Raw genomic sequence first — 118,654 nt, 5'->3', positions numbered from 1 at the left:
CATTTGGTAAAAACGGTCTCTTTGAAAAAGCATGTCCTGCAGAACCGATCAAAGTGTGGGACACTGTCTGAAGATGTGGGAGAAGGGCACAGGGGATAAAAATGCTGCGCATTGCCACATAAAGCGGAACGTCTGCTCACCTTATTGTTGCTGATTTCAAAACTCTATTTTTTAATGTAGTTTGTTAGTTTTTTTTACGAGCGTGTTAGACTGTGCTTTCACCGGCAGAGGGAGACAAATGAAACTGCAAAAACACTCGCGAGATGAGACAAATCTCACGAACCCCGAGCCGTCTCTTTAATTCTCGCGGGATTTCCGAGTTCCTCCTCTTTCACTCCCTGTAGCCAACATGGCAGTCGGCAAGAATAAGAGGCTGACCAAAGGCGGCAAAAAGGGTGCCAAAAAGAAGATGTAAGTTGGACATTCAGACATTGTTGTGTGAGCAACACTTCGCTTTTTTCGTTGGTGTCATTTTGGTGTGAAATGGGTGAAGGATGAAGCCGATTTTAGGTGGATGTTAAGCGGCCAGTGCTAGTGTCGGCACCGCCGGCCCCAGTGGCGCTGAGCTGTAGCATGATGTCTCCTTTCATGCTCTTAGACTTTATGTAGTTAAAGTTGATTTTATTATGTGCGAGCAGCTCATTTGGAGTATCACCAGCACAGTAAGGGAAAGCTCAAGTAATTTGGTTGCTAGCTAGCGCCTGCAATCTTATATGCTAAAGGCTACTGAATGTTAGCTTAACTGTAGGCGAGCTTGTCTGGCAACATGGCAGTCGGATCCTACGGCTAAGAGTTAATGTATCTAACTTATAACACCATGTGGTGCAGACAATCAGTACGACCGAGCTAGTCCGTTAGGAAATCGTGAAATCGATTAGAGTAGTGGTTATTCCACGGTGTTTGCTAATCCGAGCAGTGTCCTTTCTCGTACTGGTATTCAAGCATGGCTGAGATGATTGTGAATTAATACTTTCTACTCTCCTGCAGTGTGGACCCTTTCTCCAAGAAGGACTGGTATGATGTCAAGGCACCAGCCATGTTCAACATCCGCAATCTTGGCAAGACCTTGGTCACCAGGACTCAGGGAACCAGTAAGTCTGCATTGTGCGAAGGCTGTTGTGGCTGTTGTGTGTGTTGTATGCTAATGTTGTTTTCTGTAAAGAACAGAAGTGTCATTCTTTGATTCAGTGAAACTCTGGCAGTAGTAGTAAAGATCAGCTTTAGAATTGTGTAGGTGATGCATTGTTTTCTAATGCTGTCCATAATTATCTGAGAGTATCCTTGGCGTACAGTGGGAATGTGTGATGACAAACTGTTTCGTCCCAAATGAGGGGCCTGATTACTTACGAGATCAACTGCCTTTCCCATTATCAGTACTTCAGCTTCCAGAGACTTCTCGTTACCTTTCAACCCTTTAACCTTTTTTCGTACCTCTTGTACCACACAGGAATCGCCTCAGATGGTCTGAAGGGACGTGTGTTTGAAGTGAGCCTCGCTGATCTCCAGAATGATGAGGTGGCCTTCCGCAAGTTCAAGCTCATCACTGAGGATGTTCAGGGCAAGAACTGCCTCACCAACTTCCACGGCATGGACCTGACCCGTGACAAGATGTGCTCCATGGTCAAGAAGTGGCAGGTGATGGTCACATTTTTCACCAGTGGTGCCAGATAGCTGATGATGTCACTTATGCCAATGTGTTTGTTGAGATTTGGCTACAGGGCTACACTATGTATGGTCTTGGTGTGAACATTCAGGTTTGTATACGGTATATTTATGCTGAAGTGTAAATATTGGGACTCAACACATTAGAAGGAAAAGAAAGACTTATGAGAAATGTCTTCCATGACCAGTATAAAGGGGGAAGTAATCCAATGTAATGTGGTATGTTTTAAAGCTTTTTAGATATACTTCTTTAATATACTGTCTTTTAAAAAATAATAATTACAAAACAGGAGCTTTGAGAAGTCAATATAATCACCAATGCTGCTTGGCGATGGAGAATTCTGAGTACTGGCATCCTCACAGGGCTTTTTGTCAGTGCCCCTCATGCTCTGCTGGGAGAGTGCACAGTTGATGTTTGTGCGAAGCTCTTTCACACATGCGATATGGGTTGCTGAGGATACTGGGAGCTTATTTTTGCAATAAGCCTCCACCTTTCCACAGCATTGTGTGTGCTGTTCGTGCTGTTCTTGTTTCAGAAGTGAGTGAAGCCTGTGCTGATGGATCCCTTCATTGTTTGTTAATGACATGAAGTTAATTCTGGTCAGTGGCTTAAATGTTGGGCCTATGAGATGTGTCGGCAGTTAAAATTATCTGAAGTGGTCAACCACTACAGTAGTAAGCTGGTGAGTGCAAGCAATGGGCCATCGCTAGTTAAGTCCATTCACAAAACCCTGTTTGCGTAAACATAAATTCAGGTTCACAGCGGGGTTTCATCCAGTCCCAGAGGCAGAGTGCACTCTAGAACTCAGTCTATCAAAGGACTAACATGTTGTTTGACTTTTGCTTGCACGAAATTAAAATGATAAATCATGTTAAGACGTAAGTGCGTACAGTCATCTGATCTGTAAATTGTATTTATTTTTTGGCCCGAGACAGCGGTTATTAAAGTGTTGGGTCTTCTCAGCAGGCGCTGGTAAAATATTTTGGATTTGAGTGTGTTGGTCATATATTCATAATTTTGTAGTGTTGTTTACAGCAATGGTAGCAGCAAAGTCTGAGTGCACCAATGCTCTTTGAAACGCAAGCAACAAAGTGTCATTTCATGTTGGCTCTTCCCATTCAAAAATCAAAGGCCACTTTATTAGATACACCTGGGATATCTAGTGTGTTCAGCTATTCGTTATACTTTCAAGCTTGTCAATGTTGTATATTGGACTATTACATCTGAGATTTCCCAACATTTTATCCGCTCAGATGGCATACATGTGGACAGCGAGCAGTAGAATCATAGACTGTTGTAGAACAAAACTGGAAATGTAGAAGCTTTCTAAATGTAGAATATGTGGCAGAGTTGTCGCATTAGACTTCACAGCTATACCTAGTGCCTTGGCAGACAAGTGTACACCTCAAACCATTTACTAGTGACTCCAGATTAACAAAACTTTCAAGTTGGGTTTTAATGCATTTTGGTTCGGAAAAAGAAACGTGAGAAGCACATTGAAGGAACACGAGCAGAAAGTTTGTTACAGACCGATGCGTTTTAAGGCGGCACTGTTAATGTCATCATTATTTTTCTGCTCAGACCATGATTGAGGCCCATGTGGATGTGAAGACCACTGATGGCTACCTTCTGCGTCTTTTCTGTGTGGGTTTCACAAAGAAGCGTGCTAATCAGATCAGAAAGACCTCCTACGCCCAGCACCAACAGGTCCGCCAAATCCGCAAGAAGATGATGGAGATCATGACACGTGAGGTTCAGACCAATGACCTGAAGGAAGTGGTCAACAAGTTGTAAGTCTCATGTTTCTGACTAAAGCACAGATGGCATTATTAATTTAAGATTGAGCTAATTATATCTCTGAGTGCACTCAGGTTTTGTGTGTGTCGCAATTGATGGTTTTAAATGAATGCGTTTGCTTTTTCGTATTCCAGGATCCCTGACAGTGTTGGCAAGGACATCGAGAAGGCATGCCAGTCCATTTACCCTCTGCACGATGTGTACGTTCGCAAGGTCAAGATGCTTAAGAAGCCCAAGTTCGAGTGTAAGTAATGCATGTTAGTATTTACAGTGTTTCTTTTGTTTGTGGGAACAAAAGATGACAATGTTTCGGTCCCATATGATCACCTGATTACCTAATTGAGATCAGCTGATGTTCCCTTGCAACATGCTAGTTGACAAGCAGACATTCTTGGTTTAATTGAATGAAATGTTACAACTATGTCTTTGCCATTACATATGTATGACAAACTGTCATTTGCAAGTTGTCAGTAATGGTTTGATCAGTCAGTTAAATTCCCTGTCCTCCCTTGCAGTGGGCAAGCTGATGGAGCTCCATGGTGAGGGTGGTGCTGCTGGTGCTGCAAAGGCTTCCGGTGATGACACTGGAGCCAAGGTGGAGAGGGCTGATGGCTATGAGCCCCCCATTCAGGAGACAGTGTAAAAACACCCTGATTTGAATAAAAAATGTAAATGACCAACAAACTGTCCTGTTTCTCTTTGTCAGTAAAGTAATGCAGTCGTTCAGTCAGTGCATGTAAGGAGGGGATAAAATGCTACAAAATCCAGCACTCTCGAAGGAACTAGTCACCAGATAAAAGGTGGATGCTGCAGAATTAGCAGTGCATTAGGTCTTGTTTGTATAAAAGGTAACTGACCTGAATTCAATTTATTCTTCAGTGTAGAAGATGCCTGTGTTTCCAGTATCTGTGGTAAAACTCTTGCAGTATGCACAGGTCCTGTTAAATCACATTACTGAAGCTTACTAAAATTATAGCAGTAATATTCCCCCCCCAAAATGGTGTGATTTAATTTCATCTCAGTAAAGAACACTTTGAAAGTGAAATTCATTTGTAATGGGAAGAAAATAAAACCACTAGATGGTGCTAGTGTACATCTGGTCAAATCGAAAATGCTTACCAAGAAACCAACATCGTCCACCATTTGTAATATTTTTATTGATTATTCAGTAAACATTTTTCAAGTGGACTTAAAGTTGGATTACTTGTAGGTAAAATACTGCATTCAACTTAAAGTCAGTTCAGGCTTCTGCTGCTGTGAACAAGTCACTGGAGCTTCAGGTCATCCAGCTGTGCTTTGCACCGAGCAAAAGTCCATGTGGCTTTAATCCAGTACTTGCACGTAGTTTTTAGGAACCAAGGCCCGTTTGCCCCTCAGGTCCCCTAAAAACCATTCATCATCTATGGACTCGAGATTGGTTACAATATCCCCAACCTGTAAAAGAAGAGGAAATGTGGTTTTACATGTAATGAGGAATTTATTGTTTACTCATGTAAGATGGAATCACATCAGTACCCGCAGGGAGAGCTCCTCATCACAGGTTGATGCGAAGCTGTACAGAGCCCTGGCTCTCCCGCCTCCAGCAGCTCCATTCTCCTGGTTATTAAACGGCTGCTGGCCTGTAAAGGGCAAGATTTGAAGGAACACTTGCAAATCAGATCTCATTGAGCATGATCCTATACTCTTGTTTCTTGAACTTTTAGAACAGTGTATTTAGCGGATGCATGTGATAAACAGTGAAGCTTTGGGGGCAAACATTGCTTCTCACTGTGTCATGCTACAGAGCAGCATGACATAAAAAGCGAGGTCTTTGTCCATCTTCTCACACCTGATTTTCTCTACCAAAAACGCACAGTATAAAAACACGGGCGTTTCAAAACGAAACTCTTCAGCTCAAATGTTAATGACATCACACCTGTGGTGCTTTCCGCATAATTCCTGGGGAAGAGGCCCTCCCTGCCGTTGAGCCTGCCACAGCTCCACTCAGCATCCATGTGCTTGGTGACGAGGATACAGTCGCCCTGTTGAAAGGACAGCTCTTCCTCTGTCCTCCCTGCATAATCATACAGAGCCACCACCCACTCCACGTCAGAGTGAGACGCCTACAAAAAAAGAGCAAAATACACAAATGTTCAGTGCACCTGCGGAAAACTTAACTATAACAAAACTATTATATATTTTGCTCAAAACACAGGGTCAAATTGCATGACCAACATTGTCTGGATTTATTATCGTGCTTGTGTTGGTTACCTGAGCAGGTTTGCCAGCCTCAGGGTGCATGCTTGGAGAAGCGGCAGCCATCCCTGTGTGAACAAAATTAAATCAAGGAACAAACAGAAAATTCTGTGGCCACATTTTGTGACAGTCCTCAATAATGTATTGGTGTGCTATTAATAATTCAATATTGCTGCCATTGAGGAGACTGGTGTCAGCCTTTTTGTATTATTTCTTTTACTGAGCAGGAGTTTGCATTATTCATGTGAATGCTTTGCTTTAACTTTTCAACTTTTTTCCTCAATTTATAGTATTTAAAGCACAGATGTCGAACTCCAGGCCTTGAGGGCCAGTGTCCTGCAGGTTTTAGATGCGTCCTTGATCCAACACAGCTGATTTAAATGGCTAAATTACCTCCTCAACATGTCTTGAAGTTCTCCAGAGGCCTGGTAATGAACTAATCATTTGATTCAGGTGTGTTGACCCAGGGTGAGATCTAAAACCTGCAGGACACCGGGCCCTCAAGGCCTGGAGTTCGACACCCCTGATTTAAAAAGTATTTGTAGGACAACAATGCACTACTCGTAACCTCTGATCTGTAATTCTAAACTCCTGTCTATAGCTGGGCTTTTGTAAACAATTACTTAATTAAAGTCAAACACAAGTGCAAATTCTTGACATGCCACAGAGAGTATGTACCAGCCAGCATGAAGTAAAGACGCTCATAAAAGCTCTTCAGTGAAAGATACAAAACGTCGGCATGTTGTAGTGTGGATATTCACACAGATAAATGTATGTATGTACAGTTTAAAAGTCAGCACATAGTGAGCGTCTGAGTGTCTTCAGAAAATCTTACCGGGCAGTGCGACCTTCTTACTGGGTTTCTGACTCGGGGGTGGAGGCAGATCTTCAATGACGTCTACAAAGTTAAGGGGGAAGATGCCAGTGTGGCCGCCGATCTGTCCCCGTGCCCAGTCCTGTCCCATATACTCCTTCAGCTGGATCACATCACCCTCAGAGAACGACAGCTCATCACTGTGCTCCCCTTCAAAGTCGAACCTCGCCATACACCTGGGACCACTTTAAGGGTATATTAAACATCCAGTTAGCCCATCATGCTGGTTTGTAAAGGCTGATCCAAACATTTTATGCTGCAAAGACAGTACCTGACTTTTGCAGGTGTTGGTGGCGGCTTTGGTTTCCTTTCTGGGAGGGGTTTTGGTGAATCCAACTAATCAAAAAGAAAACAAAAGTTAAAAGCATTTGCCTTGCTTTTTGATTGTCACTAAATAGGTGAAGAATGCACTGAAACCTACCAGGACTTTGACATGATTGATGGGAAAGAAACCAGTAGATCCCCTACAGGTGCCCCTGTACCACTCGCTGTCCACCTTCTCCACCATGGTCACAATATCTCCCGCTCTCAGACTCAGCTCTCCGGGGCCCTCTGAGGACCAAACTCTTCACAATCAATCATTCAGTGCAAACAATCAAATACAACAAATACATCTACACTTACAGGCCACTTCATTAGGTACACCCGTTCAACTGTTTGTTAATGCTGATGGCTGATCAGCTGATCACATGGTGGTAACCCAGTGAATTTAAGTATATAGACATGGTCATGCTTAAGTTTAAAGCATGGCACACTGGCACACTTTGGGCCCCTTAGTGCCATCAAAGATATTTGATGGTTTCTTGAATGTGAATTAGTTCACTGTACTCAAATGACCTCCACCTGTGATATGTGGTATAGCAGGAGTTCTGCATCGTGGATGTGCAAATCTGCAGTTGTCTATCAGGAATGTTTCCGGCACCGTGTTGAATCTATGCCATGAATAATTAATACAGGCCAAACTGGTACTAGCAAGGTGTACCCAATAAAGTGGCCATCAGTGTCTATGATTCTTTTCAGACAATATGCATTTTATCAGCAGGAGAGGTTGTTGTTTAGAGTGTTCACTGTAGCACGGACACAAAGAGGCCAGCAGAAATAAGAAACTATTTGTTATTTAGGGAGCATTAGAGGTAGATCTAGGCGTGGTTGTCAATTTTGGACTGACCTCCTTTCTATTGCATTTCTTTTCTGGAAAACAAGCTAGTCTTGGTCAAAGTTAACGCTAATTCTTACTAGTTAGCCCCCATTATCTTGTGCCATATAAACCATCACCTCCTGACTTCACCAGAAAGAATTGTCTCCAAAGATTAAAAGAAAAAAAAAATGCATATGCATATGCATTTCTAAATTTAGTGGGAGGCCCTTGGGTTAGCCCCCTGTCTACAGAGATTACACTATACTAACCTCCCTCCCCTCTTGACTGGAAACCTATAATTGTATTTGTCCTCTTAATTAAAATGCCACAACAAATCCAGACAAAGAACAGCCTGAAATGTCAAAAATATTCTATTAAACAGTTATTCAAGAAACCGATGCTTCACCTGGATCGAAGTCATGTACGACCTGCACCTTTAGCCCAGTTTGGTCAGAATCCTGCACAAAAAGGAACAAAGACTTTAAAGTATAACACATCAGGACAGACTGGTAACAACAGCATCAACGGATCAGGTGGCAAAAAACATTCACTGACTCATAATAAAAGGCTGAGTCACCTGTGGTGAAGATTCATCCGAGGAAAGGGGAGTTATAATCTTCATGCAGGACTTGTGGACTTTTCCTCTAGTTTGTCCAACTTGGCACTCCAATTCATTGTGATTAATTTCTCTGAGCAGCAGCAGCACTTCGTTTTTCTATTGAAAGGCCAACAGTACACAAAGGACTTAATGATGTGCTTAACAATGATGAGCTGCAGGCCACATATGTGCTGGTAAAACTAGTTTGGTCACCTGGAATGACAGCTCTCTTGAACTACTCCCTTTGTAGTCAAAGCTTGCAATCCCATGGGGAAGCTGCAACTAGTAGGAGAAAGAAAAAAATTATATTATCAAGCCCTCACTAAGCCGTTGTAGAAACAAGCCTGGAGTTTTTATGCATGCAGTCTCTCACAGTGTATTTGTTGTAGAGGCGGTGGCCTGGGTTGGGCCTTGGGGGTAAGACGAGTTCTTTCCTGTGGGGCTTCTCTGGCTGGAGTTTAGGTGAAGCGTCCCATGACAGCGACTGAGAGCGACCTGTGGCTTTGAAGATTTGGGGAGGCCTTCCCGGGGCTATTTTGGCAGCAGGTGGGCGAGGTGGGAGGCTTTTGTTCACACTTGGCTTCCTGAAGTGCAAAATTGTGCACAACTTGAGCGGGACATACTCAAAGTGTCCTACAGTTTGATATCTGATTGTTTTCCCCCCTGCACTTACCGAGGTGGCAGAGATGGCATTGGCATAGCACTGAAAGGCTCCTGGAAAAAGAATCAGGGCAAAAGATGTGAAGCACAACTAGCTGAAGCTCAACAGCAGGCAGCGGGTTTAGGAGGCAAGAGTTTCATCAGAAGATGCACTTTAATGAGGTTTAAGGCTTTCCTGTGATCCAAATCATACCTGGAGGGACAAGCTGGACTGCAGGCTTTTTTTGTGGTTCATTGAGTTGTTTAGTGAGCCCACGGGGTTCTGAATTGGAAGAGGAGGAGGATCATCCCAGGAGGAATCTGACATTAAAAAAAAAGGCATACTGAGCAGCAGTGCTTCATGTGTACAGGATAAATAAAGTGAAGGTAGGTAAGAGTTCAGTGCGCAGTTACCACATGCTGCATACATGTCAGATAAACACATCAGTGTTTTGACATAAATCAAACATCAGTCAATCGCTTAAGGCTTACTGAACCTACCTGAACTGGTTTTGCTGGGGACCCTGATGGTGGTTGGTCGTTTCGGCAGGCTTGGCACGGTGACGGAGCCTCCATTGATGTTAGAGTTACGCGGCGGTTTAAATGGCATCGGATCTGAGCAATGAGACACCTCATGAGTGTACAGCTTTGCTTTTGTGTTGCACCAACCTAACTCAGGACCTCCGGTGTACATTAATGTCATAAAAGTCAAGCAGAACGTTGTTGTTATTTGCAATCGAGATGAGAAGAGCTTAAGGTTTACTTAAAGGGAGCATTTGGCATTGTAGGAAATAAGGCTGGGGGGGAAACTGTGCATTCGCATTTCTTAGCCATTCCTCCAGTCACTACATAGTTTTGTGCAGCATCTCTGACCACGATGTAACCAAACAACCATTCATTAGGTTTCTTTAAATGTCAAATATCTGCCAGTGACACCAATCAAAGATTCTGCTCTCTTTTCTCAGCTTCTTATGGTTGTCACTTAAACACCAGTAAGATCTTTGCAGGCAAGATAACCTTCTTAACCACAATTTATAGGATTTCTTCTTACATTAATAAAGTCAAATAAAGGATTTTTATATGAAAGCAGATTGAAAAACCCAAAACAAAACAGTAGGTCGATTAACACAGAAACTGGAGATGAAAAACGTAAACACGTGCTTTTGGAGCAGTGCATTTTATTTGCACTTACTTATTGGAGTCTCCACATACTCTTTCTCTCTGACCACGGAGGCCGAGTTGTGGTTGTTTATATTCAGATTGGGTTTGAGTGGTTCCTTCACCGGAGGTATAGGTGGAAAAGGTGAATATTCAGGTGGAAAAGGTGAAGATTCTTCCTCATACACCTGACTGATTCTGGTCAGCGGAGAGCGTGATATTTGTGACATTGCACCCTTGCTGTGTAAAGCCTCCAGTTCCTCCCTTATTGATAGACCTGCGGGTTTCTCAGGAGGCTGAGGTCTGGGGGCTGTCATAGCGTTTTTAAAGATGTTTGCCCCCGATATGTTTTGACTGTCATCGTCTATACTCGGGGTAAACGGAGGTTTGAGAGCTACAAAAGGTTTAGCAGCAACCGGAGGTCTAATGGATGGCTTCCTGGCAGGAAGCTGCGGTTTGCTAGATTCATTCCCATTTCCGTCCTCGCCGGTAGCCTGGCTCTCAAAGGCCTGGATCGTGGCCCGGATGCTACGTTGATTGTTGCTGCCGCTCATCTCGTCAGGAGCATCTTCACTTTGCGAGGATTCGTCGGCTTGATCAGTGATGCCACCGCCCTGCTCGCACTCGTTATCTGCACCGAAAACCTCCAACAACTCCTTTAAATACTTATTTGAGTGGAACTCCTGGTTATCAGATTGAATATCCCCAAAACTTTCACAGATTTCAACCAAAGTCTGAACTTTAGCCTCCTCTTCGGGTGCTTGCTTAAGGGATTTCGTGCGAGGGCGTGGAACGGGACGTTGGCTGCGATTGGAGTTTGAAGGTGAAAGAGTGGCGTCACCAGGTTCAGGGGCAACAGAAGGATGGTTTACGGGAATGTTCCAGTGGACAGTTACAGATCGGACGCACGTGTGCGTGGAGTCTTGCTGTCGAAGTTGCTTTCCATCAGAGCCAGGATCACTTTGGTCCTCAGCGTTTGTGAGCGCTGCAGTATTTGTCACAACCTTCTCTGCTGCTTTTCTGTCTGCTTGTTTCGGCAGCAAGGGCCTGGGTGGCTTTTGTGGCTTTGTACCTGGAAACATGAAGAACCACGGTGTTTAGAGTCAAACCTGCTATGAATGCTCAGCAGACAGTAACGATCCTTTTATGCCTCACCAGCAGGTCTTTTCTCCGCTAACGGTGGAGTGTCACCACGCTGTGTGACGGCAGCGGTAGGGTCAGCCTGTGTGGCGCTTGTGGCTGTGCAGCTGCTCCGGCGGGGGGCTGGAGTGGGCTTTACAGTGTGTTCCTCCCCAGTCTTCTCTTTGATCACCTGGTCATTGGATGGTGGGAGTGGAGTCATTAAAAGAGAGATTTTCCCACATTTTCTCAGTTGCTATGACATTTCTGTGTCGTGTATCTAGAATAATAGAATTATTGAACTTTCTACTATTGTTATTATGACTCTTTTCATTAGGCATGCTTTCATAGGTTGATCCAGGCATGTTTGGACCCAACATTTGAACCTTTCAGTCAAAGCATTTGAGTCTGCGTGCCTGTGTTGTTGTTTGTTTTTTTAAATAGGTAACACTGAGACACTGTGGCTCAGGTCAAACCTACCTGGGACACAGAGCCTGGCTGAGGAGGAGGGGAAACCACCGAGGATCCTGTGAACCAGGTGTTACTTGTCAGAGGCTCTGCTGCTACAAAAGTGATCTGTGGTCGCCTGGAAGACAAATCGCCATAGCACCATGAGGACCCCCCCTCCATGAAACCACCCCCCCGACAAAAACACATCTACACACCCACTTCTCATTTATCTTTAATGCAGTTTATTTACTGATGATTACTTTTTAGATTCGTTAGCAAAAGCACAGTTCTCTGAACCACATGGCACAAATCAGATATTTGGTTTCATTAAGCTTTTAAGAAGCAAACAATACAGGCGAGATGTAAAGAGTAGGAGGATGGGAACATTTTACTGTACCTCCTGTCTCTGTTGTTGCTCTGAGAGTTTGTTCTCGCTAAAGGAAGAAAGAAAAAAAAAGTAACATGAACTTTGTCACCATTGCACTGTAAGATGTCTGTTCAAGTTAATCATACTACAGATATATTTCTCTCTTAAAAAAAAAAAGCCTGCTGACTCATTACACTTCCACATGAAAAACGTGTGAAGAAACACACCGTAAAAGGCTCTAAACGCTTCTCAGAAGGCCGGTTTAGGCAAACTTACTTCGTTTGATAGCAGCTCGTATTGAGGAGAGAGGTCCTGGACTGAAAAGAGCAGAACAAGAGTCTTGTTTATCATCAACAGCAGGGTCATACTTTTGCAGTGACACCATGGTTAAACAGAAATCTCGTCATTCTTCATTTTAACAATCCTTGCAGTGTAACTCCATGCAGCTCCTCCTTATTGTTGATGATGATCCAAAAATAGATTGACAATAAGGCAGAGATGAATTGCTTAAATATTTTATAGATGTAAATGATAAAAATGTAAGCCGGCAGATGGCAGACTATATTGGATTATTATGGTTAAGGGAAGAGTAAGGTGGTTTACATCAGGTAAAAAGACAAAAATATTTTATACAAGCAGAAAAAAAAAATGTGCTGAAATACATTGAAATAAGTTCTTAGAAATTTCTCAGAGTCCAGAGTTAATTATGCAATTCACATTTCTTAGACTGGGCTGTCTGAAACGAGTCGTTTCATTTCCTTACTTCTGATTGGCTACCTCTCTCAAACGGACGGTTTAAGCAGCAGGTGGGCAGCAATTCTGCTTAAATACAGACTTATTTGCCTCAGACAGCAGCATTAAATGACATCATAGAGATCCAACAGTAGGAAAAAAAAACACTGCTGGATGCAAGTGCTACTTCTCAGCCTCCAATAGACAGTACACACCATGGTATCAAAGTCAATGTCGCCTTGAGTTATTAGATTCAAAAGGTATTCGGAATACTTGACCTCTGACCTTGAGGTCAAGGCCACTGGGATTCAAACTTGTCGGAGATTTTCAGTAGATGAAAATCCAAGGTGACTTCCTTCTTGAGTTATCGCATTCACAAGATTTTCAGAAAACTTGACCTCTGACTTTGACATTGTGATCAAAGTCACTGGGATTCAAAATTGTCCACTTATGATATCCTGCTGGTATCTTACTCCATCAGTATTTTACAGCTGAGGGGTAAAAACTGTCTGAATCCAAATGTTCAGCACAGGTTGAAGCTTTTAAAAACACTGACCACATTTATGAAACTTTATATGCTTAAAAAAATGCATCCACTTTTACAACCACACACAAATAAAAGGCAAAGAATAATAAGTTTCCGCCTTATAGGACAAGAGTAGTATCCCAACAAACACCGTTCATTAATCTGTTTGAACACATCGGGCTAACAAAACCAGGAATCCCAATAAACAGGACAATTTCCTCTTTTGTAACTCTTTTACAAAATACAGGAGGCGAATGTATTGACATCTTTCGTTTGCTTCACTTTCAAACATTCTTTCCTTTTGATCGCAGCACTCTTTGTGCTGGTTGAAAACTATAGAGGTTGAACTAACGTGACAGGGAATTTTCCCTGCTCGTTAAGACCCGAGTCCTGGATCTAAACTATCTGACAAAAGCCCAACAATCCTCCTTTCCTTGTGCTGGGCGGTTAATTTAATTGACTGCTTGAGTTGGAACCACATGGACTTAATAGGTCACAAACAAATCCACGATGCATGAAAGCTTTAAATAACTGGACAGATTTTCAGCTCTACACACATTTGTCTTCTTAACATGTGTAAACACCAAGTGAAAAAAGCAGCACGGTGTCTACTCGTCATTGTGTTGACCTCCTGTCTGTCAGCGAGGATAGATCACCGCATTGTTTGGTCCATTCACAACCTCACCATCAGCATATCTGGCTGTTAAAGGGGACAGAGCCCTGCTTCCAGCTACAGCTGAAGTTTGGTGAAACTGAACAGCTGTAGCTGGATCGAACATACAAAACTTCAGCTCGGCATGAAATCAAATACCTGGAATGCAAATGTTCTTGGTTCTTGGTTCTTTCAGCACCATCTGCAGAGGAAAACAGAGAGAAACAGGTTTTATAAGTGACAATGAATGACGTATGAGAAAAGTTAGATGTATCATGATTGATCATTTTTAGTGCAGTGACTGAGATACTACAGGTCAAGTAACCAGAAGCAATGGCTGCTTTCACTGAATCCAGAAACAAGCTATGTTAACATGACCTTCTGATCGATCATGTGCAATTAACTTAAATCTTTCTGAAAAAACTTGTTATAATGATTGTTATGAAATTTCAACCTTATACGTCAAAATTTTTTTTCAAGAGATATATTTTTGAAAAATGGTCCATTGGCTCACTACCAGCATGAGTCAGTGTTTGGACATGAATATTTCAAACATTATTAAAGATAAAAGCCTGAGAATTTCACTGGCCTTTCTTATCATCAAAAGGAATCAGGATCTAAAATTTAGTACAGATACATCAAAAAATGTCTTAGTATTGGTCAGTTAAAATATTAAAATAAATAAATAAATAAATGAAGCGGTTGTGTAAAGTCACATTTGAGCGCTTACTTAGAAAAAAGCTTCACAAATCAAAAGACAACCAGTGATAATTTCTGAATGGTACAAAGTTGAATTTTACAATGATGCAATTAAACCTGTAGAATACTTTAAGTTCAATACTTAGTCACAACTATGATATAAATGTTATTATCAGATAGTCCTTTGGGTAGAGTAGGTCTTGAAAATGAAAAAATATGCATATAATCAACAAAATTAGTTTCTCATTTATAATTAGAGTACCATCTGGAAACGATCTACTGATATTTTTGTGGTACAACTTGTTATACTTGCTCAATCTAACTTGAAGTTTGAATGAAAATGGCACTTTCTTCGTTTTTGTAACCAGAAATTTGACATTGAAAAGTATTCTGCACATTTTATTTTGTATTATTGCAAAATACAACTATATTCATTCAGAAATTTTTTTACAATATCAGTTTAAAAACAAACAAACAAACAAAAAAAAAAAAACAACCCAAACTTTTACTGTGAGTTCAAATACAAGACGTCACAGGACTGCTTGATTATTTTTCTTCAAATTTTAACTAGTCAATAATTGGACATTTTTAGACGTTGCTCTCCCAAGTTACAGATCCTTATTGACTCTGATGGCAAGGAAGGTCAGAGAAAATCTCATCTTTAATAGCCTTTCAGTCATCCATATGTAAACATTGAAGTTTGGGGAAAAAAAGTATTTGATAGATAAAATTTCACAGCAACGATTAAATAAAAATAAAATCTGTAAGCGAATCAGAGACGGTTGAGCCGTAGGTGCAGGTTCATTTGAGATAGAATGATCTTTCTAAAACATGAGCTGGTCCTACTGGTAAAGCAACTTACTGAGGATCAGAATGAGGATAAAAATGCACAAAAGAAGCAGCAGGTGAAGATGGGAGTTTTTAAAAAGGCAACTAAATATGACATCACGGTCCACGCCAAAGGTCTGAGCCATTGTTTTATAAGACACAAACCCCAGACTCTCCCACTGCTTCCAGACAGTGCTGTGTGAACTAGAAATACAAGAACTGAAACCATGGACAGAAACATGTTGATGAACCAGTTTGGCTAAAATGAACTGGTTTCCTTCAGGAAGCACCATAAACATACGTATAGTTATTTCCTGGACTAATGTGGTCCATGACCTGATCTCTAGGTTTTTACAAACCTAAAGCAGATTTCCAGCATTTATCAGCACAAGCTAAAGAGTAAATTCAGTCATTTAAACTAAAGTCATTTGTCCTTGAAGTTTAATGAAGGCAAGCAGGCAGAGACAGAGGAGGCATTGTTTTTAATGCCTCAAACCTGACGCCCTGACCTAGTTGTTCATGACACGCACCTGTCACACCTGTTACTTGTTATCTGTTTAAGCTATAGTGCTGCTTCCTCAATTTACGCAGCATGTGAGAACACAGCTTCTGTACTTTCACTTGATGACACAGACATTTTTAAGTGGCTACATGATGACACTTTTACACTTAATAAAATGTCAACACTTCATAACAGAAGTCACATAAGTGACACAAAAGCACACCTGCCTGGTCATCTGTATCACTAGAAGTGACACCATGTGCTGACAGCCTTACCTGAGAGAAATTAAAGGAAAAGACATGAAGCGTTCAGCATCCAAAAGGTTATTTCCAATCAATATTTTCTCTCCTGGTCCACCGAGCGTCCCTCTGAACGTGCCAGTGAAGCTGAAGCAAGCAGTCGCACACCCACAGGCAAGAGCAAAAAAAAGAGGGACGGCCGATAATGTCTCAGTGTTTACTCGGCCAATCTGATGAAGTGGAATGTGGTCAATCAGGAAGTGGAGGTTTTCAGTGTAACACTGCACCATATTAATCTTTTACTTGTGAAGTCACAGAAATGTTCACGCGACTCTGTCATCCATACTGTAGGTGACGCGGGTCTACAGCCGTTAAATAATGAACTTCAGCAGCTTTGAATTTACATTTACTCTCTCACCAGGTCAGCATTTATTTCAGGCTTAAACAGTTAACTGTTATATTTCCAGTGCAATATAGAACCTGGCTCTTGAGTATTTGCTTAAAATGTTGAATTAACTAAAGGATTTTAAAAAGAAAATTAAAAATATGATGATAAATGGAAGATCTATTTTAAAAAAAAACAACGATTTCTCAGAGCACCTGAAGAGCACTCATTCAAAGCACTTCAAATATGAGTCCTTGAGTAAATCCAAGTAAGCTAAATGGACTGGTACTTATATATTGCACCTTTCTACTCAGGTGAGCACTCAAAGCACTTTCTACTACTAATCTCATTCATCCAGTCATACGCACACTCATTCAGCACTTTTATCTATGCCTAAGTACTTTCTAGCGTTCACACCCTCACACAGATTTATCATGTGGCAACTCAGGGCAGCTGGAGGAGTCAGGATGAGTTCACTGAGCTTCTGATTGATAGACCTGCTGGTCTACTAGCTGAGCAACCAAAAACCCATAGCTCTAATATGAAGATAAAGTAACCAGCAGTGCTGTGTGATACTGCATGATTTGGCATTGATCTGATATCAAGTCAATGCAGGGCCCGTATTGCCAATACTGATATGAAAATTTCTTTATATATTTTAAAACTGGGCTTTTCTGGAGACCTGGAATGTAAATGTGCCTTTTCTCTAGAGCACAGTCAGCTTCTGCTGTTTAAATCTCTTATAGGCTATAAATAAAATAGACATGACAGTCAAAACTAAAAGATTCAGATATTTTCTGAGTTTGCAGGTTTGAGATGTGTTTTTTCATTTTTTTATTTTTTTAAATACAAATCGTTGGGCTTTGTTTCTATCTTAGAGGATAGAAACAAAGTATCTGGTTACACTTTAAGTAATCATGTAAGCCAGCTGTTTGTGTTCACAGATTCAGGCTTATAGGAATGCAAACGGTACATGTTTTCAAGTTCTTTGAAAGAAAAAGTGAGTTTGAAATATCTGAAAGGTACCAAAGTGAATCCATTTCTCTGTCTGTTGGTGTGAAAAAGAAAGTGATGCAGGCTGATACATTTCGCATGGTTTAAAGTATAAACTCTAAAGCTGAATGCACTTCTAAATGTACTGAATGTAGTTCTGGTTTAATGGATGTCAAAAACCTCCCTATTAGTCATAATTGGCCTCTGCACCAATAACAGCACTGCGGTTTTGTCTTGGTTAAGCTCACCTGTGCGTGAGACGTTAGGCATGAATACCTCACACACACAGAGGTGTGACAAATTAACTGAAACTCTTAACTGATCATGCCTCCCCGTCGCACAGAGATGGACTGATTGTCAAACAACGTGAATCATATGAGTCGCCAGATCTCAGTCCAACAGAATGGCTGTGGGAAGTTTGAGACAGACAGAGCTCTCCGCTATCATGTTCAAAACTTCAAATAAGGGAATGAATGAATTAGGTTTCATCCCTCTAGTAGAACTGCAGTGATATAGGGAATCAACAAGGCATAAATGAGATTTTTCCAGAGTCCTGTGGAGGTTTTGCAAAGTGAACACTGATTTTTGATCCCACCATAACCAGCAGCAAATGCCAGAAACGACAGATTATATCAGCTGGTGAAGGCACACTAGTTTGAATAAGCTTCAGGCAATCTTGTACCATACTTAAACATCATGAAGGTGACTTCAGGCCAAGAACTACCTCATTGTGGTAGGTGAAGAGAACAACAGCAATTAAGCTTATAAAGAGATAACATTTATTTTAAACAGAATTGGGTTCAGCTTATTCTAAATCAGTCCCTATTTCCCGTGTGGCACCCTGGGAAAATGGATTGACCACACATGCATCAGATGGCTGTTAAGGTATATTGATAAGGGCCAAAGTGGAAGAATAACCAACACACTGACCAATGAAGCAACAGGATCATCCCAAATAGAGAAACTGAAACATGTGTTGCACCTGTGTGTAACAATAGAGGCTTTCTTTAAGAGAATTATTTACCATTAGAGATTCACTGACATCAGAAAGCAGCTAAAGTCAGCAGGAAAGGTTTCCCCTTCACAGCCATACTCTCCCTCGAACACATGCTGACGTTACTCAGCACAAGTGGCAGCAGTCACAGAGCAGCTGGTGAAACGAGCACCAAATGGAGAACAATCTGCCTTCAAGTGTCACGCTTCACCAGCATGAGTTAAGAGAGCAGTCAGTTCGATAAGCAAATTTGCTCCCTATCCTGTACAGGTCATCAAGAACATGCTGAAGCACCTTTGGGAGGGAAAAGATTCTAAAGTGTGACTAAGGTCAAAATCCAGGAAGTGCTGCTGCTAACTGTTGAAAACACATTTGCCTTCACTCTAAAAACAAGAGAGCTTAAAGCTGCCAAATGACGATGTCACGAGTGAATAACACAATGTCAGCAGCAGTGTCCGGGAAGATTAGATGGTGTCGATGCAAATGAGTGATTCACAGTGCAAACTTCCCGAAGTAGTATCTGAAGTGGGTCAGACGATTTTCTGTTATTATCACAAGTTCTGTCAATTACATACCACAACGTGTTCATCACACAGCAGCCTGCCTGTTCAGACACTGACTGGAATTTCCATGCAAACAGCTGGTGGAGTCAGGTTGTGGTATGAGAGGGTCTGACACTGCTGGGTTTGACATGGGGTGGGGTTGCTTGCTAGAAAAAACAAAGATTACTTGGGGTAAAACTATCTTGGTACTTAACTGTTGTGGGCAAGCCGGGGCTAAAATGAAGAGCAGCAAATTATGAGTACAGAAGCGGGTGGGAATTTTCTATAATCACAAACTGGATGATTAAAATCCACAGCGCTGTGTGATTATAAGAAACGGAGAAACTGATGTAAATGGCACTTCAGTCAGAGCGTTATTAAATAAAGTAATGGTTTGCTTCCACGCAGAAAATCAGAGCATTACAACAGCCTGCTGCTTTATACTGTGTTCAGATTTCTGAAGCAACATCAAAACATAGTTATTAAAAATCCTTCTGCATTTGCCCAAATTAACCCTAACACCGGTCTCTCAATCCTGCCAGATGGCAAGATCCTGCAGGTCCAAGAGAGGTTTGCACACCTTTTATACATTTCTAGGATTTCTAGGGATCATTCCTCTCTCTCAGTTTCTGTGTTTATATTAGAATAAAACGCTGACTCCTGAATTGTGAGCTTTAAGCAACAGGTTTTATGAATGGAGCATCGTCCCCCGCTTAGCAATGAAGATTTTTCACATTATTTGCTGTTCACATTGCGTTTCTACATGATTTCGTCAATGTTGCAAGTGTTCACACTTGAACCAAGATTCAGCTTTTTCCTAAAAAACGCGCTCTGCAGATAAATCAAAGCCTGATACACCACCATACCCGATGCCTGGCTTGTGCGCTCCCCTTCGTTCTCCTCCTCCTCCTCACGCCTGGATTCTGCCATATTGGTATGAAACGATGTGGAAATTTAAAAAACAGATAAAAAAAAAAGAAAAAAAAAGTTAGATCTTGTGAGCAGCTGGCCACTCAGTCATCTGTGAGCATAACACGACGACGCAGTCGGATGTTGTCCTGTCCACTAGAAGTTTCACCGAGTCCTGCCCCGCTGTGGACAGACAGAGGTGACGACATCCAGTGACCGGACCCCCCGGCAGGAGTCGTTACTGTCGATGTTTGTACGCGGCTTTTTTTTAAAAAACATTATTATTTTATGTCTAATATCTACGTTTATATTGATAAATACCGAGCCGTCAACAGTAATCTTTAGCCTTTATTCTGACTTCATATCACTAATGATAGATACGTGTCGCATTTACGGGTCAACAAGTCAACAATATGATCAATTAGAAAAAGAAAAAAGAGGAATAAAAGAAAAAGAAAAAACCCTGAAAAAACAAACAAACAAAACTTCAGATGATAAAATAGATACCACCACAACAACTTCATCCAAGGCTCTTGTTGATGGATCCCTCCTCCTTGGATATTTTGTATTGCTGAGACAGATTTTTATTTTTTCGTTTCAAATTTGTATAAATCTTTATTTAGAAAATGTCACCGTCAACCAATGAGATTGATGTAAGCTGAAAGTTCCGGGTGTGTCGACAGTCACATGTATCCCGATCCTTTTCACATTCAACATTAATCTTCACCATTAACCACCCTGTATTAATTTACACAGCTTTAATATTCATACGAACCTCCAGTAAGTCAGAACTACACCTACGACCTGCTGCTATAATAACTCTTGACGGTCGTTGACACGTTTCCTTTGAAAGGCTACTCTGGGGAGATGTAATTCATCTGTCTTGCCACCAGATGCCGCTACAGGCTTGCTCATCTTTATAACCATAAACTAAAAAAACCCAAAAACGTCCCTCACTGTCATGGCCAAATCTGTCAAAATATGCCCGATAAAAGTCCCCCTATAAGACTCAATGTAACTACCGGAAATCATGGACAGTTAGATACGTTTGCATCTAACTTCTTAAATTACGACTTGGGCTAAATATATCTTTCAATCAAGCATAAATGGAGGTTGTGTCTCTTCTATAACTCTACAGTATAATTTCATGCTGGAAATCACAATGATTATGATCCCGCTGGAGATATGGGTGGAGTTAGACATGCTGAGGCCCAGATTTATACACAACTTGGAAAGTCGGGGAAGAGTAAACCGTTGTACAGCACCTATTCTTAGCCTGCTTGATCTCAAACCCACACTCTAATCTCGACTTCAGATCTAAATTCTCAAAAATAAATAAGGCGAACTTTTCCCAGATCAGCTCGATTTGGCAGATCTTCTTATGCAGGACGAAAATGATCGAGAGGTTGTGTGCGTCCGAGTGGGACAGTTCAGAAAAAGGTAATAGTTAAAAAAGTACTTACATCTGACACCATTAATTTACAGACTATTATGGCTCCCTGCTTTACAGAATTTACAGGGTGCTAAACGCCGCTAATCATATCGTCACGTGGTTATTTCCCAAAAGGTATTACAAAAAAATGAGAAACACCTCTTCAGTGGACATGACCACTTGGTATTGTGGGAGGAGCGATCAGAAGAGGATCAGTGTGGGCTCACCTCCACTGTGTGCGCCACGGACCAGGTTAAGGATTTTGGTTACGTTTAGGTTGTCTCTGTGTACTATTTCTAAAGTGGGACGTTGTGGAGCTGTGGAAAACGCGGACATTTATTGCGGGGGCTCAGAGAGCGAGTGCGTGTCTGTGGTTGGAAACCTGCTGCTGATCGTCACTGTGCGCTCTTAACCAAGGTGGGGATCTTTACGAGTCCGACGGTAAGAAAAAGACGGGAAAGGCCAGCTCGGCAGGCAACACTTGGCAGTGGTAGTTTGACTTGTATGTTAAGTTTTGCTTGCTTGTTTTTACAGCTCCAGACTCTGTGACTAACATGTGCGGGTGGGTAGGCGGGTGGAAGGGTTGGGTATCTCCAAACTGCGGGGTGTTTTCCTTTGGGTTTACCGGGGGGAGATACCCAGGATCACGGCGACAAGTTTGCATCCCTGTGACGTTAGAGAAGTGAAAACCTAAACTCTGTTTTGCCTCGTTTCCTCTTTGACTACTTCTGCCCGACCGTAGAAAACAAAGTAGACCCACCCTATGTCTAATCTTAGTTCTGTACACCAATAAAAAAACAGCCAATGCTTCATAAAAAAATGTTCGCGGATCTGGTTACATAATAACGCAGAATCTTCAGGACGAGACAAATATTGTATCCACGTGCTGCTGCTGTTATTGTCATTGTTATAAACTTTATGTTACGCTCTCTATCGCCTTTCAGCCTGCTCTTTTCTGAGCTTTGAACTCAGGTATCCACTCCCAGGCAGGACGCCGTGTGCGGGTGTTGAGTTACCTGCAAACATCATGAATTTTTCATGTGTGTCATTCCTGTGCAGGTATCCTATTCTACCCGCTAAATCACTGTTTTGTTTTGTAGGGTTTTCCACAATCACCTGATGCAAACTGCGCTTCTGAGCGTCGATTTAGGCAATGAACAGATGGCGGTCATGAGTTACTACAACCTCTGTAGTTTATTAGTTGACGTTTTATCTCAAGGTAGAGGTCACCATATTTTAGTGCAGCATATCAAATCATTAATAAATATTTGAAACAACGCGACAGCGAGACTAGATCTCTTGATATGAGCTTTAAGGGATTCACTACAACTTTCAAACAAAGTCATGGTTTTCTCACTTGTGTGTTGAAATGTTTTTTTTTTTTTTACTACCAAAGAAGACATTTTTTTAAAGGAATTTATGACGGGACAAAATGCATGGAGCTGCAAAACAGCCGATTATGCATGTTTAATCCCATAAACCCCACTAATACGTATAAATGGAAAGCTGTGCAGGTTGCTTTAAGTCCAGCCTGTGCTTGTGCAAATTAAAATGAGCCTAATTTTGATAATCAATAACATGTATAGCTGGCTGATACCTTTTAAAAAACGTATGTTAAAAATTTGGAAGTGGTAGGTACTCATTTATGTGTCCATATTCATGCAAGCGGTTCAGTAAAATGACGAAGAGAAGGCTATGATCCACATTTTAATGTTTTTCCTCCTTTAGAAAAATCGGTGTATAGATTATATATACATATGTACATATTTTACAACTAGAGAATAGAATGAGGATTACAAATAGTCCTCATAGTCTATGTTTGTCCTCTATCTCCTCCTAGATGAGTGAACTAATCTTGATGAAAGTGCCAGTATCTTTATATAATTTGCTTAGTCACTGAAAACAATTAAACAGCTGTCAAAAAAATTGTAGATAAAAGACAAAATCATTTATTGTCAGTATGCGAACTGCTTAATCGACTAATTGTTTGACTGCTACAGTATACAAGTACATTTTCTCCCTAAGTGTTGCGTGCGTGTGAACATAAGGCACTGAAAAGATATAAATCTGTTTGTGCACTTGGTGTTTTAGGCAATCCTGTTATCAATGGTTCACTTTTTATCACTTCAGATCTGACAAATTGAGGTCACTCACACGTCCCTCGCACAGTAAACCGTGTTATCACGTGACTGAAATGCCAGCTTGGGCTATGTGATTTCTGGCAAACTGCTTGATCTTTATTTTAGGACCAGTGTCCTCTTCAGATGTCTGCATGTCATTGTCAGATGTGGCTACTGTGGTGGCTGAACTGGTCTTCAATGGATCTAGTTTAAAGGCATCCCAGCACACAAGCAGTGACCTAAAACCACACTCTGGTCACAGCTGGACTTCTGTGCATGGATGGCATTTAAGCACATCAGGGCTTCTCTGCAGAATCGTCTCTTTAGAGATATTCAGTGAGAACTGTTCATTTAAAAACAAAAACAAAAACTGGATGGAGCCACTGTGATGTCAGCTGGCGATGAAGCCTTGTGCTGAGCATTTTGGATGCTGCAATCTTGCCTTTTCGAAACCAGACATCATGAGTCGGGTGTGGATCTGAGTAGGAAACAGAGGAGCTCATACCGTAGTGATTTGTCAATCACAAGATGGTCCCACTGGATGGTTTTGCAAATTTTGAAGGAGGGCATAGACTTTGTATTTTTAACAGTATTTTCCTATGTAATGTTGAAACTACACTTCTTTGTTCTTATATTAAAATACATGAGGGACTCGATACGTTGTTAAACTTCTTTACGCTGGAAGAAAGGGGAGTTTTACTGGTCCGGCACACATGCAGCCCACAGAGGTCAAAGTGGGCTGCACGTGTGACGTAATGTAAAATGAGTTTGACCTGGCTGGTCTGCCGTATTTGCTCAGGCTTGTTTTTAAAATGCCTCAACTGCAGAGGATGTAAAAATGTGAGGTTGTTATGGTGTCAGGTAATTTGAAAGTTTAGCAAAACTTCTGTAATTCGAGGCAGTTTTACAGACTCTCTTGTTTAACGCAGTCTACTGTCTGTTGTTTATAAGTGCTTATGAGCTGTGGTGGGCCTGCCTCCTACTTTCTCTCTCATCTCTCACATCATTTTAAACTGGAGTAGATTAAACATGCAGCAAGAGTGCAAGTGAAGTTTAAACCTTATGAAGAGTTGAGAGCAGTTTCTGAGGCATGAGAGGAACGTACAGTTAATCAGTCATCTGTACGATTACTGCTGATGTTCAGAGGGGGAGCTCAAGCAGTCCAACAATGTGTTTGGCTAAGATCAATGCTCAGACCTGCTTCCAGGGCCTTTACACACACAGGATCTACTGCAGCATGCTAGACACTGAAAGCTGGTCATGCTGATGTGATTTACATGCACAGCTTCAGGTCACAAGTTTTTGATTTGCTTTACCTTACTTATTTGTGCCTATCTGTTGTTACTCGGTCTGAAAATACTTGACAAGACATAAAGCTGTGAGAAATCTAAACACATCAGTAGGTGATTCTGTGTGTTTTCCCACTTTGCCCTCCATAAACAAGCCAGCTCAGTTGTCCCGTGGTTGGGATTAGCTCCACCTTCCCCTCTTGTGTCTCGTGACCCCGAGAGGTGACAAATATACTAAACTGACCAGTAGGGCTGCTCGATTATGGCAAAAATGATAATCACGATTATTTTCACTGAAATTGAGATCACGATTATTTGACGATATTTATTTAACCCTTTAAGATCTACCATAGAACCAAGTCCGCCAGAGCTTATAATATTTTTTTTACATGCTGTAGTGCCATTTGTGGGAGCATTTCAAGTTGCTATACATCAATACAACTGTTATAGCCCATATTTTAAAAATGTGTATGTATTAAGTCCATAGTAACTACATTAATTGCAAAAAAGTGCAATAAACTACAAAAAAATTGAAAATCGTTTTTGTTTTTTTTACATATATTTCTACTTGGAGAAATTTAAGAGGCTTATCCCTCAAAACTTTAAATACAAAAAAGTTGCAAAAAATAGTTTCCCACCACAGGAAATTTATTTTGAGTGTCTTCATAGTTTTATTTTTGGAGATACAGCAATTTTTATATACACTGCAGGAAAAACAAAAAAACAATCCTATGATGCAAATTTGCAAAGAATGTGCATGTGCATCAAAATAAACTATTTCCAGCAGTCTGATGTATCCTCATCATAAAACTGACTTCTATTACTTCAATTATGATCATTGTTGGTAACTTATGCAGTATGGTCCCGTTTGTTTGCTAGGCCTAATTCTACTGAGAGAACTCCAACAGACTCTGTAGTGTCGTGACTGTGCTGTGAAATGAATACACTGTCACTCAATCTGGTTGAACCACTTATGTTGTCCTACAATGAACTGGAAGAAGGTTGTTTTTTTTTTCTTTTTTTTTCTATCAAGTCAGCAGTTTGTACTCTGATAACATGAAGAGTTATTGTGCAGGTGTAGAGGCTAGTATTTACTACTCTGATAAACAGTTCCCAGGGTATACTGTCTTGTTTTGCATCTGTTTTGCTTTGAAAATTATGTACAAAAAAAAAAAATTGTATAGGACGAGTGCTCGGGTGCTTTAAGGCCAATGTTTTTTTTTTCTTTGACTGAATGTGTTTGTAAGGAAAAGAAAAGTGAAGCGTACAAGACTGAAAATTAAAAAGAAAAGTTCTGCTGCTAGCTGTGAATTATTTATTTATTTGCATAAGCTCCTTTTTTTTATTTTTACAAGAACTTTTCATCTTCTTGGTTAATTATGTCAGTTTGGTGCTGTAGCTCTCTCTCGTCTATCTGATAAACATCTCTGAACTTCACAAGAAGCCTCATATCTTCTTCCTTCTTCCATCCCACATGCAAACATGTCTGCTTTATCAGCAAGGGAGATGCGATGCAAACGAGCTCCAGAGGAAGCAGGAGGAGAGCAGAGATAGGATATACCCACACAAAATGCCCTGTTATCGCTGACAGTCGCCTATTGTAGCGTGAGGACAGGCTAAAGTCTCCCCTGCCAATATGAATGAAGGAATGATGTCACCGACACACATGCAATGCGGTAATTTAACTTGTGAAGATCAGAGGAAGGGCGGGGGAGGAAGGTAGAGAGGACATGTTTTCTGTACCATTTTTATAAATTTGGGACCTTTAATTACACAGGCTATATAAAAACCAGTCCATTTACCGTTCTGTGAAGAGAACTAACAGAATAGGCAAAAATTCTCATAAACAAAGCTTAAATAATTAAAGGTACACAATTAAACTGCTAATGTGAAATAAGGATACTGTTAGGAAACACTTCCAGAACCTCGTAAGTAAGCTAGCAAATGCTAACACTGAGATTTATAATTGCGATTTACGTGTTGGCTAAAAATTTTTTTTTAGATTTTATTTAATTTTTTTCTACAGAGTCCAATACAATATTGTCAGACTTTTATCTGTAAGAGTTTTTGAGTGTAACTCATAGAATATGATACTATCAAGTCTACATGATTGTATCATATTGCTCTATTGTTATTGTTTCCCTCAGTAACAATGGTATCGCAGTGTAGCAAGACTCAAGTATGCATCATCGTCTACAACAAATCACAGTGTTTGTTCAAAAGAAGCAGAAATAAAATTCTCATTTAAAAAAAAAAAGAAGCAAAAAGCAGAATGAAATATCTACTGGTTGCCCTGTGGACTAGCTGAGTCCCATTATGTCATTTAAAGTAATTATAATATTTGTGTAAATCTAATGAATTAGCACCCCAATTTTGAATTGTTAATCGGGATCATTAAAAAATCATTTGTTTGCATGTTTTGATAAACATTTTAAGATGTATTGAAGTTAGGTAAAGGATGACCCCATTCAGGTAAAGGATGACTTCATGCTTCATATCAGCAGCAGGAACTTATCTACCTCTGATGTAAAAAGCTTTTTCAAGCTTTATCGCTTAAGAGTAGACTAAGAGAGTCACAAGACATTGGATAACGTTGATTAAAAGTTGGTTTCTGTGTGTTCTGGTCAGTCTTTCTTAGTTTTATCCCCTTTGTATAATGAACTTGGTTATTTTAAGTGGCATATTTTTTTTTCTTTCAGGCTTTATGTATTGCCTTTTAAAACTGATTTTTTTTCTTCTTCTTTTCCTCTCCTCCTTTTGCTTCCTTCAAGCTAAACTGAGAATCTGCCTTTGAGCACGTTGATGAATCATTTTGCATATAATGGCAAATCGAGCCATTAGCCGTTGTGTGCATGTGAAAATCCACAGGCATGGAGCGAAGTTATCTGCTTACATAAGCTAGTTACCGTCATTACTGAACACATAGTGGCCTAAGAAACAGCATTTCAGTGAATGAAGCAACATATACATGATATAAAAATGTTTTTGTTTGAAGAAAGGTAGCTTTTTACAAAAGTGTTAGCGTGCTATCTGTCTACTTTTCTCAATAGTTTCTAAGCACTGTTCATTTTAGTCAAAGGAAGAGAAGTATTATTTGGATAGGGAACTCTTTTACTGCAATATAGTACTGCTACAAGTACTATATTATACTATATTAAATTAACATTTAGAAAAACTGTAGAGTGGAATGTTGCAGCTAAGCTAATTTAGCATTAGCAAATGCTAAATGAATCACATCTGGCCTGTAGTGTTTACATCTGACAGAATTCACACACATGTAATTTTAGGGGTGAAATATTTGTGCACTAATCACCTAATCATGTTGAAATTTCGTTTTGGCTGGTTAGATATTTTCACAGAAATGTTTTTGCTGCTCGTTAGATATTTTATACCTTTGTTATTGGTATGTGCTGATTTCAAAATGAGGTATTATTGGGTGGTTTGAGATGCTACTTGTGCCTTAACCTCTGTTAAAGTTAAGCTAGTTACAGCTGCTGCTTTCACTTTTTATTTTTTTGTCGAACAACGACTGAAATGAACATAAAAAAATGTAATAATATTATTAATAATATGTAATTTAAGCTTTACTTTAGTATGACACCTGTAAACATGATGAACTGGCACAGTGGTCAGCATCTGGATAATAACATTGGCTTTTCTTCCTCCCTGCTGTGCTGCTGATTGAATTAGTGAGGAGTATTAACACTCAGACCAGACACTACATTACCCTTCAGCGGTTTCACCTACAGCTCTAAATATTTCAGCAGCTGCTATCACTTTAATGGGGCTGTTGGTCTCTGGGTTGCTATGGTTGCTGCGAGTTTCTTCTCTTTAAACAGCACCTTTAAGTTGATGGAAACATTGAAACTCTCCTTTGAATGCTGCACCTTTTAATAAAAGGTAGGTTTAGAAAAGAAGCATAATAAGTTGTATTTTTTTTTTCATGCTCAGCTGATCAAAGCTCCTGTTTAGCGAGAAATATGATCGTTACGCTGAGTTAAAGGTGTGTCCTGCCCTTCAGGTATTTGCACAGGACACACCTTTGTGTATGAAACCTTCTGGGATTGCAGTCGGCTGACAATGCCGAAACCAGATCAGAAAAGAAGAAATGACAAAAGGCCTAGAGGTGAACATTTCTTTCATTTTTACATCATGTTTGATCCTATCTGTTCCCATCAGTTCGTGTCTTTATTTCACTTTGATTCATCAGAAACTAATCTCTTTTTGGTGTTTACCTTTGGAGTGCTGCTCTTTAAGCTTTAGAAATTATGGATGTCTAGTGTGCCGCTGTGTCGTGATAATAAGTAATTACTTAAACTTGTGCAACCATTTGCAGCTGGCACTGTGACAGAGGTGTGATGCAATGCTGTTGCTAAAATGGGATCTTGAATGTTTTCTAATAACATGTTTGTAATGATGCACTGATTCTTATGTTGATGTAGAGGACATGAATTTGCAGCAGGCCCTAAATGCTGCCAGGACCATTTTTAGAAATGATGCACAGCAAGTGTAAAGTAACCCCGCAGAGCTTTGAGTAATGGTGCACTGTACCTGTGAAATTAGGGGGGGGGGGAACAGGGCCATTTATGTTGGCTTTGTCACAGCTTTGGATTTGATTTTTTCATTTTCAGTTTTTAATTGAGCATTTTTAATTCAGTGTGGGTGTTAGTTTTCAGTGTGTTGAACATCTAGGATCTGCAGCAAGAAATACAGACGACCACTAGGATATGAAACTGAGCAAAAGTCTGGAGCCACCACCACCCTCATCCAACGTTTTATTCTGCATTTCAGGGTCCCGGGCAGCTGAAGCCCATCCCAGTGTCATAGAGCTAAGGTACAATCTGGACAGGGTGCCAGTCGGTCGCAGAGTTAACACAGACATGGACAACCATTCACATCTACGTTCAATTTAGAATCACTAATTTACCAAACTGTGGGACGAAGGTGGAGTACCCAGAGAGAACCCATGCAGACATGGGGAGAACATACAAACGCCACACAGAAAGACCCCAGACAGTTTTTTTGATTTATCCAGATATGCTTTTACTCCACTGATAGTGTGTTTGGAATCTTTACCTACTGAAAAATGAACCCTTTGCCAATTGGATGGTACCAATGGTGGATCAAAATCTGATCCCCAGTACGGAGAACTGTTTTTTTCTAGAGAACCACTTCCCAGTAGTTCAATTCCTTGGAATTGTTAGTCTGCTTGTTTATATCCGTCCTGCTTATTGATTCCAGTCGCACTTGCGCTACAATCAGCTGATTTCAGTTTGTGTGCTGGAAGAGGTAAATGGTGGCACAGTCTGCAACGTGGATATGGACACAAAAGAATGAGAGCACTTTGGCAACGTGCAAACTGCATCCAGAACAGAAACAATCTTATTATGCTGCTAACACAACTTTGCAAGCACCTGTGCAGATAGCATCCTAACATTTAAACTAGCCAAGAACTTAGAGTGATGATAAAACTGAGTGAATGCTGATCTCAACCCAGCAGCCAAACCCTGATTTTCAGCTGGTGACAAAGTCAGTGATGAGCAGTCAGGCTGCAGCCTCCATATCTGCCTGTTCATGTTTCTAAAATAGACTCACTGTGGCGATCGCTTTGAAGTCTCTTTGTGTGTTTTTTCATCTTTGCTTTGTGCTGTTGGCTTCGTGTTCATACCTAAATACTAAGGGAAAGATCATATGAATTACTTTTTCTGGGAGTAATTAAGCAACGTACTTTAAATGTAATTAGTGGGTAAATAACTCCAAAAAGCACAAAGATTTGACCACGCAATTAAATTGCACGAATGTAATGTCTTTGATGTGCTGCTTAGCGATGGTAGGCACTCCCAAAGCAGAGCCAATGGGATTGGAATTGCTGAAATGCAGTCCCAACCATGACACAGCATCCACTGTGTTTTATAGATGGCTGTAGACACTCTTCGCTGTACCTCTCTCGTGACCACCTCTGTATATAATGGTGTAGATTTGATGCGAAAAATCCATTTGGATTCATTAATAGAGAACACCTGCTATCACTGATTCTCAGTGCAGTTCTTGTGTAATTGGCATACCTGCCTTTTCTCCTTGTTCATCTCTCAGGTTTGGTGTCAGGTCTTTGCAGGATGTTTTACAGTTTCTTTCTTAAGGACATGAATTTGACATGCTGTCCATGTGCTGTAGGGTTTTTTTTCTCTTGTTGTTCATCATCTACTTTTCCAGCCCAGTCTTTGGTATTTTTAAAGATTCAGCTAAAGAAAGGGGAACGAATCATACTTTCCTGCGGCAGGCTGCTAGTAGCAAAGTACCTAAAGCTACAATTTAAAGTTGGCTCTTTGCTGAGATGTCTGTTATGCTCAGACACAGCGCTAATTATGCCTAAATAGTTCATAGATCAGTGTTAACTGGCATAAAAAAATACCTAAGCAAAAAATAACAAAAAACATTCCTCTGTGGTGTGGTCAGGTCCAGGGACTAGACTGAAATACAATCATCGAAAGACCTTCAGAAAGCCCAGAGTCCCATTGCTCAAGAGCACTTTAAAAAGTGACCAAGATGTCTGGCTCCTTTGAAGCAAAGTATAAAAGTAAAATGAGGGGTGGCTCAAAAATTTTGCACAGGGCTGTAGGAAAAAGAAGGTAGCATCCCAGTCTTTCTGTCTTATTATGTTTGTTACTCTGATGTGGAAGCAACAAATATGTGTAATTATCAAATTACTGTAATTGGATAGTTGCTGGAGAAACTCTTTCAGAAGCAGCTCACAGATTCACACAGACAAAAGATGTTTTCAGCAGCCTGTATTTTAAACCTTTTCATGACTCTACTGTATTTCAGGTTATTTTGAGCAAGTAGAGCAGTGACTTATGGGTAAGAGTGGTCTGTCTCTCTTTGTGCGACAGCAGGTACTGTAAATGAGACCTGTAAATGTAGGTCACGATTTTCCATAACAGGCCTAGAACTGGATTTCTTCAAAAAGCACATTTTAATTCTTAGAAATAAGTGGCTTTGTTCTCATGCTGTGTCGGACGCTCGTTGGATTGTTGGGGTATTAGTTGAGTAGAAAGCGCTGGGGCATAGTCTCCTTTCTGTTGCTGGGCCCAAATCCTGACCTATTTGGCTATTAATAGGTCAAGAAACCTGCTGTACTGAATGGAGATTTGAGAGGTAGTTGTTGCAGGTGTATTGTTGTCTAGGAGCAGCTAATCACTGCTTGAGCTAATCTTGAAACTTGTACCCCCTGACAAAAGAACAAGTGATTCTGAAACGGGAGCTTTTGATATTATCCTGTGTATCAAAAACTGATGGCTGTTTCGACATGGAAACCTGGAGGAAATACAGCTGAAAATACAGTTGAGAGGCAGTGATGCTGACACACGAGTGAACCTGGCAGTGTGATGTGGACCAGACGGCATTGCAGGAAGGCGAGACGATAGACAGGGTGCAGAAAAAATGTAAACAAACTAATCCAGAAATCCTAACAAACAATGTATAATACAATACTTTAATCTCTAAAATAATCCCATGCTCATACAGGTATTTTTTTTTCCTATTGTAGGATCAGTTTGTTAACATTAATCTGCTCTTAGACTTAAACTGCAACAGTTAAGTTAGGTGACATATCTAAAGAGTCAGCTGTTACATGACTCATTTTTTCATATAAAAAGAGCTTGAGAGGGTTACTGATCTTATAGAGAATTTAAAAAAGTGAAGGAAATTACTTACTGGTTTACTTTCAGCTGTTTAGCTGATATCCACTTGTGAAACTGGATGGGATGAGAAAGGTGTGGATCTGACTGAGAGATTGAGTGGCAGTGCATATCCCTGATTTATCTTCTTTAGATAGATAGTTACATTTATGTCCCATGACGTGAGTATACACATACAGTAAAACAATCAGTTCAAGATAAGACATTAGCACGCAATATACACACTTTCACTCTCCTTGCATAGTAACGTTGGTAAAAAATAATTTGAATAGTAATTGTGTTGCTCATGTTCAGAAATGTGATGGTTTGAAGAATAAAAGATACTTTGGACCTTTTTTGTGTACAAGGGTGACAACAGTGCAGTGCAGATGGTAGTCATTTAAGGGAGGAGGCAAGTGGATGCCTTAGAAAATGAACTTCATGCTGTACTAAAGGAAACTTGATAGCAGAGTCGAGAACAAAACCTCTGCTGGAACATATTTATTGAGATCGCTGATGAGGGAGCCTTGGGTCAACCTGAGAAGCTGCTCCTTGCTGGTCATTTGAAAACAATGCTGGTTTGCCCATTGGCTTCACTTTTCAGGGCCACTTTGTATACAGTCTGTTGGATAGCCTGATGTTGCTTCACTATACTGTGTCCCATGGTTATCTATTGTTGTTTATTTATCTCAGATTGTGGCCAGACTACTTTTACACTACCTCAAATATATTTCTAAATATATATTACTGTTTAATGGATATACTGGACAAAGTGCGTTGACTATGGAGTTACCAGGTAGAAGAAAAGGAGGAAGACCACGCAGAAGATCCATGGATGGAGTGAAGAAGGACATGCAGGTGGTGTGTGTTAAAGAGATGGTCCGCTGTGTTGGCCCCTAAAAGGAGCAGCTGAAAGCAGAAGAATCGACTACACTGACATGTGTTATAAGTCAGAATCCACCATGTGTTGCCCAGCCCACTCAGCTGATTCACTTGTTTTAAATGAATCATTTTGTGTAACAAAGATTTATGCCCGCACCTTCACCCTCACTTAAAATGGAATTAATCCCTCTTGATCTTTTCAGGAGGTGTGATTACACAGCACTGTTATCACACCAGTTATAAATGATTAAATCATAGCAACCATTCTTGATTCAACTTCTACAGTCAGCACCTCGCGCCTGTTTGACCAAGCTGCCAACCCGCGTCCTAATATCTGCTGTTAGGCCATAAATAGGAAAACGAAGGCAAATTTGGAGCAGCTGTGAGCTGCATGTAGTTTAATAATTAATCACAAGGCTGGCAATTCAATTTGTAAGCACCTCCTGTCCACAGGTTGAAGAGCTCTGAACAAAACTGCTCCCCGTGTTATTCTTATGTAGACATGTTATGTGGCTTTAAACAGAGTGCAGATGGACAGTTTGTATAATGTACTGCTGGGATTGAGCCAAAGATGAGTCAACAAACGCTTGGATTGGTGTTTTTCTAAGAACTCGTGCATGTACCACACACACACGCACACACCTGTCTCCGTCCGACTGTTGCTGTATACACGACGTCACGCTTTAGGAAAGTCTTGCCCACTTTCCAAGAAAGACACATTTCTGAATTGCATCTGCTCAGAATTTCAACGTGGATTGAAGGCAGCGTGCAGCTTTTGTGGTTTGTGTTACAGTGTACACAACTACAAGTTGGACCCTGAGACTTTTAAGGCTGCTGTCTCAAGTGACATGTTTTACATGATGGGCCGTGCTGGTGCCAGAGAGGGCAGCTGGCCTCTCGCAGCTCAGGACGGCTGCTGTGCAGTGTCACATCACAAACTGGAAAGGACAATCGTGTTATTCTTCTGTGAATTATGAATCTTATAGGAATATTAAGTGCTGCCATACAGTATACGTAATCTTAGTCTTCTTTTGTGCACTGCTGGAATTTGTACTTGTATGTCCTCATTTTTCTGTAGACTTTCACTCAGCTTGTTTTTTTTTCCTTTTCACTCCCTCCCACTTCTGCTTTTCCTTCCCTTCTCTTCCCTCGCTCCCTCCCTGTAACCACCTCCTCTTCATCTCCATCCAACTGGTGCTCGGAGCAGCTTACTCATGTCCAGTCACTTCCCACCATGCCTCGCCTCTCACACAGGCGCTTCCTGCTCCTCTCTGGACATATTTTCATATTTCTCTCTGTCTCTCTTTTTGTTTTTTTGTTTTTTTTGTGCAACAGGAGCAGAATGAGGTCCTTGTCTGCTTAGCGACCTGTGCCAGTTGAAGATGATTCACGTGAGGTAAGAAATCCTGCCAGCACGTTCGCTCCACGCTGCTTTCACATTCCTTCTTGAGAATCTAACCGGCCTGCAGTCACTCGTAACTGAAAGCAGATGGCTGAAAAGTTTTGCCTGGCAAAGTGAGCCTAACGTGTATGGGTGGCGGAGATGTTTCTGTGTGGTATTGGGGCAAAGTGACGGGTGGGCGGGGGTGGTGAGCTCTGATTCGTCAGGAGATGTGTTTAGGGGCTGGGGACTAGAAGCCGTAAATTGGGGCCCCATGTTGTGCAGCTGCTGTGTGTTTTACAGTTGGTCCCCTGTGGTGACGGTTTCCATATCGCCCTCCATATTGGGACTGCCTGACTTGGTCCCATCATTGTGTTAGTATTCACAGACAAACGCACTTTGTCATGTCATTGTGTAGTGCTGGAAAGTTTGCTTGTAGCCAGGCTAGTGGTTGGGTTGTAGGGGTGGCTCTGTCAGTCTGCTGGTTCGTATTGAAGTATCTTAACAACCTGTATGTTTTCCCAGTAATGAATCCTAAAGATCTCCCAACACAACTTGTCAACTCAAGTGGACACATATCAGCTCAACAGGTAAAACATCAAGCCTTAATAGTGGCTCACTGGCTTTGGGACTTTATCTTTAATATAAAACATTAAAACTGTTCTAGTTTTTAATGTTTAACGAAACATTAAGGCAGATCTACAGTTTTAAAAAACAAATCTGAGCTCCCATGAGCTGCTGGGCTTCTCATACACAGGTAAAAAGCCTGTCGCATTTATGTTAATAGTTAAGTAATGCTATTGCTGTTGATATATATTAAGTATAATTAGTTTATCCAGGTTCATCCGGTAAAACTGATTTCTAGTTGAAAGTACTCTCCACGGCTTGGGCTGTGGACCTTTTGTTTGATTGTTGGTATCTGTCGGCACACACAGGAAAGGGATCCGTATTACATCCTGATGTTCTTTCTTGTGAAGCAAAGGCCTGCACAGTACCTGGAAGCGTGTCACAGGGAACTGTGTGGCAGGGAACTCGTATTGTTTTGGTTATATGGCAGCTCACATGTTTCTGTTTCGAAAAGCCCTACTCTCATTCTGTTCAGTTTTGGCTGTATGAATCTTTCCATGAACATGCTTTCCAAGGGAAACAACAAACTAGTTCCTTTCTTACGGGGGAAAAAGATTGAGTCTCTTCCAGATTTTTTATGGTGCCAGTGTGAGTGTTGGAACTGCTGTGCGAAGCTGCCCTCAGGCTAAAATAATATATGTTCTTCATCCAAACAAGCGGTGTGAAGAGTGCTTTCATACATTTTGTAATATTTCTGATCCAGAAGTAAAAGCGGGACATGCAATTAATCACGTGTGATCTACAGAACTAACATTGTCCTGTATTTTATTTAAATCTTTTTACCCTCCTTGATCCCCACACTCAGCCATAGCAGACACACCCAATTGCTGCTCGCCTTCTGATGTCACAAAATATTTCTGTAATGAGAGTGATGTCCAGGGGCCTGCAGGAATCCAATGGGGGCGTATGATATATTCCAAAAGCGATTTGACAGCTCGGTGTGAAGCGCAGAGTTGCTGCAGGAGACGGTAAAGTCTAACTTGAAGCAGCTTCTCTTTCTCTCCTCGACTGACTCCTCTGACTTGGCTTGTTATTGTTCTCTCTCCTGCATGCTTGTCATAGCTCCTAGCTGGCCATGCAGAAGCAAAGAGGGGTTGCAGTCTGCAGCAATCACCAGCCGTATCATTGTGCTGCTATCCTATGAAGCAAACTTTTTTTTGGCTTTGTGTATGATGTCATTTTGTGTTTCCTCTTTTATTTGACTCCTCAGGTCTCCTGTGATCATCTCTCTTTCTCTGGTTTTGGTAACGCCCAGTGAGCAGCCAGGAAAGCCCTCCCTGTCCTGCCTATGACATGGTTTAACCCATGTGCGATCCGGTCACCATGATGGCCTCTGTGGTTGCCAGTGGAAACCGTGATGGACAGTCTCTGGTCTTGAAAGGGGTGGACCCAGAGACCTGCATGATTGTGTTCAAGAACCACTGGGCTCAGGTAAAACACCAGCGCCAAGCTAACAGTCTCAGAACTGTGAATTCTCCAGCCAGCTTAGTTTTTCACACTAGAAGCAAAGAATCTGGATCTCTTAACTTCCGAAGTATTCACCTGATATCCTCTAAAAAGGTTAAACAAACATGTTCACAAACAAAAATGTGGTTAAAAAGCACCCATTTTCCATTTTCCTTGGAAACGATAATGCGGCATAAGACTTTTGTACAGTAGAATATAACGAAACCCTTGTGAAGTGAATATATTAAAATCTTGTAAATAAAGATGCACATTCTATTTAGTTCCTTCCTCAAAACCTGATGGCAAAAAATGACTCATGTAGTCCCCCTATAACAGTAAACTGCAGTGTGAGCAGGGCCAGTGGAATCTTGGCGGTAAAAGGCTGACGGTCTCAGACTTCTGGTTCTTTCCAGCAGCTTGTGTCCCTGTTCACTCCCCTGCAGGACATGGCAGCCTGTTAATCCCACTCCTCCCACACAGAGATGAACAAACTCTGCACACATTAACATGGGGCAGGGGGACACTGAATAATGAGGACATAGAGGAGCATAATGGTAACTGCCATCTACATTTATGGTTGTCAATGTGATGACTGACCCGAATTTATCAAAATCAAGCAGAATCCCACTTTTGGTTTCATTAGTGTTAAAACTATGCAAGTTTAAAGACATTGTGTTAAACTCTAATCTAAATATGTGGCAGATGGCTGCCCCTTCCTGAGCATGGTTCTGGTTTCTTCCTGTTAAAAGGGAGTTTTTCCTTCCCACTGTCACCAAAGCGCTTGTTCACAGGGGTTTGTGTAATTGTTGGGGTTTTCTGTTTTCTTTGTATTAAGGGTGAAAAAAACCCCAAAACGCTTGGACACTGCTAGCACGGGGTGCCCACGCAAAGCAGGAGATGAAGCATAGCTGAATATGTTTCCAAACCAACTTCATTCTAAGCCAAAGACTAGAAAATATGGTGAAGCATATCTTCCCTTTGGTTTCACCTGCACAAGTGCTGAGGTAGGTCTCCCCTGTAGAATTGGTTTTCCCTTGGTCGGGAGCACGCACTGGGCTCTTCAAATCACGGACAAACAGTATCCCACATTCTTGATTTTTAGTTCACAAACACTTCTCATAATGACTAACTACTCCTGACATTTTAGAGATGTTAGCTCTTTATACAGCTCTTTATTATGTGAGTGGTTGTATAACTAATGTGCCAATGTGAAACATCTGGGGATTTAGTGATGATAAACCGTTTAATGATGTACAAGACATTCAAAGCATTTAAAATTTTGCACAATTGTAGATTTTACACTTTTCAACTTGTCACACAAATGGGATATTTTTAATAACAACTGTAACTGTGAAATAAACACGATCAGTCTGTTGCAGCTAATACTAAGCAATGTCAACAGACACCTCATGAGTCATGTGGCCGTCTTTGCTAGCTGTCTGCTCAGCTTCATATTTTTCATCCCCATCTTGACAGTAGCCGTAATCAAAAACTCTGGGCTCGGATTAAAGTTCGATTTGCTTCAGGCAGCACAAATCCACCTCACACAGAGTTTTGTTTTCATTCTTACTTAATCTCTAGCCTGATAAGAATGCTCTTGACTTGTTTCAGCTCAGAAAACAGTGAACACGCTGTAAGTAATGACCTTGTCTTTGTGTGAGAAGCTCTGGCTGTTTCAGAGTTGAAGATTAGCTTTAGGTTCATTTGCTGGCTCTTATCAGCTTCTCTCCAGGCGTCACGGAGCTGTGTGTTGCGTCACGTTAAGTGATCTGTCAGTTGCTGGCAACAGTCTTTAACTGTAGTCTGTGTGTAGTGTGGGCAGCGTGTTTATGGTGATCCTGTAAAGGTCTCTGATTCATTTTAGTCGTCAAGAAAATCTGGCAGTTTTGTCTGAATTTGCTATGACACTTGACTTTTCCTTCCTCACTGGCGTTTGCAGTCTTGATTTTTCATAATTGAGTACAGTGAAGATCTGTCTTTAAACCATGAATGTTATTCTGAATGATTCAATGTGTCCATTGCTCTGTCTGATGGTTAACTGAAGTTACTGTCACAGACACAGTGAGGCACTGGGGGCTGGCAATATGATACTACTGTCATTTGAGGATCCTCCCATATCTATGGCACTATTATGCCAGCATCCATAGCATAACAATGACTGACTGCTCTTGGGAAATATTTGACATTGATCCAGCCTGAGCCTACTTCTTCGTCACATTTTAAAAGGCCTCTGTATCTCTCATGTTCCAGCTTAATATGTAAAATAATGCCACCAATCAGCATCGTTGGGCAAATCCTGAAAAACAACAACAAAAAACACTGTGAATACTGACCCCTTTTGGAACCGACCATAACGTCACCAGTGTAAGGTGGTTCATGATCATGGTTCCATTCTTCCAGCTGTTCAGTTTGGGAAAATCTTATCCCCTGCCTCCTTCCTGTTACTTCAGAATTGGAAGGAGAGCCTGAGCTGGACTGATCCCTGTGGCTTGTTCCACTGAGCTCAGGCTGGGATTACAGACTCTGTTCTCTTGCTGCCATTAGCCATGCCCAGTTATCTCATACACAGACTGTTATTGTCATGGCAGCAGCGTCAGCTTGGGGACACTGGCTCCATTATTGTGACACTGGTTTCTACACAGCAGACACACACACACGGGAGGGACTGGATACACAAAGGACTGTATTATTCTGTGCAACCAAAGTGAGTTTATTCATACAGTGCTGCTTGTCCCCACTCCACTTCTGTTGAAACTGAACCTGTCAGGAATAAGGAAGTGATTGTACCTATTTGTATTGCATACAGTCCCACTTCCAAAAAAGTTTGGACACTGTGTAAAGTGTAAATAAGAACAGAATGCAATGATTTGCAAATCTCACAAACCCATATTTTATTCCCATAAGAACATAGAAAACATCTGAGAAGTTTAAACTGAGGCAATTTAGTATTTCATTAAAAACAATTACACAGTTTCCCCCACAAAGTAGGGTCTGTTTGTCTGTTAGCAATCCAGCATGTGTGGTTTTCATGGCATCGTATTGTAATAAAAGCATCATAAAACGCCAACATTTCAGATCTAACCTCTTATACCACAGAGGTTAGATCAAAGATAACAGGAGTTTATCTGTATGACAGACACTTTCTTGGGTGACGTAAAAGTCTAAGATCTCATATCATCCTCTTCTCTTGTACTGTAGGTAGTGAAGATCCTTGAAAAGCATGATCCCCTGCGCAGCAGCTCCGCCCTGTCCTCCCTCAGTGTCATCAACCTCACCGCCGGCTCTAGCGGCAGCTCTCGTTTCGGCCCCATCCCTGGAGACGAGGCAAACGCGGTGCAGAATTATGTGGAGCACATGCTGTTCCTGCTGATGGAGGAGGAGAGCGGTCAGGCCGGAGCCATGGGCCCCATCCTGGAGTTTGTGGTGATGGAGAACGTGATGGAGCGTCTGTTTGTGTGGAGCCTCCGTCGAGAGTTCACGGACGACATGAAGCTGGAGCAGCTGAAAATGTACGAGATGCTGGTGGGCCAGGCGCGCCAGCCTCTGCTGCACCACAAGCCCATCCTGCGGCCTCTCATGATGCTGCTGTCCTCCTGTTCGAGCACCACTGCGCCTGCGGTCGAAGCCGAGCTGGTGTTGCTGCTCAACCAGCTGTGCTACGTCCTGGCGAAGGACCCTTCAATTCTGGAGCTGTTTTTCCACACGAGCGAGGATCAGGGAGCCACCAACTTCCTCATCTTCTCCCTGCTCATCCCTTTTATTCACAGAGAGGGCACGGTGGGCCAGCAAGCCAGAGATGCCTTACTGCTCATCATGTCTTTGTCTGCTGAGAATGAGCGAGTGGCCAAACACATCGCAGAGAACACCTTCTTCTGTCCGGTCAGTCCCAAATGGAAGCTCAGCGGCTCACTTTCCGTAAAATTCAAAAGGAATCGTTTTGTCCTAAATACTAAATAATCCCACTCACGCACTAACATTGGCAGCATTGTTCCCTGACATTTCTGTGTCTGGGTGTCATAATTAGTCAGAGAGCAGATGGTGATTAATTCATGGGCTCGCTTAAAAAAGCAAAAAAACAAAAAAACCCCAAAACAAGGGTAAATAAAAATCTGGCACCAAATGTGTGGCATTTATAAGATTACAGCACAGCTGCAAGATAATCCCATGTAAATAACGTCATTAATTCACGGCTGCAGACAGTGCTTTCAAAATGAGGTTTGAATGCAGACAGAATTTAATTGGTTCCACTGGCGTCTACAAGAAGGGCACAGCGGAATAATGCTGCAGAGGAACGTGTACAATACTACAATACTAATAATGTCACTCATCTTACACTTTAATTTGGTTGCGCTGGTATAGCCTGTGTTGCATTTGTAAAGCAGTTCTTGGTACTTACAATGCAGGCATGCCCAGTTAAAGACCCCTGGGCACAAATATGCGATGGGCACGCGCCAACTTGATTTGATGATTACACGTTTTTTGCTTCTTAAGTAATTAGACAGATCATATGGGAATGTGTGCCTGTGGAGAGCAGGGTACCTTACACTGCGCCCATGATATATGTTTTTATGATCCAAAAAAGTTTAAGAGAATCAAAATCTGGTATTATTTTTTCTTTTTTTTTATTTGGTGCTTGGGTGGGCCCTCAACTGTGTCTGAGGCCTGTGGACATATGCCCAGAATGCCTGGATAATCTGGCCCAGAACACAAGGATTTCAAAATAAGATGGAATCTTATTTTGAAATTAAAGCATTAGTCACGTCGCATCTCAAATACTGCTAAAGGTCTCCGAGCTGAGCTGATCCATAGGAGGCATAAATCTGTGCAAGGAGAAAGCAGCAGGCTGATATGTAGACTGCTACATCCGCTTATATTTGCATTACAAGTTACAAAGCAGAGGCCAAGAAGTGATTTACACCAGTGTTTTAGCTTTGTAGTAAAACACAGTAATAAATCTGCTGAAGCTTAAGGTAAAACTGACAGCAGAGGAGGTGTGTGTGTGTCTGCATCTGCTATATGGTACACTACCTCGTTAATGTTTAATGAAGTTTATAACATTCTCTCTGTAATCAATTTATGGCAGATGATTTTTAATAGACTTCTTATATTACATGATGCATGTATGTGCAACACAGTGTGCTTTTTCCTATGTTCAGGTAAATGGGCCGTTATAATGTAGCTGTACTTACCTCATGCATGAGAGTAATGGGAATGTCATTATTTTAAACAATTTGTCTCAATGATTCAATTAAAGAAAATTAATTACCCAAAATTAAAAGTAAATTATACTTAGAACCACAAATTTGAATTATATTTTGGTTCTGGAGGAAACTTTATATGAACGGTGCATAGATTAAATATAAAAACCTCATTTGGCAGGTGCTGGCCACAGGGTTGAGCGGCCTGTATTCATCTCTGCCCACCAAGCTGGAGGTCCCCAATGAAGAGTGGCACTGCCTGCACAAAGAGGACTGGCTTCAGATGCCATCACTCATCCAGTTTCTCAACTCACTGGAATTCTGCAACGCTGTTATTCAGGTGAAGACGTGAGCCGCACGATAAAAGCTCTGCCTCATGAAAAATGCATTCACGTGTGATAAATGGCTGCAACCTCCTGCCTGGCTACACGCTTGACTGACATGCTCCTTGATATTGACTGCTCCCAGGTGGCCCACCCTGATATCAGAGACCAGCTGGTTAGTTACATCTACAATGGTTTCCTTGTGCCTGTCCTTGCACCAGCACTCCACAAGGTTAGCAGTAGCACAATTTCTCTTCACCTGGGTAAAAGGAAGTACTTGCCATTTTGCTGTTTCATTTCCCAATTACAGAAAGCGGTTATTCTGCAGGACGATGCGGTGTGTCAACAAAAACATACAAGCATAAACACTCCAAAAATGACTCTTATTTCTTCCCCTCTACCCAAGAAATTAATTGAGCTGATAGCTATCACCGTCACTGTCATCCATTAAATATGAGCTTGGCATCAGAAAATCCATGAACTGGGCTGTGTCTAAAGGTAAAAAGGACACTAGTTAGGTTAAACTATCAAGAGAGAGAGTTGGAAGAAAGTGTAAGACGACCCATATTCTAGGCTATTTAATGTATAGTCAAGGACATCATATTTAATTCTATATAATGCAATGATTTGTTTAGTTCTTTTATAATGAGGCAATACCGCACGCAATAATTAAATTACCTAATTACCTAATTTCCCTCGCTTAAATGAATCCTTAATTCAGTACTGCTACGATACAGAATCAGGTTTTAATATTTGATCATTTATTGTGGCACTCACACAATCTCTGCTGACTGATTCCTGCGTGTGTACAGGTGACCCTGGAGGAGGTGATGACCACCACAGCTTACCTGGACCTCTTCCTGCGAAGTGTAACCGAGCCAGCACTGCTGCAGACCTTCCTCTCCTTCATCCTCCTCCACCGTCACGAGAACGTCCATATCTTGGATACTCTAGTCAGCCGCATCAACACACCTTTCCAGGTAACCCAGCACACAGCTAAGGGAACGAGTTTTGCCATGCAGCACATAGAGCATGGCTCAGGTTTAATAAGCCAGGAACAGGTTTTACAAATGGTCCCAGATGCTCTTTCTACTGTTACAGGAAACATATGTGATTGTTTAACCAGTTCTCCTATATTGTGAAATTTATTGTGCAAATATCTTCAGGACTGAATAAATTAGTGTTTAAAATTTGCTCTGTTGTGTCTCTCTGACTTGATTAAACTCTACAGTTGGGGATTGTGTCCTTGGCACTCTTCCGCACTCTCATTGGTTTATACTGTGAAGATGTGATGCTGCAGCTCGTATTAAGGTGAGCGGCCCGCACGCTGACACGTCCCACTCGTGGTAACATGCTGCATCTAATTGCTTTACATTACGATGAGCTTTTACTCGCAACCTCCCGCTGTTACCATCTGCCCGCTGTCCCCTCCTCACCATTCTCTGCCTACAGCCACACGTTGGCTTTCCTGACATCTCCCTCTCATATGCCTCCCCAGGTACCTGATCCCCTGTAATCACATGATGCTGAGTCAGAGACGTGTAGTGAGGGAGCGGGACTGCTATTCGGCCTCAGCAGCGAAAATCCTGGCGTTAACGCCATCCTGCTGCTCTCCCGATCGCAGCCCGCCGCCACTCCGGCAGCTGGACTCCATTCTGTTTTCCAAGGGCGGAGAGACTCCTGACAATTCGGGAAACACAGGTAACAAATAGAACAATCGAGTATTACTTTTGCAGGTTTTTTGCAGGTTTTTTTTGTGTTTATAGTAAAATGTATGGCCACAGTGACTTTGGTATGATGAAGTCTTTCGTCCAGCATGTTTACCGCCTTCCTGAAGCCTAAATTATTAATTTTGCATTAACTACACTGCAGTTAATTCTGCGTTTTCAGGCGGTTGAATAAGTTGGTTGTGTTGCTTTTTGGCATATTTCCAAACATCAAATGATGATCTGCTTCAAGGGAGAAGCTCTTCGCCTCCTGCTGTGCCAGACATTTGATTGTTGTTTAGACGGTCTGTTATCTGTTGTTGCTCCGTTTTATTTTAATTAATTATTTAATTTTTATGTTTTTTTACTGATCCAAGCTAAACCTAGGGAAGTTCATGCAGTGCACTGCAGGGAGCATCTGTGATTGGCTCATGCAGGCAGATCCTCACACAGCGACTTGCTTTTGCTTGCTGTTTAATATTAAGAAAATTCAATCAACTGCTCAGCCCTAACCTGATGGTGTAAGACAGTTCTTTTCTATTTGAAAAGCTTGATTCTTTTTGCTTACTATGTTAAAATGCACACTGTTAACTGTATTTAACGTTACAGAACAAAAATAATAAATTAACTGTTAACACCTTTTCTTTTCCCAAGGAAAGATTAATAGACAGTGTCTGTTGTCATGGCAACAACAAACTTTAAATACATGTAATACCTTAAAAATTATTAAATGCTCTCGGATCTTTCCACATATATTATATTCCTGAGAGACATGGATAAGTATCCATATCTGTCAATACCCAAGTAGAAAAGCATGGTCAAGTGCTCCAGTTATTCCAGTTGGTTAGTTAGTCTAACTGGCTGAATAATGGGCTCAAATCAACTCACTCAGTCAGGTAACTGAAACGTTGGATATTATAACCTAATAACATGTCAGAAAATTTGGCATAAATGGTGAAAAAAAAAATCCTTTAATGTGGTGGTTGAGGAACTAAAATGAAAATGGGATAATTTATTAATGGAACGTTTCCCAAATCTGTTCAGACATATGGCGCACTGTAAGGTGTAGATCTGCATTTAATTGGGAAACCAACATGTAACGGGGCTGATTGTGAGTATTTTATCAAATGGCGAGATCTCCCGCTGTTTCGATGCATTACATCACTTTACCCCCTGTAGTTACATGTCAAACTCATTAGTTGTGCTCTGTGTGAGTGCTGTGCTGAGGCACACCAGCTTTTATCAACAGTTCTTATCTGTTTTTTTCTTTCTTTCTTTTTTTTAAATCAGAGGAAGAAATGAGTTTCTCTGAAGAAAATGATGGCTCAGGAAACTCCTGCACCATCGGGTCAGAAATCTACCTGGATGTCAGTTATCTTCATTACCTCTACGACGCCCGTCTGAGCATCAGCAGCTGCATACGTGCCTGCCGGGTGTGGTCAGCCCCGTACGATGGCGAGGACCCACCTCCTGAGAAATACCAGCCGGGCGTCCTCGAAGAGCCGGGGCTAACGAGTCGGCACCCCCAGATCGCTCTCAAGAAAGCTCAACATCCCTTTGCATCGCAAGCAGGATCCTGCGTGCTGCCGGGTACAGACCCGCTTCCTGTCAACCAGCTGGAGCTGGAGTGGGACGACAGTTACGACGCGTGCCCCGTGCAGACCGCCGATGCTCCGGCAGAGAGCAGACCTCCCCCTCCGCCTCCTGCTGAGCCCCCGAAGCACATCCAGGAGATGAGGAGAACAGCACGAATGTTGGTTAAAGGCTCATACATCGAGGAGAACGACTTCCAGGATGACGTCATGGTGTACGATCTCATCGCAAAGAAAGACTCCGGCGATGTCGAGCGCACCAGTAAACCCAGTAGCTCGCAAACGGAAGAAACCAAGCCAGGCTCAGCTGACATTCCCCTCAAAAATGGGCTCAATCTAACACTTCCAGGCTCTGCGATCGTTGATAATAGCAGGAATAGCTTGGACGCAAAGGCTAATGGTCAGACGGATTGCAACGCCAACCTCCAAAACACGACTGCTGTAGCGTTGGGTGACGATCTCTTGGCTCAGTATGAAGAGCTCATTCGCACTTTGGACCCCGAAGCAGGTGGAAAACAGGTCAAAGCTGACAGAGAGGTGAAGAAGCCCATCACGCCTGTGGAGGTGGTGGAGGAGGACGAGATGGATTTCGCCTCCTTCTCTGCTGAAACGCCAGAGCCAGAGAAACTGCATTCACCATTTGGGACAATCAACAGGTTTCGCAGCGGGAGTGCGACTAAAAACCATTCACTACCTTTTACAGGTGAGCTGAGGAATATCTTAGCTCTGTAGGAGTCTCATCATTTGTTCAAAAATGAATTTGAAAAGAATTTTTATTTTGAACCTCCTTCCCTGCAGGTCCATTCATCAGCGTGCTTTTATCTCGTCTGGAGAACATGCTATCCAACTCGCTTCATGTCAACCTGTTGCTGACGGGTATCTTGGCCCAGTTAGCTGCTTACCCTCAGCCTCTGCTGCGCTCCTTCCTCCTCAACACCAACTTGGTTTTTCAGCCGACTGTTCGCTCTCTTTACCAGGTAACCCCTCAAGTTTTGAGGTCTTAGTTGGGGGATTTGGAAATACTTGGCACTTTTAGTTTTAAGTCGCTTGTCTTTATCTGAGCCTTAATCATATCACCTCTGTAAATGGTGCACATGCAAATCATGTTGCTTTTGCTTTGTGTTTTAGGTACTAGCCATTGTAAAGAACCAGATAGAGGAGCTGGCTGCCAGCAAGAAGGACTTTACAGAGCTGATCACTGCTGCCCAACACTGTCTAATGGCTCGGGAGCCCTCGTTCATAGAAACCGGTGACAACAGCTTAGATTCTCCTTTTCTGTTTTAGCTCTTATTGAAATCTGCACATGGCTCTATAACAGTATGAAAAATCAAGTATCTATTTATATATGTATATATCTCTTTGATTATACTGTGAGAACCCATAAGCTACCCTGCTAGCCCTGCCAGGAATAGTTTGTTTGTAAAAGCTTTCTGGGAAGTATTTTGGTAGATTCCAGATGGTTAGTAAGGCAGATTGCATTAGATTTACTGTTTATTATTCCTGAGCCTTACCAGCATGGTGTTAAATATGGTTCAAGGCAACATCGGCATTCCTGATTGGTTGTTTTTGGGCTCCTGTTTGGTACCGGAATAAATCTAACTGCCTGTGCTGAGTTCTTTAAGTTGTGTGTCTTTGGAGTTGAGCTGCTTTCTCTTTCTAGCCCTGAAGCTTTAGCCGGGGTTTTGAACTATATTCCCTGTAGGTTCAGAGCTGAGCAGGCTTGAAAAACTGTTGTCAGAAGAAAGGAATTTTAAAGGGAATTATTTAGACGAGCAGAGCGTAGTATTTAGAAATCAGGAAACGGAAATATGTTTAGAGAATATCTTTGAATCCAGACTTTTGCATGTACAGTATGTCAGCGTATTCACGTGGTTGTTAGTCGGTGCAACTCATTCAATCTTTATCCTCACAGACAAAAGCGGCGGCAGCAGCGGTTCCAACCACCACGAGGGGGGAAGGATCCTAAAGAATTCACCCCCACCAAAACCCAAAGCTATCTCCCTGGAGCGGACCGAGGTCTTCGCTACCATCCTCTTCACTGAGTTCCTTAAAGAACTGGCTGCAATTGCACAAGAGCACTCCATCTTATCTTACATTCCTATGGAAGAGTAATTGTGTCCCATTAGGCCTCCGTCAAGAGTCCAGCCTAACTAGGAAAGATTATAAAAAGAGTCTCTTTTGATATTTATGTCCTTTTTGGGCAGCGCTTGATAGAAACCTTTTTAGATCCAGTGATTTTTATACAACTACTTTTTAAAAATATAGAGTATTTATTTTCCAAGCAAAAGAAAAACATCATGAACTTTTTAAATGTATTCATTCCACTTCTGGAAAGAATTTGGCAGCCAAGGAGGATTTCTAAACCAGCCGAAATGTTCATGACTAAGGCTCCAGCTCCACCACTAACCAAAGACTGTAGACATTTAAAGAATTAAAGCAGTCATCAGCCCTTATTTGAACCGTCTGGGTCCTGACCTCAACCCGAATGTCTTCTACAACCAGCTCCATCCACAGTACGACATCCGCTGCTCAGTGTGGTACTCGATATTACTCAGGTGGCCTTTCAGAAGTGTTGCGTCTATGGATCACTGCAAGGTGCAGTGCTGGCAACTTCACAGAAACACACCCAAACTTTGTTCTTATGCAACTGTTGTGACACTTAATTCTTTGGCGAAAATATGTCTTCACGAAGGGGCGTTTCCACAAAATCATCGTGTTAGATTTAGATTTTGTTTCCTTCCCTGTTGATTCACGACGGTACCTCAGGAGATTTTCTTAAACAGCTGTAGGTGAAACGATGCACTAGATTTCCACACTTGTGGCCTCTGCGCCTTTCCATATCTGCGAAAAACCGACAAACCAGGTTCAGCAGTGACGTATTTAACTGTCTGCCTTACCTTTATGATGCCTCATAATGTACATATTGTATGTTCTGGTGACAATCAAGAATAATTAAGTTCAGCATGTTTCGTAACGGGATCGGGGTATTTAAGCTCTTTTTTTCTGTTGCCATTTTTTTTCTTGATGAGGTTAGTTGCTTTTTTTGTTTGTTTTTAAGCGTGCGGTCCTTCGTCTGCTGAGGGTGTTGTGTTAGCTGTGATCAGTTTGAAATTTCAATCATAGTTCTGCATCTGTTGAAAATCAGTTTGGATTGTGTTGAAGGTAGCCTGCTTTGAATTGCCTTTAATTTAGTCTGCACGTGGTTATCAGTATAAGGAGATGCTATGAGATATACATATATATTTTGTTACAAAGCATGCTTCTTCTGAATGAACCTTCCAACATAGAAATACTTGCAAATTGTTGTCTAAGTTATGATTTCACTTCACAATGTTGCCTGATTTGTGAAGGAGTTAAACAAGAGCAATATGAAACTTTGCAGCATGAGCTGAAAATGTAGGTTTTTTTTTTTTTGATTGAGCAGAGGAATGTGTGAACTACACCGAGTAGGTCAATGGTCTTATCTAGAAGTTGAGCTGAGAAGGTTGGATTTTACTTTTAGGTTTAAATCTGAAACATGAAACTTTGTGTTTCATTTTAAATTGTTTGATTCCTACTTGATACAAATACGTTTATTTTTTCTTTACAAAACGGCTCAAAATCTACAAGTCAAAGCCATTTTCAGGACCGCTGAATAGGTCTTTATGAATGTTGCAGAGCACTTTATCAGCCTTCTAATACCACAGTGCCACTCACTGTCTAACACCTCTGTGGCACGACTGCAGTTGATCAACCAATTTCAGTAGATTTATCTTCCAAAGACTCATCTGATACGACTTTTGATCTGTTTTGTGTTCAAGATTTAACCAGGCTGCTGTTCACTGTTGTCTCAGATACAAAGGAATGCCTCTGTTAATAGTAATAATAATAATAATTAAAAACCTTGAACTTGAAGTGTGTGTGTGCTGAGTAAACATTTTCCATTTCCAAGCAGTGACTAAGACAACCACCAGAGGGAGCTCTCAGACTGGGATCCTTCCTGGATTCTTGAGCTGGCAGGTTTTCTCAGCTCCTCTCAATAAGCCAGCGAATGTCATGTCAGCAGTTTCATCTTCTGCCTCACAAATGACCATAATGGCCAACATAGCAATAGCCAAATGGGACATTAAGTTATATGGAACGAATTAAACTGAATTACACACATTCGCTTTAAGGGAAATAATACTTAAGATCAGCTTTTCAGCCATCCCTGATGGCCATGACTACTAGATTTAAATAAAAGAACTGCACATAAAAGCCACCTTGACTATCTTATCACCATGAGTGGACATCCTAAGAAAGATTCGAAATTCTGTTTGTTCACTGGCAAAACAAACTGAACGGCAATGCACCTCCGCTACAGACAGTCACAGTCTGAAAACTTTATTACTTCTCAAACATATAAATACAGACGAGAATAGATTTCAATATTTACAAAATGTCAAAGTCAAAAATAAGAATAGGGGCCTGATTTTTCCATTAGGCCAAAATAGTTTTTATTTTTCTAACATGTCTTATTGTCAGACTGATGCAGTTGCGTCTCACACTACAGTGCGATCTTCACGAGGTCTTCTTCTGTAGAATCGCCCTCACCAGAACTGGATCAGCTCTTCCTTTGGTCTCTTTCTGAACCAGACCCATCAACTTGTTCAGAACTTTTTTGTTCCCGCTTCTGATCGCGTGAACCTGCAGAGAGGCACACAGAGGGATTTTTGGACATGTTTTTGAGATGTTTCACTCGTGATTACACGCGACATTGTGAGCCCTGACCTCATCTGGATGCGAGTCCACCACCTTCTGGCAGATGATGTGCAGCTGTGCGGTGTCACTAACAAGCCCCAAGTCCTGCTCTTGGGTGATCTGCAGGGCTGTCTTGCCTGGTGACCTCCACATCTCCTGGAACACCTAAGAACACGGAGAAACCCGTGAAACGCAGGTGAGAAGCAGAATACAAACAAGCGGTAGCTGGGTTGCGTGTGTTGAATGACAGACCGAAAGGGGATAATTGCATTGTCTGTGTAGCTGACTGACCTGCTTGGCAACTGAAGAGGAGATGTGTCCTGTTTCCTGGAGCTCCAGCAGCTCCGCCAGGGCAGAAGGAGAGATTGGGCTAAAATCAAATTAAAGCGGTAATTTAATCACACTTTAATAGATGGACTTGAATTTGTGATATAAATGGTAGAAGAGATGGGAAGAGGATTGCACCGAAAGGACAAAAGAATCAATCAACATTTGTGATTTGCCTGCGATGTTTTGTCTTTTCCTTGCCTCCGTGTTTATTCCATAGGCCAGCCGTTCCCAAAGTGGGCTTCATGGAGCACCAGAGGTCTACGATCCATGACCGACACATCCGAAAAATAGTTTTCTGCATCAATAAAAATGTACCCTTATATTGTGTGCATTACTTGCACCAACAAAAACTCTGATATGTTTGTGACACATCATCTCCACCTGTCATGAGATCACCCATTTTTCCTCAGGGGGCAACGAACCGTTGCTGCTGTTGCTGCATATGCAGCTATGCGACTGACAAGCACGGCGAAATATTCGACTCAGTCCACGCTGCGAGCACAAACCAGTGACACTGAAATATATATGCAGGGTTTTCTGGAGCACAGCAATACTAAAATGTATGATCGTTAGAAAAAGTATTCGTCGTTATAAACAAGGGCAGTGATTGTTAACCGCCACACGTTTTTGGTTTAATAGCAAAATAAAAAAGAAAGCTAAAATGGATTATGAAACTCCCAAGCTGTCCATCAGCCTCAGAGACATCTGTAAGACAACTGCTGCACTGCAATCAACTGAATAAAAAGCAGAGATTTTTAAATAGCTTGAAGTGATGAGATGAGATAGCCTTTATTTGTCAGTTGCAGGTCTTTTGCCCACAACCGAGATGACAGACCTTGCCGACCGTACATATAATACACAAACATCACATTGGGGAGACAGGTCAGGCTAGGTAGCGAGGAAAAAAAACATCGAAATGTGTAACACAAAAGGATAATACAGGAATGCACAGATATCAACACACCATAGCACAATAAACGCAGACAAGCAACATGGGAAAGAGTTCCAGTGTGTACATCTGATCTGGGACTGATCTTCGACTGCGCCTCCAGCTGACCCGATGTCCACATCAGAGGGGAGGTAAGCGTTGGAGGTGGTGTTGGATCCGGGGTAGGGAGGGTGATGCGTCAGTGAGTGCTTATCAGTATCAGTATATGTATGTGTTTGCGTGTCCATAGTTCAGCTGAGACAGTGTCCTTCGCCCTGCCAGGCTAAGTAAACAGTCTTCCAGCCAACCCAGGTGGCCTTGTAGGGAATGGGAAGGAACAGACTCAACACAGTCGTTATCAGGGAGTTTTTGTTTGGCTCCAGCCTTGAGCCCACAGCTGGTGCAGAAGGGGTAGCCGGATTATGATGGTAATTTTTCTTTTTGCAACAACTCATGAGAATTTCAAAGCTGTTCTTTAACACTCCAACACTGGTTTCTCAATCTCCCGTTGGAGAACCGCGAGTTTCTCCATGATGTTATTAACCTTCAGTTTTGTGGTGTTGTCATTCTTTTGCTCAAAGAGCAGATTCTGAGACCTCACGACCGCAGTCAGCTGTTCCAAGATGTAATCCAACGTCCGCTCAGAGGTGTTGTTCGGAACCCTGTTACCATGGTTCCGAATAGGTAGATATCTTCAGCGTCCTCGATCGACAGTCCCGCCAGGCACACGATCCTCCATGTCTGCCACCCGTCCATCGTGTATCCGGCAGGGAAAGTCCCTCCAGGGCACTCGGGCTCTCCCGAGCCAGGACTTCTCGTTGAGAAAAGGGTGTCAATAGCATTCAGAGACCAGTTGATCAAATCCATAATTCTCTTTAGGTTTTAGAAACAGACTGTGAGAGTGTGTTCCAGGGAAAAGTAATACAAAAAACACGAGACTAGACAAGGACATAAGAACTAAGCAGGGAAGATAAGGGAGAGGAGAAGGAGAAAAAGTGCGTCCGCCTCCTCCGAGAGCAAAAAAAAAAAAAAAGTGTCTTGCACAAATGGTCAAAATAATTATAAAGTAATGAATACATCTCTGAAAATGTTACAGGCAATATTATAGTGAATTAGTTAAAGTTAAGAATCAACACCTGTGGGAACCCCTCGTGTTTTTTAGTAACAAAAATTATGAATAACTGTTTAAAATTGCAGTGAAGTGATTAACTCACTTCACTTTACACACCAATCAGGGAGAGAAAGCACAAACCTAGCCTCAGGGCATCTCGAGCTAGTCTGCTCCAAGTGCTGATCTCAAGCCTGGAGGGTTGCATCAGGAAGGGCATCGTGGGTAAAACCTATGGCAGATCAAATAAGTGGATCCGTCTGCTGTGGGAAGAGATTGGGCTAAGATGCTACATGGAGCAAAATGAGCCGTGCCTTCTAGGTCTCTCATTCCACGAGAAAGCACAGGTGACTGGTGCCGCCTATTGGGAGCCTTGACTCTGTTTACTACCCATGTCATTTATGAAATGCAATAATCCTGGAGTGGATTTTATATACACATATATATATATATACACACACACATATATATATATATACACACATATATATATATATACACACATATATATATATATATATACACACATATATACATATATATATATATATATATATATATATATATATATATATATATATATATATATATATATATATATATATATATATATATTTTTTTTTTTTTTTTTTTTTCCCACTGTAGACAGATTAATACTTCTGTCCAAAGTATCAGGTAGTGTTATCATTTCATATATCCAGCAGGGCTAATATTCACATCATCGCCTCATCTTGTAATATTTCTTTTCAGCTTATGAGGACAACTGATCAGGATATAAATATACATGAGCGCACTGAACGTATCGGCAAGATCAAATACTCAGGAAGGCACTAAGCTTTTGTGTCTCCTGTCGCTGTTTCCCCATCACCCAAGGCCAAGACAAACTACAAAGAGAACGTGAAAAGGACAGCAGCAGGTTTTTGACAAGCATTCGAGTTAGGAATAAGAAAACAGCCGAGTCCAGTGGACTGAAGATGAAAAAGAAAACATCTGATAATAGACCGCCTGTGAGCAAGAAAACTCTCCTTGTGAGCAATGAAGTCGATTCTTCAGAATCCAGAAAATGATGTTAAACTAGATGATAATTCAGAGGATGAAGGGTGAGAGTGGTAGCACAGCTGAAAAGTTAACAGAAATCAAAGAATGAACAGATGAGATGAAAAGAATAATAAGGTGTGAATATTCTGTTAAAATAGAGAGCTAAAGGTAATGCAATAAATAGTTGATACATCCAGAGTCTGCCACTTCGAGCTGCTTCTTCTTCTCTTTTTTGATAGAATTATGCAAACTTAATGAAAGAAACCTGAATATTTCACGACAACTCAATTGAAAAACCTTTTTGTAACAACAGAAGCTTCAGCTTCAGATTTAAGTTCAGCAATAATCTCCCCATATGAATTAGGTGGTTCACATAAAGGGATACTTTTGCTCATCCAGCTGTTGGGGACAAACCCCCCCCCCAAAAAGGAAGCTGGGATCGAAATAGGGGACCCTCATTATATATTTTTTCCACATCTTCATATTTTTAACATTACCATCATGTGGGCCTGGTGAGACATTTCACAATTCTGTCATCATGCTGTCGCCATCCTGCCACAAATATGCCACTTAGTTTCACTCACAGGCAGCCCCCAGCAGTTTCCCTGGTGGGTGGGAGGGGGGGTTCTGGGAGAGCGACATGTCTGAGCTGGATGAGCTCTTAATGACATGTCTGGAGTTTCACTTCTCTAGCTGTCCCACCAATATGCTTCCCAATTTCTCATTTCATTAATCCAAGTCAATGGCTTAGAGCCAGAGGAGCGAGAGGAAATGCGGGCAGGCCTGACAGGGCAGCAGAGGTCATGCATCAGACATTACTGTAACACTTGGAGAACTTTTATTTGCTAACCAACTTCCGGTTATTTCCTCCCTAGCTCCGAAGACTCAAAATATTCCTCCAAGTACTTATATGACTCAGTTTCTAAACCGCTTGCCACTCTTTGTTTTTCTTCAACCCTCCTCCTTTCAACCAAAGCCAGTGCAACGTTACGCATAAATAAACACGAGCTTCTTTGGAGTTTATTCGCACACAAATGCTTCACAACAGTCTGGCAACGGCAGATAAAGCAAAGCTCACACAGCATCTATGCTGACGTCAGTCCATTACTTAAACTTCATGTGTTGTGTAATGACTCCGGCCTTTAATGAGTTCAAAGAAATTATCATTGTGCTCCATTGCTAATCTCAGTTGGACCAACAGCTCAGACGCCTTTGACCGCCCTCATTTTTCTTTTAGCTGCAGTAATTATTGAACTGCCACTGTAGGAAAATTGCTAGACTGAAAGCGCTGAAATTAGTGTCGGACATTTAGCGTCACACAGTGCCATAAACAGAAACGGTGGGAGACAACAGGTGTTATTTATTCATAGCTGGTGGCCTGAAATGTACCTTTGTCTGTGTGTGCGCGTGTGTTTTTTTTTCTTTAATGTTTCAAGTGTAAAAGGTACCATGGCAACTCTTTTCATACCAAATCAAAATCTCTTTAATGTCAAGAGTGTTTTAGAAGATCTTCAAGCTAACAGGCTTTCTTATTTAGGGAGAGATCAAGCCTTCAAAAAGCAATTCTCCAAAAAGCTTTCTCACTGACAGAATTAATGAATATCCCAGCTTGCTGTTGTATAGTTATGGATGAGAGTTATTTATGTATCTAAAGCTGTAGTGCTCTCCCTTTCAGATAAACATAAAAAAGCTTGAGCCTTACAATGATCAGCTTATTCAAAGCTATGTGTTTATCAGTTAATGAGTTACTTCCTATCACTCACACACACACACACACACACACACACACACACACACATTTCCCTAGCCGCTTACCCTAACCATCAAAAATGAATGCCTAACCTAATTGTAACCCTGACACTAAAACCACATTTTGAGTCTGAATAATGCCTTCAAACTCGTGAGGACAGGCACTTTTGTCCTCCTAAGTGACTGCTGGTCCCCACAAATATAGTAACGTTCCAATTTCGGGTCCCCACAAAGATGTCTAGTGGAATTTATTTGTAACACAGAATCAATTTCTTTCATCTCAATGCATTGCAAACATTCAGAATATTCTTATTTTTTCTTTACATGAGTTTCCTGACACTCAAAATCCAGTTTATTTCTTTTATTTAGTAGTTTTCAGTCTGAAACAGACTGGGTGCTTCAGGGTCTAATGAAAAGGTGGAACAGAAAGAACTGGTTCACTCATTCAGTCACAGGAAGAATGTGGAAATCCCAAACAGCCAACTAGGAGGTTCAAAAAAAGGGACTTTGCTACTGTGAGGCAACAGTGCTAACCACTGCACCACCATGCCACCCATGAGACCCCAAGTCTTTACCTGGCGGTTAGATAAATGCTCATCCTGGAACTTGGAGCATGTTTATGTGTCTGTGTCTCACCTTTGGCACACACTCATGTCTTGCTGTTTGAGGTGACCCAGCAGCTCATTTGTTACCCAGCCAATCACCTTCCTTGGCTCCTTCTTGGTTGCCTTTAACACAGCCTCAAAGTAGTCCACCAACCCATCTTCATTCTACATTGACATAAAAAAGTGATTCCTTCACAAACATATAATCTAATTAGAATCAAACAAGCAGAGCTCATCAGTATACAACTACATCCTGTTAAAGTCCAGCAAGCTACACAAGTAAGACCTGATCAACTGGCTTTTAAAGGAAAGAACTACCCTTCCTCCCACTGGCTGGTTTCACCCAGTTTCTCCCACTCAGAAACTCACCACCAGAGTGAAGCTGTGCTCAGGTAGGATGCCGTACGTTTGCACCAGCCTGTCTCTTTTGACACTTGGTAGCTCTGGCAGCCCTTCCTTTATCTTCTGCACCACTACCACCTGGCACGCATCAATGCCAGTGGGCAGTGATGCATCATCCTCATACAGAATCAGAGGGGGCAGGTTGGGCTCTGGCATAAACCTGAAAAAGGCAGGAGGGGTGAGTGAAAACAGGGAACAATGTTTTATCAGCAGTACGGGTAAGTTTGGGGAAAAAAAGGTCGTCTTGTGCTGTCACTTGGCCACCTGATCATTCGACTCCATCAGCCTTGAACCTGTCAATCATTCCCCTACCTAAACTACAACACATTCTTCGTCTGTTCACACTTTAGGTGAGGTCTGTTTAGCTACCTGTCAATCTCCAGACCCCAGTAAGAGGATCTTTCTCTGATTTTATAAACACTTACAATATGAACTTACACTCACCTGTAATCCTGAAGACCCTCTTTGTCCCTCATAGGTAGAGTCTCCCTACAAGACAAGGTGGCAGTATCAGAAATGATAGCTCAATATGTTTGTTTCTCTTGATGAGAAGATCAAACAAACATGAAAATACTCAAAACAAAGAATGAACATATGTGTGGGGATCCCTTTCAGTGAGCCTGCTTTTCTTCAAACTAGTGGCATCAGATCTGTGACCACTTTCACAGGAATGAGAAGAAAGATCCACAGGTCATCACCCCACACTGTTTAGCATGCTTCACCATGTACCTCGGATATACAAGACCTCATGGGAGGGAGGTACCAGAGGATGATCAAGGCCTCAGCTGCCTTATTCTGTGAGCTCATAAGCTTGTGAGTAGCACATAGAACGACGGCAGCATCCAAATGGCTCTATTCATCATCATTACCATGATGGTTTGTCCTCAGCAAAGCTCACGACTAATGAAGCAGGCAGAGATCCCAGTCACAGGGTGCTGTAGCAGTTACATCTTGGCATGAAGACGCTGCTTTTTCATCCTCTTACCCTGATTTGGAATCATACGCCCGGGTCTCGTTTTGCACCGTCCCTCCTCTCTGCAGGACATCAATCTGTCTCTGGATCTCATAGTCTGATGAATATCAAGGAGAACATGAACACAAATACAGAACCGCAAATATAATTTGGTGCTAAATGCCAAACACCTGCTGTTATACGCCGGTGATCGTTGACTCTCTGAGTGCTGCCACATTATAACTCTGATAAACAGCCTTCTGTTTTCCCTGTGACTTTTAAATATCAGTTCAGCCGCAGAGTAAATGTGAAACAACTTAATTGATAAATAACTGAAGCACAGCGCTGCTATATGCCAAAACGCACTTCCAAAACCTGCATCTCAAGTACTGAAATTTTCTGAGACTACTAGCTTGTTTGAAGTGAAGCTCAGTTAAAAATCAGCAAAGTTATAGCTGACACAAAATCTATGAACAGCTGCAAGAAGTCAGTTAATCATCACATGCTGCTATCACGCAGCTAATTGTTTGTGAATAGCTGTCAGTCCAAAAAACGTACGCTTCACAAGTTACTGTCAGTTTCAACTATACTTCCTGTCTTAATGCCTCTACATGAATCCAGCAATTTTGCTTTTACTAAACTGGGTCTATTTCTAGGCACTGACATAGTAAAAATATGATGGTTATGTCACACTACGCATGCTTTTTCTTTGCTTTTCTATAGCTATCAAATGAAAAAGAGGAATGTATAAAGCCTCATGAAAGGGAAATATTGGAGTCAAAGTAACGAGATTTATTCCTTCCAAGGTAACCAGACTGATTGGAGACTTCGGGAAGTTAGGGGTTCAACCAAGTAATAATCTGGTACAAGTATTTAGTTCATGGATTTAATTAATAAATGCAGCATGACAATTATGTTTTCATAGAGCTGCTAGTCAGATTAAAAATGACAAAAGTTAAAACTTTTTATCCCAACTTTGCTTCTTTCAGCTGCTCCATTTAGGGGTCAGCAGAGGGAACCATCTGCCTCCATCTCACTCTCTTTCTGGCAGCTTCCTCTGACACACCAACCCTATGCATGTCATCCTTCATGACCTCAATGAATCTTCTCTGTGGTCTTCCTCTTTCCCTCTTGCCTGGTTGATGTCTTCAACATCCCCTATCCATTATATCCACTTTCTCAACCTTGCCTCTCTAACCTTGTCTCCAGACTGATCAACCTGATGTACTCATTTCTAATCCCGGCGGCTCTGGTCACTCCTAATGACAAATAAACATCTTCAACTCTACCATCTCCAGCTCGGCCTCTTGTCTTTTTGTCAGTGCCACCATCTCCCTCTCACTGCCATTTCATAAACTTTGCCTTTCACTCTTGCTGCTATCCTTGGGTCCAAAAATCACCTCTCTTGTGTACCGTCCTTTGCTTTGGATGGTTGACCCAACATATTTAAACTCTTCTACCTTTACTCCTTGCAGCTTTGTGTTACCTCTGCCCCCTTCTCACTCACGCGCACATGTATTCTCTTTTGCTTCTACTGACTTTCATTGCTCTGCTCCCCAGAGCACACCTTCACCTCTCCAGCCTCTCTTCCACTTGCAATGTTGTCTGCAAACATCATAGTCCACAGAGTCTCCTGCCTGATCTCATCTGCCAACCTGTCCATCAACACTGCAAACAAGAAGGGGCTCAGAGTAGACTTACCTCAATCTTGAACCCATCAGTCACTCCTACTGCACACCTCACCACTCTGTACTCATAAATGTCCTGTACCACCCTCAGTTTTCTGCCATTCCTGAGTTCCTCATGCACTTCCACAGCTCTTCTCTTGGCATCCTATCTTATGCTTTCTCTAGGTCCACAAAGACCTCAGTGCAACTCCTTCTGACCTTCTCCATCCTTCTCCATAAACCTGCTCAAAGCAAACATATCATCTGTAGAGCCCTTTCTGTGCATGAAGCCATACTGCTGCTCACTGATCGTCACCTCACTTCTTAGCCTTCCTTCAATAACTCTTTCCTATAACTTCATGGTATGGCTCATCAAGTTATCCCTTTTTGGTGACTAAAGCTCTGCACATCACCCTTGTTCTTGAAAATTGGTATCAGTGTGCTTCTTCCTCATTCCTCAAGCATCCTCTCGTTCCCCAGCACTGTGTTAATCAGTCTGAATAAAAAGTGCATTGTTCTCTCTCCTAAACATCTCTGTACCTCCAAAACTATCTGTACAAAGTTCTTGGATGCTGCCTCTTAATTCTCTTATTCATCTTTGGCAAATGAAAAACTGTCTAGATTGTATTCCTCCACCAAGCATGGGTGAAGTTTGCACCCACGCTATTTTATTATGATCAAGGGAACATTCAGCAAATGTTTAATATTTGTGACACAGGGATGTAAAAATAGAAGTGATTTTACTTGATTGATTGATTGGTTGTAAAGGAAATGTAAGTGTAAAAATTTGAGAGTCAGCTTCCAAGTTTTGGATTTTTGGCTAATAAAGCCAATCTATAGAACATCTGCTACATATGTCATGTCAATAGTTCAGCAACTTAATAACTGTCCTAAAAAGCCGTTCACGCAATCTGAAGAAGAAAACACTGACAGCTTGTTCATTTTACCTCCGCTTTTAATACAAGAGCCATAATCAAAGTACAGCAGCACTGTGGAGAGCATAGTAACCAACTGTGAAGTATTACAATAGAATAGCTGCACTACAGCGTGTGTCAAAATCAGCTCAACATATCGTAGGCACAAGACATCTTGACCTGGACAATATTACCACAAGCTGGTAGATGCAGCTACCACAAAACGCAAAACTCTGAAACACCATTTCATCTGAACATGACCTGTTTAAATGTCAACTAAAAAAGGACTAAAATGTGTGAGCAATCATGCGTGCAGTTAAGACCCTTTCAGATAAAGTAAATTCAAAAAATAAATGAATAAATGCCTGAGGCGCTTTCTGCTATCCTTGCTACTGAGTCTCAAACTTTTTATCGGTGCTTACCTATAGCTCTGGCAAGGTATCGAATGCTGTTGATGTTCTTCACCTCTGTCCTGACGCCCAGTGGCTCTCCAGGTCTGTGCACCGAGACATTGGCATCCACTCTCAGCTGCCCCTCTGAGCAAAAAGAGGTAAATAGATGCACGCGGAGAGAGTTAAGTTTAGGTTTAGAAGTGTGGCAGCTTGGAAGCACGAGAGAAGGAGAGAGACAGAGAGTGATTTCCATACCAGACATGTTGCCTTGACAGGTGCCTAGAGCTTGCAGGATGAGCTGCAGCTCTCTGACAGCTGCAGCAGCCTCCTCTCCACAGCTCATGTCTGGCTCCATCACCAGCTCCATCAGACCTACACCTGAAGACAGCAACGTTTCACATCTCAAGGGTCTGAAGCTCAGTGATAAACCCTTGCTTTGTTGATTAACCTAATATTAGTTTTTAAAAATCAAAACATTATCACTGGAATTCTATGACTTTTCCAGCTGCTGCTGCTGTCTGTCAATCATAAAAACATCTTCTTAAAAATAGTTTAATTTCTTAATCAAAAGATGGTTTAGGAAAGTCAACTGCCAAACACCTGCTGCTACACGCTGGCAGCCCTCAGGCCTCTGACACATTATAACTCTGAGGTTTTTCTTCCAGTGACTTTTAAATACCAGTTCAGTGGCGGAGTAAACAGCTAATCAATGAGTAGTAAATACGCAGTAAATACAGTATTTACCGGTGTCCATTTTTTAGCTGAAGTTCTTGATAAAAAAATTAATCAAGCAAAGACCGGTTTAGCTCAGTGACGGCTTTTAAATGGCATCAGGAGAATCACAGGAATAAGCTGCCACTATTGGATGTACAAGACATGAGCAGGACTGATTTATCATTGATTTTTTTCCATTGAGCAGACTCTTCCTCTGTATTGCTACCTGCTCTGTTGAGGTCTATGAGTGTCTGGCTGCGGACGTCATCGTGGAGACTCTTGCCGCTGTCCTGTTCCAGCTGAATCTGTTTGATGGTCACATTTTTTCTCATCACCTGGTTCCTCTTTTTCCCTCCAAGGAGGCTGTAAGTAAGCACGCCATCTACTGCGATTGGCAAACGTTGTTGAGTGATCTGGTATCCAGCCTAAAACAAGAAAATACAATACAAAAAAATTCAATAAAAAATAGAACCTGAAAACATGCCCCAACTTACTACGTGATTAAAAGACATGTCCTATAATTATTATGTTAGCTGCTATGTGAATTAAAGTATAGTGAAATATATGAGTGCTGGATAGCTGGTTGGTTGAAGACTGGTTTGTTAAATGCCAATATGGCCCACATATCTCTGAGGAATGTTTCCGGCACCTTGTTGAACTGGTGCCATGAAGAATTAAAGCAGCTCTAAAGGCAAAAAAGGGTCCAATCCAGTACTAGCAAGGCATACCTAATAAATTGTCAGTGAGTGTATATGTGTTTAAAATAGGAATTTCATCTCCTCTTTAACTGAATGAAGAAATGATCCTTCACTTTGTTTAACCAATACATCCTTTTAATTATAGAAGAAAGACTGTTTCGTGAAGTCTTGCAGTAGAGTTTTTGCAGCGTCATGGCTGCGTGTAAAGGTCTGGCGGGGAGCGTCAGTTAGACACGGCGATTGGCTTGGCTGTCATAATGCAGGAGGAGCTGGCATTTCACTCAAGGTTTCTGCTCACAAAAGCACAATATTTCATGAGCTCCTCTATTCCTACAAGAACCTGCTGCCCCGAGTATTAATTTCGACGTTACCACGGCAACCACATCACAAGACCTAAACATTAATCACACTTATGCTAAGGAGACTGAGGACGTGGGAGAAGAGATTTGGGGGGGCTGTTAGTCACCGGCTTTTTGTACAATGCGCCTGATCGACACAATCAATCACCTCCACAACTCCTCCTTTTAAAAGAAACAGGAAGAAAACAACACAAGATTCCTGGGGATGTTCTTTTTCAACTTCTGCTCCTCTTGGTGGATTTGATCTGTAAATCTGCAAGATTTTGTGACTACCGTTGCAGCTCATCAGAAATCCCCCCCTTTCCCACTTAATCCTTTCACGAGTTTTGTCTCTGGTCATTGAAAATGACAATTTCTGCAGGTGAAAGTGCAACCAACTACTGACATTAGGGAGCATCTGAATAAGTGGAGACCATTTACATTTCCTGCATAATAAATCAGCTGCTTTTTGGATGAGCCATGTTTGCTGTTAACAGCATCCTTGTACCCACATTAAGCTTTCGCAATTACTCTGTGACAGAACACGGAGCCCTAATGAGCGCTTCCTGAGACTCGTACAGATGCATGTCTGCTCACACGCCGTTTCAAGCAGGATCAAACGCGCACACACACACACTTTCAACTCTTTTCCACATTGTGAGCCCCTGAGTCATTTTCTGACTCATTCCAAAGTCTAAACAAACAAGACTCAGTCGGTCGTCTAATTCCTCACCCCTGCACACCGATGTTTTTCCTCGGCTACCCCGCCGAGGTCACAAAGACATTTCATTTCTCTCATTAAACACAAGTCAAAGCTTCAATGGCCAGGCCATGTCTGTTTATTTGGAAACTTAATATCTCAAGGAAATTGTAATTATTTAGATGAGCGTGGAGCTGCTGAGGCATGTTATTAAAGGGCTGTTAAAAACTTTATATATGTGCCTTGCCTGCCATTTCAATTCAATGAAGGAATGCTGCTCGGACAGCGGCATTAATCATTTAATGAGCAACTGTGGTGTTTTACAAAATGCAATCAGGGATTTCTACTGGAACATATCAATAATGTACAATGCAATTTACAAATGTATTTTTCAAGGGCGGGATAATTTCTCCCTCGATCCTGTTCCACGTTTGGTTTTTACGAGCACAGACTGCACTCAAACTTTTGGTCGAATGTGAAGAATATTCCATCATCTGCATAATTAAAGCCATTCTGACTCTGAGATTATCAAGCTGCTTCACTGAGACAGACCACCCTCTTTAAGCAGCTGTGAGAGTAATGGAAACTAAGTGATTATAAAGCAGACTACACTAGGTATTTAAAACATCAATAAGGCTTTGGGATAAAACCTACTGGCACGAGTTCTCAAAAGAAAAATAATAATCTTAATCCTGCCGTGTGTGTTGAGGATGAATCCAAAGGAGATGATGTAAAGTTCTACAAACATGCAAGGAAGCGAGAGGAGCCCAACAATAATCCCCGCGCTTCTGGAGGGGATTTTGCTGGAAGATTGATGAACTTTGAGAGGAGACAATGTATCATTTACAACAGTGAAAATGTGCACTGCTGCCACAAAATCAGTAATTCCCCTAAAATTAAACGGGAGAACGTCAATCTGTAAAGATCTGCATATAATGGATGTTCTTCATCATGCTTATGCAGTCACATCTGCTCACAATAAAGTCAAGTTAGATGAGAAAGTAAATAAATAAAACCACCAGCTAAAGTTTTTTGTTTTTTGCTTGCTACTTCAAGAAAGTACTCTCCATAATGAACTTCTTTGAGCAGTTTCATTGAAATATGGTACACTCCAAAGAAAATGAAACTTTTATTTAGTCCATAATTACCCTCTTCATTACTTTGCCCAAAGCTCTGTTAGCAAAATGTCTTACCAGGGCTGGCTACACTTTGAAAACAAACTTGAAAAGTAAAATTCTCTTACACCTTTCTTTTGAGAAATTTCTAGATTTATTAGCAGGAGGTCTCTGTTGGCTAAGTCACTGTAGAGCTCCCATGACATTTTGTCTGTTCCACCCAAGCCTTAAAATGTCATTTATAATGGCAGTAAAATTACCCCAGGGCTACTGAAGGGTTGAGAAACCTTTCCATGCAAGCACTCCATTACAGAAAGCAAAGTGAATATGACTTGGGCAAGACAGTTTAATGGAAATATCACCGTTAAAGAGGGTTTTTTGGGAGGTTGGGGTATCTCTTCCAGTATTGCTACTATTCAGCTTATACATCCTGCCGTTAGATATTTAAATACTGCATGCCCTGCCCCCCTGTGACCTACTCCTGTGGGGGCCATGCCTGCTGGGGACGTTTAGCAATCCTCCTTACCTTCTTTCATGTTCTCTCTTACATGTCCTGTTTTTTTTTTTTAAATTTTAAATAATATGTTTAATTTAACATTCACTTATTAGTTTTTCTTCTCTCACTTCAAGATAAAAAGTTTTTTTTTCTCTGTTTTTCTATTTATGCATGAATTTGCATGTTGATACACACCACAGCATATAGACATTCAGCAGCCAACTACAACATTAGAGCCTGCAGTCACAAAGGCCTTGTCACTTTTGTTTTCTTCTTTTCCCATTCGGTGCATTTTTCTTTTCTTTTTTAAAGCCAATCCCCAGTGATTTAAAAAGTGCAGATGAGATGAGAATTAGCACATCCAAGTCTGAGTGCGTATTCCAGGTCATGGAGCAATTACTGCACCAAGTGAAGGGAGTTTAAGCATCTTGGGGTCTTAAAAGCTAAATTAGGAGTGTGTTTGCTTTGCAGCGGGATGCTGTTTGGCAACACCTTTGAAAGTCCTGGTTACTGAATTGCATCTCTTGGCTGCATTTGTGGTGTTGATCTCTACTGGCATGTTTTAAATGCAATTTTCTGACCACCAGTTTTGGTGGGTCAAAATCTAGTAACTTTTGTATTATGCTTAGCAGGTATCTGTGGTTCTGTTTGTGAGATGCTTAGCACTCTACTCTCTCCTTCGAATATGGGCTTCAAACCAGCAACATGATATGATGCTAACAAAATCTCCAAGCAGAGCTTCAGAAACCTATGGCTGACATCACAATGGCTTTGTCCATTTTTTTTCTTTACATACACTCTATGAGTTTAGCACACACTCGAACTTTACACTGCTACAAGTTTTGGTTTGGCTGGATCTGTTCTGCTGCTTTAAAAGGGGGCATTCAACAGTAACCATATGGATAGTTTCAATTAAGAGTGCGATAGCCAACATTACAAAACACAAACATCCACTTTAAGAAAATGGCCGGCAGCCAATATCCAAATAGAGCCCATTATTGGTTAATGACTGGAGATCATTCAGCCTCTGCTCACCCAACTATTTTACTTTCACTATTTAATTTACAATTTATAATATTAGCTCACAGTTAATATGATAAGTTGTGAATCTGTGCAGTTCCATCCAGTTACTTTAAGTTTGGTTTTTCCAATTCTGATAATGACTGAAATTAAGTAAATAAAAGAGAGAAAGCACAAACTTAACAGCATGGAGGAGGCAATGACCTGTGGATAATAAAAAAATTGAAGTGAACTGAAGGAAATGAGCTGGCAAGTTAAAAGCACTGGTCATTTTCAGTGTTATTTTTCTGTGTATGTGAGGAAAACACTGCCTTTTTGCTTTTTGCTTCTTCTGCAAGACTTGCTCACCATTTAAATTAGAGCTCACGGCTGGGAGAGTTCACCGGAACAGTTGTGATGGAAAGGCGGGAAGCAGACGAGCACAGCTTGCATAAAAGTCAAAGCAAGGAAGCAGCGTGGAGGATGATAATGAGTCCTGTCTCTTAGATAACCCCTGTCTCCTGTGCTATCACTCTCCTTCCCACCGATCCATAGATGCTGCACAGAAAGTGACAACCGAGGACAGGAAAACGAGAACTTACAGGGAGGTCAGCGTAAAAGTAGTGTTTCCTGTCAAAAAGCGACTTCCTATTTACGGCGCAGTTAAGAGCCAGTCCTGTCATCACCGCTGCTTCGACGCAGCGCTTGTTCAGGACCTGGGGAAACACGGGGACATTATGGGGACAGATGATCTAAGAATGACAGGTTACGTTTATTCTAATCACATGAAGCATAACTTACAGGTAATGTGCCGGGTAAGGATGCATCGAAGAATGACACCAGGGAATTCGGAGGAGCCGAGAAGCGAACCGGAGCGCCAGAGAACAGCTTGGTACTGGAGTTAATCTGAGCATGAATTTCCAAACCCACCACGCCGACCAGCTGCTGGGGAGCACTGAGACACGCGGTACAGAAACAAAAAACATGAAAGAAAATTCAACTACACAGGTGGGCTGTATTTGTGTACTATGGCAAAGGAAAATACAATCTGGCTTTGAGGTGTTAAGGAAATGAGCAAATTTCGTGCGGGTTATGGGTTTGAAGTGTGTTTAGATGCCTACAATTACACTTTATAATTGGCAGCGCTTTTGATGTACACTGTTTTCTCACAAAGGAAGCAAAAGCACAAAAGAAGTAGAAGAAGAAGATGTTTTTGTCCTTTTCCAAAGAGTTTGCAAGGACATCTTCCCATATGGCTCTGAAACTACGTTCAGACACTGGGACCTTTCACCTTGAAAGGCCTTATTCTGTCAGTTCATATTCTGCTTTAATAAATTCTGCATTCAATAATGTATGCAGAAACCTGTGTTTTGTTTTGTTTACAGCCCAGAGGCTGGGCTTGGAGACTATAACTTAACTTAAGCCCTAAAAACTTTATTCTGACCTACTATGTGGCCGACAGGAGCAAATGCAGGTAGGCTGCAAATGACACAACTTTATGAAACTACACTTTCTCAGTTCATTAATAAAAACTTGAAAAACGCCATAACAGACTCAAAGATGAATGAACGGCACAGCACGAGTCAAAACAGCTGTTCAGTTTCTGGCTTTGCTTTTGAAAAGTTAGTGTTTCCACTTCTGGTCCCACTTACAGTTTCTTGGTAGTGTCGTGGTGTCCTGACAATATGAAAGTTAAGCTCACTTTCAGGCACTGAGGATTTTTTTTTTAACAATCATCTAAATGAAATATAATCCTAACAGAGAGAGTAAATAATAATCTTCTTTAGAGCTGTTCGATATAACGATATATATCGGATGATGATATAAAAACATCTATCGTTTCATTTTACGCTATCGTTTGTTTGGTGGTGTGGCAAAATAAACTGTTTACGGCAATATTTTTTCATCGTTCTGATGGTCACTGTAGTGGCTATATTAATTTCTTAAAGTTCTCTCTTTCTCTTATATTTAATATAACCACACTACGGACGGACAAGCGCCTGTTTTTATGCGTTGTGGTTAGCAACAACGACGGTAACACCTTCGCGTGTCCGCTTGTTTATGTTCCACATAAACCTTTCACAATAAAGCTCAAGATCCTGTTGAGACTTTTCAAAATAAACTGAATCACGTGAAAGAGCAGATTATTTACGGATGAGAAGTAAAAAAAAAAAAAAAGCCGCTTTTTGCTTGTATCTAGATACAAGCAAAAAGAATTGCAGCCACAGTTATATCTGTGACCACTGAGAAAAACTAGTAGGAAAGCTTAGTGTCTGCAACAGATGTTCTACTCAGGTGCCACTTGTAGTAGTGCCAAACCACAACCACAATTGCCTTAAGGTGCTTATACTAAAGTAAAGACCCTATAATAATACAGTAGTTATTTAAATTGCATTATGTTGTAGCCTTGATTTAATATCCTAAAGGAGTATGACTGGTACATAGTGGACTGATATTGTGTAGTTTCTCTCAGCTGAAACATGCACGCAATCCTAAAGCACTCTTCAGAGATGAAAAGCTTAAAATGTCTGTCTGCATTAATCTGTTTAACTCGTGGCATCCTGTTATTCAGACACAGACTGCATTTGATGTATGATACACTGCACGACAGTAACATGATTTCTGCCACAGATGTAAGAGGCTTGGTGAGCATCCTGAATGAAAGGCTCCATATTGTCTTATTCTGTCTCCGTGTAATCTTTCACATTGCACCACACGTTGACGTCATCTGTTATTACAGTGTTCTAACGGCATCCTGTGACCATGGCAGATGGATAGCTTGTATCTTCGAGTGACTCTATGGACAAAAGCACAGAGACTGCTGTCTGTACTGTTGCCTTAACCCTTTGAAAAGCTAAATAAAACTGATAAAGACAACATCGCCTTAGCAAAAGGCACCCCCTGGTATCACCAGGTCTCTAAATGTCCTCCTTCATTACACCCATGAATTTTCTCTGTAGTCTCCCTCCATATTCAACATCCTTTATCTAATATGGACACACAATGTGTGTTTTTTCCTTAGCTGCTCTATAGATTTCACATAAAACAGAGTAAAAAGAAAAATAACTAATTTAAAATTGGGCTAGAAGCATAAAGCCACATGAAACTGAACTACTTAAGTAGAATAAAAGTAACATGACTTTTTTTTTTTTTGCTCCAAGGCAACCGGTTGAGTATCCAGGAAGTAGTAAAAATCTGGTACATAACCATACCTAAACTGAAACTATGATGGTAGTTTTTTAACAAACTTTTTAACAAATTCACAACAACCCTCAGCATGTCCTCCTCTACCTCCATGAATCTTCTCTGTTGCCGTGCCTGGCAGCTCCATCTTTAACATCCTTTGTCCATTGTATCCACTATCTTGGCCACTCTGTACACATCTAAACCACCTTGGCCTTGACTCTGAAACGTTGTCTCCAAAATGGTAAAACTTGAACTGTCACTCTGATGAACTTATTTCTAATACAGTCCGTTCTGGTTACTCACAAAGGAAATCTAAACACCTCCAGCTCAGCTTCCTGTCTTTTTGTCAATGACACCATCTTCAAACCATACATCCCACTACCATCTTGCTGCTATCCTTGTGTCATAAATCCCTTCTTGACACTAATCTCCGCTGCTCCACCCTGCCTGCACTTTTTTCTTCACCTCTTTTGAGCGTTGTCCTTTGCTTTGGTTGACCCCAACTTCTTTACCTCTGCTTCCTGCAGCTTTACTGTTGCACCTGCTGTACCTCTCTTCCATGCACACGTTCTATCTTGCTTCTACTGATTTTCATCCATTATTATTCCTCATCTATCTTAGGTCAAGCCCTAAGAAAATCTTTGCACCGTTAGCTCAGCCACTAGATTTGTATCACCTTCATAACTCCACAGCAGAGTGGCGCAGCGGAAGCGTGCTGGGCCCATAACCCAGAGGTCGATGGATCGAAACCATCCTCTGCTAACTGTTTTTAACCGAGCCACAAGATAAAGCTTATACTCCAAATGCCGTTTAAAAGACTAATAAACGTATATTAAGCTGTTCGACCACATGAATGCATAATGTTCAGGGCGTATTTTGTTGATGAAATCGCGAATCATGTCGCATACGCAGTAATGTTCTTTTGTCTGCAGTGTTTTTCACCAGGCTGACAAGTGGAGGCTGCCGTTAATGACTTTTCTCACCCGGCTGCTGTTAATAAGAAGACCCTAAAGAGGTATTATTATAGCTCAACACCAAGGCAACATGCAGGTTAACCTGCAGGTCAGAGACGATAAACACACGCACACACAATAACTCAGCACCCTTTCTTACCTTCGTGCCCTCTGCGGGAGTTGAGCGTGGCACTGTGGGCTTGTGGTGCTCACGGCCCTAACTGCGTACGAAGCCTTTGGACGCAAGGCTGATATTTGTTTTATATTATTGAGCAGCTCACTTGCTGCAACACAGGAGGCAGCCATGTTGGTGTCGCTGCTCTGACAAACACGGGAATTGTAGTTTTTTTAAGTAGCAGTTAGTATATAGGCCTACGCCGCTAGCTGAGGTTTAAAACTACAAACCCCAGCATTGTGTATTTTCCAGCTTCCGAGTAAAGAGGCATCATTTCCGGTTTGAGAACTGGCGGGACTTCTTCACTGGATAGGAGAGAGGCGGGTTGTTTACAAGCCTCGGAGTTTGTTTAAACACACAGAAAATGATGGCAACAAACGGAAAAGACGCGTGTGGGGTCAATGAAGAGGCGCACACAGCTGCGGTAAACGGAGATTGTGCAGAGGCGTCTCCGCAGTCGAAGCGGCCGCAGAGGTTCACCTTCAGCTCCGAGCCCTCCATCGAGGATATTAGGCGCATGCAGGCCGATTTTACGGACGAGCGAGACTGGAACCAGTTTCACCAGCCCCGCAACCTTCTGCTGGCCATGGTCGGGGAGGTGGGCGAGGTGGCAGAGCTCTTCCAGTGGAAGGGAGAGGTAGCCGAGGGCCTGCCGGACTGGACCGAGACCGAGCGGGAGCAGCTGGCGCACGAGCTCAGCGACGTGTTGATCTACCTCGTGGAGCTGGCCGAGAAGTGTCGCGTGGATCTCCCACAAGCGGTGCTCCGTAAAATGGCTCTAAACCGTCTGAAATACCCCGCCAGCAAAGTGCAGGGGTCAGCCAAGAAGTACACGGAGTATAAAGACTGATGGACGAGGGGGAGAGCACTGGTGGAGTGTTTGCTGGACCTGCTGCTGTTTAATAAAGACCCACAAACGCTGCACAATCACAGCTCGGTTTAAATGACATTTTCTGGGTTTACATGTTAGGAAACCACGAAAACCTTCAACTGTTGTGTTATCTGGGAGTTATCCGAACTCAAGGAATATGTTGGCTTTTACTGAAGTTCACTTTTAAGTCCTGAGTTTTAGTCTGACCTTAGCTGTGCCTCTGTTAGTTTAAGGTGGGACTGTTGCGCATCGCCTTTCGGGGGTTTATTTGTCACTAAACATTTTAAGTTATTTAGATTGGCTCCAGTGTCAGCACGGAGTGGAGTGTTGATCAGTGCCAAACTGGCAGTCTCGTCTCTTTTTTCCATCCAAATGTATCAGCATATTTTTCAAATTTGGATGTTTTTATCATTTTGTCATAAGTAAAAGTTGAGTCCGAGTCATGTTTTCACTCAGCAGTTTTGTGTTTTAAAGGATGAAACTGGATTAGTAATCTGTTAACCAGCCTGCAGTTGATTAAGAAGTCTTGTACCTTAATCGATGTTTTGATTTCAGTCACATGTCAGGTCATCTTGCTGTCCACTTTATTTGCTGATTCAATAATGTCTTATTATTCATGAAAAGGCAAGTTACGTCCATAAATCAGGACATTTGTATTTGGGCTGTAATAAAGAGCAGTTACAATCCATCCTTTTTTTTTTCTTTTACAAGTTCTTTCTAAGACACTATAATCACGTGGAAGTGTCCCACACTCACATGAAAACGAAAGGTTAAGTGAAGTAAGGATGAAAGGATCCTGTATTTGAAATTGTGTATATATAGCACTGTGCAAAAGTCTTGAGCCACCTTTAATTTTTTTTTTAAAAATTCTGTTAAAACATAAATGTATATGGAAATTCAGCATATAAGACAAAAGCAGTTTGTATAATTCTGCCAATCTTAATGTCCATATTTGGTATGATCGTCTATTTTTCAGCACAGTCTAAACTTATTTAGGCAGCTTTCTTGTCATTTCTTTAAGTAGTCTTCAGAAATAGTTCTCCAGGTATCTTCAAGGACATTTAAAGCTCTTCTTTGAATGTTGTCTGGGTTCTGGTAAGACCTTTCCATGCGATATGTGTGTTTTTCTATCCAGATATGCTTTTACTACACTGACATTGTGTTTGGGATCATTTTTATGCTAAAAAATGAAGCTGTTGCCAATGAGATACTTTCCAGGTGTATCACATAGTAAATCAAAATCTTATGATACTTTTCTGCGCTCATATTTACAACAATTTTGACAACATCCTCTACACCACTGGCTGCAACCCCAAACCATGACAGCCTAAACTGTGTTTTATAGATGGCTGTTTTTGGTAAACAATGTTGTTAAAGGCTAAACCTACTAAATCTAAACCAAATGAAAGACTAAAAATTGCAAAAATTATGACAGCAATAAATCACCACTTCCCTTTTCTGAAGTGCTTTTTTATTTAGTGTACATTTGGCTAAATGGATTTACAGTTTTACCTCTTGTTCACCTATTCATGCTTCTCCATGCTGGTAGTTTAGTTGTTTTGTCTAATTTAAATCAGCATTTTTTTCAAGAATCGGGGTGAAAAGTGAATCTCTTGCTATATTTCTGCATGCAAAGATTTTAAAAGTAAAATGCATTTGGATGCTCAAGTGAGGCATTTAGCGTAACGCTGAAGCGTCTGATTTTCTTTGTTTGATGTGCTCCGAGATGCAAACATTGCCATCAGCTGTGTATACTGGCGTTCAGCTGGAAGAATGAGTCATCCACAGGCTGCAAAGGAGAACAGCCATGCATCAATAAGATGCTGCTGTATGCGAGCTGAGCCTCACTTCAAAGTAAACAGCTTTATTTGCAGCGTCTATGATATAGCTTTCCACTTTTAAAAATAGGCAGTTGCCCATATCTGGTGGTATGCATTTGATATGAAAACTCCTCTCTTCTTAATGTTATTTGCGCATACAACTTCTTTATTTGAAGTGAAGGATTATATAGAAGAAAAAGAAGCAAGTGTTGTGTTTGTTTCTGCGTTAATCAAATGAAGCGCAGAGCTACCCTAATTTGTTGTACATCATCCATAACTCCCACACTAGTGCGAGTTTTGTTCCTCGGCTGAAAGTGAAATCCGTTTTCGTTTCATCCAAAACAACAGGCAGAGCAGACAGCAGACGTATGTGCTGCACAGGGAACATCATTGCACAACAGCAGTTTGCTCTTAAATGGATGATCGTGACACTTTGTAGGTGCTATCGCAATATTCACCGTCTAGATGAATGCCAGGCAGGTAGCAAGCTGCAATTACAGCTGTCTCAGGAGGGTTAAATGTAGCCATTTTAAGCCTACCCCCTGTTCTACCTGCAGGCTTCTGGTGTGCTGTTTCTCTGAGACCACCTCGGGACAGATTTAGTAAGAAATCTTTACTTTAAGAAGCCTTGTTGGCTGTGAACAGAGTGGAACAGAATGTGAGGCTTCCCACATTAGTGTTCACCATCAAATTATGGTATATGTGAGATGCCTGTTTCTGAATATCCTGATCAAAGAGCTATTCTTAATTTAACATTCACTTGTTTTTCTAATCTTGTGGGAATCACTCACACTTTTTAATTAAATCTCTTAAATAAGTCAATGTCTGTAAAATATAAGGAATAGCACGTATAACACTTGTCTTTATGTTTCTACCCCTCAGGACTTAATCTTCTGCCAGCATGTATTCACTGCAGTGTGTAGTGGCCAATATTAGCAAACTCTATGGACCGACATTATTAAGTTAATTTACTTGCAGCCACAATGCCTACTGCTTGGCAGAAAACTATGCACACACTGGCTTTAGGATTTTACAGTTGGGTGGTGGCTTTTGATACTTTCCAGGAAGCAGAAGGTCTTTTATTTTAGAGCCACGTGTACCCACACAGAAAAGTAACAGGAAAAAAAACTAATTGTAAATGTTTACAGCCTAAATGTATTGTGTAGGATATCTACTGAGACTTATACAGTATTTCTTATACTATAGTATAAGATATACTGTTTATATACTGTAAGTTTCCTGATCTTAGATGACAGGAGTGACACCTGGTGTAATCTTCTGCTGCTATAGCCCATCTGCTTCAGGGTTCTATTCATTGTATGCTCAGTAATGTTCTCCTGCGTACCTTGATTATAAGTGTGAACCACTTAGAAGAAAAGAACACATGCACAACTAGAATACACTGCATAGATGCATCCATGTTCCTTCAACGTCCATCCACTTGCCAGGCAGAACCCTGAACCGAGCCACTGACTGAATACCAGTCGGCACTGTGTTATAGTTCACACCTCATAATTTTGGAGAAAAATATCTGTGTCTGTGTAAAATATTTAACATAATTCGCTTATGAAAGCCTGCTGTGCCGCATATGGACCGTAATCTTCCAGAGCTTTCTGCATGTTAAATATTTGTTGGAACCCAAAACAAATGAGCACCATAGCAAATTAAAATACTAACGTTTCTTCATAAGTTGTCATATGTAAATGTTTTATAAGTTTTTTTTTAGCACCCATGCTTTAAAGGCTGCAGTAATTGGAATAGCCTAGAAATCCCAAAAATCCTTGTAAGTCCTTAAGACCTTAAGTACACTTAAGAACTAATATGTAATGGTGGATTCCATTCACTGTTGATAAGCGTACTTCATGTACCCTCTACCTGCTGTTTGATGGAAGCTGTATTTTTAAAGCCAAAGTGGGCAAATGGCTTGGAAATGCTACAAATACATCAAAGTTCTCCGGGAGCACAAACCATCTCACAAGTGTCACAGCAAATTACACGCTTGCAGACAGGGTTTGTATGCTTGGACTGCTCCGAACCACACAACAATAACAGGCCCACAAACTGTATCGACGTCTCTGTTTGTTGCTGCATTTGTCAATATGTTGTATTTCTTTGACTTAAAAGTGGGAAATGAATGTACACCTGTTATCTTGCGGTGCAGACCCGTGTCCTTCTGTGTGCTTATACGCCACTCTTTAAAAACTTTATAATTGTTGCTTGAAAGCAAGCTGGGGGGAGGCTTTTTGTACCCTTGTGTCTTCATATTTTTTTTAGAAAGAAATCAGATGGTTCCTATGGTGCTGTGCCTTGTTTGAAGACAGCACTGGGGGCATAATTACATTTAAGACTTTTGATGACTTAAATCTTAGATTTTCTTTGTCTTGTTAACAGCTCAGCAGATACCATCGCACCTGCAGTCGCTTGTTGTGAGTTTCAAAGAAGTGTGGGACATCTAGTTGTTCATGCTCAAACAGATAAGCTTTCAAAGAGACATTTACTTGAGTGAACATATTTATTTTTTGTGTGAAAAGGCTTTGGTTTCTCGCTTTCTTTGTGGCCACTTCCTCCTCCTTTTCACTATCTGAGTCTCTCACACACACAGGCGCTCTTTTATCCTGTCATAGAGACAGCAGTGGGAGCTGTCAGATCTCACACAGTGAGGTTATCCAGCAGCAGGGGTTCACATCACATCCCATACACATGTACACGCAGATGCACACGTACAGAAGCACACAGAGACTCTTTCTGTAACCATCGCTAATGGATAGCCACGATTTCTTCCTTTTTGTGTGCTTTAGCCACAGACAATCATGTCCTGAATACCCCAAACGGATCCATTCTGAGCATTGACTCCTTGGCACTTTCCTTCCTTTTCATCCAGACCAAGCAGCTGAGCCAATGCAGCAATGGAACAAGTCAAATTTCCTGCCAACAATTAAACATTTATATGAGTGCCTTGGTGGTTTTACGGTCAAATCTATCTTTATTGTCTGCATGGTGGCATTTGGTTCCAGGCTGTTGCTTATTGTAGACTGCTAAAATATTGCACTACCTCTTTCTAATTTATACATTGTATAAATTATATACACACATGCATATATGCTGCACAATTTACCTACCTTAATACCTGTCATTTCAGACCAGCTTTGAGACCAAGAGAAGAGAAAACCCTTTAGGCAGCCTTTTCAAATATGCCTCCTTTTAGTGGTTGATGATTACTTTATTATTAATTAACTTTGTTATATTATTACAGCCTTGGCTTACTTAGACACTTTGGGAACAGAGCAGTCTTTATTGTTATTAGTAACATTTGTGCTTTTGCTCATATGACTAGTCCAAATATCTTACTTTACCTTATGATAAAGTTTCTTTGAAAGTAAGCCAAAGCATTCAGGTGCAGCCATCAAGTCTGAGTAAAACTGCGACTGAAGATCAAAGTTCTCTGGACACATATAAAATACATCATTTGTGTATATTCATCAGTTTTTAAATCTAAAGGAAAAGAGCACTGAAATGGGGAAGAAAGATCACAGTGTATGGAGATATGTGTTAAAAGGGAGTAATTCACATTTTTTTCCCCTGCAACATAGGCCTGAATGGACACTTACCTTGACTTTTGACACAGAGAGGTGATGATTTGCATGATTTTTCTCTCCACACTCCACACATTTAACCAAATCCAGCAGGTAAACATGGCATGTCTGTGTGCTTGCATGGCATAAGGGTGGAGTGGTTTGCATGTTCTCCTTCAGACTGTGTGGGCTCCGTCCGGTTAGTCTGGCTCCCTCCCACAGTCCAAAGACATGCACATTAGTTTAACTAATGGATTCAGTGCAATCTGAATGTGACTCGCTAAAATGTGACTTGAGGGGTTAGTATAGAAACTATCTACACCCTCACTTATCTTAACTGCACTACTGTATAGCTCTGTGTAAATAATCATTCTGTACATTCGATAATTTTTAATCCTACAACTGTTTATAACTTGCATAGTTCCCACTTCTGTATAGCTGTATATCTCAGATTTCTGTAAAGTTATTTATTTCATATTCTGTATAGTTTTTCATATTTATATCCTGTTCATAGCCTGTACATAGCTTGTACTCACGACAGCCTGTACATACTTATAGTTATAGAATATTCACAACATACTTCATACCGTGTACATTATAACATACTATAATGGACCCATTTCTGTAATATACTTACATATCTATACTATTGCTAATATATATTGTAATATATCTATATCACTAAAACACTTCTGGATGGATGCAAACTGCATTTCGTTGCCCTGTACCTGTGCATGTGCAATGACAATAAAGTTGAATTCTATTCTATTCTATTCTATTCTATTCTATTCTAGTATGACTAGAAAAGCCCCATATACATGCAAGTACATTAAATTGACAGTTTTTCATATTACATTTGGAGAAACAGCACAGTTCCAGTTCCAGAGTTTATACTAGAGCCCAGTCTGGTTGGCCAGTCTTTGTATATGGTGTCCTGTATTTGCTGATATAAACATTATTTTTTAAAATATACGGATCATAAGGCAAATAAAGATGCATGGGCCGGCTAGCGTTCAGCCTGAAATGCAGACACCACTTCTACCCTCCCTCTGCTCTTTCAGTATTTCATAAGCCCGGCCTCCACCTGTAGGCTCTGATTCTCCTGTGGTGGAGTTTATCACTGTCACTCGCCAGTCTCCTCTTTGCTGAGCTCGGCGTTTGCTTGCAGGGAGTGTCTGTCTCAGACACCAAATAAACTCATTACTACTCCGCATCCATTTAACAACACATCAATTCCAGATGCAGGTGGCTGACTGAATTCCCTTTGCTTATTTGCTGCGCACTACTGTATCATACTTATGTATTTAACTGCATTCAGTTGTTCAGTCGAAACACTGACTCCACTCCAGACCCGTGGTGATCTGCTTTATTGTTTCGCAGTAGACACTCTGGCTCATTTCTATGGTCTGTTGTCTTGTATGGTTCAATGTAGTTCATATGCATAAACAAATTGCCTTCTTGAGGCAAAATATGATGCAAAATGGGCTGCACTGAGCTCAACTAGAACTAATAAACAATTGAATGAACTTTATTTACAGGGCAGTTTCTGACTATGCCATTTAGAGATGTGATGCAGATGATGCCTGCTTTTTCCTTTGGTAATGAGTCTCAGTGTAAAGTGAGGAAACTGTCCTGTCTAGCAGTGAGCGGTAACTGAAATGATGGTGACGGTGAGAGACAGTTTTGTGGCAGGTTTTGGTAAAACCTCCTGTTTATTTAAATCGAGTTCTCCAAAGCTCGGAAAATGGGACGACTAGCGAAGTGTGAAACTGATGAGTTAATGCTGTTGATTTTAATGTGCGATTGTGCAAACTCGTTGTGAGAAGTGCTGCCGCCAGCACGCAGGTTTTAACAGACTTGATTGCCACTATCAACCCAGACAAGTGCAGCCCGACAAGCTGTTCAGCGTTCCTCGACAGTGTGGTGATGAGCTACCGCCACAAAATAAAGCAGTTTCTCTGCTTGACAGTTCTCCATCCTCACAGCTCTTTTCCATCTGAATTGATTAAAAAAATGCTTTAATGATTAACTACATACCTCGGCTCTCTGCATGAGGCTCAAGCCTGAAGACCAATTGTGGTTGTATCTGGTGCTCACAGTAGGTAATGGTTAATCTGTTATGCTAATATTATTGCAGAATTTATGCCGAGTACACCAGAGAGACCCTTCTTGGATTCACATTCATCTTTCAAAAATGAAAAAGAGAGAGAGAGAGAGAATGGATGAAGCAACCAGATGGTCTGTGGTTCTATGAAAACGTCTATTTTTGTCTACAGCTGGGTCATGAAATCCCAGAGAGCTCACCAAGGTGGTGAAGCTGCATTTCTACTGACAGAAACATTGGTATCTCTGCTCCTTTTGTCATCTTCTCATCTTTGGCTGTGTCAGGTAGACATGGATCCAAAAAAAAAACAGAAAAAAGAGGATCAATGCATCACTTTATCTGTATGTAGTACAAATAAAACAGGCTGACTAAGTACAGAGTTTCGTGAAACTAAGGCCTAAGAATTTGACACAGCTGAAACTTAAACAGCGAATAAAAGTGAAGCGTTATCCTCACAAAGATTTAAAGGTTTTGTTGCGGAGCTACAGCACCGGATTGCATTAGGTTGCACAGGTATTGCTGGTATTATGGCAAACCCCTGTAGATAGTTGACATTGTGATTTGCAGCAGGTGCCTAATGGTATGAAACCATAACTGTAAAACATCTGACAGATGTATCTGGTGAGTGGTTAATAACAGGAATGATCAAAGAGCGACAGAACAGGCACAGACTCCATTCACATAATGGCCACGGGGAGCCAAGTGCAACAAGGCTAATGTGTGACAGTGAGAGGCAGGAAGATTGTCTTTTGATTGAGCCGTGCGGCCTTAAAAAACACTCCGGCCTAGCTCACATGCAGCGCTATTCAAACTATACAGTTTTGTATGTGGAGTAAAGGATGTAAAAGAGCACTCAGTGTGAATGTGACACACACACACACACACACACACACACACACACACACACACTGAAGAATATATCAATCTCTTCAATGCATTTATTGTAATATGAAGAGTAAAATAATATGATTCTTCTTTTGCCTTTAACCTTGAGTTACATTAACAAGGACACACAAGATATAAAAATTTTAGTACAGTACCGTGCAAAAGTCTTGAGCCACACCTAATTTCTTTGTTTTGCTAGGGAAATGGGAAACAGATGCAGTGTAATTTGGCATACTTCAGCCTCTCCTTCTTGTTTCCTTTCCTTAAGGATGGCTGTCCAGAAGCCACTTTAATATGACAAGAGGCAAAATACAAAGAATCAAGGGGTGGTTCAAGACTTTTGCACAACATTGTGTCTAAAAATCATCTGTCTCTTGGTAATTTCTTTTATCTTTGTTACTTTGCCCGTGGCTTTCAGAGTAGTCGATGTCTTCCTGCTGAGAATTGAAGTTTATGTGTAAGTTCAATAATGAAGATCTGTAATCGCTCATCTACCAGTTTTCTGGGTGTTTAGTCATCCAACTTATAATTTCCCACGCTGTCAAACTCAATACTGACATCATTACTCTGGTCCAGTCATTTTCTGGCCTGCCCTCTCCAACCCAATCAGTCTATGGCCTCTGTGCTTTGAATCTCACCTCACCCTGTTCACTCAGTCAAGCCTCCATCTTTATCTTCACCACCACTATTGCTTCTACAGTCTGGGAGGGTGGGGGCTTCAGTTCTAATGCTTTGATGTTCAGGTTTTTCAAATGATCTCTCCTTTTTGAACTTTCATTCGAAATTTTGGCTCAAACAGACCGACATTGTGGTTTAAAGTAAATGATACTTAAGGTGATGAGATTGGTGTATTTACTGGAGAATGCTTTTATTTACTGGTGTGGTAATCTTGTTAGATCAACATCACCAGTCCAAATTACTTTTTGTGGGACTGACTTCAAATAGCGCTAATATTCAAAATAATGGTAAACAACATGGGGGTTTGTGGATATACGCTGTCGACAGGTTTTGGTAAACAGCAGAGGGTTGACCTACAGTGTAGTACTTCAGGCTTTGGCTACAAAGATAAATCTTAATAGAGTTTTGCCAATTTACTTTTAGAATTTGCTGACAAAAAGTAAAATACAGACAGAGAGAGGTGGTGCCAGGGCAAATCTGGCTTGACATGCATCTTCGATTTACATCCGGTCTGCCATCTGTCACCCTATTCCTGATTTCCTGGCATGTCCCAACCCCGGCATTCTCAGCTCGACTGCTCCTAGAGGCCCTGCGTAGGAGTGATAGACAGTTACTGGTGACACCCTAAATCAGCCATAAATTCTGATCAAAGTGCCGCATTGTTGGGCTGAAATTGGAGTTGGGCTGGCTGCTGCAAGCTCAGTATGAGGGAAGTTTCTGTCCCTGTCTGGTTTCATTTCGAGCCCGGGATTTTGAATGATTCATCATAAGGACTGTGGAAAAGACGAGGAAAAAGTTCAAATAAGGAGTGACAAATTCTTGGTTCAGACGTTTCTACCAGAGGGCGCTGAGAGGTGTTGTTATTCAAATGCAGAGCTTAAATCTTTGAACGCTCGATGGCAGTCATTTCTGTTCTGCCTAGATTTTCCAGTTCCTGCTTTTCAGTTTTCTTTTCCTTGCCCAGCATGAATCAGAAATAAGCACCTGACTTTTTCTTTCACAGCCTGCAGTTTGAAAAAAAAAAACAACCCTCACACTTCTGAACTGAAGTCGCATACAGTCACTTCCATAAACCAAAGGAGAAAAGTGGCAGTGAAATTAAAGCTAAGCAGCCTGCATTATGATCCTGCGCTCCTTACAATGTCCTCTGTTTCTAAGGACTGAGTGAAGATACACGATACTCTCTGAATGGCATCCAAAGCTATCTTGGCTGTTGCTATGTTGGACTGTTGCTATGGAGTAGGGAGTCTTCCACCCTCTCCTTGAGATGGACAGCTGAAGCCTCACCACAGGGAGGAGCCCTTTCTCTCTCTTCCTCCTCTGTGATCTTTCCGGAGAAGTCCAGTCTGAGGTAGTCAGTTGGGGGGTGGGGTGGGTGTTCCTTCAAGGCGATAAAAATAAAACGGTGACTCACACATACAAAGACAGGAGGAAACTGACCAAGTTCAAGAAGCGACTCATGTATGCAAGTTTTGTAGTAATGCAGCAGATATTCACAGCAGCTCCCGACAGGTCGGGGCTGTTAATGCAGCACGGCTGGATCTTTATTCCTCAGCTTTGTGAATGTTAAAATCTCCCCACGCCTTAGTTTATACATTTTAAATTGCTTCAAGCCACAGAGAGAATATCATTAAGCTTTTAATTTTATGCAGATGTTTGAAGTACTGAAGGAACAACAACAAAAGTTTGGTTGGATGGGTGCTCAGGAGCTCGTACTGTCAAACATAGGGCAGCTGAAGCTTTTTACAATAATATATTAACAAGACTTCCTTCTCTGGATGTTAAAAGAAAGAGTTAAATTATTATTCCGTTTCCTCTGGACAGCTGTTTTTAAAGAGAATTATTCTTTTAATGATCTTGAGTGTGATATATTGAAAATTGCATATAAATATCAGTTAAGGTGTTGGGGGGGTCACACAGTGTGAAATGGAAGTCGCAGCAACAATGTGCAGACTGACTTATGGAAACTGCCTTTTTACGATACCAGGCTGGTGTCTCTAAGGGACATTCATCAAGTGGGTAGTGTGCAGTTTGTGAAATTGTCCCAAAATGTAATCTTTTGATTCATGTTTTTTACTTTTGTGTGCACGGATATAAAAACTCCATTACATACAGTACTGTGACAAGTCCACAAGTCCACTTACGGAACCTTCTGTTAGCACCGGCATGCCACAGGTCATTCGCAAAAGAGAGGCATTAGATTCCATCGTGGGAGCGTAATTTAGGCGTTCATTTGTTTTATTTCTACACTTAAGTTTTGTCGCTCACAAACAGCTTTGCAATACTGCATGAATGCCATTCTTTGTGTGTCATTCCAAGCCACAAATTAAACAAAGTATTGCATCAATTTTGCCTTTTAAAATTAACGCGTGAAATACATAAATAGCAAACACATGACAAGCAAAATGTGCTTGAAAGTGGTATAATGTGTTTTCCCCCTTCTGTGATCATATTGTTTTGCTTATTTTGCATATCCTCTTTGCAGGTGTTACAGCAAAACAACAAACTGTAGGAGTATGCATTTTATAATCATCTTTAACTTGTACTACAGCATAATGCAAAAGTCTTGAGCCACCGCTTATTTTATATTTTATTAAGAAAATGGGAAATAATTGTAGGCATTTATTTAAACATATGCTAATATATGTGGAAATACAGTATATAAGGCAAAAACAGAATTCTTACAATTGCAACAACCTTGAAAATGAAAATTTGGTATGAATACCGTTATTCTTCTCTCCTAGCTTTCTGCTCATTTCTTTGAGTAGTCTTCAGGAATGGTTCTCCAGGCTTTTCAATCAAAGCTCTTCTTTGGATGTTCACTGTCTTTTGTTCTGTTCTCTGTCAAGATGATTCCACACTATCAATAATGTTGAGGTCCAGGCTCTGATCCATGACTGATGGTGTACTATTGTGTGTTTTTCTATCCAGGTATGTTTTTACTGCACTGGCAGTGTGTTTGGGATCATTGTCATACTGAAGAATTCATCTGTTTTGTGTGTGTGCGCGCGCATGTGTGTTTTTCTGCATTGATAAATTCACAAATTTTGACCAGATCTCCAACACCTATGGATGAGATGCAGCCCTAAACCATGACAGAGCCTCCACTGTGTTTTCCAGACGACTGTAGACTCACTGTTGTACCTCTCTCCTGATCTCTCCCGTGCTGCGATTTTCACAGTGCAGTTTTTATGTAATTTGGGATACCATAACCGCTTCTCCTCCTGTCTCCCTTCCTTAAGAATTACTCCTTGATACTTCTTCCACTGAGACCATTTCTGATGAAGCTTCGGTGAACAGCAGCTGGATTAACTGAAGGGTCTCAGGTCCTGTGTCAGTTCTTTGCTGGATGTTTTCTATTTCTTAAGGACATTTGTTGTGTTTCCTGAAGTTTTTTCTAAAGACACTCTGCGCACTGTGCTCAAAGATGTCAGATTTTTAGCTCTTTGGGAAACACCTCGCTGGTGAAACAAATACATTTTCATGACTAACAAATTTTCTCATCTTTGACTATTTAAATAAATTTAACTAAAGAAATGGTAACAAATGACGTATATGTCCTAGGCAACACTGTATCATACGGAACCTCAGTGCAGTATGGGCGTGTAGCCACAAACTGCGTAAAGGAGTACAGTACCAACTTATGCGCTAAACCTTTCGTACACTGTCAGACTCTTTATGGATGGCAAAAATTTAATCGGATTTAAAAAGCACATGTTTTTCCTTGTTCCACACTGAAGCCCTGCATGATTTTGTGTAAGCTGCGGCCTACATAACCTCCAACCACTAGCCTAAAGCAAAGGTTGGGCGAAGGCGAGAGGTCAGTGAGCTCACCTCTGTCCAACTCCACATCACAGATAGATTTTTAAATTTCCCATAAATAAATGAGTTGAACAGCTATCTCTCAAAGGTAATGCTGCATACTTCCAAAATGATATACATAACTGTTTCTCAGCCTAAAGAGCAACTCAGTTCGACATGCAAGACAGACAGGTTGCATCCTGAGTCGTGCCCGCAGTTCAGTAAACGCATAAGAAGCTGTATAATGTTCCAGGAAAAGATTGTGGATTTGATTAAATAATTTAAGCATGTTCATGTTACTTAAAGGCCCTTTAGACTTTTTCACTACTTCACCAAGATTATAACGTTTGTCCGTGCTCAGAGAACCTACAAAGAGCCATGGAGAGCCTTAGTATTGCTTTAGTTTCCACAAGCAAAGCCTGGAGACAAACTGATTAAAACCAGGCTGTCAGAATCATAGATATAGTCATTAAAGATGTTTCCTAATGATATTATAAATATATAATCCAGGTGCTCTCAAAGGTAATCTGAGTTTGTAGGACTGTGTAGAATAAATGATTAATCAAAAAGATTAGACCAAAATCCAAGATGCAGATTATATTTTACCCACCTGCTTCGTTGAAGGCCTTCTGAATCCCAGAAGAGCTTCTATATACGTAAGCTAATATCCCAAACTATTTCAGTATATGTTTAAACAGGAAAAACAGCATATCACTGAATTAAGCAGGTGTTCTTTTTAGCGTCGTCCCTCCACGGAGATGTGAAATCAGAGAACCCACTGAGAGGAAGCTGCTGCTGTGCTCAAAGATCAGGCCTGTAGGGACACATTTAGCATTCCGACGTTCCTACCTGGGGCAGCTGTTTTTGACTGAGACCAGTCCTATAAGCCGCGCCAGCTGCTGCGGTATCCTTCTGGAGCGAAACCAGCATCATCATGGCAGCCCTACACGCTTCACGTGAAATCGGCGGAAACTATCCACACCTGATTTCACTGTTGCTCTGCTGCCAATCCTCACAACGAAAACTGGCACCGAGCATGTTTGGAGCCAGCAGTGTCTCCAAAGATTCCCCAACACCAACTGTTGTTTTTAGCCCAAATTGCTGCTTACTCAAAGAGAAAATTTAAGATCAAACCTGAGCAAGTTTGGTGAATTTAGTTTGAGCTCCTGTTTTAGGTCCTCGTACAACACCTGGCATCCCCAAGTAGCAGAGTTTGCTCTTAACCCCTGCTGCGTGGGTGTTTGAATTCTTGATCACTCTCAGAGCAGCAGCTGTGGCTGATGCTCTTTGTATGAATACCACCCGCTTGTGTTCCACGAAGCAGGGCCAGAATACAGATGAGCCCTACTTAGAGCTGCAAACACCTCCCTTTTAGTCCCCCCATGATAATGTGCGCTTCCCCGTAGCAAAAGACACACCTGCTAATCTGTGTTTACACACAAAAATACAGGCTCAGTATTACCGATACCGATACCGATATATGTAACTTATAAAGGCAGTGTGAAATTACTTCTAAGATCAATTTGCAAATTCTAAACAGATTTTAATTACCAGTAGATCACAAAACACACCTTTCAGCTTTTTAGGTATTTTGAAACTGGGTTTTATTTAGACCTGGAGTGTAAACGTTTAAATGTGCTATAGGCTGTAAATAAAATAGATTTGACAATCAACACAAAAAGGTTCAGGTATGTTTTTATAGTGCACGTATATATTTTTATTTCCCCCCAAAATAATTAATTAAACACAATTCAGTGGGCTGCATACTGAACATAGAGGACATAAAGTGTCGAGCCTATTGTGCTAATATCGATCAAATACCAATACCAGCGTTGGTATCGATACTTTTACTCTCTTTTACTTGTTTTTCCTCTCTGGTCATTGCCTCTCTGCCCTCCCTTCTCTCCATGGTTCCCTGGTGGTCTCTCTGTCTCTTACCCCCCACCACTCACGCAGCGACAGGCTAAATCTTGGAGCAGCTTCCTCAAGTTGGACTTTAGAAGGGGTCATCAGATCTCTCACTGCGTTTTCACTGGCAGGCCATCGCTCAGTGCCACCGCAGGGAAAACCGGCAACTGCTAATACCTCACACCGACACAACACCTCCCCCTCTTCAATCCACCACAGCTACTCCAAGTTTTATTTGAAAAGTGAACTTTAAATAGCGAGTGAGATGACTGAAACAAAGTTATTGTACTGTACTTGGAGAGGGAACCACAAAACCCTTTATGGCTCATTGGACCGTACTCCAGAGTAAACTTCCAGCTAGCTCACTGCATCACCCACAAGTGCACATTATCTCTGCCAGAGTGAGGTTGGTATTGTTGCCCACTCGATGTTGTAACATTTTATTTTAACCACGCCATAACAGTTCACAAGTGGTGTATTAACAGACCATAAATACGCAAGACGAGGCAAGGCAGCTTTATGTATACAGGCAATTCACAGAGCTACATATTCAAATATAAAAAAAGAAGTACAGCGAGAACAGTTTAAAAGCAGTAAGATAGAAAGTGATTTTAAATTTTGAATTGAATTAAAATGAGGTAAAACACAACAGCAAGCACATAAATGTATATATATATTTGGAGCCTGTGCAGAAGGCAGCTTGGTCACTAGAAGCTGATTGTGTGCTCTGTGTCAGCCCCAGCCTCCCTGATTATCTGAGGTCCAGCAGAATTTAAGAGTTCAGAAATGTAATTGTGGTTTGATTTGAAGACAAATCGAAGCATTTGAAAACTAACTGGATGTCAGGGTTTTAAGAATGTCTCGCTACATCATTCTGCATGAGCTGTAATTGCAAAAGTTTCAAGAAAAGAGTTGTAGTCCAGCTGGCTAAAAAAGAAAGCAAGAATCATGTTTTCCAAGTTCCAAATGTTTCATTCAGGTAATTTTAAAATCTGATTTCACAGCTGATATTACATGAATGCTAAAACTATTATCCGAAAGTTCACAATGGAACTGATATTTTAAGACAAGCAGACACTTTGAAAAAAGATCCAATCAATGACTCGTGTTGAACCCCACAACAGTGGTCAGTTTTAAGGTGGGGTAATTAAAGGCAGGACAAAATACGTTGCATTGGTTAGGAATGTTCCTCACAGCAACACTGGCTCCACTGGCTGGTTCAGGATTTTCTGCGTGGCATGTGGATGTTCTCCCTGTATCTGTGTTGGTCCTCTCCAGGCCCTCCAGCTTCCTCCCACAGTCAAACACTTCATGTTTGGTTAATTGGTGTTTCTAAATTGACAGGTGTGAATGCTAGCGTGCATGGTCGTCTGTCTTGTTGTATCAGCCTCATGATGGACTGACGACCTGTCTAGAGTGTGTCCTGCCTCTCACCCTATGACAATTGGATTAGTGTCTTTTTTAGCCCCCCTGTGACCCTGAATTGGATGAGTAGATGAAAATGGATGGATGGATTGATGGAGCTGCAGTTTTGAGCTCCTCTTTATATTGTTTCCCATAAATGTACGGTTCCCATTATTAAAGAAATAAAAGTACAGAAAAACATGTGCACACGTGCATTCAAATGCATTTCAGAGCTTTGAATTTTAACATTTCTTTTTAAATTAGCAGACAGTAAACCTTGCAGAAGCTACCTTCCACTGGCCCGTGAAATTCTGCATTGACACGGTTGTCCTGAAGTGCCAGCCACAGAGTCTGGCAGAGCAGCCGAGCAGCCTGTTCATCTGTTTTTACAGCCAAACATGGCGGCTCATATATTATACATGTTTCATGTGGTATGGGGCAATGCACTGCCACAGATAATGGGGAGGCATGGTGCTCAACACACACGTGGAACCTGCAGTGTACATAAAGCCCAGTCATTATTAATGCCCCCGGATAGCTATGATAGGTGCATGCAGCACATCACACTTCCCGGTGAGCAGAGCTGAATGGATTGTAGGGCCTGACAGAGGCTATATTGGGCGTGATTACCTAGAGCTAAATCATGTTCTCCACAAGACTCTGATGAAAATTTCCTCTGCTGCAAATTGGTGCATGATATTTCCACACTTTTTGCTATCACTTTTCCAAAAAGTAAAGTATTGTAGTAATTTAAACCAAGAGTGAAAATACACTATCTCTGGACACTGAGTTGTGTTCCCATGCCTTCATTTTCATTATATTCCTGTTTTCTCCATATATTATGAGACGTGAGTGTATTTTCAGGATGTGCTGGGGCTTCGTAACTGTTTATTTGTCTATTTATTCATTCACGTTAGAGCCCTCTGGCTCATTAGTGATGTTTTAAAGGGGAGCTTTTCAAAAATAAAAACCATGTCTCAGCTCTGAAAAAGAGTATTTCAAGGCAGTAGTGGGGTTTTTTTTTGTTTCTTTTTTCATTTCGATCTGGCTTCATTACGTCTCCAAATGGGTTTTCATACTGTATTAGACAATAAAACATTTGAAGTTGCAATCAGCGATTTGATTATTGTGCAATGGGACTGAGGGAACAGATTTGACAGAGAAGCTTGTAGGCATAGTTGCACACAAACATATCTCTGCAAATCTCTCTCTGTTGTGCAATCTTCTTCTTCTTCTTCTTCTTCTTCTTTGGGAAACCAAAAATACATTTTACAGACCTTTTACCAATGCATTGCCAAAATGCTGGGCAGTCTTTTGTTTATTAATGGGTGCTGCCAAAGCCACTGCTTTTTTGTCCTCCACCCTCCCTCTTCAACCCACTCAAGACTCTTATGGCAGGGGGTGGTATGTTGGCCAAAGCAGACGGCCCTGCATCTATAGGTGGGGATAAATCAAGCCTCCGCTGGCTCTTAAATCACCCTAGTTTAATATACTTTGTCTGTTTTACTGTGTTTAGGAGGAGGCCTGGTAAGCCCACTGAGGAAAGAGAAGAAAGGAATGCGGGTCTGGTTTAGCTTGGACTAGCTCCAAGTGACCAAGTCCAACTCTCCACAACACAGCTCAGCCTCCAGGATGGCTTCTCTGGAGAGCTGGTTATGAGATGTCTAATTACTACACATAATCATTGTCACTTCTTTGTCTTTTACCTCCTGTCCTAATAATTTCTCAAAGGGCAGAGGACAGAGCAGAGGAAGGGAGCACTGAGACAAAGGTGACTACAAAAGAAGTGGGCAGAAAGATGAATGAACTTTTAAAGAATGGCTGTGACAAGTGTGTGGGCAACAGAATAAAATAACCAGATGAGAGTAAAGAACAAAGAAGGAAATGGTCCAAAGCCTGTTTGCTGGCTGATCCACTTACATATCACCAAAAGAGGCGAAGGCCCTCTATTCAGGACATGCCACCAAGTGGGCTGTTCCCACAGCTAAACACAAGCACAGCCGGGGGTACCACGGAGGCAGAAGTGGGGAGTCTTTTCTCTCCCTGAAAAGGAAATTTCCCTGAGACTAAGAGTACCTGTACATTTTTAAATCAGTGTTTCCGACCATTTCTCAGTGCCACCTTTTAATGACTCTTACAAGCTTTTGTTTGATATAATAAAATGGTGCTTGTCCATCTTCCTTAGAAAACAGAGTTTAAACACACCATTCTCACTGGCTCTTTCATCTTTTGCAGGGAATAAAAACTACTGCATGCAGTTACGCTCATGGCTACTTTATTGGGTATACAATGCTGGTTAACAAATGTCCAATCAGCCAATCACGTGGGAGCAACTTAATGCAGTTAGCCATGTAGACAAGTTCAAACTGAGCATCAGAATGAGGAAGAAAGGGGATTTAAGTGACTGCAAATGTGGCGTGGGCTGAGTATCTCAGAAACTGCTGATCAGCTGGGATTTTAATATAAAACCATCTTTAGTGTTCACACAGAATGGTCTTAAAACAAGGTAACATGCAGTGAGCAGCAGTTCAAAGGTTAAAGGAAAACTGCTGGACTGCTTTGAACCACTTGCAGAAGAGCATCTCTGAATGCACATCATGCTGAACCTTGAAGCAGATGGGCTACAGCAGCAGAAGACCACACCAGGTCCCACTGCTGTCAGCTAAGACCTGGAAACCGAGGCCACGGTTTGCACAGGCTCACTGAAATGTTGATAACAGAAGACTGGAAACGACCAGAAGACTGGTCTGAACTGAAGAAGCTTCTCGGATGAGAGGTGAAACGTCTTCAAGCAACTTAAAGAAGTCCAGACACTTTTCTTTCCAAGCTCCTTAGGTCTGATGAGTCGACTTTTTCTGCGTAACACATATCATAGTGGCCTAACGATAACTACTTTTAAACTTTATCCAGAGTACATTTAAAAATACATATTTTTAGCATTTTTTCAGTGGTCATTCCTTGCTACACACACACTGATATGATGTATCACCAGTAAATGAATGCAGAGGGATTCATAGATCTCCATTAGGTTATTACTTTTTTCTGTCTGTCAAGCTGTACCTGATTTACTAAAATGTTATTGTGTTTATTAATCAAAATATGGACGTGAAGTTTTCTGTGTGTCACACTTACCAGACTTCAGGCGTTTCAGGCAAAAGGAGAGTATTTCATAGGTCTTTTACTAAAGTTAAAGATCTATGTAGCTCCTCTGGAATTAATTTAGTTCATTATGGTTATGCAATAAATAATATAGTTGAGAGTATAACTGTGTGAATGAGAAGTCAGGGATAGAGAACGCTCGTCTGAGAAAAGGAAATTAGATGTAAAATACTATAAAGTGGCAAAAATGAGAGAATCTTTAGTTTCTTGAAGTGTCATATTTCCTTTCTGTCTGTCAGGGTAGCGAGACGGAGTGGAACTGCAATTTCACAGGACTCCTTTTTGAACTCACTGGGGCCAAATATCCATTCTCTGTTATACGTTGTTCAAAAACTCCTCAGGAAGTCACAGTGCTTTCTAAAAGGCCACAGTCCTCTTTATCTAGTTTGATAAATGTCGCCTGGGCTGATGTACAGTATGTTGCTCATATCAGACACTGGATCAGTATCAAGGAATCAAGGAAAATATTAATGTTAATCTAGACATTGTGAATATTGTGACACTTGTTATTTTAACGTGATTGATAGGACCACTCTGATCACAGTCTTTGCTAGGTGATGTTTGCATTTGGAGCATTTGGTATTGGCAAGCTTAACAGACTTTAGATTCATAAGCTTTTCAGTAATTTATGCTGCATCATTTCATATCAACATCAGCTCTACCCATTACATCAAAATGATTTAGGCACCCATGACCATCTCTTTATTCCTTGGATCACTTTTGGTATGTACTGATCACTGCATACATAAAACAACTTGAATTCCAGTCGGGTATTTGAAATGGATCTGAACTGTGGGCATAATGAATGTTATTTACTTCACCTGTCGGTGGTTTTAACATTGTGTCTGATTGCTGATCAGTGGAAAGCCTCTTTTGCATTTTTCCAACACTACAGGCATCTGTAAGAGGAAAACAAAACTAGAGGATAAAGCATATTTCATATTATTTCTGCAGTGTTGATTTTATTTTAGCTTATGTGGATTCTACAGCTGTAACAAAGCTCCACGTTGAGGAACAAATGCTGTTTTCCCCCCGCCGCTAGAGAGGTAAATGAATGTCACAGACAGAGCAGTGAAAGCCAGACACCTGTGGCTCTCAAACTGACTAAAAGGATTCCTCAAGGGATTTGAGAGGATTCTGATTTGATAAGCAGGTTAAGAACCAGAAAACTTTGCATAATTAGCACGAGATGGACCAAAGGTGCCTTGAAAACGAGTTAGTAGGACTTAGCACTATACATGCGTGGTTATTTTTGTCAGTATTTTCCAGTGTCCTATATTTTTTGTGCCCCAAATAACGTGCAACGCGCAGAGTTACGTTTGTGAGTTCTGACACTGCAGCATTTCCACAGTGTATGTGGATGTTTTTCGTCGCCATCTGTAATGCGATCTGTGAGAGAGTCGCCGTCACTAACAAGGCCATAACACTTCGATTTACTAGAGATAGGAGGAGCTTGACCTTGGTATTTTCTGTGAGGTGCTCTTGGGTGGTTTTTTGATGAGAAGCAGGTGATTGTGACCCACAGGTTAGCTGCTATGAGAGATTGGACTTGTATTCTGATACCGACTGCCAGTGTTTAAGATGTCATGCTGGGATTCATGTTTTCCAAAGGGAGTCGGGGGAATGAAACGTGATGAAAACAGCAGGGAGAGGTGAGGAGTGTCCTGAAGTGGTTGTTACCGAACTACTGCATGGTTGCAATTTTGGGGGACCTACATGAGATTTCTTACACAGTATTTCAGCTGTATAAAGCACATCCAGTCCCTCAGCAACTTCTAGATTGCATGATACAAAGAAGTTTGGGACAAACACCAAACACTCCTAAGGTTTCTATATCACTATTGACTAGTAATTTTGGGTCATTGCTAGTATTGCAGGCATTCAGCTAAAGTGACCTACTCTGAAAAGACACGAGTACATTCAAAAACACATAACATGAGCGTATGGGAGCAACATTTGCTTCACAAAATGAGTTTTTTTCCACAAAGATTGTTTGTTTGCAACATCCACATCCAGCTGGTGTTCAGTTGGCAAGTATAAAAGTTTTCAGATAGTTTAGAAAGGCATACTCCTGTGCAGAGTCTCATGGTGAGCCACGAATAACTCCAAACTCTCATTAGATGTCCATCCATCCTTCCATTTGCTTCCGCTTATCCTTTTTCAGGGTCGCGGGGGGCGCTGAAAGCCTATCCCAGCTGTCATAGGGCAAGAGGCAGGGTACAGGGTAATTTAGACTTTTCAATTAACCTATCCCCACAAAGTCTCATTAGTCTCATTAGATGTCTATAATGAAAGTATTCCACAAACACTGTTACTGAACTATGGCATGATATAGCAATTTGTGAGGTTTCTAGTGTGTTCAGAAGCACACGAGCCTCCAAAATTGTGTGATAGAGCTCATTTGGAACCACCAGAGCGCTTCCTAGAGATCCCCCTGTGTCGTCAAACTCCAAAAAGAGCTAGGAGTGCCTTGGTGGAAGTGGTGACAAGAGGCACATCAAGCTTTCTAAAATAGCTTCAGAGGCTGGTTGTCTATAGAGACTGGAGAACATTTCTTAGTCAGGACTTTAAAGGCCCCAGGCCGCCGCAAAAGTTGGTTCACTCGCCCCCGCAGAATTGTGTCAAGGTTGTTTTAGACTTCTGCTGGAAATTTACGTCAATTTACGCAGTAGCCAGAAACTTCTTTTATCCCTACTCAGCAACCTTCCACACCATTCAAGTCGTTGTTGTATCAGCCCGACGTGTCGTTACATTTCTCGGTGAGGTGCTCGTCAGGTTAAGTAGAAGGTTGCGGTTAGAGTTAAAATGGGGTTATGGCACAAGTTACAATGTAGATCTGAGGCAGAAATATAATGACTCAGTATTCTCCTGAACGACAGATGTTGCCACCTAGACAACAGAAGTCCTGATATAGGAAGAGAAAAATGTCTCTGAGCTTCTGTACTGGAACATCATTAAAACTGTGGAAAAACAACAACATAATTGTACACTTGTGTTTTCAACTTGCCGAAGTGCAGCAAAGATTGCGACACATGATGTGATGTCAAAATCAGCGCACAACACCCGTGACAGGCGGCGCACGGTGAGCATAAAAACACCCTGAGGATGACCAGAAAGAAAACAGAAAGTTTTGTAAGTTAAAGTAAGTTAAGGATTCATCACAGCTTGTTTTGGTGTTTTCTTTACAGATTTTAGAGAAGAGAGAGAACTCTGAAGAGTTCTGCTCTTCACCCACGACTTCCAATCCTACATCACATGGTGGTGGTAGTATCTGGACACTGGTTGGACGTGAAGGAAGGATGAATGCAGCAAAAGCGCAACAATGAGCTGAAACAAGAAGCATAGACAGCACTGAAGTGGCTTCAGGACAAGTGTTTGACAGTAGTTGAGTCGGGCAGCCAAAGCCCAGCGTTAAATCAGATCTCCAAGGAAGAATAAAAGTGCCCAAATCCAGTTGTGCAACGCCTGTGGAGATTTAAGAAGACAAAGTTGTACCTCGTGCCTATGGGACAAAACATTGAATACATGATTTGAACACCTTTGAAAATAGTGAAAATTAGACTTTTTTCTTCTTCTTCTGTGGCTCTCGTATGTATTTGATGAATAAATTGATTCACCTCCCAAGTCGTGCTTCTTTGTGGAACTAGCGCTTCCTTTTTCTGTGTTTTCCAGCAGCCTTTTTCTTTTTTGCGCTTAAAGTATAAGTGTACCCTTAAATTGGAGTAAATCGTGTTATATTAGAGAGACTTTTATGTAGATTCTTCATAGAAAATAACAACTGCGTGAGGTGCAGCACAAAGTGTTAGAGATCATTTACCTTACTTGACATCAAACCTCTTATGTGCACAGTGTAAAAACCAGTGCTTAAACGATATATTGTGTAGCCTTTAGCCAAACCTTTCATATATGTCTGTGCAGTCGCTTGGTGAAAGGATCACTTAAATGTCAAACGTTTGTACGTGAAAAAAAGAAAGAAAAAACTGTGGCACCTAAAGAGCAGAGACATTTGTTGTCCTGTGCTCAAATTAGCAGAAAAAATAAAAAGCCACCGGTGTAACACATAATAGCTGAAGGATACGCCATGAGAATAGTTTGTGTTAAAGGAGAAACACTGAAGACAACAGCAGGGCAGGGAGCACAGGCCCTGGGATGGGAAAAAACAAAACGGATCTATTCTAACTTTGCCGCACGCACATGTACACACTTCTATTCCCACATCTCGCCTCTTCTTTTTTTCCTCATGTTCCAAAATAGTAATTAGTACAGAATCAAACTGGCGCCCGAACACAAAAACACAGAAACATGGAATCCGAGGCTTTTGGGGGCAGCTGCCTTTTCAACAGCAAGCATATGGCAGACACCCCTTTTTGTCATGCTACACACTCGGCTGAGGATTGCTCCTGCCCACCCTCCTTTCCCATCCCCTCGCTTCCTCTGCTTTTCATCAAATTAGCTTAGAATAGTTTCCCGCTGTAACTTTTCACTTGGACCAAATATGTCAAAATCAGTCAGCGGTGAGTATGTGGTGGGAGTGTGTTAGCAGAAGATGGGCAGGTATCGGTTTTATTGGAGTGTGGCACCCGGCAAGACTGCTGAGCCGACACCGTTTTGGAGATCGAGAAAGATGCTCCTGCTCTCTCTCTCTTTCTTTCTCTCTCTCTCTCTCTCTCTCTCTCTCTCTCTCTCTCTCTCTCACACACACACACACACACACACACACTTTATTTTTTTCATTCCCCTTGGCCTCTACGATCGGGGAATGTTAATGAGTGGAGCCAGCCTTCAAACTGAGCTCTGTGCCATATGGACTGGCTGCAGGAGTGGCACTAATCCTACTGACGAATTTAACTCAGAAACAAATGCACGTGCCACACACACACACACACACACACACACACACACACACACACACACACACACACACACACACACACACACACTTGCAGCCACATGTAGTTAGATCTAAAACCAAAAGAAGTATTGGACTACTTGACGTTTGTCCAAATACCAATATGGGTTTGTTAACATTAAACACTGGTTTACAGTAAGGTTTTCTTACAATAGCCAGCATACGGTCTGCAGTATATGTGAGCTGTGTTTTGTGCTTCCAGTTTGAAACTTCACATACACATATGCACACATCAATAATCAAGAGAAAAGTTTGCAATGTAAACTCACGTAACTTTTTAGGGTTAGTGAACTTCGAATCAAAGTGAATGTGGGCTTTTTCATGAAAGGCAGAAAGCATGTCCTGTATAAATAATAGAAATTTGCGCACAACATTCGAATTTTTAAGTCCTTAGTTTCTTTTTTAGCGCATCTCCTCCTCGTCTTTCTTCTCCTTCCCAGTTTCTCTGTCAAAGACTTTACGGCTTGGCGGGAGGTAGGTTTCGCCTTTAGCGGAAGCCAAACTCACACACTCCAAACACTTGTTCACACTGAGCCTTTGTGTGACTCACTCGGCATGACGTCTACAGACCTTAATGTGTTGTTTCCATTGTGATCTAGCTCTCATGTATAGTTAAGAGGTTCTTTGGTAGAAATCTCAAATTGCTGCTTAAAAAAGACTGCGGGGAGAAGACGTATGTTTTATCATTGTATGTATCATATATTTTTATTCCCTATGTTTGCTTGGATTGCACTTGTGTGCTTGTATAAATCCATGATTTCTTAACAGATTTGACACACTAGATCTTGTATGCTAGATACTCAAATTTTAAAACACTGCAACAGCTGATGTCAAGAAATTGAAACGAACAGCTTTTTCATGTTAACAGTTCCCCCGAGACCACTGAAAATTCATGAAAGCTTGAGGCTTATTCATCTATCTGAGAAACATGCATGCGGTTTGTCTAATTAATTCAGTAGACCTGGAAAAAAAATGCTTAAAAGATGTATAATTAGGAATTTCACCCCAAATAATTGAACATTAAAATATATTTACAAAGGTAAGGCAGGCATAGCTGCACAAAAACTGTGTGGGGTCTAGCTATGCCAAGACTTCATAATATCAAAACATGGAGTACATTCAGCTATCACTGCTAAAAAGCCAACACCACTAGGGCTGGGCTATATCATACCGTTCACAGTAATACCGGTGTAATTTTAGGGCAACAATAGGAAAATGAAGTATCACGATAGAATATGGGTAAAACGCGCGTGCTCAGTGCCTATGTTTACATATGCACATGGCAGCGACGCAGAATGAGAAGAGCGAAAGCGGATCGTTGAATGAAACGGATGAACCAGAACTGGTTTGTAAAAATGCTGCAACTTCAGTGGTGTGGAACTGGTTTAGCTTTCGTCCGTCAGATACACAACAAAGCAGTATTTTTGGTAGTGCATGCTAGCGGCCGTCGTTATTACCGTGTATTTTGGAAAACACGGCACACTTAAAATCAATCCTTTGATTTTTCTGAAAATCGACAGTGCCCCTTATAATCCCGTGTGCCTTATGTATGAATTCCGGTTGTGTTTACTGACCTCGAAACGATTTTATGTCGTACACGGCGCTCGAAAATCTGTTTTAGTACGACTTTGCTAAACTACAAACCCGCACCGCTTGATTGATTGTCGGAGCATTACGGCTATCGTAGGCAGGCGCCTCGCAGAGTGATACGTACTTCAACATAATATTACCGTATTGTGTGTGTATAACCTCTTTTTAAGTTTTGTGGATATTATACATGGTTATGCTGAGGATATGTCGGCCAATTTCCACTGGAAATGCCTTTTGGTTAAACTGTCAGCAAGGAATTTGCATTTTCACTGTTACATTTTTATACAACTTTAATGCACATAAAAAACAGCTGCTTGTTTAAGTGAAAATACATTGATGGGGTTTTTTGCACTAATAAAGTTGAGGAGTTGTAAAGTATTTTGTCTAGTGTCAATTATATTGTCAGTTATATCGTTATCGCAAATTTTCAAATGTATATCGTGATAAATATTTTTGGTCATATCGCCCTGCTCTAAGCACCACACCCCATTTTTCACTGTAAACACAGAAGACTCTCTATTGAACCCAGGAGCACTTCATGTGCATTTTGTCCTTATACAGACTTTATTTAGCGAACAGAGAACGCTCTGCATTGTTACCGAGTTATTACAGGTAATTTGTGTATTATCAGAAAAGGATTGCATATAATTGTCAACAACAAACTGAGCAGAATGACTCTGTCTTACTTTTTTTTTATTGTTGTCTTGTCAGCAATAAAGTTGCTGCTGAAGACAACAACTGGCATGAATGGTTGCAGACTTCAAACCAACCATTTCCAAGGCGACAAAGATACAAATTCAATGCCCAGAGTCACATTATTTTTGGTAGTGCGGTGGTCTCCATCAACTGTTTTCTCCATCAACTAAAGGAATAAAATTACTTTATTTTTTAAATCTAATGAAGAATTAAAGATCAACAAACAGGCAGTTTGTTGATCTTTAAACGCATTAGTTCAAATTCTTCACTCATTATGTGCAGGGTTGCGCACATACAGTAGATCAGACTGTGTCATGTTTTATTAAAATTCCCCTTCGTATTAACCAGTGTTTATCAAGCACATAGTGGGAAAAGGCATCCACAGTCGAGTAAAATGAAAACAGAGTGAAATACATGCTAATGCAATCAGCACAAGTAAAGTTTAAAGCTGATCATTAGAGACTACTGCTGCTGTTGCCAGTTGAAACAAATGTGCTGAGCTCTAATCAAGCTTTCATCCTGATGTAACAGGTTACACACAGCTGGGGAATACACTGCAACATTTCTGCAAGTCAAATTTCTAAAAACTGCAAAAATATGCAAAACTGTGAGCAAGGATTTTCCCCTTTGAGATTCCATAATTAATTCTACTTTTCTCATTTCTGTTTTAAGTTGTCAAGATATTTTGTCACTTAATTACACAGCAAGGCTATTTTTTTTGTACACTTCCCGATTTTTAAATGCACGTCACTGCAGCTGCACAGGTCTGGCTTCTTTCTTGTATTTTGGTTGTGCTTTTTACTCTTTGGGGAGAATTCACAGATCTCCGTGGTAAGGGCAGCTCTCACAAACCAGCTGCTGACATTGGAAAAGACCTTTTGCAGTAGCATCACGTCATGTTACATTGTGCAATTTTAAGTTGATGAGGCATCGTCTCTATGCTGCTTTTCAGTCCATACACATTTTAGCTGTGCTATGGATCTCGATTGACACTGTCAGTCCGTCTTTCAGTTGGCTGGTCCACTGATTCGGTCGTGACTTTTCCTAAACTTTTCTTCCAGCTCCACGGCTGCATAGAGTTTTCATACATCCTGAAATGTATTCCAACATCTACTGAAGAGATTTCCCAAAATTAGTAAATTCCTTGATCCTCAAAAATGAACCCTGGTTACATTTGATCCTCTCACCTCTTCTCTGTACCACCATCAGGTCTACATTTGTTATGTTGAGTGAAATATCTCAACAAATATTGGCGGATTTGCCATTAAAATTTTTTAGTCTTTTTAATGCTTTAATACCTGTATAACCAATTCCATACATACATACATGCTACTTATTCAGGTCCAGTTCACAGGGGCAGGGTCCTAAGCACAGATGCCCAGACCTCCCTCACCATAGCCACCTCCTTGAGCTTTTCAGAGCGGGACACCAAGACCTTTCCAAACCAGCTGAGCGATGTGGTCTATACAGTATGTCCTGCATCTGTCCCGGGGCCTCATCTAACCTACATGATTCCCAGCAGATGCTCAGACAGTCTCAGATCCATTCTCCCTTCATTTGTGGACAAGACCCCAGGACACCTAAACTCCTCCACTTCGGGCAGCAGCTTTTTCCTGACCTAGAGTGAAAAATTTCAGACTGAGAACCGTGGTCTCAGAATTTAGGTGCTAATACTCATCCTAACAATTCACATTTACTGATATTTGCTATTTATTCTTTATTATTTAACTGTTAGCATGTTTTTAAATCACTGAGCTGTTTCTCAAAAATGTGTACTTCCATATTTACACTTTCTGCTTTGAGTCATTTTGTCTACAGACAAAAATGGCTCATTGTGACAAGAAAGTGAGTGCTGAACTTTGTGAAAATCTCAGCCTTAATGGTCACCATTTTGCTGCATAGTTTCGAAGCAGGGACTGCAACTGTGTACAAAATGTGCCACTGTAAAGTCTGTGGATGTAGCATGCTCCTTTTATTTCCTGGTGGCAGGAAAAAGTAACAAGTAAGAAAAAATTCATTTGAATTGTGTTTCAGTGCAAATACAGAGTCAAAGGTGGCAAAGGTGGACCTGATTTGTCCTTTTTATTTGCTTCTTTTATTTAGACTAATCGGGCCTAACCTTCACCTGACCGTGGTGATAGCACTTATATTATATCAGCTGGCATTGGCCCAAGACATACAAGCTTGCATTAAATTATTTATTGTCAGATTTATCGTCAGTATCCTCACTCAAAACCCTGACACGTACCTTGTTTATGTCACTGCTGCTCCTCCACTGCAGCCTTTACCTCTTCTGATTTTTCCTCCGTGTCCACACACCCCAGAGGGTCTTTATTTTTCAGCTGATTCCCTCTGGTGGCTTTTACTGCATGTTAGCTTTTCTGTGCCGTGTATCTGTATTGTCATTCAGTACTGCCATAGCTGGTAGGTCCTCCAGGAATGTAAGTCTACTGCCCAATCAGACTGTCTATGTTTGCTGTGTTTCTTCTGTCGGTGGTGCTACTAAAGGAGAATAAGAATATTAGTAATGCATCTTGCAGAAATGTGAAGGCTTGTGTAGAAGTTTGGTATAGGTGGCGATATATAAGCACTGCATGTTCAAAGTGCGGGGTAGTCACCTGTGCAATCAGCAACATCAAAAGCCCAGCATGCAGAGAAACCCGGCGCCAGGCCCGCAAGGAGCTCGGCTGCAGTTTAGCAGATGTGGGTAGATCAAGGTAAAGTTCCCGGAGCGCACTGCTGTTTACAACGCTTCCCAAACATGATCACTATCTGTAGTTCCATCAAGCATGTGATCCAGGTCACCTGGATGATGGTGCATGATGCGCAAACACATGCTGATGCTTCCCAGAACATCCCTAACAGAGTATATATGTCTCCGTCTCCTGGTTTCCTATTGATTATTTATTTATTTTGCACAATTCCTTAGTCTCGGTTAAGCCTGCAAATATGATAAGCACAAAATTTGAGTGGCTGGTTCACTTGAAATTGCTTTTTGTTGTATATCCGTCCCAATCCTAAATATGTTTTATTTTTACTATTAAAGAAGACTAGAAAATACATACATTTGCAATACAAGATTAAGCATTTTAACTTAAAGCTTAAACAAACAAGTTTAATTTAACAATACGGTTATTAACCAAAATGCATTGTTTGTACCCTTAAGCTGTAGCAGCAAAATTTGTTTATCAGCTTGCAGTTGCCATTTTCCCTCATGGAGAGTCGTTGATAGGATACTGCATAAATATCTACTGAGAGAAAAGCAAAACTCAGTCTACGAGGAACAGATAGAATTTTTAATCTTCACATTTATTCAATATCTGTTGACTAATGAATTTATCAAGCACTCTCCACTAAGTTCTATATACATACATACATACATACATATATCTATATCTATATACATATATATAGATATATGTATATATACATAAATATATATCTATATGTATATATACACATGTACATATATGGACAGCACCAGGCCCTGACATGGTTCACGCCTACTGGCTGAAGAAGCTGACTGCACTCCACGAGCGTCTGGCAGCACAAATGAACCAACTGCTAGTTGACGAGAGACACCCGGAATGGCTAATCGAAGGCCGGACAGTCCTGATCCTCAAGGACCCCCAGAAGGGACCGGTCCCAATAACCTGCCTCAGCACCACGTGGAAGCTCTTATCAGGCATCATAGCGGCTAAGATGAACAGGCACATAGGTCAATACATGAGCGGGGCACAGAAAGGGATGGGCAAGAATACCAGAGGCGCAAAACACCAGCTACTGGCAGACCAAGCAGTCAGCCGAGACTGCAGGACCAGACTGACCAACCTGTGCACTGCCTGGAGTAATTACAAGAAGGCCTATGACTCAATGCCCCACACCTGGATCCTGGAATGCCTAGAACTATATAAGATCAACAGGACCCTGAGAGCCTTCATCAGGAACTCAATGGGGATGTGGCGGACAACACTGGAGGCCAACCTCAAGCCCATAGCACAAGTCACCATCAAGTGCGGGATCTACCAAGGAGATGCTCTGTCTCCACTGCTGTTCTGCATAGGCCTTAACCCAGACTGGCTACGGATACCGACTACGGAACGGAGCAGTTGTCAGCCACCTCCTGTACATGGATGACATCAAGCTGTATGCCAAGAGTGAACAAGACACCGATTCACTGATCCACACCACCAGGATATACAGCAATGACATCAGAATGTCGTTCGGACTGGAGAAGTGTAGTCAGATGATAACAAAGCGAGGGAAGGTAGTCAGAACTGAGGGGATTGAACTACCAGAAGGCAACATTGCAGACATAGAGGACAGTTACAAGTACCTGGGGATCCCGCAGGTGAATGGGAACCATGAAGAGGCCGCTAGAAAGGCTGCAACCACCAAGTACCTGCAGAGGGTCAGGCAAGTCCTGAGGAGTCAGCTGAATGGTAAGAACAAGATCCGGGCCATCAACACGTACGCCCTGCCCGTGATCAGGTACCCAGCTGGGGTAATAGGCTGGCCAAAGGAGGAGATAGAAGCCACTGACATAAAGACAAGAAAGCTCCTTACCATGCATGGAGGGTTTCACCCCAAGTCCAGCACTCTGAGGCTGTACGCTAAGCGGAAGGAAGGGGGCCAGGGACTGGTGAGTGTCAGCACCACAGTCCAGGATGAGACAACGAACATCCAAGAATACATTGGGAAGATGGCCCCAACTGACCGAGTGCTCAGTGAATACCTCAGGCAGCAGAAACCCAAGAAAGAGGAGGGAGACGAGGAACCATCATGGAAGGACAGGGCCCTGCACGGTATGTACCACCGGCAGATAGAGGAGGTGGCTGATATCCAGAAATCCTACCAGTGGCTGGACAAAGCTGGACTGAAAGACAGCACAGAGGCACTAATCGTGGCAGCACAAGAACAAGCTCTGAGCACAAGATCCATAGAGGCTGGGGTCTATCACACCAGGCAAGACCCCAGGTGCAGGCTGTGTAAAGATGCCCCAGAGACAATCCAGCACATAACAGCAGGGTGCAAGATGCTAGCAGGCAAGGCATACATGGAACGCCATAACCAAGTGGCCGGCATAGTGTACAGGAACATCTGTGCCGAGTATAACCTGGAAGTCCCGGGGTCAAAATGGGAGATGCTCCCAAGGGTGATGGAGAATGACCGAGCTAAGATCCTGTGGGACTTCCAGATACAGACGGACAAAATGGTGGTGGCTAACCAATCGGACATAGTGGTGGTAGACAAACAGAAGAAGACGGCCGTAGTGATCGATGTAGCGGTTCCGAATGACAGCAATATCAGGAAGAAGGAACACGAGAAGCTGGAGAAATACCAAGGGCTCAGAGAAGAGCTCCAGAGGATGCGGAGGGTGAAGGTAACGGTGGTCCCCGTGGTAATCGGAGCACTAGGTGCGGTGACTCCCAAGCTAGGCGAGTGTCTCCAGCAGATCCACGGGAAGAGCGCAGTCCTGGGAACAGCTAAGATACTGCGCAGGACCCTCAAGCTCCCAGGCCTCTGGTAGAGGACCCGAGCTTGAAGGATTGACCGCCCACAGGGGCGAGTGGGGAATTTTTATTTTTTAAAATAAAACTCTTATATATGCGCATAAGAGTGCTTACTGGCAGCTGTTTTACAAGTGAAAGACAAGGGGAGAGTTGGCATGGAGGCAAAATTTGATAAGGAAAAACACATTAGAGGAGTTGAAAATTGAAATTCAAGGGAGAGGACAGTATTGAAGTGAAGCCTGATTGACTTGGGGAGATGCACTGGCACACGACGTGGAAAACAAAGGATGAAGGAAAGACAGAGAGAGAATGACAGGAGTAAGATTATGTTCTCTGTGGCTGTCACACAGTCCGGCAGAGATGCTCAGACACAGGCAGAGGCTGTGCACCCATAATTCAGTCTGATTTAGGGCTGCGATAGAGTGCGTAAGGATAATAAGCAGTATAATTTGCAGGAAGGTGTGACCAGACTGGATAAGAAGGATAGTCGTGTGTAGCAGCGCATCCCTCTCATTCTGTTCCTCAAATCAAAGTCTTTTCAGTGCACCTCTGTTGCATTCAGTGCTGTCCAGTCAATTTCACTTTCACACATCAGTACTTTCTTCTCAGTATATTCTGACCTAATTGCAGACAAATTGTATTGTGTGTGTTTTAGTCCTTTGATGGACGGACAGCCTGTCCAAGGTAGTAATAATAATAATGATTATTATTATTATTATTATAAACTTTTATTTCCCTTTCAAAACAAACAAAAAAAATGTTAGTAAAAAAAATACACCTGAGAAAAAAAGGCTTCAGGCACCCAGAAAAAAACTGAAGCTACAGAAGAAGTTAAGACAAGAGATCAATGGATGTAAACAGTGGTTTTAAAAAGTTGGTGCAAAAATGTATTGCAAAGCAATTAAATATATATGATGGAGCTCCAGCAACAAAAAAGAAATAAAAAGACAGAGTTAAAAATGTGACTGAAATACTCTACACCCCCCAGTACTACCTTGTAACTCCTTCCCCTCACCCCCAACCAGTCACAGCAGATAACTGCCCCTCCCTGAGCCTGGTTCTGACAGTTTCTTGTTGGAAAAAGGAGTTTTTGCTTTCCACTGTCAACAAAGTGCTTGCTCAAAGGTCATATGATTGTTGTATTTCCTGCTGTCCACTTTATTTGGTAGGGTTCCATTTCCTGTGCAAACATTTTCAAAACCCTCAATGTCCACGATCATCTTCACATCACCTATTTATCTGTTTCAGTTTAGGCCTCAGTTACCCAGGCCTAAACCGAAACAACCACTGATCTTGAGGGGAAAATGTCTACAGGGAGTGCAGAATTATTAGGCAAATGAGTATTTTGTCCACATCACCCTCTTCATGCATGTTGTCTTACTCCAAGCTTTATAGGCTTGAAAGCCTACTACCAATTAAGCATATTAGGTGATGTGCATCCCTGTAATGAGAAGGGGTGTGGTCTAATGACATCAACACCCTATATCAGGTGTGCATAATTATTAGGCAACGTCCTTTCCTTTGGCAAAATGGGTCAAAAGAAGGACTTGACAGGCTCAGAAAAGTCAAAAATAGTGAGATATCTTGCAGAGGGATGCAGCAGTCTCAAAATTGCAAAGCTTCTGAAGCGTGATCATCGAACAATCAAGCGTTTCATTCAAAATAGTCAACAGGGTCGCAAGAAGCGTGTGGAAAAACCAAGGCGCCAAATAACTGGCCATGAACTGAGAAAAGTCAAGCGTGCAGCTGCCAAGATGCCACTTGCCACCAGTTTGGCCATATTTCAGAGCTGCAACATCACTGGAGTGCCCAAAAACACAAGGTGTGCAATACTCAGAGACATGGCCAAGGTAAGAAAGGCTGAAAGACGACCACCACTGAACAAGACACACAAGCTGAAACGTCAAGACTGGGCCAAGAAATATCTCAAGACTGATTTTTCTAAGGTTTTATGGACTGATGAAATGAGAGTGAGTCTTGATGGGCCAGATGGATGGGCCCGTGGCTGGATTGGTAAAGGGCAGAGAGCTCCAGTCCGACTCAGACGCCAGCAAGGTGGAGGTGGAGTACTGGTTTGGGCTGGTATCATCAAAGATGAGCTTGTGGGGCCTTTTCGGGTTGAGGATGGAGTCAAGCTCAACTCCCAGTCCTACTGCCAGTTTCTGGAAGACACCTTCTTCAAGCAGTGGTACAGGAAGAAGTCTGCATCCTTCAAGAAAAACATGATTTTCATGCAGGACAATGCTCCATCACACGCGTCCAAGTACTCCACAGCGTGGCTGGCAAGAAAGGGTATAAAAGAAGAAAAACTAATGACATGGCCACCTTGTTCACCTGATCTGAACCCCATTGAGAACCTGTGGTCCATCATCAAATGTGAGATTTACAAGGAGGGAAAACAGTACACCTCTCTGAACAGTGTCTGGGAGGCTGTGGTTGCTGCTGCACGCAATGTTGATGGTGAACAGATCAAAACACTGACAGAATCCATGGATGGCAGGCTTTTGAGTGTCCTTGCAAAGAAAGGTGGCTATATTGGTCGCTGATTTGTTTGTTTTGTTTTTGAATGTCAGAAATGTATATTTGTGAATGTGGAGATGTTATATTGGTTTCACTGGTAAAAATAAATAATTGAAATCGGTATATATTTGTTTTTTGTTAAGTTGCCTAATAATTATGCACAGTAATAGTCACCTGCACACACAGATATCCCCCTAAAATAGCTAAAACTAAAAACAAACTAAAAACTACTTCCAAAAACATTCAGCTTTGATATTAATGAGTTTTTTGGGTTCATTGAAAACATGGATGTTGTTCAATAATACAATTATTCCTCAAAAATACAACTTGCCTAATAATTCTGCACTCCGTATATTCCCCAACTGTCTGGTGGATCGCTGCTGGAGGTCACTAAAGCTGCATTCATGCAGGACTGCAGACCAGTCAGTGACCTTCAGCAACTGCCAGTCGCTTTGCAATTGCTTGCAGCAGTTTGCATGACAGCCTCCGACTTGTTTCTATATCCTACTCGTAACTACTCATCACCTGGTAGTGAAACTGTGCGACGGTCTTGAAGTTCAACTTAGTTGTGCCAAACATTTACTTTGAAGGTGACGCGTCTCTCTGTACAGCTTACGTAAAAATGCAAAACGGCCAGACAACTTGGTGTCTTTCATGCAAACTACGGTTGACCATAGCAATCAACTAAAGCAGTCACATGGAGGCTTCTGGAGCACACACGACTTCCCCCAGTGTCAGCCAGCAGCCTCCAGATACTCACAAACAGTCGGGGAATAGAAATGTTTCATGTCTCCCTTGATATCTAACAGATATAAATACAACTTCATTAGAGATTTATAAATAATATTCATTTCAGTCAAACATATAATAATTCCCATTCACCCCCAAGAAGAGATACTCAAGAGATACTCCCAGCTATAACTGAAGATGTGATAATGTGAAAAATATCTCACAAAAACCAAACCAAATAATTAAAAAAACCAAAGTTAATTAGTCTGCCCTGAAAAAATGCACTCTCAGATATTTTCATCCACTAAACATGCAAGGCTGGTCGGACTAACTTAATAAAAAAAAAAGGGGGAAAAGGACATCAGGAAACTGTAATAGCAGCAATCACTGTTTCTCCATGTGCAGTGGATTTAGGTCTCAGACAAACTTCCCCTCACATAATGTAGTGTGGCTACACATGAACCAAATTCCCGCTCAAAATGAGATCAGCATCTTCCAACCTGGCATCCACCCCACACACCTTTCACAACTTCTCTGCCAATCCTTGTGCAGCAAACGGAAAACCAGCAGGTGCTGCTGGTTAAAGTAACCTTGACAAAGATCTCAGGCCATAACAAGCTGATTAGGGCTTTGGCTTTTGTGCAGCTGCATGTGTATCTGCATCATGTGTCTGCTTAGAGCACATTTTCCTGCGAACATCAAAACCACTTGTTGCATTTTAAACATATTTTTTATTCTCTAATTGGTGCACCTCTATTCTTAAATTCTCCTTTTTCCTCACATGATAAACTTCCACTGGCCTGACTGACAGTCAGTGCTCCGCTACAGTAATAGCTGCTTGTTCAAGGATGGGACACAGCATTAAACTTGTCAGCACATATTAGGATGTCGGACAGATGAGTAGGAAAGAGCATTCTGCTTCTTTGCCCCCTCATCTTAATAGCGGCCATCTCCTGCTTGGCATGTCCCCAGACAGACAACTCATTTCATCTCACCATTAATTCTGAACTGCCAGGGTGACATTGTGTCTATCATGTGTCTAAAACATGATCCAGTGTGTCGTGAGTCCTAATGCAAAAATGTGCTCAGGTTTGCCGCGATGAAGCCACTTGGCAACAATAATCTGATACATAATAAAAGTAATGCTAAAGTATGCAACCACTGATTTTAATGAAGTAAATAAGAAATGGTAAACAAATGATAAATCACCAGTCAGAGTGGTGACAGTGTTGTGAGACAGTGGGAAAACAGTAGGTGGAATCATATATTTACCTATGTATTTCATCTTGCACTGCACCGCTCAGGAGCACTGTCTAGCTGTCCAGTGGGGCTCATACCCTCCTGTTTTATAGATGCCTCCCTCTGCTTTCAGTTAACATGGTATCAGCACCTGGTCTCTAAGAATTCATTAGTGAGGACCTCAATCATACAGCCGAGCTTACCAAAGGGACAGGCAGAGAGGGACCAATCAATTTGGAGGCATGCAGGCGCAGGTGGAATTATCTGCCAGTGTGTGTGTGTGTGTTTGTGTGTTGCTGTATTCTGTGGTGGGCTGAACAAGGTGGTCGAAGGAGATTGAACGCTTTGGGTGGGTCAGTGGAAAGGAAGTCAAGGCGACCGTGCCTACTGTGGGGAACAACAACGGGATGCTCTGAGACAAAATGCTGAAGTTTAGCTCAAAGTGTGTAAGACGATGATCCAACACACGCAGACACGATGGTGTGGGTGTTATAGCTTTATTGAAACTTTACTCTAAGACAAACACACAGTAAATACAGCAACTGTAATCAAAGTGCAGCAATCCAGTTTATTTCAGTTGGATTTAAACTGGTGTAGCTCTGTTGGGGAGGCGTTTCTGAGATTGCTGCATTATTCCTCGCTTACTGCCATAGCGAACCCTTCCTGATGTAATGAACTTCTTTCTTTTTTAAATTTTTTAATAAGCCAAATGTGTGAGACTCAAACTACACCGCTTATTAGTTCAGAACTGTTGGAAAGCTTTCTAATGAGAGAAACGTGGCTCTAAATCACAGCTGTTTATATGATTGTTTTACAGATTTTTTTTTTCCAAATGTGCTGGTAAATATTTGATGGACTGACTCTTCAGATTCTACAAAGTTCATGACAGTAGAATTAGAAAAAGACAGAACAAGCGGCGGAAATGGGCTTCTTCCACAGGGTGGCTGGACTCTCCCTTAGAGAGGGGTGAGATGTTCAGCCATCCGGGAGGGGCTCAGAGTAGAGCCGCTGCTCCTCCACATTGAAAGGAGCCAGTTGACGTGGTCTGGGTATCTGATAAGCATGCCTCCTGGGGGTCTCCTGAATGAGGTGTTCCTGGCATGGCCCTCCAGAGGAGGCCCCGGGGAAAACACAGAACACGCTGCAGAGATTATATTTCTCAGCTGGTCTGGGATTGCCTTGGTGTTTCCCTGGATAAGCTGAACGAGGTGGCTTTGAAGAGGGAAGTCTGGGCCTCTTTGCTTAGGCTGCTGCCCCTGCAACCCGGCCCCGGATAAGCGGAAGAAGATAGATGGATGTATGGATGAACAAGTATAGCATATTTGGAAGGCTTGCCAGGAGAAAGTCTTATCTGTAAAAAGAAGGTGGCAGCAGAGCTTAAGGTAACAAAACTGCATCTGAACAAACCCCCAGACATCTGGAACAAAGTCCTTCGGACAGATAAGACCAAAGTGGAGAAGATTTGGTCAAAATGCAAAGCGCATGGTGAAGAAAACCAAACGCAACATTTGAGCACAAATACCTCACACCAACTGTTGAGCATGGTGGAGGAGAGGTGATGATTTGGGTTTGTGTTGCAACCACGGGGCTTGAGTACAAGCAATGGTTCAGTAGAAGTACTTTTTGCCCTCTCAAATGTAGCCTATAAGTATGAAAATAAGTGAAAGTACTGCAGACATTGGCTGAAAAAATGCAATGAATAACTCTTTACTGCTGTTTTCATTTAGAAACAAATATATTTACAAGCAGAAGATGCCTTTTCACAGGATATACCCAAGTGTATATCCTCAGCTCAGCTAACATTTAAGATTTAATCAACATCCTGAGTAATAACAGCAACGCTGCCCTTTTAAGCTCCGGCTTGAAGATGTTGATGATCAGTATCTGTTTTTCAGGAAGCATCATATGCAACATCTTTCACTCTCCCCTGACATTAAAATCTTTAAAACAAATGTCCATGTGTGCATGCATTCTGACAGCCTGTGAATAGATAGACAGAGCCACAGAGAGACACACTGAATTCACAACCTCAGATCTAATCTGGCGCTTGACGTGAAAATATATGACTCCACGTATTTTGTATATCGTTTGATTCATATGTTTTGGCTGACCCAAGACCTTTATCCCTCCCCCTCGGTGTCATATCTCATTACTCCCAGGCTCCTTAGCAAAGGGAAAATGGTACTGGCTTTGCCGCCCTGCAGAGAGAATGCGCATGAAAATGTCATTCCCAATGAGATCTTAATTAACACACTCAACCATAATGAGATTGCAGCAGCCAACACGGTGATTCGTGAAGAATCACTTTACTATTTAAATGTAGAATGCGCTAAAGCATTTAAGAAGTATCTTCTCATCCAAAAGACATGTCAGGTCTTGCTATAATAATTTGTGCAGGGAAATCACGGGGCGGTTACCATATTTCTTTTTATGTGTGCCTGCCGGTTGTGTTGGAAGCAGGCAAGAGCCATCATTTGACAACTGTTGGGTCTCATTCACTCACCACTTTGGAAAAGTCACGATCTGGGCTTGTTAATACATTTGCACGTTAATGTTTGCATTTATACCTGGATTCATAAAAATGGCCCTCCTCTTAAACCAAACCGGTCACCTCTTTTTTCATCCACCTTCTTAGGAATTCAGCAAGGCAGGAAAGATTGATGTCCAGGAGTGTTGCAGGACTGATTTGTATCCTTTTCCATGGCAAATGGATGGATTCCGCATCGCCCCGAGTCATTTAGCATCAGGCAGCCTATTGTGCCGTTCATCGCGCGCAATCAATCAAACGTACTGTATAGATTCTAAATTATAAATTGAAGCAATTCTCATCAAGCGCTGGCCATTAGTGGTAGAACCAGAAAATGTATTTCTTTCGCTGACAATAATGCCGCAGTTATACGCAAGATAGAGACACATAAAGCTCTCAGTACTTAATACAAACAGGGCAGCCTATAAATATATTATTTGTCACTTCTGTTCTGTGGGGCACCCTCATTAAGTGTTTTATTCAGCCACACCAATTACAGCAGACAGCCCAGTTGGGGAACCTACTGCTAATGAAGCTCAGTCATAATCTACACCGTCTGCATCAGTTATCAGGAAAGTTTTAATTTCCTCCCTGCCTATTTCCTTCAAACTTCCTCAGCCGTTTTACTGACATGTTGAGAGGGATAAAAAATGTCTTTGTTTCCAGTGTTTGAAAACAAATAAATAGCTCTCGTGGCTTGTTCTTGGATGCATTAAGACACAGACAAAATGACAAAGCGGCTCAGAGAGCGTAATTTACGACGAGGAAGGGGAGCAAGACAAGGATGCATAGTTATTGTTTATGGTTTGATTTTCAATCTTTCCAGGGTACAGCGTATTCCGTGGCCTATGGCTTTAGAGCACGCTTCACAGTCTGAGAGAAAAACTAATAAAGGCTAGCTTTATGTCCTGTGAAATTAAATTCAACTTATAGCCATAGATTTTTTTTTTGTCCTTTTATTTCTTTGCCATCCCACCTCCCAAAATAAACACATCATTATGCACCTTTGGATTTCTCTGTCTGCTCTGCATATTTTGTTTGATGATATATCCAGCGCCCTAAGAACAGAGCAGTTAACATTATAGCCCAGTAGTAGTTTGCTGATGTATGGGTACACAACAGAACCCTTGTAGGAATGCTGGGGCGGTAACATATTTCTTGTACCCCTGCCGTTGTTAGAGTCATCCTAAGCTATGGAAGAAACTAATCACACGGACGTCCCTGTGGTCCAACAAACAGCCCCCAGCAGCTCTCACTATTGCTGCGTCTCTCTGCTTCTGGCACAGACTCCTTCCCGTTCTCTCCTTCACTACAGAGGACTTGTTTTTTCATGGATCCTTGTAACCAGAAAATTGGCCAAAGACCTGAGCCATAATAGGCCCAGATGCTCTGGTCACGTGTATCATAGATGTGTATTTCTGAGACTAGATATTGAATGTGAGCAGTTCAAGAAGTAAATACAAGCACTGGGCTTGTGATCATAAATTGCTGGAGTGTCGTGCTCCTGCCAGAGCTGGTGCTTCATATCTGTTTTGGTCAACAGCACATTTGATCTAATTATTCTTAGATCTTTGTTGGCTTGAGTCTGACTGCCTGCTTGTAGGATCAGGTCTCTTTGGTTAATTGACTTCATTATGCACACTGAAGATTTCACAGGCCCGTTAACGTGGTCTCAAGATTTTAAATCAGCTTGGACCTCTGCAATGCACTGTGCAAAGTTACCATGAGTATTTCTTAGTAAAAGACGGTGAGAAGTATTTTTTGCACAGTTAAAATGAAAAAAATAAGAAAAAAGAAAATCAAGGACAAGCTGTGCTTACCAGCCACTTTCTTAGGTACACCTGCTCAATTGCTCCTTAACACAAATTCCTAATAAGCCAATCGTGTCTAAAACTCATTGGATTTACACATGTAGACGTGGTCAAGACGATGTGCTGAAGTTCAAACTGAGCAACAGAATAGAGAAGAAAGGTGATTTAAGTGACTTTGAATGTGGCATGGTTGTTGGTGTCAGATGAGCTGATCTGAGTATTTTGGAAACTTATGGAGTACGGGACAGGCAAAAAAAAAAAGAAAAAAAAAAAGGAAACTTATGGAGTACTATGATTTCACACAGAAGCGTCTCATTGGTTTACCAAGAATGGTCTGAAAAACAGAGAGCAACTGGGTGAGCAGAAGACCACACTGGCTGCCTCTCCTGCCTGGTAAGAACAGGAAACTGACGCTACAGCTCACACAGGCTCAGCAAAATTAGACAACAGAAAATTGGAAAAAGTCACCTGCTCTGATGAGTTTCCATTTCTGCTATGACATTCAGATGGTAGTTGAATTTTGGCACAGTGTTTATGACCATATCCTTGGTATTTCTGCATTGCAGTTTTTTGTTAGTAGTCATCTGAATGGCTACATTAAATCACAGATGCATCTGTGATTTAATAATGGCAACAGCACAGATTACAGCTGAAGCACTAATGTGATGTGCGACTAAATCGCGTTTTACACTAACCCAACACATCTTGGTGCAGCGCGTAGGTGCTGTGACAAGTAAATTGAGCAATCTTTTAGTAAAAAATGACAATTCAGTGTCAAATAACAAAACTGAAGACAACAAACAGGAAATTTACCCGCGCGATTGCCTTCTCCTTTCTCCCTCTTCTCTGAGTTGTGATCCGATGTGTAATTCCTAAGACAACATTGTGTTAAACAGCTTTTAGAGAACAAAAGCCGGCGCAAGGTCTCTGTGGTGATAACACTCCAGAGGTGATACCTTACCATTGCTTACATCTCACCTTTGAAGTTGACCAAATGTAATGAATAATGCATAATATTCCCGCACCTTCCAAAGACAATATTACCTCTAGCAAACTTCTGCCTCTGAGCTCTTCCCAGAGGACAGGTGGGAGAAGTTTTCTTTCCTAAATGTAGCAGTGTATATAAGGCAAACACTATTATTTTTGGAAACTCGTCTCGTGTAACCCTGACTTCCGAGGATCAAAGTTTTTCCCCTTTGAATTTGAGCAGTTTTAACCTGCGCTCTCTGCGGGCCCGAGCTAATCCTCGCAAGAAACTCTTGAAACTTCTCTGATTGCATTGCTCTCGCAAGATGCTCGACAAAAACAATTCTCAGAGCAAAGGAAACACGGTGATCAAGCGCGCTGTCACACTAGTACTCAGGAGTCAGGGGCATGTGACTGCCTGTGAGAGGTGAGCGCTTCATGTCACGAGCTCGTGCAGTATTTCACCACAGACTACAGAACTTTATGGCGCCGCCGTCTTCCTCTGTGCTCAGAAATAAAGCCTGCATGATCATCGCTGTGGGGGGAGGTAAAAAACATGATTCATCCTATCTCTGCAGCACAACTAATTACAGCTTTGCTTGGCACGCTGATGTGGAAATGTCACACCATCAATCAGTTTTAACGACACAGACGTGATTGAAAATCTGTTTATTTCTTGGCCCGTTCTTGCTGTTTCGCATGGAAATTGGAGAGCTATTCGACATCAGTCCCGTTGCATCATTACTACAATTCCGTTTATGCCCCTCTGACACTATTAATAACTGAGCGTTTGTTTACCCAGCTCATCTAAACATCACAGTTAACAAGCATTTTTCCTGTGATGTTGAAATTTATTGTCCTTCATGCCTAATTCCAGCGCCTTTGATAGAAGACACCATTAGCACTGTCATTATGGCCCTCTCAGTGTGAAGTGGGCAAGTATCTGTGCTCGTGTGTGTGTGTGTGTGTGTGTGTACCCACCGAGGTATGTGTGTGTTGTGGTGTGTACTGCCAGTCTGGCCATGCTTGTCTGCAATTACTCCCCTCAGTGGAAACATTAAAATCTACTGCCATGGAAAGATGCCATGGCTGAGACATTCATGCCCGTCCGCACATACTACAAAGACCCTGGAGTGGGCTGGATTCGCCACATATGCATGTTCCCTCCATCGGCTGAGAGGCAGAGCAGATGCCAAGACGGGAATTACTACTCCAGTCGGAACAAGCGGTGCAAGAATTCTGGGTGCAGTAAAGGCATGACTGCAGCTTTGGCTTATTGCAGCCTTGTCAGTTTGTGTATTCAGGGATGTGCCAGTTTAAAAGCCCTTCAGATAAGAAGCACATGGGAGATTAGCTTCGAGATGAAACAGGCTGTAGATATTCAAATGCTGTTGTCTCTTCGCCACAGAGGGTCAATTTAAGATGCTCGATTCTGCAGAAAGAAGGAAAACAAATGAGATGTCACCGCGTTAACTGTCAGCTAATGCAATGATGTCTCATCTGTTTGTATTACTGCGCTTCAAATTTGATTTTCATCTTGTCTCATTTTTTTCCCCTTCCAGTCTCTGCATTCACTTTAGAGAGTAAAGAGTTATAAATGACTACAATGCTGTCTTTTTGTTTGGTTTTTTTGATTTACTTGATCCAAAGCTGCCCCAAAGAAAGCCAATTTCCAGTCCTGCGTATCTCAAAAATGTGTAAACACATTAATTTTAAAATGTTCTTTCTGCCTGTCGCTCAAGGCTGGACCTTTATGTATCACACCTGAGTGATATTTGCGAGTTTGCTGCAGGTCTATGGATATAAGATTGCTCCAATGAAAACATTTTGGATTGCACTTGTCTGCCGTCTAGCAAAGCTCTTGTAAAGCCCTGAAACTATTTTTCCGCCAATTAGTTGATGGACAGAATAATAAAAGTGCCCCGTGGAGTAAACACAGCAGTTATGTTTGAGTGTTTGTCACATAAATGCACTGAGTGTATTCTTAAAATGTAAACAAATGTGCTGAATTAAAAGTTATTTTGAATGAATTTTACATTCTGCGTTGTTCACAGATGCGTTTGGTAGCATGCATCTTCTCTCATTCCTGCTCTCCAGGCTTTCTAAAGATCTATAAAAATTGTTCTTTGGATACTGGCTGCTTTTTACACTCGTTTTCAATCCAGTCCTCATACAATACCATTTTCAGAGGAATGTTTTTGTTCGCTAAGCCACTTAACACTGACCTATGAATCAGTCAAGCATTAAAAATTCACCTAACTCAAGGAATAAACCAGTCTTATGTGCGCACAGACAACTTACAATTAATTCACTAGTATTTTTAGGCACTTTGTTGCTAGCAGCTTGATACATTATTTATTTAGGGAAAGATAACACAGTTTGACAGACACACAACAGTATTTTTGCACCATTAAGACAACAATTCCCAAAACGCTATTGTTGTCGCATCTTGGCATGCTGTGCAGTGTGTCACTTCTTAGGTTTTTGGCACCAGCAGGAAAAAGAAGGACAAGGTGGCCCCTCTAAATGCTGATGATGCTGACTATAAGTTTAGAGTTCCATTTTTAATTGACTATTATACACTGTATAAGCATTGCACTTTAAAGATTCCTTGTTAAACAATATCTTAACATCTTGCTTTTTGAAAAAGGAAAAAAATTTATTTATTTTAATATTTTTAACATAATGGTGATTGGAGGGGTCAAACATATTCTAAAAATGCCACTGACCACCTTTTCAGGATTACAGCCTTCTCCCACTGATTTGTTTACGATTGTTTGAGATCTCCTATGTCTCTGTAACAACCAATGAGCTGTTATTACAACCAGCAGGTACTTTTTGAAGAAGAATATTCATGGGATTAAATGGAAGGATTTAATGGGAAACATTGACTCAAGTCTAAAGGTGACATTCGAAGCTAAAATCTGCAGTATGCATATTTACATACTGCAGTGTTTACAATGTGTTTGTCAGCACGCAATCTTCTTTCATCCTACTTTGGGCAAAGTGCTGTTATACAAAAAACAAAGTAGAAAAACAAAAAAACACAGAGAATAATCAATACGATTACCATGAGACTAGACACCGATAGGCAGTGTCTTCTTCACCTTGTCAAGCGGACACTGCTGACAGCTGAAGTATCTGATGTTCAACGCTTTGAGGAGTTTTGAGAGGTCAGTAAAGCTCCCCTGACTGAACCAGTGAAGCAGCAAACTGCGCTTCACATTTGATCAATGTCGTCATGAATTTTGCTGTTTTGCTTCCACGACTATTAAAATCACACTTCATGAACAGCTAGCTCTCTCTCTATATCTCTCTGTACTTCAAGAACAGTTTCCCGTCTCCAATCTCTGTTTTCTGTGTTATTCATTCACTTATTACCCACCAGTCTACCGTTGTTTACAGCTGTGGCTGCTGTCTTTTTCTTTTCTTTTTCTTTTTTTCACTTAAATGACCTCGGACAAGAAAGCCCATTTTTTCTGTTGTTCAATACTGAAGAAATTTAAACTTTATATGCAGAACATTGTAGAATATTTTTAAGGTTATCTGCTATAAAAAGCCAGACCAGGAAAATCTCCTTCATGTTTTTCTGTGTTTTATTCTCAGTTACTTTCACACAAAGGCATCTGCTGTGATGTTCACAATTCTGAAGAAGTCTGTACTGATAAATGATCAGAATTATAATATTTCTGACTGTCTGAGGCTAAGTTGAATCGAATCGGGACTTTGAAAACCAGAATCGAATGGATTATAGAAATCAGTGATGATACCCAGCCCTAGTGAGCAGCCTAGGCACGACAGACGTGGATGTAGCTGTAATAGGAAAAGAACTATTGCTAACTTTTCTGTTAAGTTAAGGCCTGATCCCTCTGAAATTCATAGCCAGTGCTCTGACACGGTGTCATCAATCTTTGAATGCTGAAAAAGCACAGTGTATCCAGAAAAACACTTTATATTATATCAATTATTATAAAAGTTAGGCGTACGCCCATGGCAAAATGTTAGTCTAGAGCCCTGCTCATATTTTTCCACAACCTAAAAATATTTTTAATAAGATCAAAGAAATCCTTTAAATCAGACTATAGCCTCAAGTCAATTACTCTTGTGGTCAGTTAACCCTTGTGTGGTGTTCGTATTTTTGTTACTCAGCCAGTGTTCATGGGTCTGGTGGACCCGCTAGAGTTTTGGCTTTCCAAATTAACACTATCAAACAATTTTATGTTAAATTACTCAACAGATGTTTACTTCATCCCAATTACAAGCCATATGAACAGCAAACATGGTTAATTTTTTTCCCTTTACCTTTGTTAGATCACATTTATGAATTAATGTGCTTCTCGTTTTTTGTTTTTTTTTTATAAAATGTTATAAAAAAATAAATCAGTTATAATCAAGTGGAGTGAGTGGAAAGACACAACACATTTACACATGAAGCAATATGTTTCACAACTAAATGGGATCAGCTGCTCATCAATGGTGACATTAGGCCCAGGGTTGTAAAACAGGGGAGGTGGTGCGCACACTTATCCCACACTGTCCTGATGGCAGCTAGCTTGTCTCTCTGCCGTCGAGCTGGTCTGTCGTCTCGGTTATCAAAACGGATAATCCTGGAAATTTTGTGGAAGTTTTCCAGAGACACTGATGCACGGAAAGCTTCGTGCCGGTTTCTGCATCCCACAGGGATTCTGTGGATTCCCCTTTGGACCTGAAAACTCCTGCAAGGATAAGAACCCCAAAGTAGGCCTTTGGGGTTCTTAGATGAATTTGATCCATCTCCTTCCACCTCTCTCCAAAAACACACCTTCCTTCTAGATTACTGCAATCCAGAATAATTTTCTGGATGGAATCTGGGATGAAAAGCTCAAATGAAGACTTGATGTCCTGCACATGAGTAACTGTCAGCCGTGTTGGCCCTGGCTTATCACAGTAGCAGCTCTGCAGGGTGGCTCATTTCTTGGGCAAGAAGACCATTCAATTTCACCAGTTATTGACGTCCATATTTCTTCACCTGCTGTCTGGTGGGCTTGTTCTGGTCCTGGAGCTGGCTGCAGATGGGGTACTCGTCTTCGTTTTGTTACTAAATGGTGCTCAACCTCATCCTCTTCTTCAAAGTCACTGTCAGACTCTGAATTTTCAGAAATGTGAAATATTCTGAAACCTCTTTGTCAACATCGTCATCCGAAGCTCCTCTCTCTTCCAAAATCAATTGGATGGCCCTTGCAGCAGATAATCTTTTGCCATCTTGATCAGTTGTGATAAAGAACCACACTGGCAAAGTCTTATTTATAGTATTATGCCCCTAATTTGCAGGTCGGACAGGGTATGAGAAAATAAAATTTGGATCCCTCAAGAAAGAGGGTAAAATGTGTGGGAATGTAAGAGCAGACGGTGTTGATAGTTGAATTTTCAACAATGTTGCAACTTTGTGCGGGAGCAGGAGGGGAAGAAAACACTATCAGCAGCACCAGAAAGGAGGAAGACAGAGTGTGGGAACACAGGACCTACACTTTCAACACTTTTATTAGGCCTGGGTCCAGTGGACCCGAACACCTTGTATGTAATGTAAATGCGTGGGGGGAGGTACAGTATGAGGTCATTGAAAATTAGTTCGGATTTATGTTCTTCACAGAAAATAAGCCAAAGCCAATGAATTTCAGGTTGAAAAAATAATTAATTGTTTAATTTTTCTTTTGAGAAAAACTGAAAACGGGTCTCACAGACCCGAACACCATACAAGGGTTAAGTAGCAGAGGGGGTTGTTAATCACTTTCAGCTGCTTTGGTGTTATTGAAATTGACACTAGGTGCACTAAAGGGGCAGCAATGAGACAACCCTCAAAACACGAATGATTTTACAGGTAGAGGCCACTGGCATTTTTTCCTTCCTCATATTTTCTGACTAATTTTGCGTTTGGCTAGGGTCAGTGTCACTACTGGCAGCGAATGAGACAGCTGGACCCTTGAGGTTGTGCAGATAGTTCAACTCCTCCAGGATGGCACATCAATTCGTGTCGCTGCCAGATGGTTTGGTGTGTCTCCAAGCACAGTCTTAAGAGCATGGTGG

At 41.5% G+C, this 118,654-nt stretch overlaps 5 protein-coding genes and 1 non-coding gene across 8 annotated transcripts; 4 read left to right on the top strand and 2 right to left on the bottom strand.

Moving 5' to 3' along the window:
- Positions 1 to 318: 318 nt before the first annotated feature.
- rps3a (ribosomal protein S3A) lies at positions 319 to 4,144 on the top strand. Its single transcript, XM_085458993.1, has 6 exons — positions 319 to 411; positions 988 to 1,091; positions 1,448 to 1,635; positions 3,245 to 3,453; positions 3,595 to 3,704; positions 3,976 to 4,144. Exons 1-6 carry the CDS (start codon positions 350 to 352, stop codon positions 4,101 to 4,103), a joined length of 801 nt encoding a protein of 266 aa, XP_085315119.1. The 5' UTR covers positions 319 to 349; the 3' UTR covers positions 4,104 to 4,144.
- On the top strand, positions 3,751 to 3,817 carry LOC146707584 (small nucleolar RNA SNORD73). Its single transcript, XR_014921121.1, has one exon. It is a non-coding gene; the product is annotated as a small nucleolar RNA SNORD73 (small nucleolar RNA).
- Positions 4,145 to 4,498: 354 nt separating the features above from the next.
- On the bottom strand, positions 4,499 to 20,060 carry sh3d19 (SH3 domain containing 19). The gene is made up of 21 exons (XM_085460767.1): positions 19,997 to 20,060; positions 14,108 to 14,150; positions 12,315 to 12,355; positions 12,069 to 12,105; positions 11,702 to 11,807; positions 11,258 to 11,414; positions 10,137 to 11,174; positions 9,446 to 9,559; positions 9,159 to 9,265; positions 8,979 to 9,019; positions 8,679 to 8,889; positions 8,519 to 8,587; positions 8,285 to 8,422; positions 8,114 to 8,165; positions 6,991 to 7,121; positions 6,841 to 6,905; positions 6,531 to 6,754; positions 5,711 to 5,763; positions 5,376 to 5,562; positions 4,976 to 5,079; positions 4,499 to 4,894 (listed from the first exon to the last, which is right to left on the bottom strand). Exons 1-21 carry the CDS (start codon positions 20,058 to 20,060, stop codon positions 4,784 to 4,786), a joined length of 3,093 nt encoding a protein of 1,030 aa, XP_085316893.1. The 3' UTR covers positions 4,499 to 4,783.
- Positions 20,061 to 21,692: 1,632 nt separating this feature from the next.
- On the top strand, positions 21,693 to 49,605 carry fhip1aa (FHF complex subunit HOOK interacting protein 1Aa). 3 transcript variants are annotated; one of them, XM_085458992.1, is made up of 14 exons: positions 21,693 to 21,912; positions 34,774 to 34,834; positions 35,345 to 35,409; positions 36,657 to 36,877; positions 40,091 to 40,771; positions 42,272 to 42,430; positions 42,559 to 42,645; positions 43,226 to 43,393; positions 43,645 to 43,724; positions 43,912 to 44,114; positions 45,410 to 46,414; positions 46,510 to 46,688; positions 46,840 to 46,960; positions 47,624 to 49,605. In XM_085458992.1, exons 4-14 carry the CDS (start codon positions 36,752 to 36,754, stop codon positions 47,821 to 47,823), a joined length of 3,009 nt encoding a protein of 1,002 aa, XP_085315118.1. In that variant the 5' UTR covers positions 21,693 to 21,912; positions 34,774 to 34,834; positions 35,345 to 35,409; positions 36,657 to 36,751; the 3' UTR covers positions 47,824 to 49,605. The 3 variants fall into 3 exon arrangements, with proteins under 3 accessions (XP_085315118.1, XP_085315117.1, XP_085315116.1); XM_085458991.1 differs by lacking the exon at positions 35,345 to 35,409 and having other exon boundaries at positions 21,693 to 21,888; XM_085458990.1 differs by lacking the exon at positions 35,345 to 35,409.
- Positions 49,606 to 50,057: 452 nt separating this feature from the next.
- Positions 50,058 to 70,111, bottom strand: gatb (glutamyl-tRNA(Gln) amidotransferase, subunit B). The gene is made up of 13 exons (XM_085458988.1): positions 69,875 to 70,111; positions 66,377 to 66,530; positions 66,178 to 66,291; positions 61,456 to 61,654; positions 60,771 to 60,893; positions 60,546 to 60,659; positions 57,576 to 57,660; positions 57,035 to 57,079; positions 56,558 to 56,750; positions 56,220 to 56,353; positions 50,722 to 50,800; positions 50,461 to 50,595; positions 50,058 to 50,376 (listed from the first exon to the last, which is right to left on the bottom strand). The coding sequence occupies exons 1-13, from the start codon at positions 70,018 to 70,020 to the stop codon at positions 50,251 to 50,253; spliced, it is 1,647 nt and encodes a 548-aa protein (XP_085315114.1). The 5' UTR covers positions 70,021 to 70,111; the 3' UTR covers positions 50,058 to 50,250.
- Positions 70,112 to 70,150: 39 nt separating this feature from the next.
- dctpp1 (dCTP pyrophosphatase 1) lies at positions 70,151 to 71,448 on the top strand. The gene has a single exon (XM_085458989.1). The coding sequence runs from the start codon at positions 70,254 to 70,256 to the stop codon at positions 70,737 to 70,739; it is 486 nt and encodes a 161-aa protein (XP_085315115.1). The 5' UTR covers positions 70,151 to 70,253; the 3' UTR covers positions 70,740 to 71,448.
- Positions 71,449 to 118,654: the final 47,206 nt, after the last annotated feature.

This window comes from Copadichromis virginalis, linkage group LG6 (genome assembly GCF_057382275.1).
Source record: "Copadichromis virginalis isolate Kocher_CV1m ecotype Utaka linkage group LG6, C_Virginalis_male_GT1.1, whole genome shotgun sequence".
NCBI lineage: Eukaryota > Metazoa > Chordata > Actinopteri > Cichliformes > Cichlidae > Copadichromis > Copadichromis virginalis.
The sequence above is the reverse complement of the archived record's forward strand: the minus strand, read 5'-3'. Positions and strand labels throughout refer to the sequence as shown.

Excerpts from the sequence above, each read along its gene's own strand:
- rps3a (XM_085458993.1), top strand. The coding sequence starts at position 350 with ATGGCAGTCGGCAAGAATAAGAGGCTGACCAAAGGCGGCAAAAAGGGT. Across the intron at positions 1,636-3,244 it reads CCATGGTCAAGAAGTGGCAG|ACCATGATTGAGGCCCATGT; the intron begins GTGATGGTCACA and ends TTTTCTGCTCAG. Across the intron at positions 3,454-3,594 it reads AAGGAAGTGGTCAACAAGTT|GATCCCTGACAGTGTTGGCA; the intron begins GTAAGTCTCATG and ends TTCGTATTCCAG.
- sh3d19 (XM_085460767.1), bottom strand. The coding sequence starts at position 20,060 with ATGGCAGAATCCAGGCGTGAGGAGGAGGAGGAGAACGAAGGGGAGCGC. Across the intron at positions 9,266-9,445 it reads CCCCAGCAAAACCAGTTCAG|ATTCCTCCTGGGATGATCCT; the intron begins GTAGGTTCAGTA and ends TTTTAATGTCAG. Across the intron at positions 8,588-8,678 it reads GCCTCTACAACAAATACACT|TTGCAGCTTCCCCATGGGAT; the intron begins GTGAGAGACTGC and ends TTCTCCTACTAG.
- fhip1aa (XM_085458991.1), top strand. The coding sequence starts at position 36,752 with ATGTGCGATCCGGTCACCATGATGGCCTCTGTGGTTGCCAGTGGAAAC. Across the intron at positions 40,772-42,271 it reads AGAACACCTTCTTCTGTCCG|GTGCTGGCCACAGGGTTGAG; the intron begins GTCAGTCCCAAA and ends CTCATTTGGCAG. Across the intron at positions 46,961-47,623 it reads GCCCTCGTTCATAGAAACCG|ACAAAAGCGGCGGCAGCAGC; the intron begins GTGACAACAGCT and ends TTATCCTCACAG.
- gatb (XM_085458988.1), bottom strand. The coding sequence starts at position 70,020 with ATGGCTGCCTCCTGTGTTGCAGCAAGTGAGCTGCTCAATAATATAAAA. Across the intron at positions 66,531-69,874 it reads CTCCCGCAGAGGGCACGAAG|TGCTCCCCAGCAGCTGGTCG; the intron begins GTAAGAAAGGGT and ends CGCGTGTCTCAG. Across the intron at positions 66,292-66,376 it reads CCTTACCCGGCACATTACCT|GTCCTGAACAAGCGCTGCGT; the intron begins GTAAGTTATGCT and ends GTGTTTCCCCAG.
- dctpp1 (XM_085458989.1), top strand. The coding sequence starts at position 70,254 with ATGATGGCAACAAACGGAAAAGACGCGTGTGGGGTCAATGAAGAGGCG.